The following is a 144,179-nucleotide window of genomic DNA, read 5'->3' on the forward strand; positions in this document are numbered from 1 at the left end:
GAAAACCCTTGATTTTGAGTTGAAATCATGTGAAAAGATGTTAAAGATTGAAGAAAACGAGTTAGAATTGACTTACAATCGATTTGGAAGAAGAGTTGTCTTTGGAAAATCGCCCAAGGGAGTTTATGTTTTGAAAGGGTTTGAAAAATGAAAGATTTTCGGCTAAGTTATGAATTTGCAGGTCGCAAATATCGCAATTGCGATGATACGTTCGCAAATGCGAACTCGCAATTGCGGCAAATGCTTCGCAATTGCGAAGTATGCCCAACTCTGCCTTCTTCGCAAATGCGAACTGTTGTTCGTAAATGCGATACCTGCTAAGGTCGCAATTGCGACATAAGCTTCGCAATTGCGAAGGTTCCTTTCCCAGCCAGTCTTCGCAAATGCGATGGGTTTATCGCAATTGCCAGCTCGCAATTGCGAGCCAGGCTTCGCAATTCAGGTCTGAAAAATACCATCAGTTTTCCTAAGTTAGATTTCACCCCGTGACCTATCCAAAACTCACCCGAGCCCTCGGGGCTCCAAGTCAAACATGTACACCAACCTAAAAACATCATATGGACTTGCTTGTGTAATCAAATCTTCAAAATAACATCAATAACCATGAATTTACCACCAAAATCAAAGGAAATCTCATGAACTTTCAAAGTTCCAAATCTTACAACTAAAGTTCCGAATCACGTTATTTCAAGTACGTTTCTTACCAAATTTTACAGGCTCAACTTAAATCATATATAAGACCTGTGCCGGGCTCCAGAACCAAAACACGGGCCCGATACCAATGATTTCAAACATAAATTCTTTTCTTTATTTCATAAATAATTCAGCAAAATAATTTCTTTCAAAAATTCATTTCTCGGGCTTGGAAACTCGGAATTCAATTCTGGGCATATGCCCAAGTTCCATATTTTCCTACGGACCTCCCGGGATCATCGGAACACAGATTCGGATCCGTTTGCTCAAAATATTGACCAAAGTCAACCATAATCAAATTTTAACTCTAGAAATTTTATTTTTTCATATTTTCACGTAAAAGGCTTTCCGGATATAGGTCCGGACCATGCATGCTAATCGAGGTGAGGTAAAAAGGAGATTTTATGACCTTGGAACACAGGGTTTGCTTCTAAAACAAGTGATGACTTTTCGGGTCATCACACCAAATATCAACAACTTACAAACATGAGACAACCCAATGAAAAATCTATTTCAGCTTGCAGGTGATTGATTTAATTTACTATTGGTAATCTAATATATGTAAGATCAAACATAAGATATAAAATATTTCGAAACAACAAAATACCGAATTTTTCATAATTCAAAAACCAAATTCCAATTACAATTCGAAAATTCGAAATAAAAATTCAAAAAGTTTGGAATTCGATTCCGATTTCGATTTTGTCCAAACTTTATCAAACCTCTAATATCTTTTTTTTAACACACCCCTAATATCAACCATGAGCAACTTGTGAAACTACTTTTTATAGAAGAAAAAATTATGCATGCATATTTGTTATTATAGATAAGTCAATGATCATATGTGAAATTAACCCTAAAAAATAATATACATTGTGTACTGTGACTATTTGTTTGAATTTTTTGCTCGTGATAAAAGTGAACCTTAGTTTGTCATGGATTGAACAAATGTAGGTATTCAAATGAGTAATTTTGTATTCAGATCTTGTACTTCCTTAAAAGTACTTTGCCTCTGTAAGATTCTCCTCTTGACAAATCAAATAGCAAATTGTTCCTCGAATAAGTCCTCAGTAAATTTTACAACCAATGAGATTTTCATTAAAGTGTGTCAATATTTAAAGAAGAAATACACAGACGAATCATATATCTATCTATCTATCTATATATATATATATTTACCTATCTTAATAGTATAGTTTTCTTGAGAAAGGGGTATCAATTGACACCCCCTTGGAGCTCTGTGGCTCCGCCACCGACTGTACGTGATAGAATGTGAGGAAGAAGAAGATCGAGTGTAATAACCCGGCCGGTCGTTTCGAGAGTTAGAGCCCTGATTCCTTATTAACTGCTTCCCCCATGTTTATTTCTACTATTGTGACTTGCCGGGATGATTTGTTTTGAGTTTCGGAGTGTTTTGGGACACTTAGTCCCTAAATGAGAGCTTAAGCCTTAGATTTAGGTCCGTAGTCAGAACAGTATAAAGACGGCTCCGGAATGGAATTCTGTCAATTCCGTTAGCTCCGTTGAGTGATTTTGGGCTTAGGGGCGTGTTTGGATTGTTTTTTGGAGGTTCGTAGCTCATTTAGGCTTGAAATGGCGAAATTGAATTTTTGAAGTTTCGGGTCGATGGTGGAATTTTTGATATCAGGGTTGGAATCCGATTCCGAAAGTTGGAATATGTTTGTAATATTGAATATGACCTGTGTGCAAAATTTGGGGTCAATCGGACGTGGTTTGGTTGGTTTAGGCATCGGTTGTAGAATTTGAAAATTTCAAGTTCATTAAGTTTGGATTGGAGGGTGACTTGTGATTCTAGCATCATTTGGTGTGATTTGAGGGTTCGACTAAGTTCGTATGGTGTTTTAGAATTGGTTGGTATGTTTGGTTGAGGCCCTGGGGGCCTCGGGGGTATTTCGGATGCTCAACGGGTAATTTTTGGACTTAGAAGGATAATAGATTTTCTGGTTTTTCTGTTGCAGACAATTGCTCTTAGCGTTCGTGAAGGAGAGATCGTGTTCGCGAAAGCTGGCCAGTGGAAGCATCGCAAATACGAGGAGCTAAGCGCGTTCGCGAAGAGGAAAGGCGGAGCAACTAGGGACCCCAGGAAGCTGTTCTACGCGTTCGCGAGTATGGGATCGCGTTCGCGAAGTCCTGGCAACTGAAGCTACGCGTTCGCGAGTGGACCCTCGCGTTTGCAAAGGAGGAAATTTGGCCAGTGGATTTTTGTGCATCGCGTTTGTGATAGTTGTTTCGCGTTCGTGAAGAAGAACGCATCTTGGCAGAATTTAAATCCCAAAATCAAGGGTTAGGTCATAACTCAAAAATTGGATTGAGAGCTCGGTAAGAGGTGAAATTTGGAGAGATTTTTGGAGGAAATTTGTGGGTAATGATTTCTAACTCTTTTTTTTATTATATTCCATTAATCTAAACATAAATTCATCATCTAATTTCGGATTTGGGGTGAAAAATTGGGAAAAATTGAGAAAAATTCTTAGGCCTTATTTTGGGATTTTGATCGAGATTTTGGTATCGGATTTGAGTAAATTTGGTATGGTTAGATTCGTGAGTGAATATGTGTTCATGATTTGTGACTTTTACCTGATTCCGAGACGTGGGACCGGGGAAGATTTTTGGCCGTTTTTCTATTTTCTTGTCGTAACTTCGATTTCATTAGTTGAATTAGTTATTTGTAGTTATATTTACGTTATGATATTAATCTGATTAGATTTGGGCCACCGGAGTTGGATACTCGTGGCAAGAGCATGATATCAGATTGATTTTGAGCGGGTTCAAGTTAAGTGGCTTGCCTAACCTTGTGTGGGGGAACTCCCCTTAGGATTTTGGTACTGTTGTTATATGAATACTGTGTACGTGAGGTGACGAGTGCGTACATGTGCTAATTATTGAAAAACACCGTTTTCATTAATTAAATATCTATATTTTCTTTTAACTGAGCAACACTAGTATATGAAGCCTCCTATTTAGTTTAGGAAAGCATGCTTATGTGACTTAACTGTCTTAGCTGCTAACTGCTTACCTGGATTTTCTGTAGCATGTATAGATTAGAAAATTCCTATTTTCCTGATACAAACTTGTATAGAAATTATAGAATTCTTTTCTTGCGACTGTTGTGTATTTACTTTGGGACTACGGATCGGTATTCCGGGAGATCCCCCTGCATGTTTACCTTGGACTAGGGATCGATATTCCGGGAGATCCCCCTGCATATTTATGATTTGGGCTACGGGGCGATATCCCGGGAAATCCTCCGTACATTTACGTTTGGGACTACGAGATGATATCCTAGGAGATCCTCCTGTTGCTTTCTCTGTGTATTGAGTTTCTTTCTTTCTGTGATTTCGTCCTTATTGACTGTTAGCATTTAATTATACTGTCTTATTTCATATTATTTACCTTGTTATATATATAACCAGTAGGGCCCTGACCTGATCTCGTCACTACTCGACCGAGGTTAGGCTTGGCACTTACTGGGTACCGCTGTGGTGTACTCATGCCCTTTCCTGCACATATTTTTCGTGTGCAGATCCAGGTTCTTATGCTCAGCCATACTATCCGTGAGGCGAGGCGATTCAGAGATTTCAAGGTATATATGTCGCGTCCGCAGACCTAGAAGTCCCTCTCTATTCTCCCTTCAGTTATAGGCTTTTCCCTGTATTTTATTTGTTATTAGACTTCTGGAGATAGAAACCTTATGTATTTTCTTAGCTTGTGATTCATGAGATCGGATTTTGGGAGTGTTATTATTGGTCGAGAGTGTTATTATTGTGTATGCCGAGCGACATTTTAAACACTTTACCTATATTTACCTGTTAGATGGCTAGTTTGTACTTTTAAATTCCTTTTTCTGCAAGTTGATAGGCTTACCTAGTCGTAGAGACTAGGTGCCGTCACGACAGTTCACGGAGGGAGAACTCGGGTCATGACAAGTTGGCATCAAAGCTCTAGGTTCATAGGAGTCATGAATCACAAGCCAATTTATTAAAGTCTCACGGATCGGTACGAAGATGTCTGTACTTATCTACGAGAGGCTATGTAATTGTTAGGAAAATTCTACTTTATTTGATTTCCTTGAGGTGCGAGATTTTTGATATCAAAATTCTAAACAGACGGTGTTCTATTCCACAGTCTTCTATTCTCTCAAAGATGGTGAGGACATGTGCTACCGGAGATGACCAGGCACCCGCACCCCTTACTAGAGCCGCCAGAGGTCGGGGCTGGGGTAGAGGCCGAGGACACGCACATGGTGCAGCCAGAGCACCAATGCGAGCTGCTACATGGGAGCCACCAACAGCTCCAGCCAGAGCCCAGGCACCTGATACGCCTACTGCTACTACAACTCCAGCTCTCCAGGAGACCCTTGCGCAGTTCATGAGCATGTACACCAGTCTAGCTTAGGCAGGGTTGATTCCCCTTGCTACAACCGCATCTCAGGCTGGGGGAGGAGTACAGACTCCCGTCACCCGCACTCAAGAGCAGCGGGTTCAAGTTGATCAGATCCTAGAAGTTATACTGGTACCGCCTGTAGCCCCAGTTCAGCCTGAGGATAGGGCAGCAACTTTAGAGGATGAGCAGCGGAGGCTTAAGAGGTTCAATAAGTACAAGCCTCCTACATTGAGTGGTCTAACATCAGATGATGCTCTGGGGGTTTTTGGAGGAGTGCTACCGTATCCTCCGCACTATGGGTATATTCAGATCGAGTGGGGTTCTTTCACTGCCTTCCAGCTTCGAGGAGGAGGCTATCAGTGGTGGCGTACTTTTGAGTTGGACAGTCTGGCTGAGGTAGCTTTCCTTACATGGACCAAGTTTTCAGATATGTTCTTGAGGGAGTATGTTCCTTAAAGCCTCAGGGACGCATGGCACACAGAGTTTGAGCATTTGCGCTATGGTACTAGGACTGTTTCGGAGTATGCCGTCTGTTTCACCGACTTGGCTGGAAATTCACCGGCCTTGGTTTCTATAGTTCGTGAGAGAGTTTGCCGGTTTATTGAGGGGCTCATTCCCAGCATCAGGTCTAGCATGGCCAGAGAGTTGGAGATGGATGTTACTTATCAGCAGGTGCTGAGCATTGCTAGGAGAGTAGAGGGCATGCTTGCTCAGGATAGAGAGGAGAGAGAGGCCAAGAGGTCTCGAGAGTCGAGCCATTATTCTGGTACCCATGCTCTAGCTGCAGTTCGTCATGGTAGGGGTTATATGAGTCACCCCATTCATTCAGCTCTTCTAGCAGCCAGTGGTATTCCATATCCTCCTAGACCTCAGAAGCCTTATTATGCACCTCTAGTATCTAGTGCGCCTCCTGCACAGGGTGCTTTCAGTGGTCATCCAGCAGACCTAGTCCGAGCCAGTCACAACCGCCACACCCTCCCAGAACTTGTTTTGAGTGTGGCGACACCTGCCATATAGTGAGGGATTGCCCTAGACTTAGGAGGGGTGCACCTCCACAGCCTTCTCAGCCACAGTGTGGTCCACCAGGTCCTCAGGCTATGATTACAGCACTAGCTACCACCCCACCTGCTCAGCCAGCCCGAGGTGGAGGTCGGGGTGGTAGGGGTCATCCTAGAGGGGGAGGTCATGCTAGATACTATGTCCTTCCTACCTGCACTGAGGTTGTTGCCTCCGATTCTGTCATCACAATTATTGTTCTGGTCTGTCATAGGGATGCATCGGTTCTATTTGATCCAAGCTCCACTTATTATTACGTGTCCTCTTATTTTGCCCCGCATTTGGGAGTATCTCGGGATTCCTTGAGTTCCCTTGTTTATTTTTCTACTCATGTGGGAGATTCTCTTATTGTGGACTGTATTTATCGGTCGTGTTTGATTGCTCTTAGTGGGTTTAAGACCAGAGCCGATTTATTATTGCTCAACATGGTAGATTTTGATGTTATCTAAGCATGGACTAGTTGTTACCCCATTATGTTATTCTTGACTGTCATACCAAAACCATGATGTTGGCTATGCTAGGTATACCTCGAGTAAAGTGGAGGGGTACCTTAGATCACACTCCCAGTAGAGTTATTTCATTTTTTAAGGCTCAGCGAATGGTTGAGAAGGGGTATGACGCGTATCTAGCCTATGTGAGAGATGTCAATATTGATAACCCCTACAGTTGATTCAGTCCTAGTAGTGAGGGATTTTCCTGATGTGTAGCTGATCTTTCGGGTATGCCACCCGACAGAGATATTGACTTCGACATCGATCCATTGCCGGGCACTCAGCCCCTTTCTATTCCTCCTTATCGTATGGCTCCTCCTGAGTTGAAGGAGTTGAAGGAGCAGTTATAGTAATTGCTTGATAAGGGTTTTATTCGGCCCAGTGTGTCACCCTGGGGTGCTCCTGTCCTGTTTGTGAAGAAAATGGATGGTTCTATGCGTATGTGCATCAATTATTGATAACTAGGGATTTTAACGTGTTTCATGCTCCTTCTTGCTTATGCTTTTATTATAAATTATTACAAAATAGTCCCAAAAAGCTCATAAGTTGTGCTTGATTGCAGGTTTAATCGACAAAGTAACGAAATGTCAAAGATCGGCTCATGAAACCTGCTCAAGTATCAAAGACAAGGCAATCTGAGAGCAAAAAAGGCCTAGTGCGGCCACATTCGACTTTGTGCGGTCCGCAGTAGGTGGTTCAGAGAGTTGGCAAAAATGGGCTTCAAGTAACGCAACCGCAGTACACATTTCACGATCTATGGTGAAGGCTTTGCGGTCGTGCTATCATTATGTGCGGTCCGCAGAAGAGAGATTCAGAGAGGTGAAATTTGCCATGGTTCAAGCTGCGCGGGCCGCAGTCATACTTGTGCGGACCGCATTAGAGATTTCCGCAGCTGCGGTTCATTCTATGCGGTCCGCGGAGCCCAAGTTCAGAGAGCCCAGAATTGAAGTCCAAGAGCCTAGCGCGGCCGCGGTCCATTTTATGCGGCCCGCGCTGACCCTGCAGGGGTATTTTTGTCCAGTTTTTTCAGCCTAGTATAAATAGAATATTTTGCCATTTTTAGGTCATCAGTTATTTCCAGAACGTAGTTGTGCTCGTGAGAAGCTATTGTGTAGCCATTTTTGGCATCTTAACTTAGATTTTACGATAGATTCTCTGTATTTACATTAGCTTTTAAATTAATATGTCTTGTTCTTCATCTATTTCTCTATTTTCTCCTTCAAGCATGAGTAGCTAAACCCATTAGCTAGGGTTGTGGCTCAACCCTAGTGTGGGTAATTGATGGGTGTTGCCATCTATTGTTAGATTGACTATGGGTGTTTGTTATTTGGGTCAATTTTATGGTTTAATCTATGAATTGATGGTTGCAAACACTGGTTTGTGCTAAGTTAACTTGGCTCTTCTTGATAAAGAGAGCTTAAGTCTCCAAAATTGACCCAACAAGGAATTGGGATGGACTCAAGAGAATTGATAGTCCCAATTAAAAGGTTAAACCTCGAGAGAGTAATTACCCAACTTGAACCCTAGGTGCTTGAGCTAATTTGCTTACCCATTTGGTCTCGAGAGAGTCAATTGGGCAAAACCACTCTCTCTACCGAGAGGTGTGAGAGTGGGTAAAATTGTGCAACGGTTATAGCATATTTCCCCAATCATGTCAATCGAACCTTAGAAGCATTTACCCGTCAATTAGCCACCTAGGTGAAAGTCACTACCCTAGTGCATTTCTACCCATTAGATTCAATTCTAGCAATTTTCTTATTAGCATAATTTAGTTCTAATTAGTAATTGATAATATTAGTTTGTTAAAGAAAATTCAAAAGATGTTTGGAAGTGACATTTGGAACAATTACACAACTCTAGTCTAGATAGATACTCGACTCCATTCCTAGCTCCCTATGGAAATCAATCCCGACCCTCATATCGGGTAAAGGCTATTGCGACCCACTCTTCCTACTTTTTAGTAGTGTGGAGTTGGCAGCGATCACTTTTTGGCGCCGTTGACAGGGAGCTAACGGTTTTGGCTAGCTATTTAGTTAGTTTTGTGTATTGTTCTTCTTTCCTTATTTGTTACTTACTTGTTTGTGTTATTACTCAGGTACCAACATGGCTTTAAACAACGCTAATGATCCTCTTGGAAACGTGATAGCGGGGGAGGAGGTAGATGATCTTGAGCAAGATGAGGTGCCTCTTGCACCTCAAGGTCAACGGAGAGGCCGGAATGCCAATGCTAATCCAAACGACAATATTCCAACCCTCCCCCGGTTCCTCCAAGAGTGGCTCCCAGAGCATTACCGAACTAGGGCTACGCAAGTGCTATTGTCCCACCCCCGAATATGGACGGGCAATTTTCAGATAACTAATGTGATGTTGACCTTACTTGAGCAGCGTGGGTACTTCACGGGCGCTGCAAATCAAAATGCCTACAAACATCTCAAGGGGTTCGTAGATACATACTGAGGGAGCAAACAGACGAATGTATCCTAGGATGCGTTGAGATTGAGACATTTCCCGTTCTCACTTCGGGGAAAGGCATTGGATTGGCTCGAGAGACTCCCCAACCATTCCATCACAACTTGGGATGAGTTGGCGGATGAGTTTATTGCCAAATTCTTCTCTCCTAGTCATATGGCGGCACTTCGAGATGAAATATTAGCCTTCAAGCAAGAGCCAACAGAACCTTTGTATGAGATTTGGGAGCGGTATAGAACGATGGTGAAGGAGTGCCCAAATAATGATATGACTGAGGCCATGATCCAACAAACCTTCTACCTGGGCATAAATACTACAACTCAATGCATTGTTAACCAATTGGTCGGGGGCAATTTTATGAAGCTTTCTTATGAGGAGGCATGTGATGTACTTGATGAAATGGCGGACACTTCTTCAACATGGAAAAATAGAGCAAATGTGCCTCAAGGTGACCCTACGGTTATCCATTTGCACAAGAAATTACATGATCACGGGCAAGCGATAGCTGAGCTTACTACTATGATGAATCAATTGGCTAAGGCACAGTTGCAACAAGTTCAGAATCCTCGCCAAGTGAATGCCATGGAGGGTGTTAGTATGCTTATCAACAAGAGAAGGCAAAGGAGGCAACAAAATCAAGGAAATTCTGAGCAATTTGTTGATGAAATGATGGGTGTCAAAATGATGGTTATGATGACCAAAGTGAAGAGGTACAATATGTCAACAACTATCAAGGCAATAGAGGCAACTCTTCAAACCAACAATGGCGACCCCAAGGAAATTGGGGCAATCACCAACAAAGTGGTGGCAATTGGAACAACAACAACCAAAACAACAATTGGGGTAACCAAAACAACAACCAAGGCAATTGGAATGGAAATAACAACAACTGGGGAAACAACAACAATTAAGGTAGGTGGAACAACAATGGAAATCAAGGCAACCGGGGGCAAGGCTTTCAAAGGCCCCCAATGTACCAACAACCGAACAACCCACCCCTTTCCCTTCTCAAGGTCCTAGTTCTTCTGGTAATGATATGGGTAGAATTGAAATAATGTTCGAGCAGATGATGAAGAGGAATGTGGATTCTGATGCACAGTTAGCTTCTCACAACACCTCTATCCGAAACTTGGAGGTGCAATTAGGCCAAATCTCTCAGTCATTGAATACTCACCCGGAGGGTGCTCTACCAAGTGATACGGTAGTAAACCCAAAGGGTGGGAACAATCATGTTATGGCGGTTACAACAAGAAGTGGGAGAGGCGGTGATGTTAATGCCTCTAAGCAAAAACAAGTCGTGGATGATGATGTTGAGTTGCAAGATGACGAAGTCCCTTTGGTAGTTGAAGATGTGGTTGATGAAAATGTGAATAATGAAGTGAGAATTGATATTCAAGAAGTCTAGGTGGAAACCCAAAATGATGTGAACCCGTCTAGGGAACACATAATTGACATGCCGGAGCCGGTTGTGCCAAAAGCAAAGGCTCCTTTGCCAAGGCCACCTCCACCTTATCCTCAAAGGCTCGCAAAGCAGAAGAATGATAATCAGTTTAAAAAGTTCATTGACATGATGAGGAGCTTATCTATTAATGTGCCTCTGGTGGAGGCACTTGAACAAATGCCAGGTTATGCAAAATTCATGAAAGACTTGGTTACAAAGAAGCGTTATATGGACTATGAAACTATAAAGATGACTCACCAAGTTAGTGCTATAGTGCATTCAATGGCCCCGAAGCTTGAAGATCCTGGTGCTTTCACCATTCCTTGCACCAATGGGAGTGCGAATTTTGCCAAAGCTCTTTGTGACTTGGGAGCTAGTATCAATTTGATGCCCTACTCGGTTTTCAAAACTTTGGGTATCAGGCAACCTAGGCCAACTTCAATGAGACTTCAAATGGCGGATCGATCGATGAAGTGACCTTTGGGCATTATTGATGATGTGCTTGTCCGAGTGGACAAATTCATATTGCAGGCCGACTTTGTGATTTTGGATTGTGAGGTGGACTATGAGGTTCCTATTATCTTGGGAAGACCTTTCCTTTCAACGGGGAAGACATTGGTTGATGTTGAAGCGGGTGAGCTCACTTTTCAAGTGGGAGATGAAAAGGTCATTTTCCACGTTTGCAAATCTATGAAGCAACCCAATACCACCGAGGTGTGCTCATTTGTAGACCTTGTCACAGCTGTGATTGTGGATGATACCAGTGCTATGATCAACGTGGAAGATCCTCTTGAAGCAGTGCTCTTAAACATAGATGTCAATGATGATGCTAGTAGAGTGGAGTGCGTGAATGCCCTACATGGGATGGGCTCTTATTGTTATGAGCCGAGGAAATTATCTTTGGATCTTGAAAATCGGAAAACTCTACCAACAAAGCCATCAATTGAGGAGCCACCAGTGTTGGAGTTGAAACCACTTCCTCCACACCTCGGGTATGAATTCTTAGGCTCAAATTCTACTCTACCAGTTATTCTTTCTTTTGGCCTTACTAACATGCAGGTTGAAGCCACCTTGGCGATTTTTCAAAAGCGGAAAAGGGCAATTGGATGGACTCTATCCGACATTCGGGGAATAAGCCCTACATTCTGTATGCATAAAATTATCTTAGAGGATGATGCAAAGCCTTCCTTGGAGCATCAAAGAAGATTGAACGAGGCTATGCAAGAAGTGGTGAAGAAAGAGGTTATTAAATGGTTGGTTGCCGGGGTTGTGTACCCCATTTCTGATAGCTCATGGACTTCTCCGGTACAATGTGTGCCGAAGAAGGGTGGCATGACTGTGGTGACCAATGACAACAATGAACTTATTCCTACTCGGACGGTCACCGGGTGGAGAGTGTGTATGGATTACTAGAAGCTAAACAAGGTGACTCGAAAGGATCATTTACCATTGCCATTCCTTGACCAAATGTTAGATCATCTTGCGGGGCGTGCTTTTTATTGCTTTTTGGATGGTTACTCGGGGTACAATCAAATTTTAATTGCCTCAGAGGATCAAGAGAAGACAACTTTTACCTATCCGTATGGCACATTCGCTTTCTCTCAAATGCCGTTCGGATTGTGTAATGCTCCAGCGACCTTCCAACGATGCATGATGGATATTTTCACCGACATGGTGGAGGATATCTTGGAGGTTTTCATGGATGATTTCAGTGCGGTTGGGGATTCATTTGATAAGTGTTTGGGAAATTTGGATAGAGTGTTGGCCCGGTGTGAAGACACCAACCTTATACTCAATTGGGAAAAGTGTTATTTCATAGTAGAAGAGGGTATAGTGTTGGGTCATAAAAATTTCAAAGCGAGGGATTGAAGTTGACAAAGCCAAGAGAGAGGTGATTTCAAGGCTAAGGGGTGAGGAGTTTTCTTGGGCACGCGGGTTTTTACCGGAGGTTTATAAAAGATTTTTCAAAAGTGGTAAACCCCTTGTGCAAGTTACTAGAAAAGGATGCAAAGTTTGTGTTCGATGAGGGGTGTATGCAAGCATTTGAGCTTCTCAAGATCAAGTTTACCACTACCCCGATCATTACCGTACCAAATTGGAGCTTGCCTTTCGAGCTCATGTGTGATGCTAGTGACGTTGCGGTTGGGGCTGTTTTGGGCCAAAGGATCAACAAGATATTTCATCCGGTGTACTACACAAGCAAGACCATGAATGAGGCTCAAAGAAACTATACAGTCACCGAGAAAGAGTTGTTGGCTATTGTGTTTGCTATGGAAAAGTTTTGACCTTATCTTATGGGGGCCAAATTTATAGTGCACACCGATTATGCCGCCCTTAGGTACTTGATGACAAAGAAAGACTCCAAGGCAAGATTGATAAGATGGGTACTACTACTCCAAGAGTTTGATCTAGCATTATGGACCGGAAAGGTAGTGAGAATCAAGTGGCGGACCACTTGTCCCATTTGGAGGAGGAGGGGAGGCCTTTAGATCAATGATTCATTTCCCGATATTTCTTATTTCATAGTAATTTAATTTTTGTTTTAGTAGGATTATATATATTTGTAGTTCTAGTCACACTAGGATTGTTAGTTGGTATCCCATTCCTACTAGAATTCTTTTTCCTATTTTAGTTAGGAGAAGTTTTCTTAGTCTTATTCTTGTTCTAGTGTAACTAGGATTAGTTTTTCTTAACCTTACCAATTTTACTCATTGTAAGGCCTATTTAAAGGGCTCAATATGCTGAAAATAAAGGGGGGATTAGTTTTTCTAAGCTTGTGCTTCAAAAATGTGATTGATATTTTATTTCATTCTTCTTCCTTTATTCAATGTTTCATGCAATCTTGCGGGATTAAGGAACGTATGGGTGAGGTTTTGTTGGCCCAAGTAAAGGTGAAGTTTTGAAGACTAACAAAGGAACTCAGTCATGGACCAGGTCCATCTTGTGAAGCACAGTTATGATCAACTCAAACATGTGATATGCACGTGAAGGAGACAAACCTAACTTATCAGAAGTGATATCTCCTGATCATGATCGAAAAGGTTGCATATTGGATAAGAAAAAAACTTTTTACACAAAGAGAACACAGTTTAGGAAAAGGATAGAGTTAGAGTATGAGATCAACTAGAACTCTTCCACCATGGAAGAGTAGCATCAGTATCCTAGTCAATCTCTAATTGCTAACTCCTTAAATATTAGTGTTGTTCTCTTTTACAGGTAATGCACATAAGCAGAAGTTAAACGTGAATTGAGAGCAAAATAGCAAGGCAATTTTGCAAGCAATTTATGTATGATTCAAGTGTGCAAATCTGAAGTTACTTGAACCAGATAGAAGAACCAGTTCCAAGTGTATATCTTTTATTCTAGTTTAATTGTAGTAGGTGATTTTACAATGTACCTTTCAGCTTATTTAGAAGCAATTATATTAGGTACTTAGAGTTTTCAAGTTAGAGTTAACTTGAAGTTGTCGCAACATTTGAGGCTGTGTGCCATAACGGGATTAGAGTTAATCCTAGATTTACAAAAGAGTTTTTGTAAATGCAGTTTTTGGCTCAGTGATTTTAGTGGAGAGTTTGGGAAAATCCTATTGGAAGGTAGGTCGCGGTTTTTTCACCTTTTGAGCCAGGTGTTTTCCATATAAAATCTCTGTGTTCTTTATTTTCTGTATTTATTATTCCACAACAGTAGTAGATGGAAAACATAGAAGAACCAGGTCCTTCTATAATCAACTTAGGCGAAAATTAGGTACCACACAAATCACCCCCCCCTCTTCTTGTGTGGTATTGAAATATAAAATATCAATTGGTATCAGAGCAGGTTTTCCTTGAAGAGGCTAACACCTTAGGAACAGATCAAGATGAGTGCACCACCTGGAAACTGGGAAGGACAATCCACTGCTAGGCCTCCATTCTTTAATGGCCAGTACTATTCCTGGTGGAAGAATAGAATGAGAGACCACATCATAGGAGAAGACTATGAATTTTGGAACATTGTTACTGATGGTCCCCTGGCTACCACAAAGAAGAATGTTGAAGGAGTGGACATGCCAAAGACAAGAGTTAATTGTACTGCTGAAGATTTGAAGAAATGGGAAAAGAATGCCAAAGCCAAGAAATGGCTTGTGTGTGGACTAGGTCCAGACGAGTATAGCAGAATTCAAAGTTGTACTACTGCTAAGGATATCTGGGACACCCTACAAGTGGCCCATGAAGGAACACCTCAAGTGAAGAGATCAAGAGGAACACTGTTGTATTCTCAATGTGAGAATTTCACCATGAAGGAAGGTGAAACCATCCAAGCTATGTACACAAGGTTCACAACACTAACAAATGAACTTAAGTCTCTTGGAAGAATTATCCTTGAAGAAGACAAGGTTGAGAAAATCTTGACAATGGTCTTGCCAGTAACTTAGGAAAGCAAAATCACTACTATTTAGGAATCAAAGAACATTGCTACTCTTAAGTTGGATGAGCTGATTGGAAATCTCACTGCCTATGAACTGAGAAGGCAAACCAGAAAGATGGATGCACCCAAGAAGGAAAGAAGCCTTGCTCTTAGAATATCTGAAGGTGCAGACTTAGAGGATGATGAAATGGCTATGATCATAAGGGATTTCAAGAAGTACCTAATGAGAGGAAAGGGTTCTTCAAGAGGTGAAACCTTCAACAAACCAAGGGCCCCTGAAAAACAGACCAACGAGGGCTGCTACAAATGTGGTAAGACTGATCACATGATCAAGAATTATCCTCAGTGGGAAATTGAATGGAAGAAAGAAAGGGCTGAATGAAGAAACAGGAAGAAAGAATAGGTTCAACCCAAGAAGAACAAAGGATCAACAAAGGCTGTGGTTGCTTCTTGGGGAGAAAGCTTATATGAGGATTCAGAAGATGAAGCTGGAGATGAACAAGCACGTATGGCCATTGGAGAATCATACGATGAACAAGAGGTAAGTGTGATTCATCTCAAAGACAAGATTAAATTTTTGTCTAAAGAAAAGCTATCTGAATTACTGTTAGACTTCATTGATGAGTCTGAGGTCATAAACAATGAGAAGGAACAGCTGTCTAGAGAATGTGTGATCCTAAAAGCTAGTGCAAAAATCTGGAACTCAGGGCTAGTGAAAGTGATAGTAAAAATACTGAGTTGAAGAACCAGGTTCTTGAACTTGACACCATTGTCTTAGAACATAGATTTGAAAATTTAAAACTGAAATTAGGAACAGGTAAAAAGAAAGCTGATTACACACACCTCACCTTAGAAGAAAATCTAGGAAAAATGAAAGATGAGTTGTACAAGAGAGATGAGCAGATAAGAGTCCTAAAAGAAGATCTAGGCAAGGTGAAGCATGAACTAGACAGAACTTACAAATGGAATAAGTCCTCTGATGCACTATCCTGGCTACAAGAGCATCACAGTAGCAATAAGAGAGGACTTGGCTATAGGACCCCAGCACCTAAGTGGGATCCCAAAAGTAAGTACATCACACTTCCTGAGAACAAAATCTGCGCACACTGTGGCAAGACTGGTCATTACAAAAATAAATGTAATGCAAAAGAAAAGGCCAGTCAAAAGAACAAAATCTTTGTTCAAGAGAAAAATAGGCTGTCTGGATGGACTAAAAAGAATTTAATTTACCCATTTTCCTATAAAAAGGGACCCAAACTAGTTTGTATTACTAAGACTAACCCCTGATTTCGTTTTGCAGGTCCAAGTGAATGGAAGTAGCCAAATATGGTACATGGATAGTGGCTGCTCAAAGCATATGACTGGAGGTAAGAACCGGTTCCTTTCACTTGAGGACCTAAAAGGAGGTAATGTCTCCTTTGGAAATGGTAAGAAAGGTGAGATCATTGGGGCTGGAAAGGTAGGTAAGACAGACTCACATTCCAATGAGAATGTCTACTTGATAGATGCCTTGAGATATAGCCTAATCAGTGTACCACAACTGTGTGACAGAGGTAACCTAGTAGCATTCATCTCTGCCAAATGTTTTGTGATTAATCTTACCACTGACAAGATTGTTTTGTAGGAAAAAAGAGTTAACAATATTTACATTGTGGATTTGTCCACTCTTTCAGAAAACGAACTCACTTGCTTAAGTGTGTTGGACAATGATCCCCTCCTATGGCACAAAGGACTTGGTCATGCAAGTCTAAATCAACTCAACAAATTAGTCTCCAATGACTCAATCATCCCAAACAAGTCAGCATATTGCGTTAATCCTTAAGTCCATAAAAACATGCATGAACAAGAGGAAGGATTACCTAAAGAGGAGTGGATAATGGAGAGTTAGAGGTATATTGGAGAACTAAGGTGTGTTTACTTCATAAATATATATCTTCATCATCAAAGTGATTGTTGGTGTACAAGCATAGCAATTGATGCAGTCTCAAGAAGAATGTTGATCTCTATTCTTAATTCAAAGTTAGACATGGAGTTGGCTAAGTTTCATAAAGTTCTGACATCAATAACTTCATATCATAAGTTGAAGTTTGAGAGTCAACATACAAAGATTATATGGAAAAGACTTGGTAGAAAGTTGAAACTTAAAAAGTGGGATTTAGTTCGACCACATGCTAAGTTTGCTTACAACGTGAAGAAGCTCTATGATAAACTAGCAAAATGTAACTTAAAACCTGGTGAGCATTGGGTCCCCTTTTATCCCGCCGTGGGTCTCCATTCCTACTATAGCAAATCTTGTGCCATCTATAGAAGCTGATAGACTTGAGGACAAGTTTTTTTCAACCAGGGAAGAATGATGCAAGATCAAGAATGCTAAAAATCCAAGAAATTCAAGAAGCGAAGAATCCATCCAAGATTAGGATTTCTTTTCCTTAAAGATTAGGATTTCTTATTTCTTGTTTCGTAGTAATTTAATTTTTTAGTAGGATTATATTTGTAGTTCTAGTCACACTAGGATTATTATTTGGTGTCCCATTCCTACTAGAATTATTTTTCCTATTTTAGTTAGGATAGGTTTTCTTAGTCTTATTCTTATTCTAGTTTAACTAGGATTAGTTTTCCTTAAACTTACCAATTTTACTCATTGCAAGGCTTATTTAAAGGGCTCAATATGCTGAAAATAAAGAGGGGGTGATTAGTTTTTCTAAGTTTGTGCTTCAAAAATGTGATTGATATTTTATTTCATTCTTCTTCCTTGATAGATTTTAAATGTTCTTGCCTTATATTTTGATGGTCTAACAAACTTACTGTTAAGAACCAGATAGGGAACCTGACCTATTTGGACTATACTGCAAGCTTAACGAATCCCAGCTAAAGGTGAACTGCTATGCTTCAGGAGCTAGGAACCCAAACAAGGATATGATAGCCTTGTGGTTTCCTTATCACAGTATAAGTCAATTGGTCACAGCTGGAAATGAAGTGAATGACTGTACGGTTTTTGCCGCGCTGCACTGTCTCCAGCAACGCCCACTCATTCTCTAACCAAATAAACTGCTCACATCATTCCAAGTGATATGATCAAGGTGTACCTACAATGAGTTTATACAAAACATCACTTGAAGGTTTCAGTTTCTCATTCAAGTTTATTGCCAAAACAGAGAAATCAATCCTCACAAGCTTGAAGAACAAAGTTGAATGCAACTACGGACCAGTTCCTAAAAGATAGCTTGTTGTTGTCCTAGTTGAGTTGTAACTTTGTGATTGTACTTATTGTATCTCCTAAACTGCTTAGCTAGAAGCCTTTGATTAGGAATCCTCTTGTAAATCGTAAACTCCTTGAGTTTATGTTGTGACTAGATTTAGTCATAAGTAAAAGTTTTTGTAATTGTAGAGTTACAAAGTGTCTTGTGGTAAGAGCATCACAAGTTAGTAAAAGCCTTTGTAACTAGCAAGTCACAAAGTGGCTTATGGTAAGAGTACCACAAGTTAGTTTAGATCCTTTGTAATGGAGTCATTGCAAAGTGGCTTGTAATAGGTTCTTTACAAGTTAGTGAAGTTAAAAGCCTACAGGTGTAGGTTGTGGTTTTTTGATCCCCTTGTGTGGGATTTTTTCACGTAAAAATCCTCTGCCTTATTTACGTACTGCTTCATCAGCATTCTCAGCAGAATCTCGTAGAGGACCAGGTAATCTACAGTTTGGTGGACTCACACAAACTAACAATTGGTATCATAGCAGGTTCCTCCTATCAGGCTAACACCTAGGAAGGATCCTCATGGCTGCTCCACCAAATTTTGAAGAAGGTTAATCTACATACCGACCACCCAAGTTTAATGGTCAATACTATGGGTGGTGGAAAATAAGAATGCACGATTTTATCATGGCTGAGTGAGTTATGGGATATCATATGCGATGGTTCTTATGTTCCAACCAAGGTACTAGAAAAACTTCCATTTTCAATGGAAAAAACCAGCAAAGAGTATACTGAAGCAGACAAGAAAGTTGTGGAGAAGAATTTTCGTGCCAAGAAAATTCTGGTATATGGAATAGGACCTGAAAAGTACAATAGAATCTCCACCTGCGGCACTGCCAAGGAGGTATGGGAAGTTTTGCAAATAGCTCATGAGGGAACTACACGAGTAAAACAGTCTAAGATTGATATGCTCACTACCGAATATGAACTCTTCAAAATGAGGGACGATGAATCCATTCAAGATATGCACACAAGAATCACTTCCATCATAAATGAGTTACACTCACTTGGTGAAACTATTCCCAGAAACAAGCTAGAGGAAAATCCTCAGTTTTCTGCCTAGCTCTTGGGAAAGCAAAGTGAATGCTATCACTGAATCAAAGGACTTACAGGAGCTGACCATAGAAGAGCTGATCGGAAACTTGAAGACCTATGAGTTGAAGAGAAAGATAGACAATGAAAGAAGAGAACCAAAGAAGGAAAAGAACCTGGTACTTAAAGCTGACAACAATGATTCAAGTGAGGAAGACAGTGACATGGCTTACTTAACTAAAATATTTAAGAAGATGGTCAGAAGAAATGGAGAAATGCTAAAAAGAGACAGCTCTAGCAGACCAAAAAACTGTGATCGTTGTTACAAGTGTGGAAAGCCTAGACACTTCATGAAAGACTATCCTCTCTTGAAGCAAGAATTCTCTAAGAACTATCATGAAAAAACAGCTAAGACGAACCCGGTTCCTTTCAAGGACTTCAAAAGAAAAATATCCACTGACAATATGATGAGAAAGGCTCTTGCAGCATGGGGGGATTCCTCTAGTGCGTCTGAAGATGAACCTGATACTGGTGATAGTTCTATGATGGTAGTTGAAGGCAAGGAGACTGGACATGACTCAACTTTTACTTTGATGGCTCAATCTGATGATGATGAAGACAATGGCAACAAAGAGGTAAATTTCAGGGATGTTCAGAGAAATCTGAAATTCTATTCTCCAAAAAAACTCATGTCTTTAGCTGATGTATTAATAACCGCTTTTCATAGTCTTGTGGAGGATAGGGATTCTTTGATCTTAGAATTAGGAGAATTTGAACAAACTAGAGATGACTTAGTGGCTGTAGTTACTGACCATAAGAAAACCATTGAAATCCTTAGAAAAGAAAAGAATGATCTGTTGGTAGAAATTACAGACCTAAGGGAAACAATAGTGAAACCATGGACTAAGTCAAAACCTAAAAATTCTGGAAAAGGAAAGGAGATAGCCAGTGAGGAACACATTAGGCTTGAAAATGAGGTAGAAGTTATGAGATCTAGGATGTCTGCTAAAATTGAGAAAAACGAGCAACTCTAAACTAATCTGGAAAGAGTAAAGAATGACCTGGTTCTCAGAAGCTACCACTGCCTTGCATAATAATGTTTGTGATAAAAGGCAGGGAATAGGGTTCCAAAGGGAGGAAACTTCTTACAACCCTCATAGTAAGTACGTCACTATCTTTGATAACTGGCCTTGTACCCGATGTGGGAACAGTGGGCGCTTCAAGGAAGATGTTCAGGCCAAGAATCAATCGATTCAGAAAAACAAAGTGTTTGCTGAAAAGGTGACTGCAAAAGAGGGACCAGGTTCCCCTCACAAAAAACGTACATTACCAGCATGGACTAAGAGAACTCTTATTCATCCTCTTGCCTACTACAAGGGACCCAAACTTTCTTGAGTTCCTAAAACTAACTCTTAATCTCTTGTGCAGGGAATAGTGAATGGAAGCGATCAATAATGGTTCATGGATAGTGGGTGTTCAAAGCACATGACTGGGAACACCACGAATTTTCTTTCACTAAAAGCCCTGCAAGGAGGGAGTGTATCCTTTGTCAATGGTAAAAAGGGGTACATTCTTGGAGTTGGAAAAGTCGGGAAGTCACTCACTCATTCTATTGAAAATGTGTACTATGTAAATGGCCTTAAGTACAGTCTCTTGAGTGTCTCTCAAATCTGTGACAAAGGAAACAAGGTGGAATTCTTGTCCAAAATATGTACAATCACTGATCTTGTGACCGGTGAAATAGTACTTGTGGCCAAAAGATACAAGAACATCTATGTCGCTGATTTCGAGTCCTTATAGAGTGGTGATCTGAGTTGTCTGAAAGTTGTCGATGATGATGCTGAACTATGGTACAGAAGACTAGGCCATGCAAGCTTTTCTCTTCTGAATAAACTAATTCAAAAGGACCTGGTCCATGGTCTGCCTATATCACAATTCAAGACGCATAAAGTCTGTGATGCATGCGCTAGAGGAAAATATGTGAAGTCCTCTTTTAAGTCTAAAGAGATGTAAGCACCTCAAAGCCACTAGAGCTTCTGCATATGGATATGTGTGGACCTATGAGAGTGCAAAGCAGAGGAGGAAAAAGATACATTTTTGTGATAGTAGATGACTACTCCAGATTCACAGGGACTCCGTTTCTCAAAACCAAAGATGAAACTATTGAGGTGTTTGTAGCCTTTGTGAAGAAAATCCAGGTAAAGATGGAGTCTAGAGTCGCATGCATTAGATCAGATCATGGGACAGAATTTGACAATGTCAAATTTGATGAATTCTGCAATGAAAATGGCATCACTCACAACTTCTCAGCTCCCAGAACTCCCCAGCAAAATGGAGTAGTAGAAAGAAAGAACAGAATTCTGGAAGAAATGGCAAGAACAATGTTGATCGACAATGGAATTGCAAAGAACTTCTAGGCTGAAGCTGTCAACACTACCTGCTACTTGGTGAACAGGTGCATGATCAGATCACTTCTGAACAAAACCCCATATGAATTATTGAATGGAAGGAAACCCAAGCTGACTCACCTAAGAACATTTGGGTGCAAATGATATGTTCTCAACAATGGAAAGGATCAGCTTGGTAAATTTGATGCCAAGAGTGATGAAGGAATATTTCTGGGCTACTCTTCTCAAAGCAAGGCCTACAAGATATATAATAAGCGGACTTAATGTGTTGAGGAAAGTGTCCATGTTATTTTTGATGAGTCCTATCCATCATGTGAGAAGAGTGTAGAGGAAAATCAAGATGGAGAACCCTTACTAGTCCCTGGTGAAGTCATTAACATGACAAACGGAAAGGCAGATATGATGAGTCAAGTAAAAGAGTTAGATGAAGACAACGCTGCCTCATCTTCAATAGAACCAAGCACCTCAATTACAACTATTGAAGCTGAAGAAAGAGTGGTTGATGCAGTTCAGGGAACTCCACTAGCATCTGAGAGAAGGACAGAGGAAAATCAGCCAAACATACCCTCTTCCTCTCAGAATGAACCTCAGGCGTCTAACTGGAGACACTAAAGCTCTCATCCAATAGACAACATTATTACTCCTCTATATTCTGTAGTACAAACCAGGTCAAGAGCCAGAAATTCACTTGCCTTCTCAGCCTTTCTCTCCCAGATAGAACCCAAAAATATCAAGGAAGCCTTGAAAGATGTAGATTGGATTACAGCCATGCAAGACGAGCTACATCAGTTTGAAGGAAACAATGTGTGGCACCTGGTACCTAGACCCCTAGATCGAACCATTATAGAAACCAGGTGGGTATTCAGAAATAAACTTGATGAACATGGAATTACCGCAAGGAACAAGGCCAGGCTAGTGATCCAAGGCTACAATAAGGAGGAAGGGATTGATTATGATGAAACGTTTGCTCCAGTTGCTCGCGTGGAAGCTATTAGAATTCTAATCGCTTTTGCATCTCATATGGAATTCACCTTGTCCCAAATGGATGTCAAGAGTGTATTTCTGAATGGACTCCTTAAGAAAGAAGTCTATGTGAAGCAACCCCCAGGGTTTGAATGTCATGAGCACCCTGAATATGTGTTTAAACTGGCCAAAGCTCTGTACGGGCTAAAGCAGGCTCCTCGAGCTTGGTATGAAAGGTTGTCAAAGTTCTTTTTGGAAAATGACTTTAAAAGAGGGAAAATTGACAACACTATTTTCTTAAAGAAACGAGGAAGAAACCTGCTCATTGTTCAGGTCTATGTTGATGATATCATTTTTGGAGAAACAGCTGATTCTCTGTATGAAGAATTTGCAAAACTCATGGGAAGTGAATTTGAAATGAGCATGATGGGGGAACTGAACTTCTTCTTGGGTCTTCAAGTAAAACAGTCCCCAAAGGGTATATCCATTTGTCAGCACAAATACATCAGGGAGCTCTTGAAGAGGTTTGACATGGAAGTATCAAAGGTGATAGACACTTTCATTGCTACTGCCACTCGACTGGACATGGATGAAACTGGATAGCACAAGGAAGCAAAATTCAGTGGCTCTTTCAACAGCTAAAGCTGAATATGTAGCCGTAGCATCCTGCTGTGCTCAGCTGTTATGGATCAAGCAACAACTGGAGGACTTTGGGGTACTTACTGAGAGTGTGCCCCTTCTATGTGACAACACCAGTGCACTCAACATGGCCAAGAATCCAGTTCAACACAAAAGGACAAAACATATTGATGTGAGGCATCATTTCTTGAGGGACAATGTGGAGAAAGGGCTGATATGTATGAAGTTCTGTAGCACAGAAGATCAAATTGCAGACATTTTCACCAATGCTCTAAGTAGGGAACAGTTTGAAAGAAACAGAGTGAAGTTGGAGCTTTTAAAGCCTAATTGAGAACCTGATTCCTCTTTAATTGGCTTTCACTTTCAAGAAATAACTAGCTAAAAGTATTTTCTGGCTATGTCTAACTGGCTTCAATACCGTTGCAGGTAAACACGCATAATGATTATAGAAGATGTAGATACAGTGCATGAATGATAAAAGAGGATTGATTCTTTAAAGAAAAAAGGGTCAAGAACCTGGTTCTTGTACCAAAAGTTAGTAGTTCTATGCATCTTTTAATACACGTCTTAAAAAGGGTACAAAACACAACCTCCATGTCATCAACTTTTCAGATCCTGCTGTCACATCTCTTCACTTCAAATCATTCCATCTCCCTCTGAAACATTGCAATTCTCCACGCCCAACCGCCATTTCAGAACCGGTGCCTATTCCTCTCTCTTCATAATTATCCTCTCCTCTTAAAAACCCTCTTTTTGCTCTTCCTAACCATAAGTCTTACATTAGAATTTCCCAAAACCAGGATCACAACACTTCTTTCAATGGTTGAGACAATTTCCAATCTCCATGCCTCAGTCGTAACTACTACTGATCAATCTATGGAGCCTTCCGCTCCCACTAAGACTTCCTCACCCACTATTACTCATGCCGCTACAGCCACACCTCACCCAGTTTTCCAGTCTCTTCCTAATTCAGAAACTCTTAAAACTGCTACTCCATTCTCCCCATCGTTTGAGGCTCCCGCCAGTCAAAGCCCAAGTAGAGAATAAGGTCAAAACCCTGAGGTCACAAAGTGTTCTGCTATCGTTGGTACTGATTCCATGGTGGTGGTAGAACCATTTGAGGAAGAGAAAAAGGTCGTGAACGTGTTTGTGGTGTCTATTGATGGTGTATTGCATGAGATCACCTCTAAGAAAAACGAGGCACAAAGTATGGGGGAAGAAGGGGCCATTGTAACTGTTGAGGGGATGCACTAGCAGATACTACTAGGGCATCCCATGAGGAACCTGACCCCCCCTCCAAAGGACCCAGGTCAGGGCCCTCATTCCTAGGACAGTGATGTTCGTGCATTCGATATGTGCACTTGGAAATTCAAGCACCTGAAATGAGATCCAGTGATGAAGAAGACCTCGATAATGTGGCTCTCGATGCATTCATAAGCAAGCGGAGAGTTGTGTCCACCCCTGAGTCTGAAACCAAACGACCTACCACCAGGCTTCAAGTAAAGGTGGCCTACGATTCTGCTCTTCAAAAGAGCAAGAAGAGTAGTAAGAAGAAAAAGAGAAAGTTGGTGAAAGACGGTGTACCTATCAGTGATGAGGCGATCCCTGTAGTCGAGGTGGAATAGGAAACCCTAGATGAACCTGGTTCACTTGTTAGACGATCTTCAAAAAAGACGAAGTCTGCTTTAGTAGAGAAGGGGTCAACATCTAGGTCCAAGATAAAGGAGGTGGTAAGTGAGTTTTTGTTGTCTGATGAGGATGTGCTAGTCAAATCCAAGGGAAAAGGGAAATTCAGTGGAGAGAAGTCCGGCAAACGCAAGTCTGAAAACTTTGAAAAACCTGGTTCTGTGAAGAGAATGAGAAGTGAAGTCAGACTTGGCTCTAAACGCCTGAGGCATCAAAAGGTTCTGTTGGGTCATACGTTTGACCCAGCAATCTCTGAGATGGTTGGAATGCGCCAAATTCTGGAAATAGTCGAGTTTTAATGCTGGGCGCATCTATTTCAAATTGATGCACCCAAGGTATATGAGGATGAGGTACAAAGCTTCTTTGCTAGCCTCTTTCCAGTTGAGACTGACCACATTTGTGCCTTGATCAATGGGGTGGACATCGTGTTCGATGTAAAGTTGCTTGGAGAGATACTAAAAGTTCTTACAGCGGGTGTGTCCAGTTAAAAGATGTGTGTCAGTTTAACTTCAGAAATGTCGTGGTAAAAACCAATGCAAACCAGAAGGGGGACCAGATCCATAAGAAAGTGCTACTCTTTGTCTATCAGCTGCTATTCGTATTGGTTAACAAAGTTCTATTGCCTCGAGCTGAGAGGAGGTCAGTGACTTCTAAGTCTGACCTATTCTTGATGGAACAACTGGACAGTTTTACTTCTGTGAGTCTATCTGCTATTATGACTGAGCACATGCAAAAGGTTGCCACCATCAAAGATGTTAATCATGGCCTTCCCTATGGGTTCCTGCTTACACAAGTGTTCAAATTCTTTGAAGTCCCACTGGGGACAGGCAAGGTGGGAACTAGGAAGCAGACTTTCTCACAGACAACTTTAGAAGTGTGAGAGTGCATGGAAAAGAATGGGGGGTAGGAAGTACATCAACCGTCTCACAACTTATTAATGCTCAGAACAGTGCAGCTGAGGAAATTAGTTGGTTGAAGGCCAAGAATGCTATCTTGGAAGGTCAGCAAGCCCAAGGGGTTCCGGTGTCAAATGATGAAGAGGCTCATTTGACAAAGGAAATGTTGATATCAGGGCGCAAGTAGAGAACCTGAAAGCAGAACTGCTCAATGAGCAAAAGTCGGGAAATGCACGAATAGATCTCGTTCTCCAAACACTTGTTGCAGCTTCCAAGCCTTTTCCTCCTAGTGCCCCCTAAGTACTATTTCAGTGACCAGTTTCTGGAAATGTTTGTTAAGTTTTCTTTGATGTTTTGGCGGATGTTTTTGTTTTCTTTTTTTATGTGGCTGGGATGAAACACTACTGCTCCCGTTTTGCAAAAGTCCAATGTTGCCTTTCGCTTTTTCAAAGCAAAGGCTTATTAAAGTTTTATTAATATCAATCATTGTGTTATTACGTCAGTACTCTTCTTCTGTGTTTCTATTCTCTATCATGATTGTGTGCACATATATGGCATGAGTTAGCTTAGCTGGACTTTTTTGTGCTATTATTCTATCTATTTTTTAATGATGCCAAAAGGGGGGAAAATATGACATAACATATGGTCATTTACTCAGGAGGAACACATGAGTCAGGGGGAATCTGTGTTCCCTATTACTTAATTTGGTTCTTACTGCTCTAAATTCACTCTATAAATGTTAAGTTTGTTATCATCAAAAAGGGCGAAATTTATAGGTTTTAAATGTTCTTGCCTTATGTTTTGATGATCTAACAAACTTATTGTTAAGAACCAGATAGGGAACCTGACCTACTCAGACTATACTGCAAGCTTTACGAATTCCAGCTAAATGTGAACTGCTACAGCTTCAGGAGCTAGGAACCCAAACAAGGATCTGATACCCTTGTAGTTTCCTCATCACAGTACAAGTCAATTGGTCACAACTGAAAATGAAGTGACTGACTGCACGGTTTCTGTCGCCCTGTACTATCTCCAGCAGCGCCCACTCATTCTCTAACCAAATAAAGTTCTCACATTATTTCAAGTGATGTGATCAAGGTGTACCTACAATGAGTTTATACAAAACATCACTTGAAGGTTTCAGTTTCTCATTCAAGCTTCTTGCCAAAACATAGAAATCAATCCTCACAAGCTTGAAGAACAAAGTTCAATGTAACTACAGACTAGTTCCTAAAAGATAGCTTGTTGTTGTCCTAGTTGAGTTATAACTTTGCGATTATACTTATTGTATCTCCTAAACTGCTTAACTAGAAGCCTTTGATTAGGAATCCTCTTGTAAATCCGTAAACTCCTTGAGTTTATGTTGTGACTAGATTTAGTCATAAGCAAAAGTCTTTGTAATTGTAGAGTTACAAAGTGGCTTGTGGTGAGAGTATCACAAGTTAGTAAAAGCCTTTGTAACTAGGAAGTCACAAAGTGGCTTGTGGTAAGAGTACCACAAGTTAGTTGAGTAAATCCTTTGTAATGGAGTCATTGCAAAGTGGCTTGTAATAGGTTCTTTACAAGTTAGTGAAGTTAAAAGCCTACAGGTGTAGGTCGTGGTTTTTTTATCCTCTTGTGTGGGATTTTTCCACGTAAAAATCCTCAGCCTTATTTACATACTGCTTCAGCAGCATTCTCAGCAGAATCTCATAGAGGACCAGGTACTCTACAGTTTGGTGGACTCACACAAACTAACATTCCTTTATTCAATGCTTCTTGCAATCTTGCGGGATTGAGGAACGTATGGGTGAGGTTTTTTCCATCTTATATTTTTCTAATGTGAGTTTGAAGAACGCTTTCGCTAGTTTTGTGAAAAACTTTAGCGGGTGATTTTGTTTTTCTCTCTTCTTTGTACTTGAGAGGTGCAAAACCTCAAAAGTACATCAACTGTCTTGAAGTCTGTTTTAGACCATAGAGTGATTTCAATAGCCTACAAGATTTATTCTCCCACTGTCGTCGGAAACCTTGTGGCAAGAACATGTATACTTCTTCATAAAGATCCCCTTGCAGGAATGCATTGTTGACATCCATCTAATAGAGGATCCATCCCTTTGAGGCTTCTATTCTAAGGACAGTCCTCACAGTTACCATTTTAGCAACTGGTCAGAATGTCTGATGATAGTCCAACCCTTTTTGTTGGGTGTATCCCTTTGCTACTAGTCGTGCCTTAAATCTGTCAACCTCTCCAATTGATTTATATTTGATCTTAAATACCCATTTAGAACCAATTGGTTTCTTCCCTTCTGGCAAGTCAACCACTTCCCAAGTATGGTTCTCTTCAAGTGCTTTAATCTCTTGGTCCATAGCTTCTATCCATCTTGGATCATGTGCAGCTTCATTAAAAGACTATGGTTCAGTTAAAACTGAAAAAATATTGAGATATGACTAATATGCAGGAGATAGATGATCATAAGAGATAACATTAGAGATGGGATAGACAATGTTAGTGCGTGTCTTGGCAGTAGTGATGTAATCTTTAAGCCAAACAGAGGGCCTTCCTTGTCGACTAGATTTCCTAGTCTCTACTTCTATAGATGTTGGTTGTGAATGCACTTCTTCTATTCCTGCTTCTTTTATTATTGTCTCAGCTTCTGGTTCAAGGATAGCAGGAATGAGATTTTCATTTGTTGGGACAACAGATGCGGTCTTATGTTATTCATCAGATCCTACATGATCTATGACTGTGTCTATACTTTCATGTTCTTCATCAGATCCTGCATGATCTATTATTGTGTCCACACTAGCATTCTCCACTTTTATAGTCTCATGTTCTTCACCAGATCCTGCATGATCTATAACCGTGTCCACACTAGCATTCTCCACTTCTGCAGTAGTGTTTTCAGCAACTGGCAACTGCATGTTCTGGGCTGTGGTAGGAATCATGGGTGCATGTGGTTGATGCATATTTGCTTCTATAATTGAAGGTTGAGAAGTGAATAAATCCTCTGTACAGTCTGATTCTATAGTTCTTTCAAAAGGGAAGACTTGCTCTTTAAATACCACATCTCTGCTAACAAATATACTTCTACTCTCTATATCATATATCCTATAACCCTTTTGTGTTTCTGAGTATCCAATATGAACAGCCCGTTTAGCTCTAACTGTGAACTTATCACTTTTAGGCAGGTTACTTGCATAACATATGCAACCAAACACCCTTAAGTGATCTATTTGGGCTGGCTTTCCATACATAACTCATAAGATGATTTTTCTTGAAAAATACTAGTGGGTAGTTTGTTTATCAAATATATTGTAGTTCTTACACAATCACCCATTGCAACCTCCAGTATATGCCTATGTTTTCGTTCAACTACCCCATTTTGTTGTAGGGTGTATGGACAACTACTTTGGTGTATGATTCCTAGAGAAGCAAACAAAGCATTGCATTGAGAATTGAAGAACTCAGTACCATTATCTTATCTAACAACCTTCACAGTAACTTCAAACTAAGTGTTTATCATTGCAAGAAAGTTCTTTATTACAACAACTACGTCACATTCAGACTGTATTAAGCACACCCAAGTAAACTTGTCGTAGTCATCTACTATTGTAACAAAATAAAGCTTCAGGTCATATGTAGGTACCTTATAAGGTCCCTAAACATCCATGTGTATGAGCTGAAAACAACTACTTGACCTAGTACTACTAAGTGAAAACTGTAGTCGACACTGCTTTGCCAAAAGACACACTTTACAATTGTCCTGCTCTCTAGCTTATATCTTATTCTTTAGTTCTGAAATATGTTGCATAGATTTTGTTGATGCATGACCGAGCCTCAAATTCCAGAGTGTTGTTTCTCCATGTTCCTTCAAAAAACTAATTGTTGTTGTTGGTAAGTTTTCTTTTATCAAATATAATCCATTATTTTCTCTACCAATCCCCATCACCTTGCCATTGTAGAGCCCCTGAAATATACAGAAATCAGGGTAAAAACCAACTGAGCAATATAACTGTCTAGTGAGTTTTGACACTGACAATAAGTTGAATTTAAAGTCTGGCACATACAGAACTCATTCAATAGTTTTATTCCCTAAAACTACTGCATCTCATGTATGTGTAATTTCTACTTACTGCCTGTAGGTAGTTGTACTCCATCTGCTCTATGATCTGCTTTTCTAAGATTATTTAGAGCATTCTTACATTGTATGACATGGTGAGTAGCACCTGAGTCCACTATCCAAACATGATCATTAGCAGTTAAATTTGTCATTAAAGTGATAATACCTACAGTACTAGTGGAACAGTCATTTGTGGTAGTCTTCTGCAATAAATTCACCAGCTGTTTGTATTGATCCTTAGTGAAGAAATTCCCTTGTGTTGGCAGCATAGGTACCTGTTTCTCCTCACTTGTTGCATTGTTCACATAGGTCCTGCCTCCTTTTCTTTTTGCTTTAGAAATCGGGCGGATACCCCACTATCTTGTAAAATTTTCCTTTAGATGTCCTTTGTAACCACAATAATCACAGATTAATCCTGGCCTCTTAGGTCTAAATCATGACCTTTTCCTGCAAGCATTGTGAGAGAATCCTTCAATGTGTCTGTGACTCCTAGAGTTCTTTGACTTTCTTCTTGTGTAACTATTGCATAGGCTTCATTCACTATGATCACAGGTCTTTTGTCCAAGACATTACTTTGAATATTACCATAACTCTCATTCAATCCCATGAGGAACTGTAAAAGGTGAGTTATTTAAGAGCTCTACTGAAGGCCTGGACTCCTCATAATCACATGAAGCCATAGGTGCTATGACATCTAGTTCATCCCCTAGATCCTTCATTTTTGAATAATAGCTAGTGACCGAGTCTGTTCCTTATCTCAAAGTTGCAATAGCAGTCCAAAGATGATAGATCCTTGTCAGATTTGACCTATCAAATCTCTCCTGAAAACCAGCCCATAACTTTTTTGCATTCGATGCATATATGATGTTAGGCATTAATTCATTTGAAACAGTACTACCAATCCATGATAGAACAATTGTGTTACATTTCTCTCATTGCTCTACTAATTCACCTCTATACATACTTTTTACACAAGATCCATCCACAAATCCAAGCTTGCTCTTTCTCCGGAGTGCCAATTTTATCGTCTTGCTCCACATTGCGTAGTTTTCTGGGCCTGAGAGCTTGAGCAATATTAAGACGAATCCCGGAGCATCTGAAGCTTGCAAAAAAAATGGATGATTATGATCGAGTGAACTGACTTCGTTGTCTGCCATGGATGCTTGATTTTGAGCTTGAAATTGAGGAATTTCTCATCTCTGCATTTTGACGGAAAGCTTGAATCTCGCCGGAAATAGATCAGAATCACAATCCTAGCGATTCCTGCTCTGATGTCATGATAGAATGTGAGGAAGAAGAAGATCGAGAAATGAAGAAGAAGAGAAATTAAAATTGTATTCTTTCATCTGTTAAGCCATCGTTCAATACAAGGCTATATAGAGCTTCTCCCCTAATAAAATAACAGCTCTTGTACAGCTGTCAACTAACCACTTTAACTAACTTCCCTTTTACTAACTTTAAACATACCCTATACTTTTATTATATACACTTTGACCCTATATCCCAAGGGTACGTGATCCTTTTACAAGTAAAATCCCTTATCAATACTCCTTTTCTTTTCTTTTCTTTTTTTGGAAGGAAGGGGTCTTTTAGCGAGAGGCTCAATAACTACATACAGCATACTCCATCAAGGGTTGTGAAAGGATATGACCTCTCCACTCTTAACATGAAATCTCGTATTTGAGCATTGAAAATGGAAAAAAAAATTCTTACTAGGAAGCATTTACCTCTTTAATGGAACTTACACAATTCGAATCCGGATTAGTCGGGCCCGAATATGTATATCGAACATTAAATGAGAAACCAAATATATATATATAGCATACTCATAACCATCATTATCACATTTTGAATATAAAAAGTTGTACAGTTGGAAAAGTTAGATTTGCAGAAAAACGCGAGAAGAAGGTTAGAGTTGAAAATAAATATCGAGACAATAAGGGCGTCAATCTATACTCTTAAAACAGGTGATCTTAGTAAACATTCCAACTCCAGAATTCATGAGAATTATTCAAAGAAATGAGTAAGCTATTGCCTTCCCAGGTTTTCGTTTGATATGTTCTTTTGAAATGCTTTTTTTTCCTTAATAACAATCGAGAGTATTTATTTTCCCATCATCTGAAGGTGCATAATTTATCTTTTGTTGAAACTAATAAACATGAAATTCAAATAACTTAATAATTAAATATCATATCCACAAAATATTACAGAAATAATTAGTTCACATTTTAATAAATTATTCGACAATAGACGCTCTAAAAGCTAATTATGATGGCAGTTGATGGTGGTGGTTGACAATAGATTGTAAGGTGATGGCCAGTGGTGGTCATGGTTGGTGGAAAAGGCTGACACTAGTGTTTGTGCTGCGATAATTGATGATAGTTGTGAAATTATGCTCAAGTATAGTGGTTGTGCAATAGTAATTGGCGATGGTGATTAGTGGCAATAATTTACCGGGATAGTTGTATAGTAAAGAGTAGTGGTGATAGTGATTCGTGGTGAATATGGTCAGTGAGGATAATTTTGCATTGGAAGACTTTTAATGGAAGTCACTCATGACACTAGCCAGCTCCGGGGGTGGTTCGTGGTAGTTATTGTTAGGTTAAAATCAGGGCGGATCCAAAATTTTGGCATGATGGGTGCACTATTAAGAAGGGGTGGATTCAGTATATAAATTTAAATGTTCAACCTTTAGTTCTTACTATTGCGCACCCGTTACACTTTTGAATTAAAAGTTCAAAATTAAAATTTAAAAAAAAAATAATTTTCTTGCATCTATATCTATTATCCATGTTGAAAATGTCAGGATCAGTTAAACCCATTGATTATATGCTACATCATACATTGCTACTAGTTTTAATATATATATTTTGTTTAATCATTTAAGATTTTATGGTGACAAAAGAAGAACAGGAATTTTAATGTGTGAAAATGTTGAAAGAATAAATCAGACAAAAAAAAAAGAAATAAAAGAAAAATACTTAATTAATACGCAAAAAGTGACACCAGACATGCTCATCTCCCTTGGGTGTCTAGTTCTAGAGAAAAAAGAAGAAGAAAAAACAACAAGATTAATATAAGATTTGACCTCGCAACCTCACTTAGAGAGGTAGACCCAGTAACTATCACATCATATAATAATTTGAGCATGGGTGCGCACACATATATTTAAGTATTCTTAAAAAAATATAACATTACTATACATGATTTAGGGATGGGAGCATGGGTTCATGTGCCCCATGGAACCCCCACCCCCCACCCCCACACCCCTAGATACACTCCTGGTTAAAACGGCTAAAAGATACAACTCCTTATAAGTAGATAATTTTTTTTTTTACTTTTCATGTGGGACTTTGTTCTCACACATCTAACAATTTCCTCCTTAAACTAAGTTTCACATGATTCATTACTATTCATGGGCTAATTTGGAGATTAACTGTGTGCTATCCACATGATCCTGAGTATTTATGGTTATTGAAGCCCAAAAGTTATTTATGTGTCTTCAAAGCCGCGGGTAAAGGTCGTAAAACGGCCCGTAAACGAGCAAAGGCACTAATGTGGGCCCCACACCACAATTCGCCATCTCCATAATCATTATGATATCAACTGTTAGGTTAAAACGGCCCAAAGATATTTTTAATATAGTGTGATATTATCTGTTTTGGATCAAACTCGCACAATTTTCCCGAAAAGACCTTACACCATTAAGAGTATTCAACTCCTTATAAGTAAATTATATTTCTACTTTCCATTTGGAATATTATTGGTTGACATAGTGGTGCGGTGAAATTAGTGGTGGTCATTGTGTGATGTTAATGCTTACGAAGGAGAAAATTATATTAACATGAATCTTTTAAGTCAGATTTAGCATACGTTTTAGTGTTCGTATAAGTTAACAAACAATAACACTACGTAGAAGATATGAACCTATTAAGAGCAAATAAGTTTTTAAAATAATGTACATAACGAGTGGAAATCTGAATGATTCAAATCTCTATTAAGTAAGCGTCATGGTTGATTAAGATGAACGTACTCTTATCAAAATTACAGAACATTCTTGAATAACACCTATTAACCTCATCTGTCTGTCTTATACAATATCTTTTATAAGTCTATGATATCAATAAGATCCGAACTTAGCACAAAATCAGCTAGTTTGGCAATTACAATAACCAAATCGACAGTCTTTAGACATCCTAGATAACCCCTGTCAGAAACCTTTGAGCTTGAAATAGTATTCATAAGGTTGCTGCACAACAAGAAGAAGAATACATTCAGAAAATCTGACTGTATTTCTTATTTAGACAATAGCTCAAACTTGAAAATAAACAAGAGCTAGGCAAAAGACTGTCCAAAACTTCATACAACAGACTTACAAGCAAGAAACACTTAACTTTGGTTCCATTTTACCCCATCTTATATAGGGGTTAAGGATGAGTGGAAAAAGAAAAATGATCTGCTATGGATTGTGGAGTTAACAAGTGCTGATAAGTATATTGGGGAATCTTTTTTCTTGTTTCTTTTTCTGGTCTGAAGATTCCAATTCACTTCATAACTACCTGCCATTAGTTTTCATAGCATATCTATACACAGAATTTATATTGAATGGAAAATACCTCCTTGAAATCAAAGTGCACCAAATAATAAAAAAAATATTAGCCTACACCATAACAAACTATAGAACAGAATAGGAACAAGCCAACACCTTAAGAAACATGCCAAAAAGGCTAGAAATTAAAATTTAAAAAAGAAAAAAAAAAAGTTGGGTCTACTATAAGGATGTTCCCTTCATTTTTCAGATGGCTGGACATTAAATGTTACAGTGTTAGAATCACACAACGTAAATAGTAATGTTACCTATACGCTATATTTCAAAAGTTAATCACATTATGGGCAGTGAAACTTTTTAAAGAGTTAACTAATTTTTAAACACGTTGTAGATTGTAATTTATAGAAAAAGAATATAGCCCATAAAATACTTTCTTCTAATCTTCCAAGATCAAGGATCATGCCAAATATACAAACTTCCGACACCCAAAACACAGAAGCAATTCTGTAGAAAATACAGTTAAACGGGTAGGTATATTGTCCTAAACATTCAAAAGCACAATAAAACAAAGGTTTAACAGGTAAATTCTCCGGAAAATTTAACATCCATTTTTCAAGTCTCTCCAAACTTGATAAGAACATTTGCCATAAAATGCAAATTGCATTTGAAACCTTAGTTCAACCACCTAGAAAGGTTCACCTTACCCCTTGAGTGAAAAACAGAGGTATATCAATTCACTAGTGGGACATTCATCTCTCAGAGCCCAGTCTCTAGCTGTTTCGTTCGCTTCTTCGTAGATAAGGGCAACTATACAAAGAAGACGTTCCAGCAAGTCGAAAATTTCCTTCAGCCTGTCCATAGTTATTTTATTTGGCTCAGGGCGACGATTAACATATTGGACAAGTATAACATTATCGGACTCCACAAGCAACTTCTGTGCATTCGGTTTTCCTTTCATGCATCTGACTAACCCATGCCTCAAGGCCTCCAGTCCAGCAATCAAATCGTCTTCAACATCAATGGCACCCTTATACCTACCTAAAAACGTTCCAGTTTCATCTTCGAAGACGCCACTATATCGTCCTGGCTGATCACCCTTTGTACCAATACCATAGATGTTTAGCTTAATCCAACCTGGAGGAGGAGGAAACGAGTTGCATCTTAAACGACGAGGCCCACGAAGTTGACCAAAAAGTTGTGCATATCTCTTACTAGTCATTCCCTCACTAGTCATATCATTTGGCATATCTTCCAAAGAGTCTTCTTCAAGATTCCTGCAACACGAAAGTTGAAAGTTACATCTTTAGGGATGAAGTACACCTTACCCTCCTATGGTTTCTTCAGCTCACCTCTATCACTCTATGGTTTCCTGTAAGCAAATACTTTCAAAGTGTTAGAAACCAAAGAAGTTCTATATTTCATATCTAGAAGAGAAGATTACAAGGCCTATTTATAATACTAGTTCACCTAATCTGTTAGTTGTCATACACCTAATTACACCTACTATACAACTCATATACATGTGCTAGCTATGATGTAGTACATGTGTATACATGTGCTACACAACTTGTATTACACCTACTATACAACTCATATACATGTGCTAGCTATGATGTAGTACATGTGTATACATGTGCTAGACAACTTGTATGTCAACACTCCCCCTCAAGTTGGAGCATATATATTGATCATGCCCAACTTGTTACAGATATATTCAACTCGAGCTCCATTCAAAGCTTTTGTGAAAATGTCTCCCAATTGATCTCCAGTTCTAACATGACCTGTAGAGATGAGCTTTTGTTGAATCTTTTCACGAACAAAGTGACAATCTATTTCAATGTGCTTAGTCCTTTCGTGAAATACAGGATTAGAGGAGATATGAAGAGCAGCTTGATTATCACACCACAACTTTGCTGGCAATGTAGTTTGGAAGCCAACTTCACTTAATAGTTGATGTACCCATACAACCTCACACACAGATTGTGCCATAGCTCTGTATTCTGCTTCCGCACTAGATCGAGATACGACATTTTGTTTCTTACTCTTCCACGAAATCAAGTTTCCACCAACAAAAACGCAATATCCTGTCGTGGATCTCCTATCGGCTTTTGACCCTGCCCAATCTGCATCTGTGAAACACTCAATGTTAGTGTGTTCATTATTCTTATATACTAGACCCCGTCCTGGAGATCCCTTTAGATAACAAAGAATCTGCTCCAGAGCCGCCCAATGCCTGACTGTTGGGGAAGACATAAACTGACTCACAATACTGACAGAGTATGCGATATCGGGACGAGTTACTGTAAGATAGTTCAGTTTCCCAACCAATCTCCTATATTTCTATGGATCTTCGAATAACTCACCGTCTTCTTTCACGAGTTGTGTGTTAGGAACCATTGGCATGTTGCATGGTTTAGATCCCAACTTTCCAGTTTCAGCTAACAAGTCAAGAGTATATTTCCTTTGGGACAAGAAGATGTCTTTCTTGCTCCGTGTAACTTCAACTCCCAAAAAATACTTTAGTTGTCCTAAATCTTTCGTCTGAAATTGAGTGTGAAGGAAAGACTTTAGAGTTGAAATTCCTGTAATATCACTTCCAGTAATAACGATGTCATCAATATATACTACCAATAAAAGAATACCATCATCAGACTTTTTATAAAACATCGTATGATCGCAATTGCTTTTCTTCATCCCATATTCTAGAACAGCCTCACTAAATCTGCCAAACCAAGCACAGGGACTTTGTTTCAGCCCATAAAGAGATTTTCGAAGACTACATACCTTTCCACACTCCCCCTGAGCAACAAACTCAGGTGGTTGCTCCATATAAACTTCTTCCTGAAGATCTCCATGTAGAAAAGCATTCTTTATATCAAGCTGATGTAGAGGCCAATCATAAGTAGTTGCCATGGAAATGAATAATCGAACAGAAGCTAACTTGGAGACCGGAGAAAAAGTATCCAAATAGTCGACTCCATAGGTCTGTGCATACCCTTTTGCAATAAGGCGTGCCTTAAGGCGAGCTACTGTCCCATCGGAGTTAAACTTAACAGCAAATAACCACTTGCACCCAATAGCCTTTTTGTTAGTGGGCAGATCGGCCAACTCCCAAGTACCATTCTCATCTAAAGCCATCATCTCTTCTATCATTGCATCATGCCAAACTGGGTGGGACAATGCTTCACGAACAGTTTTAGGTATCCTAGCAGAATCTAATGATACAATAAACGAGCTAGAAGAAGTAGACAAATGGTCATAAGACACAAAAGAAGAAATAGGATAAGTACATTGTCGTGTACCTTTGCGAATGGCAATAGGAAGATCCAAACTAGGATCTGAAACACAGGAGGTTGGATCTACCGACGAAGCAGAAGTAGGTAAAGGATCGGGTTCTGAGGTTTGTTGTCGCCTGGTATACACACGAAGAACAGGTGGCTGCTCGGATGGTCGATCGAGGGAAACGGGTGACTGAGGAAGAGGTGTTGGAGAACTAACTGGATGTGTGACAGTGTAGACCAAAGTATCATCTTCTTCCTCAGGACTGTTATAAACATATGAAGAAAAGAACGGATAATTTTCATGGAATGTGACATCGGCAGACACTAAGTACCTTTTGAGATCTGGAGAATAACACCGATAACCTTTCTGAAGACGTGAGTACCCTAAGAACACACACTTAAGGGCCTTTGGATCTAATTTAGTTACCTGTGGACGAACATCACGAACAAAACAAGTACAACCAAATATTTTGGGTTCAATAGGAAATAATGGCTTAGAGGAAAAAAGAATGTTGTAAGGAATATTACCATGAAGTACAGAAGATGGCATACGATTTATTAAAAAACAAGCTGTAGAGACGGCATCAGCCCAAAAACATTTTGGCACTTTCATTTGAAAGAGGAGTGCTCGGCCTACTTCAAGAAGATGTCTATTTTTTCGTTCCGCAACCCCATTTTGAGAAGGGGTGTCAACACAAGAAGATTGATGTAGAATACCATTTGTAGCCATATAATCTTTAAACAAATCCGAAAAATATTCTTTTGCATTGTCACTCCTTAAATTACGAACGGAAACATTAAAATGAGTTTTTATTTCAGCACAAAAAGCACAAAAAATTGAAAACAACTCCGAACGATTTTTCATTAAATATAACCAAGTAACACGAGAATGATCATCCACAAAGGTAACAAAATATCTAAAACCAGTTTTAGAGATAATAGGACATGGACCCCAAACATCGGTGTGAACTAACTCAAAAGGTAAGTCGACCCGTTTATTGACTCTAGAAACTTTAGGAAGGCGATGGTGTTTAGCAAACTGACATGACTCACAATCTAAAGAGGAAATACTCTGAAACTGAGGATATAACTTCTTCAAACTAGACAAGGATGGATGACCCAATCGACAGTGTACATCAAAGGGAGACAACACAGTTGAACAAGAAATGGATTTCGGCACCTGTGATTCAAGAACATATAGACCCCCAGACTCAGAACCTTTACCAATAATCTGCTTCGTCGTAAGATCCTGAAAAAGACAATAATTGGGAAAAAATGAGACACAACAATTTAGAGTACGAGTAAGTTTACTGACAGATATTAGATTGAAAGAAAAATTAGGCAAATTTAAGACGGAACTAAGGGAAAGAGAAGATGTTGGGTTAACAGTGTCAGACCCTAAAACATATGAGGTAGACCCATCGGCTAAAGTAACTGTGGAACATTGGGTATGTGACTGAAAAGTGGAAAAGAGTTTAGAGTTACCTGTCATATGATCTGTGGCACCAGAATCAATGACCCATTTGGATGACGAAGAGAGGAGACACTTAGTGGTTTTACCTGACTCGGGGATAGTATTGATAGGAGGAGATGATGACTGAGATGGTGAAATAGTCTCGGAAGTGGCGATGTTGGCATACTGAGATCTTTTGTTCTTATTCTGAAGCTTCACACAATAACGTATGGTATGACCGAGCTCATGACAATAAAAACATTCAACTTCCCCTTGCTTTAGGTCTCGACTATCGCTACTCCGATTGCGATTACTATGACTCCTATTCTTTTGGACGCGGCTAAGCAGAGCACCACTATCGATCGTGGCTGTCGGACCTGGATGAGACTTTTCAGTACGCAACACTCTTGTAAAGGCCTCTTTCAAGGAAGAGATAGCAGTCCCAGATAAAATCTGCGATTTGGCCCCTTCAAATTCGGGAGAAAGACCAGAAAGGAAACTCATGACCGCCAGTTGTTCACGCTGAGCCTGTTGTACCTTCACATCTAGACTAAACGGCAATATAACATTAAGTTCATCATACACCTTCTTAAACTCTGAGAAGTAAGTGGTGAGAGAGCGATCTTGCATGGATGGATGGTAAAATGCCTGGCACACATCATACATGCGAGACAAGTTTCCTTTGCCAGAGTACAAAAAATCTAAATAATCCATTAGATCCTTCACATAATCACAATGAGAAACTAGATCATTTACCTCACTGTGCATCGAATTCTTGATTTGGAGAAACAATTTTGCATCCTCCTTTAACCAGACTGATTTAGTCTCATCCTTGGGTGGATCATCAACCAAGTGGTTCTCTTTGTCGATGCTCCGCAAATAGAGACGGATCGTCTTACTCCAATCCATGTAATTGGAACCCATGAACTTATTCTCCATAATTTTGGACATAACCGGAATGACATCAACGGTAGGTTTCGTTTCAGTCATCTTGCACCCGAATAATAGCAGAATCAAATAGTCAAGAACAGTGCAGTGAAATTTGAACAGTGCAGTGAACAGTGAACAGTGATATTTGAACAGTATAGTGAACAGTGAATAGTAATATTTGAACAGTGAACAGTGCAGTGAACAGTGAATAGTGCAGTGAACAGTGCCGGAACAGTGATCTTGGAAAATGAAAGTTGTCAGGAAAAAAAAATCTGACAGTACCACTTTGGTCAGAATAGTGAGTAGAAAAATCTGTAAAGAAGCGGCCGGGGCAAAAAATGGCCGGAAATAGTGAAATAGAATCAAAGCAGCGAAAGACTGTTCCGAACAAAAATAATTCGAACGGGGAAAAAAAATTCCCAACAACAAACTGATGAAAAAACTTCAATGCTCTGATACCATGTTAGAAACCAAAGAAGTTCTATATTTCATATCTAGAAGAGAAGATTACAAGGTCTATTTATAATACTAATTCACCTAATCTATTAGTTGTCATACACCTAATTACACCTACTATACAACTCATATACATGTGCTAGCTATGATGTAGTACATGTGTATACATGTGCTACACAACTTGTATTACACCTATTATACAACTCATATACATGTGCTAGCTATGATGTAGTACATGTGTATACATGTGCTAGACAACTTGTATGTCAACACAAAGTACTTTGCATAATCGAACCAACAAAATCTAGATTCTCCAACTATAAGTTAAACCAATCGCATATGTACACATCTTATCACGAGGAGAAAGAAATGAAACAATCATACGCAGACAGAAAGAAAAGGGCTAATGACTTCAATGATATGCAAATTGGAGAGCACCTTTGTTTCCCAGAATCAACGGAACAACAATAGAGAATTGTATTTGATAATAAATGGAAAGTTCAGTATTGTAGAAAATGCTTCTCAACTCATATTCTCGTGTGCAAATACATTAATATATACATGAGTTTCTTAGAGAATAAGACTCTAAAGTTGTGACTGCTAAGGACTCCTAATGATAGAATACTTACAACATCTTCAGGCCAATTCTAATATTCAGCAATTACATACAAATAGACTTCCACACAAACTCCTACGTGAAATTATCCTTACACGCCCCCTCAAGTTGAGCAGGGTGTGGAACAACTGTCAACTTGCGCTTCAAATCTTTGAAGCGAACCTTGGACAAAGGCTTGGTGAGAGCATCGGCCACTTGATCATGAGAACTCACATACCTGACCAACAAAGACTTTCCACGAGCCTTGTCACGGACAAAATGAAAATCAATTTCCATATGTTTTGTTCGAGAATGAAAAATGGGATTAGCAGTCAAGTAGGTAGCACTAAGATTATCACACCAGAGAATGGGAATAGAGGTGGTAAAGCATCCAATCTCTCATAGGAGAAGCTTAACCCATGTCATCTCAAAGGTAGCAGCAGCTAATGCACGATATTCAGCCTTTGTGCTCGATCGCGATATAGCTTTTTGTTTTCGAGAAGCCCATGAAATCAAATTAGAGCCAAGAAAAATGGCGAATCCAATGGTAAACTTGCGATCATCAACATCACCTCCCCAATCTGAATCACTATAACCATGAAGCAAGCCAGAGGACCCACAAGAAAGAAATAAACCATGAGAGGAAGTAGCATTGACATAACAGAGAATACGTCTGACAGCAACCCAATGAGAATCCATAGGACAATGCATAAACTGTGAAACTTTGTTAACCGCATACGCTATATCGGGTCTAGTAAAAAACAAGTATTGTAAAGCTCCAACGGTACTTCTATAGAGAGTCTGATCATGAAATGGACGTCCACCAGTTGTGGAGAGCTTGGATGAGGTTGAAGCTGGAGACAGGACCACACGACCCCATTTTCACACGATTAAGAAGGTCGTTGACATACTTACCTTGCGACAAATGCAATCCTTCATGCGTCCAGTTGGCTTGAATGCCCAAGAAATAAGATAATTTCCCCAAATTTCTAACAGCAAATTGAGTTTGCAGTTTGGCAATAAGAGCTGCAATATGAGCAGAATTAGAATCCATAACCAAAATGTCATCAACATATATTAAACAAAATAACTTGTTATCGGCGTTCGACATATAGAACAGAGAACTATCAGTTTTGGATCCCACAAAGCCTAGAGAAAGAAGTTCATCAGCTAAACGTTTATTCCACATACGTGGGGCATGTTTGAGGCCGTAGAGAGATCGTTTAAGTAAACAAACATGATCTGGACGAGTACGATCAACAAATCTGGGAGGTTGAGACATATATACAATCTCATCTAAGTTTCCATGAAGAAAGGCATTAGAAATATCCAGTTGAGTAATGTGCCACTGATGAGACACTGCCAAGGATAACAACAATTGTATGGTGGCCGGCTTAACAACTGGACTAAATGTGTCTGCAAAATCGATGCCCGGTCGTTGATGATATCCTTTAGCCACAAGCCTTACTTTATAGCGATCCAATGAACCATCCGACTTTAACTTTGTCTTGAATACCCACTTACAACCAATTATGTTGTGAGATGGCGATGGTGGAACTAGTTCCCAAGTACCATTGTGAATAAGTGCATTATACTCCTCTGACATGGCGCGACGCCAATTAACATCCTTGATAGCCTGTGAGTAGCAAGAAGGTTCCATTATTGTCGATGCTGGTGTCAAAACAAACATTTAAAATGGCTTCTTAGGCTTCAGTAAGCCTGTTTGTGATCGTGTAACCATCTTTTGCGAAGCCGGAGCTGCTGGTTGTAGTGTAGCAGTTGAAGTGTCTCCAAGATCAGGAGAGTGCATTGTACCAGATAGAGGATTTTCTTCAACCAGAGTGGGTGACATCAAGTCTACATCATGAGATACTTTAACTTGTAAAGGCTGATCAATAGCAATTGTATGTCTATGAGTAGGATCAACAGATGATGAGATGGGTGCTTAGACAAAGATTCTGCAGGTGGAGAGGGTGAAGGCGGATTCGATGTATGTGATGGGGATGAAAGTTGTGGCAGAAATGGTTGAATACTTGAAGGGTCAGCAAGAGGCTGGAATGGCAACTTCACATTTAGAGGTTCAGATTTAGCATTGGGTATAGATGGAGGCACCACGACATCCTGTGAAACAAATGGAAAAATATTTTCATCAAAGATTACATGACGAGAAACGTAAAATTTTGAAGAAACTGGGTCAAAGCATTTGTACCCTTTGTGTAACTTACTATAGCCCAGAAATACACATGGTTTGGATCGAGGAGACAATTTATCCTTCGAATAAGGACGAAGCCATGGGAAACAAAGGCAACCAAAAATACGCAACAAAGAGTAATCTGGATCGGTTTTAAACAACGCATGAAATGGAGTTTTATTTTTTAAGTGTGGGGTTGGTAGATGATTAATAGTATACACAGCAGTATCAAATGCGTTTGTCCAAAATTTGTGTGGGACATTAGCATGATGTAGCAAAGCTCGGCCAGTTTCAACAATATGCCTATGCTTTCTTTCGGCACGACCATTTTGTTCGGGGGTATACGGACATGAGGAACGTTGCACAATTCCATTATTTCTCAAATAATTTGCTAAGGCTTGATATTCCCCTCCCTAATCAGCTTGAAAACTTTTAATAGGACGACCAAAATATTTTTCAACAATTGTGCGAAATTGCATAAAAATTGAAAGGACCTCAGATTTCAAGCGAAGAAAATAAATCCATGTATATTTGCTAAAGTGATCAAAGAAAATCACATAATATCTATAGCCTTCACTAGAAACAACTGGAGCAGGACCCCAAACATTTGAACAAACTAGTTCTTCCTGAACCGACAACGAGTCAGGCAAAATTTAAAAACGAGCAGTACTTCAAAAGTCCTTAACGAGAGGAAAATATAGCCTACATAAAAGATCGCATCGACCAAAAACCTAAGAGCCACTGTCGCCAGCTTAAAATTTGAAAACTTGAGGGTCAAAATGAGCTCGAGTCGTAATCCAATAAGGAGACCAAACCCAAAATAGTTAACTATACATGACTAAGGGCAAAGCATAAGAGTCATTGTCTCCAGCTTCTATTAAAAGGTCGCTTCGACCTAAAGCGTAAGAGTCATTGTCGCCAGCTTATATTAAAAGGTCGCTTCGACCCAAAGCATAAGAGTCATTGTCGTCAGTCTACACTAAAAGGTCACATCGACCAAAAACGTGAGAGCCACTGTCGCTAGCCTAAAATTCGGCCATTCAAAGGTTAAATAGCTCGAGTTGATGCCCGACTCAGGACTGAGCCCAAATCAGGTAGCCTAAGTATGCCTAAGAGCGAAAGTACGTAAGAGCCTATGGGCCAGTCCAACGAGTCCCGGGGCCACATTGCTACTCTGAGGATTCCTACCAACGCGCAAACCAGCTTGCCCTGTCGAAATAAAGACAGAAAAAGATATGAAAGGTGTAAAGCCGCTAGGTTTTCTTTCATACACATGCAAGAAACGCAAACTCCAACTACAAACAAGCTTTGAAAATCATACATACAGATGACAAAATCTATGCCCTCCCCCTGGGGGTTACGGCCTGCCGATCTCATCCTCGTTGTCCTTAGCATTGGGCAAAAGCAACCGAGCACCATGCTCATCTGCCCTTGCTAGAGCTAATTCTTCCGAGAGGGCGAAGCCCCTATCACAGATCTCCTCGAGGGTCCTTCTTCGAGACTTGAAACGAGCACACTCTTCAATCCTCCCTCTGCGGTCAAGGACCTTTCTCAACTCAGCTTGAGCATCGGCAGCATCCTTTGAGTAGATGGCCATCTCCTAGTCAGCTTTAGTCCGGCTCATTGTGGCTTCCGCCTGGGCATCAATGATCTCAGCCTTGACTTTCGAAAGCTCGGACTCGAGCTTTGCAATCATTTCTGTCTTAACCAAAGCATTGTCATGAGCTATGCAGAGTTGAGCTTCAAAAGTAGGAACTTTGGCCAGAGCATCCTCCCCCTCTAAAGCCTGAGCCTCCGCCCGAGCTTTCAATTCATCATGCTCACGTCTGGCCCGACCAACTTCATCTCGAAGGTGCTCCAGGGCCTCCGTCTTTTTCTGTAACTGAAATAAACTAAGTATTAGCCCCGGGAACTAGGAGGCGGAATGCGTACCTGGGATAGAAAACTACCCTGGGAACCAGGAGGCGGAATGCACACTCACCCGGGACAAAAAACTACCTGCTCCTTAAGGTGGTTCTCGTAATTTAGGCTCCGGCCCACCTCATACTGCAAATGTACCAGCTCGACTTCCTTTTCTTCACAAAGGAGTCTCAGGGATCTCTCCTCATCCAGAGCTTTCCGTAGCCTGGCTTCACAACGAATCAGCCTGGACTTAAGCTTGTGGAATGCCTGTAGAAGAAAACTCAATAAGGAAGGGAAGGCGCAAAGCTCGAAAACACTGTGCCGAAACTCACTACAAAGTGAAGCCGCAGGGCTTCCTCGAAGGCCGAATGCACACCTGCCAATCCAATCCCTTCGGCCCTAAGAGAGCCTACTCCGATCGAAGCACGGTCGCTCGGTGTATGCGATCCCCGGTTTCTAGTATCTCCTGAAATTCTATCGACGGAAAAGGAAGGCGACAGCAACGGAGAAACCCTTTTTCCAGAACTGGGAGCCACGGACACGACATGCTCGAATGATGTTTCCGCTCCAAAGCCCCTGTCCCGCTCCGCCTTACTTTGAGCGCCATCGCCCTGTGAAAGCACCTTTCGTTCATTGTTACTATTCTTCAGCCCGGAAGTCGGCAACCCTTCCCCTTCTTCGAAGGAGAACGGCCTCGCCTCGAAAGGCTCTCCAATGCCTACAACAGTAAGATTAATACACGTAAAGGGCATATGCATCTCCACATGAAAGAGGGGAAAGGAAAGAATAGCACAGCACTCATAATGATATTTTGCTTCCCATCTGCCCCGGAATAAAGCTCGCCACTTGCGCTCCTCACAGGACGAGCGGGTAGTTAATTCTCGGACCCAATTCAGCATATCAGGAACGTCGCCCGGCGCCCATGAAACCACTTCAGAGGAAGAAAGGAAGACACGGTTATTAAACTAGTTCTCGCTATAGGCAAAACTGAGAAAGCGCGAAATACACCACTTACGTGTATGATTCCATTCCTCAAGGAATGGCGTAAGTTCCACGGGAATAATGTCAGCGGTCCGCACTCGGACGAAACGACTCATCCATCCCCTATCTCCATCTTCCTCATCATCAACAACGAAGGGCGTAGTCAATCGACATCGCAAGGTTAGCATACCTCGATGGTGAAATGGTCGGTACAGCCTAATAAGATGACTAAGCGAAAATTCAAGCCCCGCCTTCTCCGCGAAAAATCTCACCATCAACACCATTCGCGAAAACGATGGATGGACCTGCACCTTGTAACTCGTACTCTAAGCAGAAGTCGAGCACAATCCTATCAAGGGGGCCCAATGTGAAAGGATACGTGTACACATTCAAGAACCCATCGGCACGATCCGTAATGCCCTCACCCGGGGAAAATGCCTATAATGTCACTTTATCCCCCCATTCACAGTCTTTTCTCACTAACTCAAGATGTTTTTCTCCTATCAATGAAGTAGCCTTCAAGGCGTACTCTTGATGGTCCTGACGGCTGGAGGCGAAGCTCTCCCCTCCCTATCGATAGACCCCGACATAGCAGCCGTAGCGGTGATGAAATTCTTGAAAACTAGATTCACAAAAAGAAACTTTATGACTCTTACTAACAGCACATGTAGAACATAAATGAGAAGATTTAAATGAAGGGACGATTACGCTAGACGATAATGTTTGACGAACTGTAGGATAGGATCTATGAGCCAAACGAGCATGCCAAACCCCAAGAGATGCAGCATAAGAAGCAGGTGCAGATGACTTCCACACTGGAAGAGAATATAATCCAGCTTTATCAGGACCTGTGTGCAGTATTGCCCTCGTCACCAAGTCTTTAATCAGAAAATGGTTAGGAAAGAATTCAATTGAAACTTGGTTAGATTTAGTAAAAGAACTGATAGATAATAAATTTTGAGTAGCAGTTGGAACATGTAGGATATCATCAAGATTGAACTTTTTGTCAGAAATAATAACGGAGCTTTTACTAACGTGAGAAATAGGAAGTTTGGAACCATTACCTAATGTGACTTCTTCAGGACCTTGGTATTTGGAATGAATACCCAAGTTATCAAGGTCAGCTGTGAGATGGTGTGTGGTGCCACTATCCATTAACCAGTCTTGGGAAGAAGGGGTTCTTGCTAAATTGGAAACAGGTGGTCTCGAAGTTTTGTTGCCATTGCTAATTTTAGGAGATGGACATACGCGTGCAATATGACATTTGCCTTCACAGTTATGGAAAATAATTCCAGACATGTCCGAGGCTTGGGATTGAGTAGTATTGGTCTGTTGAGTAGAATTTTGAAACCCACGATGTTGAGAAAATTGATTAAAGCCTTGATTAGAGGAGCGTCCACGACCTCGACCCCCTCGGCCTCTACCACGTCCACGAGTAGCAGGAAAGGAACTATGAATAAATTGTGTTGTAGGTGCAATGACAGTAATGGCTTCATCCCTTTTTAACTGTCGTTCTTCATTCAATAACAATCCATTTAATGCATCAAAAGTAATATCCTCGTGACGCGATTCAAGCGACCTAGTAAAAGGACGATAAACAGGTCCTAGTCCAGCAAGAACAAATTCCACCAGATCATCATTAGGAACTGGATGTTGCAATGCAGCCAACTTATCTGCTATTGCCTTTGCCTTCTACACATATGACTCAATACTGGCATTATCACGACGCAAAGTGTGCAACTGCGTGTTAAGGTCACGAATATGTGGCTTTGATCCGGAAGCATATGCAGCAACAAGCTTATTCCAAGCATCACGAGCAGTTGCTGCTCCAACCAACTGAGGCAGGATACTTTCTGAAACAGAAGCAACAATCCAACTTAAAACAAGTTGGTCTTCATGTAACCAAACCGTATAGGCCGAGTTGGGTTTGGTATTAGTATCATCTAGGAATTGTGTTGGCATCTGTTTACTATCATCAATGTGATGGTTCAAACCACAAGCATATACCATAGGTATAAACTGTGTCTTCCACTGAAGAAAGTTTGAAGATGTGAGTTTCACAGGCAATTGATGTGCGAGATTTGGAGAAGGAGAGACAACAGATAGGCTTGAAGCCATTGAAGAGCTGCTGTTTTCACCCATGGAAGTGTAGAAAAAATTGGGTTGGTTTAACCTCTAATGGCTCTTGATACCATGTAGAAAACGCTTCTCAACTCATATTCTTGTGTGCAAATACATTAATATATACATGAGTTTCTTAGAGAATAAGACTCTAAAGTTGTTACTGCTAAGGACTCCTAATGACAGAATACTTACAACATCTTCAGGCCAATCCTAATATTCAGCAATTACATACAAATAGACTTCCACACAAACTCCTACGTGACATTATCCTTACAAGTATCTAGTCTCACATCTAAGTACCTTTGCACATCCAACCCAGAATCCCAGATTGTCATTTCCTTTACGTTCTGTAATTTCAGTCGCTGAATCAACAAAAGATAAATTAGTTCAGCGCACGTATCACAAGACCAACCAATAATTTCTCCAACATGAATCAAGATAGAAAGAAATCCAGTACCAGGCAGTAATGTTTCCATGTCAATGCTGGGATCCACGTCAAAGAAATGCCAAGCAAATTCTAAGAACAAGTCAGTATACATCTGATCGTCGCTAGTTTTTTTGTCAATCTCTGTTGTGAAGTCGAGAATTCTCTCTAAGCGTAGCCTTGTTTCAAGAAGAACACAATTACATTGTGGCATATCGGTCAACGTACCGCTCAATGTGTTTGTCAGCAAAAAAATCTGGTTAATACAAGATGAAGACCAATTGGTCTCCCAGCAGGTTGCCAATAAGATGATAACAAGGATTAGGCATGTAGAACATTGTTGGTCTCTGAACTTCTCTCTTACAATTTTCATCGATGGTCAGTACCTCAAAACCTAGTTCCTTGAAAACTATGATATCAGCTGGAGACATGTCAGGATCGTATATTTGTATATTGCCAATCCAATTGGGAAAATCTCGTTTGAGTAGGAGAACTACGGCAAGCTGAAACTGTGAATTAAAACTGTATTCGATGCTTCCCATAGCATAGATTACCACCTGAACATGTGAGTAGGAGCCTAAAAGGCGAAACAAATATTTTTGAAATGTTTTGTTCTGTTCGATATCGGAGCACATTCCAGCATAGAATTCAGAGTTCTCAACATTTTTCATCACCAGTTCAATCTTTTAAGCAGTCTTTTTGCCTCATTTTGTATCTGAAATTCATCCATATCATCCATACACTCAATTTCTTCCATCTAGGTGTGTTCTAGTTTCCTACTTCAACTGCCATTACAAATTCACAAAGAACATTTGCACTAAATGAAAATTGATACTCTGAAGTGCCAATCACAAATATAACTCAAAGGAAAATATGAATTTCGAATTTCCTCTGTATTTCAGCTGGATACTTTTACTAATTAACAAGCAGCAGTAATGAAATGGCAACAAATGAACTAGTACTTTTTTTCTATGACAGTGGTGTCCGGGCTAGTTTGTGCACACCTGGACTATTCCACCGGGTACCTCATACTTTCCACCGCCAACGCATGTATTAGGTAACTCTGTCCAGTGGGGCTTAGCATATGGATGAAATAACCTAGTGTTTTAAGCATTCCTAGGGATTTGAACATAAAACCTCATGATTCTCCTCCCACTTCATTGGCACGTGGCAATGAAAGAACTTAACAAGTCATGAAATGACAAATTTGGTTTCTACATATAGACAAATCTATGAAAGAGGACCTTTTCAACACATCCAAAATTATACATACAGTAGGAAATGCGAGATCCTTCAGTTGAATCCGACCAACCACTATTATTAGTGCATCAACAACAACAACAACGTTCACGAACACATACGTATAATTTAGTTTTACGACCAAAACAAGTAATAAAAATACTAAGAAAAATACAGTGCAACATCTAGTGCCAAAGTATTTGGAATTGAAGAGCTAACTTAAACACCAAAAGTATGAAGAAAAGGAGAGGGGAAGGGGTTAGAAGCAGTACACTTACACCTCGATTCCGCCGCCGGCGAGATGGCTTAGCAGTTGTAGAAAGCTAAATTTGAACAAAAATAGGAAAATATATTATTTTCTTTTGGGATAGACTGAAAATAAAAGTGCGTGCTTAAAGCATACAGTAAGAGCAATAAGAGCACCAAAATGTGATTGAAACAGAGAAAAATGGAAGGATTTCTATTGATTTAATAACTCACCAAAATGTGATACAACTAATAAGAAGGAAGGAAGGAAGGTTCCAGAATTGCATAAACCCAGGCCCCTAATATTTCTGATCATATTTCCCTATACAATAGTAGCTGCTCACTGTCGCTCAGCCCTCAACGTATTATGTGTTTTTTGGCATTTTGTACCGTACAGTACAGTACTTCTCCAAATATGTTGGGTGCGCATCTTTCCCTATTTGCTGCGCTGACAAACTTGTTGAAAAGCGCGCCACAAATAGTAATGCAGGTTCAGAATTAAAAGGCAGAATAGGCTTGGAGACATTTCTACTTGTTCCGGTTTGTCATCCCGATTCCTACACTCCATAAAGTTTCATCCAGACATTTTAACTTAATCAAAAGAACACTTTTAAACACCTCCGGAATCGCGTGATGCTCACTTGCTTGAATTGGATGACAAATCAACATCCACATCAGATTCTATGCCAAAAATATTATTTAACAAAATTATAATTTCATAAACAAAAAATAAAATTAAAAAAGCAAAAATTAAAATTAAAATTAAAGAAAACCCCTCCTCCCTTCTTCAAACCCACCCACTCAACCTTCTTAAAACAATAGCACACCTGTCATGACTCCTCCACCATGAGTACCACTAGTTCCTTTATCTATCCATGAAAAATACATGGGTAGAGAATTAAGTCTTTTGAATTTTGACTTAATTCCTCTATTCCAATTTGGAAGGGCTGTGAAAAAATTTGAAAGTTAAAACCATCGGAAAAAATGGAGGAGTCATAGAGAAGGGGAAGATGACATGATGGAATAAGAAATACATACCTAGGAGAAAATCTAATGAAAAAAGGGATGAAGAAAGATGAAGAAAAAGGGAAAGGGAGGGGATCTAAAGAAGAAGACGAGGAGAAGAGGCGCGCGTGCGCGGGGGAGGGGGGGAGGTGGTCAGAACGAAGGGGGAAGGGACTGAAGGGGGGCAGAACAAAGGGGAGTCGCTGCTAATATTTTTTATTTATTTATTTATTAATTTTTAGTTTTTTAATAAAGAAAAATCATCAGCTCACTCACCTAATGTGCGTGTAAATCACTCATTTTGTCCGCCTCAGCCATATCAATGCCACATAAGCTCGGTCAACGGTCAGAAGGGTTTAAAAATCTTGTTTTGATTAAGTTGGAGTGTTTGGATGAAACTTTATGGAGTGCAGGGACCGGGATGACAAACCGGAACAAGTACAAGTGCCTCCCAGGCAATTCTGCCGAATTAAAATAATCAAGTTACTCCCTCTTCGCATTTTATTTGACTAAATATGAAATTTGAAGAAACAAAACCAAAACAAAAAAAAAAGGACCTTTGGCATATTAGTTAATTACTTAATTATATGCAGGGTATCAAAATGGTTTTAAAATTATCAAAATTATCAAAATGGTTTTTAAATTATCTAAGGCTGAAATGTGATTGTGTGGTGGAATCGGGTTACACGCTGCAATAGGAGGAATAAGTGTGATATATATTAAAGAGTAATAAGGGTGAACTCATGGGATTCCCCTGATTTTATTGTTATTGTTGTTGATGTTTGACTATGGACTACCCCTTGTATTCTTTATTCCCTTAACATGGTTAATAAAATCGAGGATGGATTCGTGTTGTTATATACTTAATTAATAAGGAATTCGAAAAGATTCAATTGGGTCACTGAGAGTTAAAATTGTGACGTCACTGTTTGAATTATAGTTTATATCCTTGAAGATTTACACCTAAGTGGTGCAAGATAGAATTGTGTAGTCTTTTAATCGCTAGTCTGAGCTAGCACTATTGGTTCCAAGTCCAGATAAACGAGAAGCATTGTCATAAGTGATGGCAGCCAACGTAAAATTAATCAATCCATAATAAATCATTGTTATACAAATATGAGAATTGATATAAGCGACTCCAACTTATTTAAGACGAGCCATTATTATTGTTGTTGTTGAATATTAAACCATGCAAGTCAAGGCGTGCATTCTCTAGCTCCAGCATATGTAAAGGGAACAAACTTACCTATTTTTACAAGTAGGTTGCAACTCTAATCCAATTCAATTGCATTCGTTTTCTTAAATCGTTTGTCTACTTTTAAGTTTATATCTCTAAGTGTATGTGGCCATGAATTGCATATTGTTATAGGTTAAACACTCTGTATATTAAATTAAGTGTTTAAATTTTACTTTGAATTGGTTTAAAGGAAAACGTCGAAACTTCAATTGTTTATTATTTGTTGCGGAGCATATGGGTTTTTTTTTCTTTCTTTTGGAATAAAGTAGAAAATAAGTTGTTCAGTCAAGAAAAAGAAAAAGATACATCTCATACGACAATTATGTGTTTGATCTTTTTTTTTCCTTGACGAAAGTAAATCCTTAATTTTTCATGTTTTCCAACCTCGTCATTCCATAGCTATACTTTTACATCAGATCAGTTCAACAAATCAAATTGCAAACAGGGTTTAGGGAATAAGTCGTAAGTTGCACAAGTGAAAAGTAATTACTACTCTTTAATTCAATTATCAAGTAACATACGTGAATCTTCATTAGTAAAAACCCTTATCAATACTTTTTTTCTTTACTCTTCGTATTTTCTGACAGGTGAGGTAACCACATGCTCATAAGTCATAACCAACATGATTTGAAATAGAAAAAGTAGCACAACTGGAAAAGTTAGATGGATTGAAAAACACGAGAAGCAGGTTATGAAAATAGATATAGAGACGTAAAGGCGTTACGTTGAGATGTTAAAAAGGCAAATCTAAGTTTGGCGGCCAGCCTTAAAATCGGTGCAAGATTAGGAGGCAATCAGGCCTTCTTGCCTTTTAGGATTAATCTTTAAGTAACATTCTAAACATTTTATAAATTAACAAACATTAAGATATGTAAAAGATATGAATGAACCAAACCTATTAAGACCAAGTAACTTTATAAAGAAAACAAGTGCACACAATGAGTTGAGCTCTGATTCAGACCTCCATTAATTGAAAACAAGACGGCCCCAAGTATCATGGTTGACTAAAATGAGAATACTCTGTTAAAATTACAGAACCTTCCCCCAATAACATCTATAACCTCATCTGTCGGCTTATACAGTACCTTTTAGGAGTTTTTGGTATCACTAAGATCTGAACTTAAATACAAAATCAGGCTGCAGTTTTTGCAATTACTAATAAACAAATCAGCAGTCTTCAGACATCATAGATAGCCCCCCGTCTGAAACCTTTCAGCCTGTACCTTTGAACTTCGCATCATATTCATAAGGTTGCTGCAAGAACAGGAAAAATATATTCAGAAAATCAAACTGTGTTTCATGTAAGGAAAAGCTCAGCCACAACTGAAACAAGAGCTAGGCAAAAACTGTCAAAACTTCATAAAACAGTTGAGCATATTCATGCTTCAGGGAAGTGAGAACAAAGTGCTTATGCTGTCAAAATTATTCCGGAAGTTCGCAAGCTGCCCAAAGTTTGATGAGTTGGGTAGGAGAATGTGAGGTCTAGTAATTATCACCGTGCTGTGAGTCCTTATTGGGGAATCTTTTATTTGTCTGAACTCACACTCCACTTCACAGCTACCTACCATTACTTCTCATGGAATATCTTTACAGAAAGTCATATTAAATAGAAAATATCTTCCCAGACATCAAAAAGCCACAAATAAAAGAGAAATATCAACCTACACAACAAGAAAACAGAATAGGAACAAGTCAACACCTTAAGAAATAGACTCATAGGGTAGAAATTAACGTTCAGCAACCACAACTGACACCCACCCACCCCAACCCACAAAAAAAAACACATTTCTATGCATTGGAAGAAAGAGATAAGGACACGAAAATGCCTGGAGAACTCGGACATTTACCAAGAAGATGGCTGAAATCGATCTGCCAGCAAACCATCTCTTGTGCATAGCTTGTTGAGCACGAGATGCACCTTCGACGCTATCAAACCGCAAGTATACGTAACCAGAGCTATTCCTGCCAAAAGATACTTCAAGAATCAACAGCTGAAGAAAATATCATTAATTTAGTAGCAAGCAGCCAATTGGAATAGCCGCTTATTAGAGGATGGTATTTGAGAGAGATTTGTCTAACAGGAATGAAGCACCAGCCACTTGTAAATCAATAGGTCATTTGACAATCAAATTTGAAGCCTTATCAGAGGGACCAGAACATGGCATTGTTTAGCTTGACTGCCAAAAGCGACTTTGGTCTTTTCCTTTTTCTTTTTAAAACCAAAAGCAACTGGGACAGCATCTCTGTGCTGCCAAGAAGAGCAAAAGGAAAAACCTACCCAGAAGTTCTCACAAACCAAACTAAAGGATATGCCAGGCAAAGGAATCAATGCATTTTATAAGTCAAAAGAGCTCAAAATTTGACACCAAATAAATTAACCACATACTTGTCCACATGGATGTGCTTGACCCTGCCATACTTGGAACACTCCTCCTTTACATCATCTTTAATATCCAAATCAAATTCTGGATCCGTCTGCAGCACATAGTTGAAAGATTAATATTATTGAAAAAATATAGAGAATAAGATATGCACCTCCCTAGCCTTGATGGTCAAAAATGTACTGTTAAATATGAAATTCCACGGGGATATGAACCTCGGTTGCAGGATCAAACATATTTTTTAATAGCAAACACTCGCTGGGAATTCCAATGGGTTCAGGAGCCATGGCAGCAATGACTTGCGTTGGGAGCATATTCGGAAAAGCTGTTGCCCCGCCTATGGGCATGCTCATCTGAGCTGGAGCTGCTCCATTAAGTGCAGGAACTCCAAGTGTACCTGCAACACTGTAGAGGAAAAGTTGAGCATTAAGTTTGGGACATGAAACATGGCTACGACAAAATATCCCCCCCCCCGGAAAAAGACAAGAACTCCCCAGAGAGCAGGAAAAAAAATCTGGCCAAACCTTGAAGCAACACCGCTGCGGTCCAACTTTGCCATAAGCATGGCCCTTGACTGAGCATTTAAGGCCTGGAATATAGACAAAATGATTCATATGAGTATGCATTTAATAATAGAGCTGGCAACAATTAGCAGCCTAAAGTTTTCTTCTGACAGTTCTTTCCCTTCTCTGTCTATATAATATCAGAGAGAATGAATTCATCAGATTTCTAATTTGCATTCATATTCAGAGTTGCCAAAAAGAAAAAGAAAAAATAAAATATAAATTTTCGTCAATTTAAAGAGAAAGAAGGAAGAAAGGAAAACTTCACATTAGTTATCATATTATTTACAAAATGAGCCTATTGCTTCCTGAGAAGCTTCAGAATGGATTAGCCTAAAGAAATACAAGTTCAGCTTTCTAATACTTCTACTTCCTAGGATGGATCAAATCAGATCACTGCTACTGAGCTGCTTTGAGGGTGGTTTAGTCAAAAATGGGAAAACTATGCATCAACTAGCTGAAAGGGAGTATTCGCCGAGTGTGCACTTAGGTAACCTAATTTTTTTTACACAGCGGTATTAGAAAGAATGAAGAATGATCCCATATCATAAACTCGTTCAGCTTTTGCACAAGTTCAACACAAGCTTCTGGTCACAAAAACTGTATCACATAGCACTTCCTCTATTGTAATTTTATATGATAACATTTGACTAGATAGTATAAGATATTAATTTGAGTCGTGCGTATTACACTAGAGGTAGCGTAAGAACATAAAAATGACGATCAAAAGTCTGTTTGGTATTGCAAACATCACATCGTTTAAAATTCAAATAGTAAAAAAAAAATGAACTCTCTAGAATGCCAATGCCAAAGTCAAACATTTTCCAACATCCCAAAATGAAAAGAGCGTCCTGTAAATAGTTCAGCAAGAATAGTTTCTTTAAAAACTAAAAATTTTCAGGAACAGCTAATATATTGTTTCTTAGAGTATGTAAAAAAACAAGAAACAACACGCACAGAATTCTGCTTTACAATATTCCAACACATAAAAAAGAATTTTCCTAGGAGAATATGATATCACTCATCGAAAACAACATAAACCAGATGAATAAAATAAGTCAAAGCACAACGTCCTAGCCTTTTTTTTGATAAGGTAAATTGTATTAATCAAAAGGGAGAGAAACTCCCGTATACAAGAAGTATACCAAAAAGTAGAGAATTTACATCAAAACATGATTCTCTACAAAAAGACGCCCAATCTTCTATACAAATAGGGGCTATATGAGTGCACCAAAAAGCGATCAAAGATAAAAGACTATTCTTAAGATGTGAAAAAGGAGACTCAATCCCCTCAAAAGCTCTCCTATTTCTCCCCCAAACTATCCACATGAGAGCTAACGGGGCGAAATTCCACGCCTTTTGCTTTCTTCTTTTACAGAAACCGGCTCAGCTATATAGCATTTCCTTTACAGTGCTTGGCATCACCTATTGAACACCAAAAATGTTCCGGATTGCCCTCCACAAAGCCGAGGACACGGGGCAATGCAACAAAAGATAATCAACTTCTTCCCCTGAGCTTTTACACATATAGCACCAACTAACAAGTGTAATTCCCTTCTTTCGCAGATTCTCAGCAGTCAAAATCACTCCCCTCGCCGCTAGCCATGCAAAAAAGCACTGAATTCTAAACCGTAGTATCCTTATGCGAAGCGCCCAATGGGAGACCCGTGGGAAGGGAGCCCACCTTACATCTGAGAACATAAGACAAAGCATCAATGTTAGCAACCTCACCCACAGGGAAAATCTCACACTTGCCGAGGTTGATTTTGAGACCTGATACTATCTGAAACCACTGCAGGACCTGCTTCAGGTAGATCAACTAATCCATATCGGCATCACAGAAAACCTGGGTGTCATCCGAAAAAAGCAAATGAGAGACTCTTCGGGCAATGGGCATCTCGATCGGAGTTGAGAATCCTCTCAAGAAGCTTCCGCCCGCCGCACGATCCATCATTTTACTCCAAGCATCCATCACTAGAATGAATAGCATGGGGGATAGGGAGGGGGTCTCCTTGCCAGAGACCCCTGGAGCTGCCAAAGAAACCACACGGGCTACCATTAACCAGGACAGAGAATCTGACTGAGGAAATGCAGAACTTGATCCATCCCTTCCATCTTGCCCCAAACCCCATCCGCATCATAATGAAATCCAGGAACTCCCAATTGACATGGTCGAAAGCCTTCTTAAGGTCCAACTTGCATAGTAAGCCAAGATCTCTATTTTTCCTTCTGGAGTCTACGAGATCATTTGCCACCAAAGCGGCATCCAGGATCTGCCTACCTTCCACAAACGCATTCTTAGAGGACGAAACAGACACGTCAAGAACCTTTTTGAGTCTATTGGAAAGCACTTTAGAAATAATCTAGTAAATGCTCCCCACGAGACTAATAGGTCACTGATACAAGATGCACCTTCTTTCTTAGGCACAATAGTAATAAAAGAAGCATTGATACTTCTCTCGAAAACACCATTCACATGGAAGTATTCAATGGCTTCCATCAACTCCCCTTGATGGTATCCCAACAGAGCTGGAAGAAGGCCAAGGAGAAACCATCAGGGCCGGGGGCCTTATCACCAGCACAACTCGACACAGCCTCGTGCACCTCCTCCTCCTCGAAAGCCCTTTCTAGCCACTCACTGTCTCCCTCCCCTATGTGGTTGAACTCTATTCCCCCCAAAGTCGGCCTCCAACTAACTTCCTCTTTGTATAAGTTCTCATAAAACCCCACTATCGCCCATTTTACCTCCTCTCCCTCAATCCTCACCTCATCCACAACTAAGGACTCTATGAAGTTTCTCCTTTGATTTGCAACCGCCACCCTTTGGAAAAATTTGGTATTCGAATCCCCTTCCTTTAACCATAGCGCCCTCGATTTTTGCGCCAACTAGTCTCCTGAGCTATTGCCAACTCGACTATTTCCCTCTTAACCTCCCCCAATCTCTCTTTCTCAGATTCATCTAACTCCCCCACCCCTTCCCCTCTCTCTAGATCCCCCAATTCATGCATAAGCTCCCTCATTTTAATCTCTATCCTCCCAAAAAAACTCTTTATTCCACCTAATAATATCTCCCTTGAGCAATTTGAGTTTCTTCGAAAGACGGAATGAAGGTGTCCCTGATACCCCGTAGCTTGTCCACCATTCTTTCACCTTGTCACCAAATCCTAGCACCTTCAACCACATGTTCTCGAATCGGAAGGGAGCACGCACCCCCTCCCTTTGCATCCATCTAGCAAGATAGGCAAATGATCCAAAGTCAGCCTAGGTAAAGGAATCTGCAACACATTCGGCTGGCATCAGCTCATCCCAGGAGGGCGATATCAGAAATCTAACAAGTCTGACCTTGAGTTGGAATCCTCCGCCCCCTGACAGAGGAAGATCAATGAGAAAGTGATCATTGATGATGTCAGAAAACTCCTCCATGGCCCTCGAAATCATACTACACCCTAATCTCTCCTCCGGGAATCTAATAGTGTTAAAGTCCCCCCCCCCAAGAACCCATGGAATGTCCCATTCCCCCATCATATTGGCCAGTTCCTCCCAAAAAAACACCTTGGACCCTTCTCCTACAGGTCCGTACGCTCCCCCAAATCCCCACTCCACCCCACTCACTCTATCTTTGATAAGAACTGCTAAAGAAAAAACTCCCTTCTTAATCTCCTTTACCTCCAAGCTTCTATCATCCCACATTAGAAGAATGCCCCCGGCACTTCCCGCTGCTGGAACCCAGTCATATTTTACCCTACCTCCTCCCCAGACATTCCTCACAATCACATCCGACAAAACTTCCATTTTTGTCTCCTGAAAGCAAACTAGGTTAGCACTCCACTCTCTAACTCCCACTTTGATGATGGCCCTTTTGTTTGGGTCATTCATCTCTCTCCCATTCCATGAAAGAATCTTAACTTCCATAAGAAACAATATCCCCCTTCTCCCCACCCCGTCTAACCGAGCTCCCTTCCTCCCTGTCACACACCCGGCCCCTTCTATGGTACACCACATCCCCTAAATTATTTTGGCCAACACATTGACCCAACTCCCTCCTTGCACCATCATAACAAGATTGTTGCCCAATCTCCCTCAACAGTTATGACACCCTATCTTCCTTCCCTTCAAAAGAAACACCTAGAAACTTCCCAAAGTTTAATAGTTTATCCTCCATCCAGAAAGACATATCCCCTCCTCCAATCCATGACGAGATTGGACAGGCATCTTCTATATGTACCCTTTCGTTGCCCCTACAAGAGGAATACAAGACCATAGCATTGCTAGCAATAGGAACTTTAGGTGCCGAAAGGATCTCGTCATTTCCTTGAGGGGTATCAATCTCTGAAATAGCACCCCGCTGCTACAGGAATGACCAGAAACACCAATAGGGTAACAGGTAGGGGTGTGCATTCGAATCGATTTATCGACAAATCAAATCAATTATTTGTTATCGGTTTATCGATATCGATTTATCGATTTATCGATTTATCGATTTCGATTTCGAAATTTTTCTTATCGAGTTATCGATTTCGATTTCGATTTTGTGCTCTTCGGTTTATCGATAACCGATAGATATACTAAAAAAAATTACCCTTATTCTATAATACCCTTTCCTTTACCCTAAGTCCCTAACCCTATTATTTCATCTACCACATTTAAGGAATGATCATATTTAAAGCTCAAGGGAATGAAGTTCAAATTAATGGAAAATAGAATTAGCCGTGATGATGTATTTTTATTTTTTATACCGTTGGAGTGTCGGTGGCATACATTTGATCCCTTACTTTAGTTTCGTTGCATGTGTTTGTTGACACAATTTTTATGTTATAAATGGTGTTCATCTTATTTTAGCTTCTTTTTGTCCATATTAGTTAGGCGTGTTTATAGCGATATACTTTCCATGGAATCCCGCAAATTTTCTTATTGGTGTAATCGATAACCGAATCGATAAGTCCCAAAAATCGATAAATCGAAATCGAAAAAATCGAAACCTTATTGAAACGATAACGATAAGCATATGTACAAATCGATAATCGATAAGTAATTATCGATAAGGGTCAAAATCGAATCGATAAATCGAATGCACACACCTGTAGCAGGAAGGAGGAGAGCATGGAGCCCTTGGCGGCATCTTAACTGGAAATACTGGTCCGGCACTAACATCAGATGGGGCATGCTCAACAATCTTCCCAGAAAAAGAAGAAGCTTGAAGTGTAGCCTCAACACAACTAAGCCCAGGAGCAGATGAGGGGGCGATGGAGCTGGGTCCATCAGAGGCGGGAGGCCGTGGAATAACAACACCATCTATAGCCGGTGCCGCCCCTGAAGCGGCATCCATCGAAGGGCGAAAGTCACTAGAGCTCGATGCAGAAATGCCACTGTGTGTAGCACCATTGGCAGAAGAAGGAAGAACGACTGTTCCCATATGCTTAGGAGCCTTAACAGACGCAGCTTGAAATAATCTGGGCCCTTAGGAGCAATTCTAATAGAATTGGGAAAAGCTGTTGGGCCCATGTGAGGAGGCTCAGGCCTATACTTGCTGAAAACTTGCCTAGCCCTAGGATAACTGGAAGATGACCGGCCCATTCTACCTTTCCAGCCCGCATCACTTACCCATTAACGTCTTTCCCTCCTGTTGAAATTTTGTCTTCTCCTAAAATCATACCACCCGTCTTTTCTCAATCTAACGTCTGATTCCGGCTTAGTTCACTAATCGGGTGAGCACTCCCCTCTCCTCAGAGACTGATTTCCTTTCCCCTCCCTTCTATTTGACCTTCCCTTTTCTTCCGCCACTATCTCAGGCATAAAGATAGGGCAAAATTCAGGGCTCAACCAAACCCTATAACTCAAGTAGCCATCTTCCACCACAGTGGAGACAGGGATTTTGCCCCCTTTCCTCACCACAATCCTCACTCGCGAGAGATCGTGTAAGCTGCAAGCGACATCAATAAAACCCCACAGATTTTCCCAATCTTCTTGAATAAGTCAAGACACCAAAGATGCACCGGGAGACCCACCATGTTGACCACCAATGATTCGCCGGTGAAACAAGGGTCTAGACACCCATCGTGCTCCACCCATCTGTCTAGCTTTAAGAAGTTCCCACTAAACCACCTATTTCCTCTTACAAGAATTTCTGAGGCTTGAGACTCGTCGACAAAACGAAAGAGATATTGTGTCCCCCAGTTGCGATATTTTCAGCCCGTCCTTGACACTCCATGCCCCTGCTGCTCAGTTCCTAACAGCCTCTGGAGAACCAACCTATTTGGAGAAAGACCCAATCAGACAAGATTTCAAGAAGCCCATGCGCCTGAGAGTGCTCCTCAAATAGCGAGAAGTGCAGCTCCTGCCCTACGTCAAGCTTTCGATGGCATCTTCCCCCAAGCTCTAGGGCTGGCCAAGAGGCAGCTTTGATGAAACTCATGTTTTCTAGTTTTCTAGAGAGAAGTAGGAGTTTCTCTCTGTAGAATCCATCATATTCTAGATGTTGCTGTCCCAAAAAAAGAAGTGGTGAGATCTGTCCGGAAAAACCTCAAAGGTTAGAAAAATCAGCAGTTAGAGCGGGTGAAAAACAGAACGAAGGGGAGGAATTTTCTGATATTGAACGGAAAGATATTCTGCAATCTTAAGGAGAAAGAAGTTTTTTTGGCAACTGACTGAAAAGTGATTGAAAACTGGCCGGAAAAATGCTTCCCGTACGCCGGAAAAAAGTAAAAGTGGTCGGAATCTAAAACTTCATGGATGGGTGGGGTCGGAACAAGGGGACGAAGAGGTTGTCCAAAAGAAAAAAGTTGATATCTGGCCTGAAATTGGCTCACGCGCCGGCGCATGGTGGAGGGCTCGCCAGAGCTTGGCCGCGCGTGTAAGGGTCTTGATAATGGCTCCATGTTATAATCTTTTCTTTTAACATTGACCTTCAGTGTTATGCACAGTAGGGTATGTTCATGGTTCAGTTCCAGTTTGGTTTTCATCTAAACGGAAACCAAACCAACTACGTCAGTTTGTTAACTATAGAACTAAACCAAAACAAATAGTCGCTTTTTCGATTTTGTTAGGCTTTTCTGTTTATTTTCACATGAATTACAAATTCATTTCATTGCTACTAGAGCTAAAGACATAATTTCTAATACGTCGGTATATGCTTAGCAAGAATCGAACAAATGGATTAACCTATTATGTATTAAAGCATCTAGATGTGAGAAACTACACCATGAGATATGACAATTATTCACTTTCGTAGATCAAACAACAACCTTGCATCCATAAATGTTTCCAAATTTATCTAATCTTAATGATTAGAAGTTAAAATAGTAAATAAATCATTCTTAAATAACTATAATATATAGAAGCATATGAGAACTCTAAAAAACACCATGAGTATGTCTATATAACTTTTTTAGTTAAATATAAGTAGATTTATAAAACAAATATTTATCACCATAAAAATTTAATAAATAATATATTTATAATACTCGGTTTGGTTATGCTCTTTCCTTGAATACTTAACCAAACCAAATGTTGTCTGTTTTTTAATTGAAAACCAAACCGAGTCAAAAGAGTGTCGGATACTATGTCAGTTTACTTTGGTTTGATTTTAAATTTCCACTGAAAACAATCCAAGAAATAAAAAAAATTCAACAACATAGGAGTGGCTAGTCCTTTTAAAACCTGCCAGGGCTATGACTTGTACAACTGCCAGGCGCCAGCTCCCCCCCCCCCCAAAAAAATAAACAAAAAAGTAGGAAGAGAGAGAGAAAGAGACTAGAAGCTATAATGATAATGCAGTAAACTAGCACATCACTTTTCACCGGTTATGTCTAACAGAAAGCTCCTGTCAAATGAGAACACATGAATCGGCCGAGAGAGAGAGAGACTAGAAGCTGTAATGATAATCCAGTAAACTAGAACATCACTTTTCTCTGGTTATGTCTAACAGATAGCCTATCAAATGAGAACACATGGATCGACCTTTTACCACCACTATCATACTCATAATTTCCGAAGTATCTAACCTACTTAAGGGGAAAAATGGCATGCAAAGTCCTCCAATATAATGATTTAAGAGCAAACTCACCAAGCCACCTCCTTCATCATCATCAAAATCTGCAGTTTTAGCTCCAGCATCTTGTACTCCGACATGTTCAGTAACGGATGAAACCTGCATTGAACCAAAAAGGCTAGTCAAGGCTCAGTAATACTTCCATCCAACAGTATTTAAAGAAGCAAGGTCTACAGAGACATACCTTGATGGTGCGACCCGCAATTTCAAGCTTGCCATTCAAGCTTTGAGCTGCCTTTGCATGTTCGAGTTGAGCAAACTAAGATGAACCCAAGTTGAAACATAAAGGCGTTATTAAAAGAAATAAAATAAACGAAAAATATATTGAAGAGAAACAGTGCAGTTCTGCTAAATACTTACTTGGACAAATCCAAAACCCTTACAATGCCCTGTTTCAGGATCTGTAGGTAATTGCACAAGCTCCACTGGCCCAAAAGCTTCAAAAATCTGAACACACAAGACATAATGGAATGCAATCAGAAACAGAATAAAAAACGCATAGCCATGTTAAAAAAAAACAAAGTAACGCATACCCAACTAAAAAAAAAGTAACGCATACATCGGTGTCTGTACCGGATAATTAATTTATCATTTATAAGAAGCAAAGAGCCCTAAGATGTCTGGCAGTTATTCTACAAGTTAAGGTAGATCAACATCACAGAATATGCACATTTAAGCCTCCACCATTATGCATTGCATATAACAAGGGTCTATCCTAGTGCTTTTGTTACTGTACGCAGATAAAGACGTCAATCTTGTTACCTGTCTAAGCTGTAACTCTGTCATGTTGAAATGGAGATTTCCCACATAAAGTTTTCTCTCTGAGGCAGCATTTGGCCCTGCCAACCCTGATCCACCACCAGACGCAGTTGACTGAACAAGGTTTTTTTCAGCTTCAGAAGGTTTTACCATGACTGGTTGGCCAAAAAGCAAGCGACCGGATAAAGCAATAGCCATTGGCACAGACATTGCATCATAAAACTCAATGTACCTGCACAGATATCAATAAGTTATTAACACAACTGAAATAACAGCATAGACCAGGTATTTAGACCACATCGTGGCAAAGCTGAGAAGCATAAAGAAATCTACTGGTTGGTGACAGAAGACATCCAGGGAAAGGACATGACAGCCCTAGCAATGGTAGTACTAGGCCATAGAACAACAATATATAACCAATGTCAATAAGAATAAAACCATGTCTGGAATTCAAAACAGGAAAAAAGGTACGGAGGGCTCAAGAAACCTCTCAGATTCAGCAGGGGTAAAAACACATACGGGTGGGTCCCACAGGCACATACCAGTAGCACTCAAGTATATGCATTTGCAAGCATATGGTTTAACATTTCATATTCAAAAAAAAAAAAAAAAATGCTCTCAGGACAATTTGTACTGATTGACATTTTACTATGTTTATAGTTGGTATATTATTATTTTTAATATAAAACTACGTTTACAATTGGTATATTATTTGAAGACCATATCTCATAACTAAACTTCAAATGATGCAATTTTGAGATTCAACTCAACTAAAATTCACAGTACTTGACACTCTAGATAACCCTTTTCCTTTTACAAATACAATTCAAATAACCTTTACTCCGCCACTATAATGATTTTAAGGGAAGTCAGAAATGCATATTAACAACAACGGCTCAATCCCCAACTTGAATCGGCATAAATCCCCATTTTCCATTTCGCTATGCTTGGACTTATTTTATTCCAAATCAACAACCTTCCTCTCTTACCGGACTTGGGACTGGCAATGTGTTAGCCATCAGAAATTCATAGAACAAACCAAAAGGAAAATCTTTAAAAACAAAAAAAAAAAAAAAAAAAGCAAAAACCTATATGAGAAACACAGTTTTTCTACCATCTGAGAGTAACATAGACCACACAGAAGTCAAAGGAACAAATCAAGAATACAGTCTGGCTGCAGAGCAGCAACTTTATTAACCACCATGGTAGATAAATCAAGAATACAGCCCCAATGCTACATCACATGGTTAACATTCAAAATGAAAGTGGCACTATCGTAATCCTTGAGACTTTAGGAGTACTATGCGAAGCAAGATGCATATTTACTTAAGAAAGAAAAGAGAAAAGAAATAAAACGCAAAATTTGCAGGGTGTAGAATTTGATTAAAGACATACCCAACTCCTTTAGATCGCCTTGAATTCCGGTCCATGATTAACCGCACATCCCTCACCTAGAAATGTAGAAATGAATGTCAAAAGAAATAAGATAAATTGAATTCAGAGGCCCTTTTGGTACTCATACTATAAACACCACAAAACCTGCAATAGGTCATGCATAAAATCATCAGTTATAACCTGATCAGACTACATTGTGCATCCAATCAAGTATAGAATCTTGAGACATGAGAAAGTAATTAAGCTACCTGATACAGAAGGCAGAGAAGCAGTTACTGCAACAGCAAGCAGAAGCATACAGCATGCACTAATAGTATACGGAAGTAGGGTCAAGCGAACAACACAAATCAATTTTTTGCTCCTAAACATGAAGTATCATATCAATTCTAGAGGACCACAAGAAAATGGAATTTTAAGACAAATGTAAACCAGCACACATTGATAATAAAACCACAAGTTGTCCAGCAGCAGAGTTTATGTACCGTGAAGCAAAAGGCGGGCCAAATTAACTAACCTTTCCTGCTTGTGAGAAGAACTCATACACATCCCTTTCAGTTGCCTTCAAGGGCATCTATAAAAAGTTCAGACCAAATAAATCAGCGAATGAACCTATTGATCAGCTAAATCACCTAATGCGAAATGCTCAGGTATGGAGATGAACAAGGCAGAAACAAAGACATCGAAACCTACCTGGTAAGCAAAAACAGTTCTCTGGTCCCTTTCTGGATCAGCTTCTGGTTCAATTTTTTCTTTCTTCTCCTTGAATCTCCTGTATAAATGACTCAGACCATAATGAGAATATGTATGGCACAGATCATAGCAAAAAAGTATCTAAATATGACCTCGTTAACCGGCTAGAGAGTTAGTGCAGACCCTCGCTTTCCCTATTTCACAATCCACAGAACATATTGAAGTAAACCAACCTTTATATCGCATTAATTTCAAGGATAGTAAAGAAAAGTATGAGGCTCTGTTTATAAATTTTAAGTTACATGTAGAAGGGAGAGGATTTTCATTTACATTATTGCACCTGCTACATTTGAACACAATCAACTACTATAAACCAAGTTTAACCGAACTTGCATAAATACATGAACATGCTACAAATTATATTAGGACATGATGAATCATCATCCTCTAAAATCTCCCTCATTGTGCAAAATGTTTCATCTTTATTGATTAGATAGAGTAGCTCCTGCAGCAGGAAAGATCATCAAGGGAAGCCCTTTCAAGAAAAATGCAGATAAAAGTTAGAAAGCTTCTAAAAGTTTTTGGAAAGGCTAGTTGAAAATGCTAACTTCATTTGTCTACTTGTTTATCTGAATATAACATTGCCTCTCCCTATAAATGCTCCAGGACCCAAAACGTGTTTTATCTTTATATCTAAAGAGATGCAACTAGAATTCCAACCTCCAGTGACACACATCATTCTCATTTAAAAAGAAAACAAGTACAAAAGGAGCATATTCTAGAAGATAATTTGAACTTTTGAAGCATCTCCAAGTATAAACTTCAAGTTAAGAATATGAATGCAGTAGGTGTTGTGACATTATTCGCGGTCCATCACCAAAATTTTGAGACTTTTCCCTGCTTTCACAAAAACAATCACATAAAGAGTTAATGCATTTTCGTCTCGATACAGAAGAAAAGGTTGAAAACTGATACAGCCTCACACCATATGCATTGCCAACCTAGAAATCCAATACATCATTTGTCAACATCTCACAGATGTAAGAAAAGTAACCTTAAATCCATCAATGCAAAAACATTGGAAGGATTCAAAAGTGAGTGATAATCTCAAAGGCCAAAAAGGAACTTAACAGACCTTATCATACTCAATACATGTGGGAATAAGCCACTTCTTCAATCAAGCCTTGAAGGGTTTCCGCATTGTTAGCCCATTAAGATGTGCAAAAAATCCATCTACGATTTCAACCCAAGTCAGAATATTACATCCTATATGGATAAACTCACACTCTTTTACGCATTTAGACTATTTCAAAAAGTCTCTTCCGTTTGAATCCACTAGAACTCAAAAACACTCAGCAGAGCGTGTTCAAACACATACTTAAACTGAGCCATAACCTGATTTTTCCATTTTTTAGGTCACAACAGCAGTCAACAGACAAGCCTAAATTTTTTTATCAAGGACGTGTCTAGTGACGTTGAAAGGAACCAAAAGACATCAATAACTAGCACAAAAGATAAATAGTGGCACCTAGCAATTCTACAAAGTAAAATTGAGAAATTAAGAAGATAAGATGCAAATACTGTTTCACTACATTAACGGCTATATAGTGGTAGCTGATAGCCACATTGATGTACATCGGAAAATATTCTCCAAAACTACAACTTGAACTGATAATTACTATCAACAAGCACTAATCCTTTTGTAATAAACTGAAAAGGTTGATATGCAGTTAACATAAGATAAATGTTAGTGTCACCTGCTGTCTCGAGATTCAAAGTCACGTTCACGCTCGACGTCTCTTGACAGCTCCTTCTCTCGCTCTCGTTCAATCCTGGAGCGACTCCGGCTCCTCCTTGACCCCTCCCTCTCTCTATTCTCCTTCTCCTTCTCCCGTTCCTTATCTCTCTCCCTGTCCCGATCTCTACTCTTCCTCTCCCTCTCTCGTTCCTTCTCCTTCTCCCTCTCTTTCTCCTTCTCCTTCTCCCTCTTCTCTCTGTCACGTTCTCGGTCTCGGTCCTTTGAGCTTCTCTCTCTGTCTCTCTCCGATTCTCGCTCCCTGCTCCGATGCCTCGACGACCTTTCCCTTTCCCTATCTCTATCTTTATCTCTCTCCTTATCCTTTTCGCCGTCGCCGCGAGACCTTTTGCTGCTACGGCGATCTCTATTGTCGTCCTGGGCGGCGTATTCCTCGCTCCCGTCTCTCTCCCTCCGGCGATAGGCTTTCTCGCTTTTCTCCTTCTCGGCGCTGCTGTTGTTGTTGTCTTTGCTCTTTGTAGAAGGACCACCGTTGGGCTCTTCTACAGTCTTCTCCAGATAATCGTACTCATCGAAGTCCATTTGAGGTAACGTTCTCTGCCGGACGGCCGAATGTTCGATGTTCCGCCGGTGAAGAAGTGCTGGTTAGGTTTTGACAGAAACCTTAGCGAACTTTCTGAGATTAGGGTTTTTTGATGCCTATCTGGAAATAAGCGTAGTACTATTAAAACTTGTGTACTTTGTTAAGGAAGATATTTTCCGGTCCGGAACCAAAATGTGGTTCTTTTGGACTCACACACACAAATAGGTGATAAAAAAAATAACTTTTTTATATATAGCGCCATAATACCTGGCGTCATATACTAACAGTAACGGCACCATTAAGGTATAGCGTCAGGTATTGTGGTGTTATACTGTAAAAGCTGACATGGCCAGGTATAGCGCCACAATACATGGCGCTATATATACATCATTAATGTATAACGCCAGGTATGGTGGAGCTATACATAGATTTTCCTGGTCCCACCAATAATTTGTGACTTCAATAATTCAAAAGCGTATAGTGTCAACTTTTTGGGCGCTATACCTATATAAAAAAATCCCGGCTAGCCATTTCCTATATAAAGAGGTTAGGATTGTATAGAAATTCATTCAAAAATTTTGTTACCTCTTGTTGAAACGTTTATTGTTCTTAAATTCTCCAGCATTTTTTCATTATGTCTGAAGAGCGTAGAATAAGAGTTTCATTATATTGGAGGGGGTGAGGTTGTGATGGAGAATAACTCCATGGGCTACAGTTTACCTGCTCAGTATCATGTTAAATTGCCACTTACAATAGAGTACGATAAATTAATATCGTTGTTATGCAAAAAACTGAGTGTGAGGAAACGTTCAGTGATACTTAAAGTAACCGGAAGATATCCGTATTCCGTCACTCTGCAAGGGGGTGCTTTTTACTCTGAGTTTAACATCGACGATGATGAAACTTTGAGTGATTTTCTGAGGACTCCGGACGAATGTCGGAAATTTCTTGTAATCATAATGTTGGAGATGTACGTGAAGGTCGAAGACGTTCCAAAAAACGAGGTTGTGCGTAGCAGAGATAACCCCTAATCATCGGGTGGTTATTATGGAGCAGTTTTTGCCGGACAGGTTTCGGATGAAAGAGTTTTCCTTGATTTAAACTTATCACCGTCGGCGAATGAGCAGCGAGAAAATAATTTATACTCTGCTTTCCATAATTCACAAGACGAGTGGTAAACTTCAATTTTCATTTGTGTTAATTATGTATATTTTTGGCGTATTGAATTTGTATTAACGCTCATAAATTTAATAAGGGATACCGGCCGGATATGAATTTTACAAGTGGCTCATCCGGTAGTCATCACTTAATTGAAAATGCCCATCATGAAATTTCATCACATTACGACTTGTAAGTGAAGTGATATAGCCATATGGAAATCATTTGTTAATTCAGTAGCTTATATTTTTGTTGGTTGTGCAATGAAAACGAGCAAGTTGAACCACTCGTACTCACTCAATTGTATGACGTATTACATCGGGATCTGGCAGATGCACAAAGTGAGGAACAGAACAGTGATTACGATAACAATGCCGATGAATCCGGAGACGAGACACCTTTTTTCGTGAGGAAGGTGATGAGCAGGATGAGGAGGAAGGACCTGATTTGAAGAGAGACCCCCTAAACGAAGAGTGTATGAGTCCGAAGTGTCGTTTCATTCAAGGGAGATTCCTTACATTGATAACTTGCCAACCGTGCCAGATGTGGAAGATCTAACAAGGGATTTTGATGAAATCCGGACAGCAATGTGGGATGAGCCTAGACCAACGGTGCTTGCAAAGGGGATGTTTTTTGCTGATAAAACGCGCTTAAGCAGGGCTTGTAAAATGCACAACGTAAAAGAGTGTCGTGAGATGCAGATACGGGAGTCAAGTCCGATGGTATACAAGATTGTTTGCCGCAGGTGGTTTTGGCCATGTAATTGGATGTTGCGTATGACCAAGAAGAAGACAGGTATGTGGAAAGTGGGTAAATACATTCTCACCCACACATGCGAAATGGACACATTCAACGGGAATCACTTCAACTTGGATATTGACTTGATTTCTCTTGTACTTATTCCGCACATCGAAGCGTCCATAAGGTATACAATCAAAGAGTGCATTACATCGGTCCACCAGGAATATGGCCATACCATTACGAAAAGAAAGGCATTTCTCGGGCGCAAACGAGCGTTTGAAATTGTCTACGGTAATTGGGATAAGTCATTTGCATCTCTGCCAAAGTACATGGCCGGACTACAGCACTTTAACCCCGGGACAGTTGTTGAATGGAAGCTTGAGCAGAGTCCGGGAACACCAAAATACATATTCAATTACGTGTTCTGAGCGTTTAATCCAGCAATTGATGGTTTTTCGCATTGCCGGCCAGTAATATCCATAGACGGAACTCATGTCTATGAAAAGTACGATATCAAGCTATTGATAACTGTGGCAGTGGATTCTAATGGACAGATATTTCCTCTAGCTTTTGCTGTTTGTGCCAATGAAAGCATAGAGACGTGGACGCTGTTTTTGAACCACATGAAAGAGCGCGTTGTCAAACAGCGTTCAGGTATTTGTCTAATATCTGATCGGCACGGTGGTATATTAAGTTATGTGGAGAACTTGCCTGCATGGCAAGAACCTTATACATACCACCGTTACTGTGTGAGGCACTTTAAGGCCAATTTCCAGAAGGCACATCCCAACAAGGATCTATATGATTTGATGTGGATGGCAGCAACAGACCACCAACAACATAAAATCCGGAGGCATATGGATTCTATCAGGCAAGAAGACGAGGCAGCCTATCGTTGGTTAATGCGACATGACCCTGAAAAGTGGACGTTGCATGCGGATGGTGGCAGGCGATGGGGAATTCTTACTACAAATGTGTCAGAGTCCTTCAACGGGTTATTGAAGTCGGCAAGAGGATTGTCCGTCACAGCCATGGTGCGGATGTCGTTCAAGTAGATGGCGAAGAGGTTTGTTCAACGGTCTGCAGCTGCAACGGAATTGATGGAGAGGGGTGTTGAATTTATGCCAGTGCCTATGAAGAGATTTGAGAAATACAGACGGCGAGCACATTGGCATTCATTTTTGCAGTATGATAACGAAAGAGGTGTTTTTGAAGTTCGCACCACTATCCATAATAATCGGGGTAATAATGTACATACTGTAAATGAATCTGTAAGGTTATGCTCATGTGGGAAATGGTCCATCTACCACATGCCTTGCTCACATGCCATCACGTGTTTTCAACGTGTTGGTTATGCGGAGACCAACTATGTTGATCAACAATATAGTGTTTCCAAGTACCTAAACACATATAGTGGTCAGTTGCAGCCAGTGGGTGCTGAGCATTATTGGCCTCCGGAACCATTTAAAATGGTGTGTAACAAGTCCTATTTGCATAAAAGACAGGTGTAGAAGAGAACATGTATACAGAACCAAATAGATGTTAGTGACACCGTTTATGCGCGCAAATGTGGTATATGCTCGCAAACAGGACACGACCGTCGTAAATGTCCTTCAGCTGGTTTGGGTGGCAAAACTAATCAAGCTCGTGGTGGGTGTTCTTCTAGTGTACCTAACTACCCATGAGTTGATGTTGTAATAATTAGTTGTTATATCTATGTTGCAAGATTTATGAAATAAAATTATGCTTGTTAACTATTATTTGTACTTTCCCATTTTACCTATTTAAATAATAATTTAATAAAATTATCTGTATATTTATTATGTGTGTGTTGTCTTGTCGAACTGAAAAAGCTGACCAGCTGACATAAAGTTGTCTTGTCAACATCATGATATTTAACACGCAAAGTATAGCGCCATTAGATAGTCCATTATGTGTGTATTGTCTTGTCGAACTGAAAAAGTTGATCAGCTGACATAAAGTTGTCTTGTCAACATCATGATATTTAACACGCAAAGTATAGCGCCATTAGATAGTACATTATGTGGGTGTTGTCTCGCCTATAAATAACGGGCTCATTGTAGTTATGTTGTGTGCTCAAAATTTACTAAAAGCAAATATTTTATTAAAGGTAAGTTTTTTTTTACTAAAAGCAAATATTACACAAATGGCTCAACCTCTTCATCCACCAAAGTGCAACTGTGGAAAAGCATGATTGATGCAAAATTGTTGGGAAGGTGGTGAAGTTGGACGCCGCTACTGGCACTGTATGAACCAGTTTTACAAGGTTCCCGGCGAACCTATTTGTGATTTTCAAGAATGGGTTGATGAACCATGTTATCAGGAATGTTACAGAGAACAACTACAGTTTCTTCATAATATGTGTTTAAGACAACAGGAACATGAAAAAGAAAGCAATAGAATTATTGCAGACTTGAGGGCGAACCTGAAGTAGGTGGGAGAAGAAAAATGGAAAACACAATGGAATTGTGAAGCACAAAAGGATCGGAAAAAAATATAAACTGGAACTTGCGGAGGTGAAGGCGAAACTAAAAGAGGTAGAAGAAGAAAAAGAACAACTGGAAGAACGATTTAAGTGGTTGGAGCGGAGAATAAATAGCAACCGGGGCTAAACATTGGCATGTATGTGTTTAGTGTATTTTTCATATTTCATGTATTTTTATTATGTTGGCCTGCTATGTTTGTGTTTGTGATTGTGTTTGTGCTGTAGTAATGTTTTCCTTGTGTGTTGTAATAAATTTTATTTTAATTGAAGTAGAAGTTAAGTTTAAGTGCTTGTGTTGTACTACATTTTATTTTAATTGAAATGGAAGTTAAGTTTAAGTGTTTGTGTTGTACTAAATTTTATTTTAATTGAAATGGAAGTTAAGTTTAAGTGCTTGTGTTGTACTAAATTTTATTTTATGAAACTATCAAACAAATGGAGAACTAAAAAAAGTAATGCGCATATTCGATTAAATAATATTGTTAATGTATACAAAAATATTATTTACTCCATGTCAATGTGTCCCGCATCGGGTGTGTCTCAATGCAGCCGCTGGCCTGAGGCGCATCCCCTCTCGCCCGGGTACACTATCAGGATCATCATCATCAAGTCGTCTCCTTATAGCCGGATGCGGCGCAGGATGACATGTATCGGTGGTGCTGTCAGCTCCAGTAGAAGGCTACATAATAATATGAAACTTAGTATAGAAAACTACATAACAATTCACAATAATTTATATTGTCTTACCATCATCGTCTCTAGATCCTGAATGTAGTCATTTGTCGCTGCATCGCATGAAACCTTAAAAATGAAATTAATAAAGTTAAAGAAAATAAATAAGTTACAGTTAACACAAATTCAAATTCAATACTAATAAACTCATACCTGCGCATGTGATGTGGAGCCATAACTCAGTCGGCGCCCACTATAAAGATTTCGGGTCGGTCGATCCTCAACAGTGGTAGACGGGCCTGGGAAGTATCTACCCCAATCCACTCCTTGAATATCTGAGCCCGTGATCAATAATTGACCCGATGGGGTCACCTGCGATGGCATTGGAGTGCGATAAATTCCAAGGCTGTAAGACGGCATGTCCGTCTCATGCATGCCACCTGCCATATCAGCAGCAACATCATCAGCAGGAACCTCAACGCCCCCTTGCTGGGGACCACCTCCTCTCCGCCCACGACCACGTCGTCCGGCACCACCAGCTCGTCAGCTACCACCAGCTCGTGGGATACCACGACCCCGATGGTACTGCGCTGGGTCCATATAATCAGCCTCGTGTGCCAAACGCTGATCCGATCGGGCTCGCTGCAGTATCTGGGCAGCCACATCCATGAATCGACGACTATACTCCTGCATGGCCACAGGATCGTGGACATAACTCTGCATCTGCTGCCCCATATGATAGAAGGTATGCAATCCAATCGCCTGCACAAAGTAAAAAATATAAACTACATATTTGGCACTAAATTATAGCTATATAACTAATAATAACAGAAAACATACCAGGGTCTCGTGTCTCCCGGCGTATGGGACGTACCGCCTGTGTGCCCGATGAACTGGGTTCCCGATAAAAAGTCAGGAAACAGTGCGGTACCATGCCATATAACATGGAATAGGAAAGTGTTGCGGAGGTGGGGTCAAGTCCCCTCGCATGTCCCAGGTACCCAACTGCTCGTTTAGCCATGCCATAAATGTGTCGTCCGCCCTGGACCGATCATCCCTCTCATAATGTAAAGCATGCCATGCAGGCGGAGTCGGTATAGGTTGCGACAGGCCAAACTGATGAAATACCCGCTCGGAGGCATGGTGCTCGACAATATCGAGGCATATGAGCGGGACAGAAGCCCTCCAAATATGTCGGCCAAACGTGCAATACGCTGGCAGGGTACCTATCACCTCATTGTTGTACGACGTCCAGATGAAATATCAAATAAGAACACAAACCGTTAGTATGCACAACACTAACTTAATCTATAACAAGTAAGTTTAGTTAGATATTCACCTGTGCGTCTTCTAGCAGATCCAACACATCCCTGCAGAGAGGGAGATTATGATGGGCATCATACTCTCGTGCAAGAGTACGACGCATAACCCACCTACAGGCTAGAGGGAGTTGTGAAATTTCTACATTAGCCGGTAGCTGTGGTAGAGGTGGCTGAAACTGCAGAAATCGCTCCCAGACCCAAACCTAACATACAAAGTTGACGTAAAGTATAAGATTATAACTAGGTAGAATTGTAACTAATGAACATATTATTTGAATATGTTGTCACCTGTAGAAGCGGCAGAAAGCCACCAATGTCTCTCTGTGTGTCGATGCAAGACCGGCACATCTGCCTGTACAGATATGAGATGACAACACCACCCCAGTTGTACAAAGATGTATCCTCGAACCTGGCAATATGATGTAGAAAACGGAGGCTCACTAGGTTCCCCGAAGTGTTCGGGAACAAGACCCCCCCAAATAGAAGGAGCAACAACAGCCTAGTATATCGTTGTACATCCACCTCCGCAGACTCATCGGTGATAGTATGGTGGATCTGCACCAGGTGGTCTCTAATGGGGACCAACTGTAAACGACTGGACCCAGACGCTACCGCCTCGTCCTCCGGCATGAAACCCGTGAGCATGTGCATCATATCCCAATATGCCTGCCGCGAATAATATCTCATGGTCGCAGGAAGTAAAACTAACAAGCCATCAGCGGACAGGCCATATAAAATCTCAGCGTCCTGGAGTGTGATGGTGGCCTCGCCGATGGGCAAATGGAAAGTGCGCGTCTCCGATCGCCACCGCTCAATCAAGGCCGTGATCAAAGCATAGTCGAGCTGTATCCGACCAATCCTAATAATCCTATATAATCCCATCTCCTCCAAGTAATAGACCATGCGGGGATATAGAACGCGGGGAGGACTCAAAAACTCCCACAATAGATCCACTCTCCTAGCCCGGAAAGTCTACGTAAGCAACTGTCCGTCCCATATATACTCGGATCTATGCTGGGGCTATAGGGCTAATACATCCAACGTCCGGGGGCCGAGATGTATAGTCGCGTCCATGTCGTCAACTGTAAATTCATATTTTTTAATAACTTAATTGTACAAATTATATATATTTATGATTTCAGGGCTTGATATTTTGAGGACCAGTGACACTAAACTATCATTAATAATTATGTGTTTTAATTATAATTTAAATTCATATTTTTTAATAACTTAATTATACAAATTATATATATATATATATATATATATATATATATATATATATAATTATGTGTTTTTAGGATAGATACTTTCATACAGTCATTAAAACTATAATAAAATTCCCGTATATTTCGAATCTTTACTGGGCGCGTGGACTACCGCCAACCTTCAAAGGTACTGAAACAACTAGATCTGGATGGCCGTGCGGACTACCGCCCGCCTACCCTGATCCTGGTGTAGATGGTCTTTGGAATTCCTAAAGTTTCTATAAAAACCATTTATGATTATGGTTGGTTTGATAAACTTTCTTCTAAACAATTGATAAAAATGACTGAACAGTCTTTGGCATTAAATTCGTCTGAACAGACTATTCGTTTGTTAAACAAACACGATATAGATTTATATAAACATCATTATCATTATCTGCATATTGGTATGGTTCAAATTGCGTTTAAACCGTTAACCCTCAAAGGATTACCAGAGGCCTTTTTAGCAGCTCTTAGAGATGCTAGAAATCTGAACTTCAGACAGTCTCTGATGGGTTCGATTGAATCTACTGTGGCCTATGGTCCAGTATATTTTAATACTCAACCTAATCTGCAACTATCTCTTTCTGATGTTAATATTCTTGATGCCTTGACTTTAAATGTGAAAACGCATGGTTATAATTATGCGCCTGGTTCTGAACTTATATGTCTGTCTTATAGGATTTATTTTAAATTATTATCTACTTTGAATCCTAGATGTAAGTTATATGATACATCAGATCAGACCATATTGGTAGAAACCAACTTTGCAAGGTCCAAGGTCACCACTAGGAGACCTATTAGGTGGGAAGAAATTAATTTCCCAACTACTTGGACTTTAAATTCGTTATATCCCCAAGTCAGATTACTAACGACTTGTCGAATACTGAATTTTCGCATGTTACTCAAAATCCGGATGGTAGGATTTGTATTCAATTTGATGATAAGTCTACTATTTATAATAGACATTCGTTTTCTAATCATAGACTTCTACCTACTATTCAACATATTTCTCCTGTTGAACCAGTCTACGGTCCAGCTCGCAATCGTGCAGCCTCTTTACACACTATTACTAGTAAAGTTCGTAATAAGCCTGTCGAAGGGTTGAAAGGGTTAAAGTTAACCCTCAAACAAATATTGTTCAGGACAATGACAATATTTCAGATAAGGATATTCCTTCTGTATCCGAGATGGATTTCGACCCCAATAGTACTTAATGATTCCACACCAAATTGATTTTAGCCCCGATTCTCGGGCATGAAAATATATTCAGAAGGAATTTTTTAGTGATAAATGGAGCCAGTTTAAAACGTGGTTTTTTGATGCTTATAGCAAAGATGATTTGAATAGTATTTCTCAAGAATTTTATGAAATTGTGCTTTGCATAATCAAATTATGTATTTTGTTCCTTGGTTTATAACAACTTATTTGCCTCTTTTTATATAGGTACTAGAAAGATCTTATAAAGATGGGAGTGGTAATATTACTAAAGCCATTTATCCTCCTCAGGCCCCCTTTATTTTACCTAATAATACTGGTATTACATTCATTGCCTTTCAAAAATTTATTGATGATAACGTTGCAGCTATTAGTATCGCAGAAATTAATAAATTGATTTCTCAAAACAATTATTTGGGTTTATATGTAAAGATTTTAGGAGAACATATTGGTTCTCTTGATAAAAAACTTGATGATTTGACTATTTTAATAAAAGAAATGAGTACTAAGAAAGGACCAACTGATATTGCCTCCACTTCAGGTAGTAAAACAGTTGATCAAGATATTCTTACTCATATTCAAAGACCTCCTGAGATTCAGGATTTTAAATTTAAATCTCTTGATGACTTAGCACAACTCCTCGATAAAAAGCTTTCTGGTTTGAATGTTAGACCAATTGATTTATCTAAAAATTTTGCTGATAGAATTGAGACCGTTTCTGATTATAAAACTGAGACATGGTCAAAGTTTAATAAACTCAAAGGTATAGTTAAACCCAATAGTAGGTATGCTGACAAACCAAGGATGCAAACTTATTATTATCCCCGTCCTACTCCTCAAGATGTGTTGATTGAGGAACGCGATTGGAATCAGACTAATACGTCTTATAGCGGTTCCGAAATTTATGAATGGAATCTTGATGGTTTAACTGATAGACAATTAACCATTCTCGTACATAGAATGCTTATGTATTCGACTATCTGCAAAAGTGTTAAAAATACGGATAGAACTATTTGCAAAATGATTATTGCAGGCTTTACTGGCCAACTTCGTGGCTGGTGGGATAATTATTTATCTGTTGAAGAAAAGGCTTTCGTTATTAATGCTATAGCCATAGATGAAGGTGTTGATAATATAGGTATGACTCTAGTTAAGGGTAGAGAAGATGCAGTGTATACCCTTATCCTTACAATTTTAGAGCATTTCAATGGTAGATTTACCTCAAATCATGAGACCATCAGAACCTTACTTAATGGGATTAGATGTAAGACCCTTAGTGAATTTAGATGGTATAAAGATACTTTTATGAGTAGGGTTATGGAACTACCCAAGAATAAATATGAGCATTGGAAAGCTAAGTTTATAGACGACCTCCCTTCCTTATTTGCTGAAAGGGTAAGAAAAGTATTAAGGGGTAGTTACGGTGAAATTCAGTATGGTAATTATACCTATGGTAAACTTATAGGAGTGTGTACACAAGAAGGATTAAACTTGTGTAATGAGCTAAAGCTTTCTAGACAGCTTAAGATTGATAAGCTTAAAGAGAAATCTCAATTAGGTGACTTTTGTACCCAGTTCGGTTTACCCGGAACCTCTACTCAAAGTAGGAAGAAGAAGAAAAATAGATATCATAGGTATCCTAACCCTGATAACCAGTATAAGAAAAAGAGGTCTAGATATAGGTCTAAGGAAGAGCGTGATACTAGAAAAGCGCATCGGAAATCTACTCGATTTACGAAGAATAGATCAAAGAGAGATCTCGCTGATATTAAGTGTTATAAGTGTGGAAAGTTTGGTCATATTTCTCCAAATTGCAAGCTTCAAAAGCTGAAAACCTTAGAACTCGATGATGAGTTACGCGATAAGGTTTATGGCTTGTTATACACTTCAGGATCAGAATCTGACTATTACTCTGAAACTGAATCTGAAGATGAAGTTGATTTAATTGATTTATCTGATAGTGATAAAAATGTTGATACTTCTTGCACTGCTTGCAAAGGTGATATTTGTACTTGTGATGATGACGAATTTTATAAATTGCAATCACAATTTCATGATTTAAATATGAAAACTATTACATCTGAAAATGTAATAGAACTTTTAAAGGAAGTTATCTATGAAAAACTTTGTGAAAAAATTATTAATCTAGCTGCAAGTTCTAGTTCTAGTAGTTCAAAACCTTTTGAAAAATATAAGAACGAATTTGAACATTTTGCGCCTTATTCTTTGTCTGAAATTAATAAATGACTTCATAAGTCCAATACACCTAGCAGAGATGCTTCTTTTGATGATTTGAAAATTGAAATTGAGAATTTGAAAAAAGATATTAAGTCTCTTAAACAAAATCAAATGATTTGTGATCACCGGATTACTCAAATTGAGAAAAATAATTCTCTAACTGATTTTCCAACTGATTTTTTGGCTAAAGGAATTTCCGAATCGTCAAATGAAAAGGGAAAAGAAATTTCTGATCAGATTGATTCGATTAATGAAAATTCTGATATGTTTTTAGGAATGATGTAGGTTGTTACAGCTCATAAGTGGTACATTAAATGTACTATCTTGATTGATAATACTTTCTCTCTAACTGATGTAGCAATGATTGATAGTGGAGAAGATGTAAGTTGTATTCAAGAGGGTCTTGTTCCTACTAAATATTTTCAAAAGACCACTCATTTGGTCAAATCTGCTTCTGGTCATGCTTTAGATATAGAGTATAAATTACTAAATACTCGTATTTGCCAAAATAGAGTTTGTATTCCTCATTTCTTTTTTTGGTAAAAACCAGTTATACCCTCCAATTATACTCGGAACTCCTTTTATTAATGCTATTTACCCTTTTAATAACATAGATGCACAAGGTTTTTCTGCTACTTATCAAGATAGAGAGATAAGTTATTCTTTTGTTACAGATCCCGTAACTAGAGATATTAAAGCCTTGATTAATATGAAACAAAGGCATGTTAATTCATTACAATCAGAAATATTAAGCATGAATATATTCGATACTTTACAATCTGCTAAGGTTCAGCAAAAGATTAAATTGATTGCTGAACAGATGGCTGTTGATGTCTGCGCCGATCACCCTAGTGCCTTTTGGAATAGAAAAAAGGATATTGTAACTCTTCCTTATGAAGAAAACTTCTCCGAAGATGATATCCCTACTAAGTTTCGACCTTGCCAGATGAATGCTGAATTGGTCGAATTCTGCAAAAACGAGATTGACAGCTTGTTACAAAAGGGTTTGATAAAACCCCCAAAATCTCCTTGGTCATGTTCTGCCTTTTATGTTAATAATGCTGCAGAAAAGGAACGTGGTATTCCTAGATTAGTTATAAATTATAAACCATTGAATAAACATCTAAAATGGATTAGATATCCTATCCCCAATAAAAGGGACTTGCTATCTAGATTATATGACGCCAATATATTTTCAAAATTCGATTTAAAATCTGGATATTGGCAAATTCAAATTTTTAAGGAGCATACTTATAGAACTGCTTTTAATGTTCCATTTGGGCAATATGAATGGAATGTCATGCCATTTGGTTTAAAAAATGCCCCTTCTGAATTTCAGAAAATTATGAATGATATTTTTAACTCTTATCTAGATTTTATCATCGTTTATATTGACGACATATTAGTATTTTCTAAAACATTAGAGATGCATATTAAGCATCTTGATATTTTTAAGAAAATTGTAATACAAAACGGTTTAGTAATTTCTAAACCAAAAATGAGTCTATTCCAAACAAATGTTCGATTTTTAGGTCATAATATTTGCCAAGGAAAAATTACCCCGATACAAAGATCGATTGATTTTGCCTCAAAATTTCCTGATGTTATTACTGACAGGACTCAATTACAAAGATTTTTGGAAAGTTTGAATTATATATCTCCTTTCTACAAAAGTTTATCTCGTGATCTAGCCCCTCTATACGACAGGCTGAAAAAAGGATCATAAGAAGCCTTGGACTGACCAACATACTACGTTAGTCAAAAATATTAAACAACGTGTTAAGTCTTTACCTTGCTTAACTCTTGCTAATCCTACATGGCAAAAAATTATTGAGACTGATGCGTCCAACATTGGCTACGGTGGGATTTTAAAACAAGTGAATCCTAACAATAAGAGTGAATACCTGATAAGATTTCACTCTGGTAAATGGACCGAAGCCCAGAAGAAATATGCTACTGTGGCTCATGAAATGTTGACTATTGTTAAATGTGTTTTAAAATTTCAAGACGATTTATATAATCAAAAGTTTTTAATAAAAACTTATGCTCAATCTGTTAAATATATGTTTGACAAAGATTTCAAACATGATGCATCTAAATTAATATTTGCTAGATGGCAAGCTCAACTGGCGCCTTTTGATTTTGAAATTCAATACAAAAAAGGAATTGATAATTCCTTTCCGGATTTCTTATCCCGAGAATACCTTGATTAATTATGAATTTCTATACAACTTTTTTAGAGGAAGAATTGTTAATTACTATCCTGAAAGTGGTTAGATTAAATCGAGATCTACAAAGTCTCATAATTGATTTGATAATTGAAGATATCGTTGATAACCTGATTGAAAATCATAATCATGATGAAATTGTTAGGAATTCATACCTATACTAAAATTATTAGGGATGATATGCTGGATTATTACTTCTAAATTGACTTGTTATTTGTGCAGAATGGACCCTTCATGGGCCACCGGAGGCAGAGGTAGGGGAAGATCTTCCCCTAGTAGATCATATTCTCAAGGATCGTCATACAGATCCTCATCAAATTCTCCAGTGATACAAGCAGGAAAAAGGAGTTTAATAAACTCAAAGAATTTTCATAAAGGAGATTCTTCATCAGGTCCGTCTATACATCTGGATGATATTCCAGAAGATGATCCATTATATGGTTCATCTACAGGCATATTTGGCTTCCAAAAATCAAAGTAATACATTTGCTTCAATCGCTAGAGAAGAAGACAACGATGATATTAAGTCTTACGAAAAATTTCCAAAGAAAGAAATAATATTTCTCCTAGAAAACTCTGAGATTCAGCGAAAAGATGAACCATGGAAGATATTCCAGAGATATCTGATTAATGGATTATACTACCCGGGTGAATCATATAAAACCCGCACTTATTATGAGACTATTCTAATCAGTACAGGTAGTGCAGAATTCCAGCACTTTTCGGGTTATAACACAAATGAGAACGTTTATAACTTCTCAAAAATCATTATCAAACAGATTATATCTGTTGAAGAATGGGGGATTTCAACAATGAAAGAAAGGCAGATAAGCCTTAATAAATCACCCATGAATTTTACTTATTGGGATTATATCCAAGCATTTGATAGAGTGCTTTATTATAACAATGAGAGGCATAAACATACTTGGTTTATTAAAGTATGTGCAAAAATATTTACAGGACCTATCCCCAACTGGTTCTTAAATTGGTGGTCATACCACGGTCCCACAACGAAAATCCTGCCTGAGCCATTCCTTAAGTTATACAAAGAATGGGCAAAAATTTCACCATTCCTAACCGAGTTATATCACGCAGATCATATCTGTTGCCTAGAAAAAATTGATCAAATTTGTTTCTTTATTGAATTCTCTATCCCATGGATTCATAAATGGACTCCTGAATTAGGTTTTACGGAGGAACAAATCCCTTGCTTATACAGGGTATTTTGCAATAATTTTTGGGACAAATTGATGAAGAATGATCCCAAAACAAAAATGTTATATGGACAAGAATTATTGGATTCTATTAAAACACAAATCCAAGTATACTCGTCCACTCCACAGAAGAAAATATTTGATGACAGCTCCGTCAAACATATTGCTCGAAGAATCTCTGTTCAAGACGGAGATAAAACCGAATTAGTAAATAAATATCTGGAAGAAGTAAAAAGAAATTTACTTCAAACTTTGAATCAATGTGAAAGATCAGACACATCAATGCACAGTAAAACAAGAGGCGATGATATCGCAGAAGAAGATTCACCGCCGATGCAACCAGAAATAATATTATCTGACAAAGAGAGAGAAAAAGTGGAAAATTTCCTCCAACAAATGAACGATTTAGACAAAAGAAGACTTTGACTAAAGCCGTCGAAGACCCCACACAACAGTAGATACACTGTTCCCAACAATAGAAACACTGTATAAGGGACCCAAATACGCTATTCCCAACAGTAGAAAAACTGTATATGGACCCAGATGTAGATTTAGTCCCACATCTGGGTCCCTATACAGTTTTTCTACTGTTGAAAATAGCGTATCTGGGTTCCTTATACAGTGTTTCTACTGTTGGGAATAGTATATCTACTGTTGCGTGGGGTCTTCAGCGGCTTTAGTCAAAGTCTTCTTTTGTCTAAATCGTTCATTTGTTGGAGAAAATTTTCCACATTTTCTCTCTCTTTGTCAGATAATATTATTTCTGGCTGCATCGGCTGTGAATCTTCTTCTGCGATATCATCGCCACTTGTTTCACTGTGCATTGATGTGTCTGATCTTTCACATTGATTCAAAGTTTGAAGTAAATTTCTTTTTACTTCTTCCAGATATTTATTTACTAATTCGGTTTTATCTCCGTCTTGAACAGAGATTCTTCGAGCAATATGTTTGACGGAGCTGTCATCAAATATTTTCTTCTGTGGAGTGGAGTATACTTGGATTTGTGTTTTAATAGAATCCAATAATTCTTGTCCATATAACATTTTTGTTTTGGGATCATTCTTCATCAATTTGTCCCAAAAATTGTTGTAAAATACCCTGTATAAGCAAGGGATTTGTTCCTCCGTAAAACCTAATTCAGGAGTCCATTTATGAATCCATGGGATAGAGAATTCAATAAAGAAATAAATTTGATCAATTTTTTCTAGGCAACAGATATGATCTGCGTGATATAACTCGGTTAGGAATGGTGAAATTTTTGCCTATTCTTTGTATAACTTAAGGAATGGCTCAGGCAGGATTTTCGTTGTGGGACCGTGGTATGACCACCAATTTAAGAACCAGTTGGGGATAGGTCCTGTAAATATTTTTGCACATACTTTAATAAACCAAGTATGTTTATGCCTCTCATTGTTATAATAAAGCACTCTATCAAATGCTTGGATATAATCCCAATAAGTAAAATTCATGGGTGATTTATTAAGGCTTATCTGCCTTTCTTTCATTGTTGAAATCCCCCATTCTTCAACAGATATAATCCGTTTGATAATGATTTTTGAGAAGTTATAAACGTTCTCATTTGTGTTATAACCCGAAAAGTGCTGGAATTCTGCACTACCTGTACTGATTAGAATAGTCTTATAATAAGTGCGGGTTTTATATGATTCACCCGAGTAGTATAATCCATTAATCAGATATCTCTGGAATATCTTCCATGGTTCATCTTTTCGCTGAATCTCAGAGTTTTCTAAGAGAAATATTATTTCTTTCTTTGGTAATTTTTTGTAAGACTTAATATTATCGTTGTCTTCTTCTCTAGCGATTGAAACAAATGTATGACTTTGCTTTTTGGAAGCCAAATATGCCTGTAGATGACCATATAATTGTCACGACCCAAAATCCCAACCCGGTCATGATGGCGCCTCTCGTGAGGGCAAGGCCAGCCAATCAACAAAACAGTACATCTCATTATAATTACTTAGCAGGAATAAGTCTAAATCATGGGCAATATAATCTTAAATGCGAAATAAACGTGATAGAACAAGGAAAACTATCCCAACTCAGCCCGAAATCGGGGTGTCACGAGTCATGAGCTACTACAGAGTTTACTAATATTTTACAAAGTCTGGAATTATCATAAATAACAAAGATAAGGGAGAAAACGGGGCTGCAGACGTCAACAACTACCTCGTTACTCCTAGTCACCGCCTGGCCTGGAAAGAATCAGCGCTCAGGAGCGAACTCAGCTCTGCCTGTATCTACACACATGGTGCAGGGAGTAATGTGAGTACTCTGACCCAGTGAGTAATAAAAATAAATAACGACAGAAAACATGAAATCTCATAACGACACAATATAATGCTATCCCAAGCAGTAAAATCAGTTATACCGTAAAATAGTGAGTATCAGATAATTCTTCTTTTAAAACAGTAAAGACATATAATTTCCACAGTAAGGATAAATCAAAAGCTTGCCCCTCGGGCTCAATATGTAAATCTCAGTATAGTATCAGCCCCTCGGGCTCTCTCCCAACTCACCAACACACAACATCAGCCCCTTGGGCTCACTCCCAACTCACCAGCACATAACATCAGCCCCTCGGGCTCACTCCCAACTCACCACACACAAGCAACGGCCTCTCGGGCCCACTCTCAACTCACCTGGGTACCCTGCGCTCACTGGGGGTGCGTACAGACTCCGAAGGGGCTCCTGCAGCCCAAGCGCAATATCAATAGGCCTGAAAGCCTTCACACATCACACACGAGGCCTGAAAGCCTCCTCATATAACACTCGAGGCCTGAAAGCCTCCTCATATAACACTCGAGGCCTGAAAGCCTCCTCACATCACTCAACATATCCTCACGTATGGCCCTCGGCCTCAATCAGTCCAGAAAATAATCATAAGCCTCTTGGGCATCAGTAAAACAATAGTGCTCAGCTCAACAACATTATAAATATCATTAAATCTCGAGTTGAGTATAAATGTAGCTGAGTTCACAAAATAATATAATTCAATTGGACTGAGTTCAAATAATATTTCAATTCGTGAGGAAAATAGTGATGTAAATTCACAAAAGATTTCAGATAATTGGCACGAAGCCCAAATATGGCAATAAGCCCAATCATAGTGAAAAACAATAAATCTTTATCAATTACGCGGTAAAAATATCAACTGGGATGGACCAAGTCACAATCCCCAATAGTAAATGACCCCGCGCTCGTCATACAACGCGTGTCTCATCTCAACATAGCAGTATGTTGTGCAATCCGGGGTTTCAAACCCTCAGTGCATCATTTAAAATCATTACTCACCTCTAGCTCGCTATGCCCTTGCCTCTCTAATTGGCCTCCTCGTGTGACGAATCTGCCAAAAATCACACAAACCTCGATGAAGTTCGATTTCTAAAAGACGGGGTTTTAACCATACATATCTGAAATTCGCCCCTTAATGATACTATAATGATCCCATACAGTTATGTAACTTCAATCTACAATGCAACACTCAATATGGCCAATATTAGTACTAGATCCCATAAATTATGTCATTTAGGCATATTATCAAACATCTTGTAGGCATAAATATTTACACCTCTTAACTATATCATTGGTTCCTCCAACTATCACCATTAACCAACAATTCATCACACTATTATTCTTTAACAATTTATACTCCTAACATCACATGTGTGATCAACCATTCACACCCAAACCAACAAAAATTCCATCAAATAAACACCTTTAAATCCCTACCATGTTCATGTATTTAAATTGGGAATTTATGGCTTCCAACCACCATACAATAAGTTGTAATACTTGATTCATACTCATATTTCCATAATATATCCATATATGTGAGTCTAAGGTGTAGGATTTACCTTTTGGAAGAAATCTTGCAAAACCCTTCTTTGAGTTCTTGAAGGAATTTCTTGAAAATCTAAGGATTTTTAAGATCAATCCATGTTAATATAAGTGTTTGGGAGTAGTAATCAACTCAAAATACTCCAAAAATCTTACCTTAGGAGTGCAATTGGGTGCCTTGGTCGAATTGGGATATAGAGGAAGCCCTAAGCTTGAGAAATGACTCAATTCCTCTCATTTCCGGTCTTTAGAGTACTTAAAAACCCTCCAGTTGCGCGAGTTCGCGCGTTGTTCGCACGTTTTTGCTGAGCATTCTGCCTCAGACGCGCGAAACGCGCGACTTCGCGCGATACTTCGCGCGCTCTGACACCTGACCAGTGAAATGGTCATAACTTCCTGTATACACTTCCAAATGACGAATTGTTTGTTGCGTTGGAAACTAGACTCAAAGGGATTTTATTTGATAGGTTCTAGCTCACAAAACTCCTTATATAATGAGAGATATTATCGTTCAAAGTGAGGCCTTGTGCGCACTCATTTACAACTTTCATCTATTATGAAATTTCCAACTTCAAAAGTTCCCGTTAGCCATCCGAAATCATCCCGAGGTCCTCGGGACCTCAACCAAAAATACCAATACATCTTATAATATTATTCAAACTTGTTCCAATTATCAAAACACCTCGACTAACACCAAAATTATCGAATTACATCGAATTCAAGTCTAAGTTCCTTTAAAACTTCCAAAACGAGCATTCGATCAAAAACTCGACCAAAATATGTCCGAATGACTTGAAATTTTGCACACATATCCAAAATGGCATAACGAAGCTACATAAATTCTCGGAATTCCATTCCGACCGTCGGATCAAAATTTCACCTATCAACCGGAAATCGCCAAAATACTAACTTCGCCAAAATGAGCTAATTTCTTCACCGGACCTCCAAAATTAATTCCGATTGCGCTCCTAGGCCTTAAATCATCCCCCGAAACTAACCGAATCATCGGAATTCAATTCCGAGCCCTCTAACTCACAGTCAATGTCCGATTGACTTTTCCAAACTAATTCTTCCTTAAAGAGACTAATTGTCCCATTTCATACCAAACTCGATCCGAATTGACTCAAATTCACCAAGTACACATATTGAAACATGAATAAGCATTTAACGGGGAATACGAGACGAAAATACAGGAAACAACGGTTCGGGTCATTACATTCTCCCCAACTAAAACAAACGCTCGTCCTCGAGCGAACATGGAGTTTCAAATAGGTGCGGGTACCTGCTCCGCATCTCCTGCTCGGTCTCCCAAGTAGCCTCCTCCACGGGCCGACCTTTCCACTGTACTTTCACTGATGCTATATCTTTTGATCTCAATTTTTAAACCTGTCGACTCAAAATAGCCACTGGCTCCACATTATAAGTCAAATTTTCATCTAATTGTACTGTACTGAAATCTAAAATATGAGACGGGTCCCCAATGTACTTCCGGAGCATGGACACATGGAATACCGGATGAACACCCGACAATCTAGGCGGCAAAGCAAGCTCGTAAGCCACCTCTCCAATCCTCATAAGTATCTCAAATGGTCCAATAAACCGCGGACTCAACTTCCCTTTCTTTCCGAACCTCATAACACCCTTCATCGGCGAAACCTTCAGCAAAACCTTCTCGCCCTCCATAAATGACACATCTCGAACCTTTCGGTCCGCATAACTCTTCTGACGTGACTGAGTTGTGCGAAGTCTTTCCTGAATTACCTTCACCTTTTCTAAGGCATCCTGGACCAAATCTGTCCCGAACAACCTAGCCTCACCGGGCTCAAACCAACCCACTGGAGTTCTACACCGCCTCCCATATAAGGCCTCATACGGTGCCATCTGGATACTGGACTGATAGCTGTTGTTGTAGGCAAACTCTGTAAGTGATAAAAATTCAACCCAAGAACCTCCAAAATCAATCACGCAGGCACGCAACATATCCTCCAATATCTGAATAGTACGCTCGGACTGTCCGTCCGTCTGAGGATGAAATGCTGAACTCAACTCCACCTGAGTGCCCAACTCGTGCTGAAAAGTCCTCCAAAACTGAGAAGTGAACTGAGTACCTCTATCCGAAATAATAGTAACTGGAACACCATGCAACCGCACAATCTCCTGAATAAAGATCCTAGCCAGCCGCTCCGCAGAATATGTGGTACACACCAGAATGAAATGCGCTGACTTGGTCAGCCTATCCACAACGACCCAAATCGAATCAAAATTCTTCAAAGTCCGAGGAAGGCCACTCACGAAATCCATAGTAACTCTCTCCCATTTCCACTCAGGAATAATTATCTGCTGAAGCAAACCGCCCGGTCTCTGATGCTCATATTTCACCTGCTGACAGTTGAGACACCGAGCCACATATCCCACAATGTCTTTCCTCATTCTCCTCCACCAGTAGTGCTGTCTCAAGTCCTGATATATCTTCGCAGCACCCTGATGGATGGAATACCGCAAACTGTGGGCCTCCTCAAGAATCAAATCTCTAAGCCCATCAACATCGGGCACACAAATACGGCCCTGCATCCTCAATACGCCATCATCACCTATAGTCACATCTTTGGCATTATCATGCTGAACTCTGTCCTTAAGGACAAGCAAATGCGGATCATCATACTGGTGCTCTCTGATGCGATCATATAAGGAAGATCGAGAAACCACACTAGCCAATACCCGGCTAGGCTCAGAAATATCTAACCGCACCAACTGATTGGCCAAGGTCTGAACATCAACTGCAAGAGGCCTCTCCCCAACTAGGATGTAAGCCAAACTCCCCATACTGACTGCCTTTCGGCTCAACGTATCGGCCACTACATTGGCCTTTCCCGGATGATATAGAATGGTAATATCATAGTATTTAAGTAACTCAAGCCATCTCCGCTGCCTCAAATTAAGATCTTTTTGTTTAAATAAATGCTGAAGACTGCGATGATCAGTGAATACCTCACAAGATACGCCATATAAATAGTGCCTCCAAATTTTTAAGGCATGAACTATAGCAGCCAACTCCAAATCATGAACAGGGTAGTTCTTCTCATGGGGCTTCAACTGACGAGAAGCATAAGCAATAACTCTACCCTCCTGCATTAGCACACAACCAATCCCAACTCTGGAAGCATCACAATATACCGCGTATGAACCTGTAGCTGATGGTAACACCAACACTGGAGTTGTGGTCAGAAGTGCCTTGAGCTTCTGAAAGATCTCCTCACACTCGTCGGACCATACAAATGGGGCACCTTTCTGAGTCAACTTGGTCAAAGGCGATGCAATAGAAGGAAACCCCTGAACAAATCGGCGATAATAGCCTGCTAGCCCAAGAAAACTCTGAATCTCTGTGACTGAGGACGGTCTAGACCAACTCTGCACTGCTTCTATCTTCCTTGGATCAACCTGTATACCCTCGCTGGACACTATGTGTCCCAAAAATGTCACAGAACTTAGCCAAAATTCACATTTGGAGAATTTTGCATAAAGCTTCTCCTCTCTCAATCTCTGCAACACTACACGCAAATGCTGGGCATGCTCCTCCTGGCTACGCGAGTACACCAGGATATCATCAATGAATACAATAACAAATGCATCCAGATAAGGCTGAAATACACTGTTCATCAAATGCATGAACGCTGCTGGGGCATTGGTCAGCCCGAAAGACATAACCAAAAATTCATAGTGACCATATCTAGTCCTGAAGGCAGTCTTGGGAATATCCGACTCCCTGATTTTCAACTGGTGATAGCCCGAACGAAGATCAATCTTAGAAAATACCCTCTCTCCCTGAAGCTAATCAAATAAGTCATCAATGCGAGGCAAAGGATACTTGTTCTTCACTGTTACCTTATTCAACTGCCTATAATCAATGCACATTCTCATTGTGCCATCTTTCTTCTTCACAAATAAAACAGGTGCACCCCACGGGGACACGCTAGGCCGAATGAACCCCTTATCTAGGAGTTCCTGAAGCTGCTCCTTCAATTCTTTCAGCTCTGCTGGTGCCATACGATATGGCGGAATAGAAATGGGCTGAGTGCCCGGCACTAAGTCAATGCCAAAATCAATATCCCTGTCCGGCGGCATGCCCGACAGGTTTGCAGGAAATACATCAGGAAAGTCCCTCACAACTGGGACAGAATCAATACTAGGAGTCTCAGCTCCAACATCCCGCACAAAAGCCAGATATGATAGATAACCCTTCCTAACCATACGCTGGGCTTTCAAGAAAGAAATTACTCTACTAGAGACATAATCAGTCATGCCACGCCACTCGATCCTCGGAACACCCGGAATAGCCAAAGTAACTGTCTTAGCATGACAATATAGAATAGCATGATATGGAGATAACCAATCCATGCCCAGAATAATATCAAAATCTACCATGCTCAACAGCAATAGATCAACTCGGGTCTCCAGACCCCCAATAATCACAGTACATGACCGATACACATGGTCCACAACAATAGTATCGCCCACCGGGGTAGACACATGAACAGGTAAAGTAAGAGACTCCCGGGGCATACTTAAATGACGGGCAAAATATGAAGACACATAAGAATAGGTGGATCCCGGATCAAATAAGACAGAGGCATCTGTGTGGCAGACTGAGATAATACCATAGTGAGGTTAAACTCACTCCTTCATAAGCTTGTGGAAACACAATTCATCTAAAATTTTAACTCTTCCACGTTTTCTTGCATTCACTCACCTAATAGTTAAGCCTACTCTCTAGGGGACCAAAGTTTTACTAAGTCCCAAATTTTTCAAAAATTTCGGCAGAGTCTCCTTTTTAATTGGGCCTATCCACCTGCCAGAGAATCACCAAAACCATCCTAACAACACATCCACAACTTGACAAAGCATCACAACGTATATCAATTACATTAATATCAATATTACATGTATTATACTATCAAAATTGATACATGGACATGTGTTGCACCTATTTGAATCATAACACATAGAAAATACCTTTCAATCCTCCATTATTGGGCTATTCAACCGAGTAAGAACATATTCTTTCTTTAATGTTTTAGACCTTCAAGGTGGTCTCCTTGACTTAACGATTTCGTCATAATACATTTACAGAAGCGATCTCAGCTCCCAGACTTATCTAACTAGTATGACAAATAGCTTCCCCTCATAAGCCAATTACCCACTAGCTTTACCTTTAGTTAATATTTTTGTATACTTTCCACTGCCATACACATTACACCATCACTTAATCTTCCTGAGTCTAAACTCATACCGTAACATGAAATTTACTTCACTTCAAATATGAGACATAAAAAGATCCTTCACGCACCCATAACTTGGGAATACACATCCTATCACAATGGAAATCATACACTCTATAGTTCATCTCTCATCCAGTAGACCTTCCTCGTCATTTCCAAGTCATATAGATACATATCGCAGTACTATCATACTCGTCACGTAGCTATCCAGCCATGATTCCTACTAATAGAGGCAATACCGAACATATAAGTTCAAAATACTTGCTCACACAATAAGCACCTCGGTGCTAAAGCCATTGGCAAAGATCCGGCACCAAGTCCTCCAGACTAGCCTAACATCAAACTCAAAATGACCACGTCTCGCCCTTCGATCGGGGAATTACAAGCCATCAAGGCACATCTAATACTGAGCATTCGTTCGCGTATACGAATACGTGGAAGGAATTGTAAAAGTTACTTTTTCAAGCTGAATCAAGGACGCACGATAAGAATTCAAGAATATGAAGTTTTTCCTAAAGGTTCTGCAGCCTCTCGAGGATAAATACAGATGTCTCCGTACCGATCCGCGAGACTCTACTAAACCAACTCACGACTCGCGAGATCTAGTAACCTAGGCTCTGATACCAACTTGTCACGACCCAAAATCACAACCCGGTCGTGATGGCGCCTCTCGTGAGGACAAGGCCAGCCAATCAACAAAACAGTACATCTCATTATAATTACTTAGCAGGAATAAGTCTAAATCATGGGCAATATAATCTTAAATGCGAAATAAACGTGATAGAACAAGGAAAACCATCCCAACTCAGCCCGAAATCGGGGTGTCACAAGTCATGAGCTACTACAGAGTTTACTAATATTTTACAAAGTCTGGAATTATCATAAATAACAAAGATAAGGGAGAAAACGGGGCTGCGGACGTCAACAGCTACCTCGTTACTCCTAGTCACCGCCTGGTCTGGAAAGAATCAGCGCTCAGGAGCGAACTCAGCTCTGCCTGTATCTGCACACATGGTGCAGGGAGTAATGTGAGTACTCCGACCCAGTGAGTAATAAAAATAAATAACGACTGAAAATATGAAATCTCATAACGGCACAATATAGCGCTATCCCAAGCAGTAAAATCAGTTATACAGTAAAATAGTGAGTATCAGATAATTCTTCTTTTAAAACAGTAAAGACAAATAATTTCCACAGTAAGGATAAATCAAAAGCTTGCCCCTCGGGCTCAATATGTAAATCTCAGTATAGTATCAGCCCCTCGGGCTCACTCCCAACTCACCAGCACACAACATCAGCCCCTCGGGCTCACTCCCAACTCACCACACACAAGCAACGGCCTCTCGGGCCCACTCCCAACTCACCTGGGTACCCTGCGCTCACTGGGGGTCACTCCCAACTCACCTGGGTACCCTGTGCTCACTGGGGGTGTGTACAGACTCCGGAGGGGCTCCTACAGCCCAAGCGCAATATCAATAGGCCTGAAAGCCTTCACACATCACACACGAGGCCTGAAAGACTCTCATATAACACTCGAGGCCTGAAAGCCTCCTCATATAACACTCGAGGCCTGAAAGCCTCCTCATATAACACTCGAGGCCTGAAAGCCTCCTCATATAACACTCGAGGCCTGAAAGCCTCCTCATATAATACTCGAGGCCTGAAAGCCTCCTCATATAACACTCGAGGCCTGAAAGCCTCCTCACATCACTCAACATATCCTCACGTATGGCCCTCGGCCTCAATCAGTCCAGAAAATAATCATAAGCCTCTTGGGCATCAGTAAAACAATAGTGCTCAGCTCAACAACATTATAAATATCATTAAATCTCGAGTTGAGTATAAATGTAGCTGAGTTCACAAAATAATATAATTCAATTGGACTGAGTTCAAATAATATTTCAATTCGTGAGGAAAATAGTGATGTAAATTCACAAAAGATTTCAGATAATTGGCACGAAGCCCAAATATGGCAATAAGCCCAATCATAGTGAAAAACAATAAATCTTTATCAATTACGCGGTAAAAATAGCAATTGGGATGGACCAAGTCACAATCCCCAATAGTAAATGACCCCGCGCTCGTCATACAATGCATGTCTCATCTTAACATAGCAGTATGTTGTGCAATCCGGGGTTTCAAACCCTCAGTGCATCATTTAAAATCATTACTCACCTCTAGCTCGCTATGCCCTTGCCTCTCTAATTGGCCTCCTCGTGTGACGAATCTGCCAAAAATCACACAAACCTCGATGAAGTTCGATTTTTTCAATTAGGTTCCACATTTTTTCTTTCCATACTGCCCCATCCTTGTAGCTAGATCAAGAAAGAACCTTTGGATCGAGATCCACAACTATGGATTCCTATTATTCTTTTTTTATTTTTGCTTTCATCGAATATGATCTACTACTCTTATTTGTTACTCGACCATTAACTTCTTCTTTAAAAAAAAAGGATTCCAACAACAAAACTGCTTCCACAACTACGAAAGGAAAATTTCTATATCTCGCATCTACGGAATATGAGAATCTCTTTCGTTGAATTGAAAGAATTTTCTATTGAATGGAAGATGATTTTACATCAACAAGTAAAGGAAAAAAGAAATTATTTAGTACTTACTTTTGATACTAATTCAAATTGCCTTGCTGTGTCAGAAGAAGGATAGCTATACTGATTCGGTATACTCTCAATCTACAATACAACACTCAATAGGGCCAATATTAGTACTAGATCCCATAAATTATGCCATTTAGGCATATTATCAAACATCTTGTAGGCATAAATATTTACACCTCTTAACTATAGCATTGGTTCCTCCAACTATCACCATTAACCAACAATTCATCACACTATTATTCTTTAACAATTTATACTCCTAACATCACATGTGTGATCAACCATTCACACCCAAACCAACAAAAATTCCATCAAATAAACACCTTTAAATCCCTACCATGTTCATGTATTTAAATTGGGAATTTATGGCTTCCAACCACCATACAATAAGTTGTAATACTTGATTCATACTCATATTTCCATAATATATCCATATATGTGAGTCTAAGGTGTAGGATTTACCTTTTGGAAGAAATCTTGCAAAACCTTTCTTTGAGTTCTTGAAGGAATTTCTTGAAAATCTAAGGATTTTTAAGATCAATCCATATTAATATAAGTGTTTGGGAGTAGTAATCAACTCAAAATACTCCAAAAATCTTACCTTAGGAGTGCAATTGGGTGCCTTGGTCGAATTGGGATGTAGAGGAAGCCCTAAGCTTGAGAAATGACTCAATTCCTCTCATTTCCGGTCTTTAGAGTACATAAAAATCCTCCAGTCGCGCGAGTTCGCGCGTTGTTCGCGCGTTTTTGCTGAGCATTCTGCCTCAGACGCGCGAAACGCGCGACTTCGCGCGATACTTCGTGCGCTCTGACACCTGACCAGTGAAATGGTCATAACTTCCTGTATACACTTCCAAATGACGAACGGTTTATTGCGTTGGAAACTAGACTCAAAGGGCTTTAATTTGATAGGTTCTAGCTCACACAACTCCTTATATAACGAGAGATATTATCGTTCAAAGTGAGGCCTTGTGCGCACTGATTTACAACTTTCGTCTATTATGAAATTTCCAACTTCAAAAGTTCCCGTTAGCCATCCGAAATCATCTCGAGGTCCTCGGGACCTCAACCAAAAATACCAATACATCTTATAATATTATTCAAACTTGTTCCAATTATCAAAACACCTCGACTAACACCAAAATTATCGAATTACATCGAATTCAAGTCTAAGTTCCTTTAAAACTTCCAAAACGAGCATTCGATCAAAAACTCGACCAAAATATGTCCGAATGACTTGAAATTTTGCACACATATCCAAAATGGCATAACAAAGCTACAGAAATTCTCGGAATTCCATTCCGACCGTCGGATCAAAATTTCACCTATCAACCGGAAATTACCAAAATACTAACTTCGCCAAAATGAGCTAATTTCTTCACCGGACCTCCAAAATTAATTCCGATTGCGCTCCTAGGCCTTAAATCATCCCCCGAAACTAACCGAATCATCAGAATTCAATTTTGATCCCTCTAACTCACAAGTCAACGTCCGGTTGACTTTTCCAAACTAATTCTTCCTTAAAGAGACTAATTGTCCCATTTCATACCAAACTCGATCCGAATTGACTCAAATTCACCAAGTACACATATTGAAACATGAATAAGCATTTAATGGGGAATACGAGATGAAAATACAGGAAACATGTGACGACCTGAAGGGTCATCACCGTAGTTCTTCCTTGTTCAGCGCTTTCGAGGCCTTGAAAACCTCGCTTTTAGTTGCCTCGATTGGCGTGCGCAGTTCGGGCGTGTAGCCAGAAAGTTTTGATGTTAGAATATGTGAATTATGTGAAACATTTGATGAATTTTGGTATTAATATGCATAATGTTGACTTCGGTCAACATTTTGGGTAAACGGACCCGGACCTGTGATTCGACGGTCCCGGAGGGTCCGTAGAAAAATATGGGACTTGGGCGTGTGCCCGGAATCAAATTCTGAGGTCCCAAGCCCGAGAAATGAATTTTTGAAAGAAATTGTTTTTCTGAAATTTGATATGAAAATTTGAAATGAAAAAGGGGTTAGAAAATATAGGTATCGGGCTCGTATTTTGGTTCCGACGCCCGGTACAAGTCTTAAATATGTGTTAAGCACTATCTGTAAAGTTTGGCTAAAAACGGACGTCATATGACGTGTTTCGGACTAAAAATGGAGAATTTGAGTTATGAAAGTTGAAGAAAGAAAATCATGTGTTTGAGGCTTGATCCTATGTATATGATGTTATTTTGGCGATTTGATCGCACGAGTAAGTCCGTAAGATGTTTTTAAGGTTGTGTGCATGTTTGGTTTGGAGCCCCGAGGGCTCGGGTGAGTTTTGAATAGGGCCCGGGAGGTCTTGGACTTAAGAAAATGCAGGTTCAGGTGTTGCAGACACCAGCGCGGCCGCGGTCATTTCCGCGCTGGAGCCGCGCGGCCGCGATGCCTTTCTGTGCGGTCCGCGTGGCTGAGTCTGAGGGCTAGGCTTCAGGTCAACCAGCGCGGCCGCGCACCAAAACAGTGCGGTCCGCGCTGGAAGGGTTCAGAGAAGCCCCAATTTTTCTCCCACTCGGCGCAGCCGCAACACATTTTTGTGCGGTCCGCGCCAGGTCCTCAAAAAGGTATACAAGTTCGAAAATCTCAGTCATTTTTCACTTTTCAAAAACCCAAAACCTAAGAGGCGATTTTCCAAACAACTTTTCTTCTCCAAAACGATTGGTAAGTGATTTCTAACTTAATTTCTTTATCCCTTAACATCTTTTAACATAATTTCAACTTCAAATCAAAGATTTTCATGGGGAAAATTGGGTGTTTTGGGTAGAACCTAGGTTTTCTACAAATTGAGAAGTTGGACCTCAATTTGGGGTCCGATTTAAAAACAAATCATATATTTGGATTCATGGGGGAATGGGTAACCGGGTTTTGGTCCGAACCTCGAGTTTCGACCACGTGGGTCCGGGGGTATTTTTGACCTTTTGGGAAAAACCTTGTAACGACCCGACCGGTCGTTTTGAGCTCCGGCGCGTTATTCAGCAGTTTGAGGCCATGAGCAGCTTCATCTCAGGTATATTGACTTGAGGGTATGGTCAGAATTAAAATTCAGGAAGTTTGGAGTCAAATCTAAATGGAAATTCTCATTTTGAAAGCTTAAAATTGAAGAAATGAACTAGGATTGGAATTTTGAGTAAAGGACCTCGGAATTGGGATCCGAAGGTTCCAGCAGGTTCGTATGATGATTTCGTACTTGGGTGTATGCCCGGATCGGGTTTTGGATAACTCGGGAGCGTTTTGGCGCCTATTGTGGAAGATAACATTTTAGAAGAAATTGCATCAATTTGGCTTAAAATGTATTTCATTGTTATTGATGTCCGTTTGGAATTATGAGACTGGGAGTAGCTCCGTATGGTGATTCTGGATTTGGGAGCGCGATCGGAAGTGAATTCGGAGGTCCGTAGGCCATTTTGGAGCCGTTTGGCTAAATATAGAAATTTGAAGGTTTTTGAGAAAATTCGACCGGAAGTGGAAATTTTGATATCGGGGTCGGAATGCGATTCCGAAAGTTGGGGCAAGTCCGTAATGTCGAATGTGACTTGTGTGCAAAATTTGAAGTCATTCCTGAATGATTTTGGTAAGGTTTGAGACACTTAGTCTCTTTTAAGGAAGCTTAAGTTGGAAAAGTCAACCGGATATTGACTTATGTGTTAGGGCGCTCGAAATGCGAATTTTATGATTCAGATAGCTTTGTTAGGTGATTTGGGACTTAGGAGTGTCCGGAATATTTTTGTGATGACCGGTGTAGAATTAAGCTTGAATCGGCAAAGTTAGTATTTTGGCGAATTCCGGTTGATAGGTAAGATTTTGATCCGAGGCTCGGAATGGAATTCCGAGAGCTGCTGTAGCTTCGTTATGTCATTTTGGACTTGTCTGCAAAATTTGAGATCATTCGGACTAGTTTTGACGTGTTTCGACATCGGATGTGAAAATTTGAAGTTTCAAAGTTCAAAGGCTTGAATCCGTGGTGAATTTAGTATTTTTGCGTTGTTTTTGGTGATTCGAAGGAACAACTAAGTTTGTGTCATATTATGGGCCTTGTTAGTATACTTTGTTGGGATCCCATGAGGCTCGGACAAATTTTGGAAGAGTTTTTGGAAGATTTTTGCCGTTTTGAGCATAAATGTAATGATCTAAATGTTCATTTTTAGTTCTAGAGATCCAAATTTAATTCCGAAACTTCCAGAATTTTGATAATGAATTATAGGACTGATCTGGAAGTTTTGGTCTAATTTCATCAAGTCGCGATTAGGTTTTTGACGCGAAACATGAGTAATTGTTTAACGAGCGAAATGGATATCGCACTGGGCAAATGAGCTCCGAATTGAGTTTCAATTGAAGAGTTGTGGTCATATTATTATTTGTGACTCATAGGAACAAGAATCGTCTAATTTCGAGTTCGTATGATGGAGTTAGAGCCATTTTAGTGAAAAATGGCTGTGCTGCAATTTAAATTGGCTGCTGGTGCATTTTTTTAGCAGCAGTGAACAGTAACCCGCGCGTGACCAGTACCGCGCGGGTGAACAGTAATTGCGAAAAATCTGGGCAGTGAGTTTATATCCGATTTTGGGTCATTTCTCCACCATTTTCAGTCATTTTGAGAGCTTTTGGACGGGGATTGAAGGGAGTTTCAACTGAGATTGATTAGAGGTAAATTTTATGAGTTAAATACATGATTTTATTGAAGAATCATCCTTGAAATCCATGAAAACATAGCCAAATTATAAGAAATTAGGGCTTGAGATTGAAATTCTAAAATAAAGATTTGAGGGGTCATTTGAACTCCGATTTTGGTAAATTTTATATGTACGGACTCGTGGCGAGACGAGGAATCCGGTGATGTAACTTTCGTAATTTTTCGAGAAGTGGGCCCGGGGCTCGGGTTTTGCAAATTCGTGATTTTCGATATTTTTCGAGTCTTTCCGATTGAGTTATATTCCCTTAGCCTATTGTAATATATTCCTTGTGGTTTTGGCAAGATTCGACGTGCGAGGAGGTCGATTCGAAAGGAAAGAGCACCGCGGAGTAGACTTTTGGCCGTCTTGAGGTGAGTAATAGATGTAAATGCTGTTCTGAGGGTTTGAAACCCCGGACTTTCACATCGTAACGCTATATTGAGGCGTGACACGCACTCCATGGCGAGTGCGGGGTTGGATACTATTGGGGATTGTAACTTGGTCCATCCCGTGTGATGTTTATACTATACTGGTGATTGATACACATACTTCATTGATATTACTGGGCTTGATGCCATGTTTGGGGCCTTGTGCCGATTTGTAAAATCCTTCGAGGATTGATATTACTGCTTAGCATGATTTGCATATCATTTAATTTCAGTCCAAGGTTTTAAATGTTGTTTTGCAAACTCAGCCATAATTCTAAGTGTTGAAAACTTAAATGATATTTTTAAATGTATTCCGGGCTGGGAACTTCTGTTTTGTAAATGCCCAAGGGGCTTATTATATTATTTTCTGGACTGATTATAAAGTGACTTGAAACAGTGGTAACAATGACACTGTGTGATATACTTGAAACAGTGGTAACAATGACACTGTGTGATATACTTGAAACAGTGGTAACAATGACACCGTGTGATATACTTGAAATAGTGGTAATAATGACACTGGATGATATACTTGAACAGTGGTAACAATGGCACTGTATGATATAAATTGGTCAGGTAACAATGGCTGACCGGTCAGGTAACAATGACTGACCAAGATATTGCACTTGGGCTGTAGGAGCCCCTCCGGAGTCTGTACACACCCCCAATGAGTGCCGTCGACTATAAATAAATATGGATGGCTCGGCTGCACGCCGTAGTGGGTACTGGAATGTACCATCATATGCATTGCATTGCATTCATGTATTTCTATTTATACTGTTGTTTAGCTGCTCAGTTCCATATGTTGCTGTATATTTGGATTTTAGCTTACTTTGTGTATTTACTGGATTTTCTTATCTTCGGACTGTAGTTACTTTTATTACTCACTGGGTCGGAGTACTCACTTTACTCCCTGCACCTTGTGTGCAGATCCAGGGCAGTCTCAGGCTCAGTAGATCCAGTTGATCAGCAGATCCAGCCTCTGGGAGTATCGAGGTAGCTGCACGGCGTTCGCAGCCATTGATCTTCTCCCTCCTATCCTATCTCTTTATTTCCGCATTATCGGACTTTGGATATACCGTGTATTAGGATGATATTCTGTATTCTAGAGGCTCAGATTCGTGACACCGGGTCCTAGTGAGATTATATTGTGTATTTTGTTAAAATCTTCAGTACTTTAATCTTGCTTAATTGATATTTCTTTCCGCTATTAATGGGTAACCGGGTTTTGGTCCGAACCTCGAGTTTCGACCACGTGGGTCCGGGGGTATTTTTGACCTTTTTGGGAAAAACCTTGAAAAATCTATTTTCATGCATTGGGGATGATTCATTTAGTAATTATTAATGTGATTAAGTAACTTATGACTAGATTCGAGCGGATTGGTGGTGGAATCAAGAGGTAAAGCTATACTAGAAGCGTGAGTTGAGTTTGGAGCATTCGAGGTAAGTGTTTGTTCTAACTTTGGCTTGAGGGAATAGGATTAGGATGATATTTGCTACTTGCTAATGTGGAGTACGGTGTATAGGCATGGTGACGGTTATCTATGCACCGGAGTCTAGCATGACCATGAGTCTTGATTGCTTTTAATTCGAATAATGTGACACAAGCTCCTTGTTTATTTGATAAGTTTCATATAATGTGAATGGTTGAGGAAGAATGATTTAAAAGGAGAATGTGTTGTGAATACTCCCTTGCCGGGATGTGTAGACTGATATATATATATTCTCCCTTGTCGGGATATTTTGGGTTGTTAGCTGTACCCTTGCCGGGTTAAAGGTATTGAGTTGTTATTCTCCCCTGAAGGGGTCTACTATATGAAGTCAGATATTATATATGATATTATGGGATCGTGTGGCATGCCGTCCACTTATATATGTTATTATGGGATCGTGTGTCACGCCGTCCACTTGGTTATTGGCCTCCGTTGCCGGTGACATATTGTGCACTAAGATAAAGATGAATTGGGATCGTGTGGCACGCCGTCCACTTATATATGATATTAGGGGATCGTGTGGCGCGCTGTCCACTTGGTTATTGGCCTCCGTTGCCGGTGACATATTGTGCACTGTGATAAAGATGAAATGGGAATGGGTGGTACGCCTACCACGTGGTATATGGAAATAGGGATCGTGTGGCACACCGTCCACCTATATATTGTTAAAAGGGATCGTGTGGCACGCCGTCCACCTATATATTGTTAAAAGGGATCGTGTGGCACGCCGTCCACTTATATACTGTACTATGAGATCGTGTGGTACGCCGTCCACTTATATATGATATTATGGGATCGTGTGGCACGCCGTCCACTATATATATATATATATATATATATATATATCATGGAAACTGGAGTTTCTTCTGTTTATTTCCGATATTTCAATTTTATCTGTTACTCCCCGATAGCATGTCCCCTCCCAGTTTTACTTTGTATTATCTTGTTATTGTTTTCTTGCACTTGTTGTATATATATATCTGTACAGGTTAATTGTGGTAGGTACTGTCTAGCCTCGTCACTACTTCGCCGGGGTTAGGCCAGACACTTACCAGCACATGGGGTCGGTTGTGCTGATGCTGCACTCTGTGCATTTTTGGTGCACAGATCAGGGAGCAGCTTACGGACCACAGTAGTAGGATTTCTGGGAGCTATCTTCAGTCCAGGGACTCTCGAGGTAGCCTAGCTGGCGTTCGCAGGCCGAAGTCCCTTTCCATGTTTTTCGTTTGTTCATCTTGTATCAGACAAACATGATGTATTTCCTTTCAGACATTGTTTGTAGTATTCTGTAGTAGTCCGTGAGCTAGTGACACCAGACCTTGGGCAGTGATGTGTATTAAACTTCCGCACTTTTGGTTTTTAGTTGCTTTAGATTTAAAGTCTTTCGCTTAAATTTTGTCTCGTTTATTATATTGTTTGAAAGAAAGCAGGAAAGGTATTTTAAATATTTGGCTTGCCTAGCTCCGATAGTAGGCGCCATCACGACACCCAATGGTGAGAAATACGGGTCGTGACAAGTTGATATTAGAGCACTAGGTTACTTAGGTCTCACAACTCACGAACAAGCTCAGTAGAGTCTGAGGGATCGGTACAGAGACGTCCGTATTTATCCCGCAGAGGCTGCTGAGTTAGGAAAACTTCACCTTGTTCATTCTTGTCGTGCGATTCTGTTTCTCAAGTACTGATTGTCTTTCCACTCTGTTCTTTCGCAGATGGAGAGGACACATGCTTCCTCTTCTACCGCGCAATAGCCTGAGCCCCCAACAGCAGCCCCTATTACGGGCAGAGGGCGAGGCCGAGGCCGTGCCAGAGGGCGAGGCCAGGGCAGAGCTCTGCCCCGAGTAGCATTTCCAGCGACGGAGCCTCAGGTCGATTTTGAGGAGGAGGTTCCGGCCCCAGCTGTTCTAGTGGGCCCAGATCAGGTCCCAGAGGGTTTTATAGCCACTCCAGTGCTTGAGGACGCTTTGGTCCGACTGGTAGGCTTTATGTAGGGCATTTCTAGAGCGGGTTTGCTTCCCGTAGCTCCAGCCACATCTCAGGCTGGGGGAGGAATTCAGACTCCCGATACTCGTACTCCAGAGCCGGTAGCTCCTCAGGCTCAAGTTCCAGCAGTTCAGCCAGCCGTGGCAGTTCAGCCAGCTGTGGCAGCCCAGCCAGGTATTGCGGCTCAGTCCAGCGATGGTGCGGCTATGTCCGTAGATACTTTGTGGAGGCTTGATAGTTTCACCAAGCTCTTCACAACCACATATAGTGGCACCCCCTCAGAGGATGCTCAGGATTTCATATTCAGCTGTCATGAGGTTCTACGGATTATGGGCATTGTAGAGACCAATGGGGTTGACTTCGCCACTTTTCTCCTGGCAGGATCCGGCAAGACTTGGTGGAGGGATTTCTGTTTAGCCAGGCCAGCAGGGTCGCCATCATTGACTTGGATCAGTTTTCAGAGTTATTTCTGGGGAAGTTTCTCCCAGTTACTCAGCGGGATGCCCTTCGCAGGCAGTTTAAGCGTCTCCAGCAGGGTTCGATGTCAGTTACCCAGTATGAGACACAGTTTATTGATCTTGCACGCCATGCCATTGTGATACTCCCCACCGAGAGAGAGAGGGTGCGGAGGTTTGTTGATGGGTTGGTTCAGCCGATCCGTGTTCAGATGGACATGAGTGCCGGGAGTGAGATTACATTTCAGGAGTGGCAGATAGTGCCCGCCGGATAGAGATGACACTTTCTCAGGGAGGTGGTTATGGGTCTGATAAGAGGCCCCGTCATTATGGTAGATTCAGCGGTACCTCGTCTAGAGGTAGGGATTCTTATGGTAGAGGCCATCCTCCGAGGCCCTTTCAGTCAGCTCTCCAGACTTCTCATGGTTCACCAGTGAGTCGTGGTTCTCAGCCGCAGTATTCTGACCAGCAGCTCTTCAGTTCTCCATCAGCACCTATCAGTGCCCCGCCACTTTGTTACTCTCAGCAGTCGAGGGCTTGTTTCACTTGCGGCGATGTGAGGCACATTGCCAGGTATTGCACTCGAGCTTCCGGCATCTCTCAGCAGTAGGGACCTCGCCCGATGATCCAAGCACCAGTTGCCCCACAGCCTGCCCAGCCAGCTAGAGGCGGGGGTAGAGGACATAGAGGTAGAGGTAGAGGTCTTAGAGGTGGAGCTCAGACCACTAGAGGTAGGGGTTAACCAGCAGCAGATCGTCCCAGGGATATGATTCAGGGAGGTGGGGCCCAACCCCGTTGTTATGCTTTGCCAGCCAGGCCAGAGGATGAGTCATCAGATGTTGTGATTACAGGTATTATTCTGGTCTGTGATAGGGATGCTTCTGTGCTATTTGATCCCGGATCTACGTATTCATATGTGTCGTCCTATTTTGCACCCTATCTGGTTATGCCTAGCTCCGATAGTAGGCGCCATCACGACACCCGATGGTGGGAAATTCGGGTCGTGACAAGACTCGTTGAATATTCCTGTTTATGTGTCAACACCGGTGGGTGATTCTATTGTGGTCGACCAAGTTCATCGTTCTTGTATCGTAGTGTTTGGGGGTTTTGAGACCCGTGTTGATTTGCTGCTTTTGGACATGGTCGACTATTATGTTATATTGGGGATGGATTGGTTATCCCCATACCATGCTATCTTGGATTGCCATGCCAAGACCGTGACCTTAGCCTTACCGGATTTACCCCGTTTAGAGTGGAGAGGGACTTCTGGTCATTGCACCCGCAGTGTTATCTCGTATGGGAAAGCTCGGCGTATGGTCGAGAAGGGATGTTTGGCCTACTTGGCGTATGTTCGCGATTCTAGCGCGGAGGCTCCTTCTATTGATTCTATGCCCGTTGTTCAGGAGTTTCCCGAGGTTTTCCCTTCAGACTTGCCGGGTATGCCGCCCGACAGGGATATCGACTTTTGTATTGATTTGGCCCCGGGCACTCAGCCCATTTCTATCCCGCCATATCGTATGGCCCCGCCGGAGTTGAAAGAGTTAAAGAAACAACTGCAGGATTTGCTTGAGAAAGGTTTCATTAGACCCAGTGTTTCGCCTTGGGGTGCACCGGTGTTGTTTGTTAAGAAAAAGGATGGTTCGATGAGAATGTGCATCGATTACCGGCAATTGAACAAGGTTACAATTAAGAATAAGTACCCACTGCCTAGGATCGACGATTTATTCGACCAGCTTCAGGGTGCGAGGGTATTTTCAAAGATAGATTTGAGATCTGGCTACCACTAGCTGAGGATCAGGGCATCTGATGTCCCTAAGACAACATTTCGCACTCGGTATGGGCACTATGAGTTTTTGGTCATGTCATTCGGATTGACTAATGCCCCAGCAGCGTTCATGGAGTTGGTGAACCGAGTGTTCAGACCTTATTTGGACTTGTTCGTGATAGTCTTCATTGACGATATTCTTATATACTCCCGCAGTCAGGAGGAGCATGAGCAGCACCTCAGAGTGGTCCTTCAGACCCTAAAGGATAGTCAGTTGTATGCTAAGTTCTCAAAGTGAGAGTTTTGGTTGAGTTCGGTCGCATTCCTGGGTCATGTCGTATCAGCAACAAGTATTCAGGTAGACCCGAAGAAGATAGAGGCAGTCAAGAACTGGCCTCGACCAGCTTCAGCTATGGATATTCGGAGTTTCCTGGGATTAGCAGATTACTACCGTCGGTTCGTGGAGGGGTTTTCATCCATTGCCGCCCCTATGACCAGATTGACCCATAAGGGTGTCCAGTTCAGGTGGTCAGACGAGTGTGAGGCGAGCTTCCGTAAGCTCAAGACGGCTCTGACTACGACACCGGTATTGGTTTTGCCCACAGGTTCAGGGCCATATACGGTCTATTGTGATGCGTCTCGTATTGGGCTTGGTGCAGTATTGATGCAGGAAGGCAAAGTCATTGCCTATGCTTCGAGGCAGTTGAAGATCCACGAGAAGAATTATCCGGTTCATGATCTCGAGTTGGCAGCCATTGTTCATGCCTTGAAGATCTGGAGGCATTACTTATATGGCGTGACGTGTGAGGTTTACACTGATCACAAGAGTCTTCAGTATCTGTTCAAGCAGAAAGAGTTGAATTTGAGGCAGAGGAGGTGGTTAGAGTTGCTAAAGGATTATGATGTTACTATCTTATACCACCCGGGGAAGGCCAATGTGGTGGCCGATGCATTGAGCAGGAAGTCCGCCAGCATGGGTAGTCTTGCTTATATTCCAGTCAGCCAGAGATCGCTTGCTTTGGATGTTCAGGCCTTGGCCAATCGTCTTGTGAGGTTGGATATTTCTGAGCCTAGCAGAGTGTTAGCTTGCACGGTTGCTCGTTCCTCACTATTAGAGCGTATCCGCGAGCGGCAGTTTGAGGATCCCCATTTGTGTGTCTTGAGAGACACGGTGCAGCGTGGAGGTGCCAAGAAAGTAACCTTAGATGATGATAGTGTATTGAGATTGCAGGGGCGAGTTTGTGTGCCCAATATTGATGGGATTCGAGAGTTGATCTTAGCGGAGGCCCACAGTTCTCGGTATTCTATTCACTCGGGCGCCGCGAAGATGTATCAGGATCTGAGGCAACACTATTGGTGGCGTAAGATGAAGAAATACATCGTTGCGCACGTGGCTCGGTGTTTGAATTGTCAGCAGGTTAAGTACGAGCATCAAAGACCCGGTGGTCTATTTCAGAGGATTGAACTTCCCGAGTGGAAGTGGAAGAGGATTACGATGGATTTCGTTACTGGACTTCCGATGACTCAGAAAAAGTTTGATGCAGTTTGGGTCATTGTTGATAGGTTGACCATTTTGTTCCTGTTGCAGCCACCTATTCGTCCGAAAGGTTAGCCGAGATTTATATCAGGGAGATTGTTTGCCTTCATACGGTGCCTCTATCTATCATTTCGGATCGGGGTACGCTGTTTACCTCGCATTTCTGGAGAGCGGTTCAGCGAGAGTTGGGCACCCAGGTTGAGTTGAGTACAACATTTCATCCCCAGACGGACGGTTAGTCCGAGAGGACTATTCAAATTCTTGAGGACATGCTCCGAGCCTGTGTCATTGATTTTGGAGGCTCGTGGGACCAGTTCTTGCCTTTAGCAGAGTTTGCCTACAACAACAGCTACCAGTCCAGCATTCAGATGGCTCCGTATGAGGCGTTGTATGGTAGGCGATGTCGGTCTCCAGTTGGATGGTTTGAGCCGGGAGAGGCTCGATTATTGGGTACGGATCTGGTTCAGGAAGCCTTGGACAAGGTCAGGATTATTCAGGATAGACTTCGTACAGCTCAGTCCAGACAGAAGAGTTATGCAGACCGCAAGGTCAGAGATGTTGCTTTCATGGTTGGTGAGCGGGTATTGCTCCGTGTATCGCCTATGAAGGGCGTGATGAGATTTGGGAAGAAGGGCAAGCTCAGCCCTAGGTTCATCGGTCCATTTGAGATTCTTGATCATGTGGGAGAGGTGGCTTATAGACTTGCCTTGTCACCTAGCTTGTCAGTTGTGCATCCCATGTTTTATGTATCTATGCTCCGGAAGTATCGCGGAGATCCATCGCACATGTTAGATTTCAGCACTGTCCAATTGGGCAAGGATCTGTCATATGAGGAGGAGCCGGTGGCTATTCTAGTCCGACAGGTTCGACAGTTGAGGTCGAAGAGTTTTCCTTTGGTGCGTGTTCAGTGGAGAGGTCAGCCTCCTGAGGCATCGACCTGGGAATCCGAGTCCGATATGCGGAGCCGTTATCCTCATTTATTTCCCGACTCAGGTACTTCTTTCTTCTGTCCGTTCGAGGACGAACGGTTGTTTTAAAGGTGGAGAAGGTGACGACCCAAAGGGTCATCACCGTAGTTCTTCCTTGTTCCGCGCTTTCGAGGCCTTGAAAACCTCGCTTTTAGTTGCCTCGATTGGCGTACGCAGTTCAGGCGCGTAGGCGGAAAGTTTTGATGTTAGAATATGTGAATTATGTGAAACATTTGATGAATTTTGGTATTAATATGCATAATGTTGACTTCGGTCAACATTTTGGGTAAAACGGACCCGGACCTGTGATTCGACGATCCTGGAGGGTCCGTAGAAAAATATGGGACTTGGGCGTGTGTCCGGAATCAAATTCTGAGGTCCCAAGCCCGAGAAATAAATTTTTGAAAGAAATTGTTTTTCTGAAATTTGATATGAAAATCTGAAATGAAAAAGGGTTAGAAAATATAGGTATCGAGCTCATATTTTGGTTCCGACGCCCGGTACAAGTTTTAAATATGTGTTAAGCACTATCTATAAAGTTTGGCTAAACACGGACGTCATATGACGTGTTTCGGACTAAAAATGGAGAATTTGAGTTATGAAAGTTGAAGAAAGAAAATCATGTGTTTGAGGCTTGATCCTATGTATATGATGTTATTTTGGCGATTTGATCGCATGAGTAAGTCCGTAAGATGTTTTAAGGTTGTGTGCATGTTTGGTTTTGAGCCCCGAGGGCTCGGGTGAGTTTTGAATGGGGCCCGGGAGGTCTTGGACTTAAGAAAATACAGGTTCAGGTGTTGCAGACACCAGCACGGCCGCGGTCATTTCCGCGCGGTCCCCGCTGGAGCCGCGCGACCGCGATGCCTTTCTGTGCGGTCCGCGTGGCTGAGTCTGAGGGCTAGGGCTTCAGGTCAACCAGCGCGGCCGCGCACCAAAACAGCGCGGTCCGCGCTGGAAGGGTTCAGAGAAGCCCCAATTTTTCTCCCACTCGGCGCGGCCTCAACACATTTTTGTGCGGTCCGCGCCAGGTCCTCAAAAAGGTATACAAGTTCGGAAATCTCAGTCATTTTTCACTTTTCAAAAACCCAAAACCTAAGAGGCGATTTTCCAAACAACTTTTCTTCTCCAAAACGATTGGTAAGTGATTTCTAACTTAATTTCTTTATCCCTTAACATCTTTTAACATAATTTCAACTTCAAATCAAAGATTTTCATGGGGAAAATTGGGTGTTTTGGGTAGAACCTAGGTTTTCTACAAATTGAGAAGTTGGACCTCAATTTGGGGTCCGATTTAAAAACAAATCATATATTTGGATTCATGGGGGAATGGGTAACCGGGTTTTGGTCCGATTCTCGAGTTTCGACCACGTGGGTCCGGCGGTATTTTTGACCTTTTGGGAAAAACCTTGAAAAATCTATTTTCATGCATTGGGGATGATTCATTTAGTAATTATTAATGTGATTAAGTAACTTATGACTAGATTCGAGCGGATTGGTGGTGGAATCAAGAGGTAAAGCTATACTAGAAGCGTGAGTTGAGTTTGGAGCATTCGAGGTAAGTGTTTGTTCTAACTTTGGCTTGAGGGAATAGGATTAGGATGATATTTGCTACTTGCTAATGTGGAGTACGGTGTATAGGCATGGTGACGGTTATCTATGCACCGGAGTCTAGCATGACCGTGAGTCTTGATTGCTTTTAATTCGAATAATGTGACACAAGCTCCTTGTTTATTTGATAAGTTTCATATAATGTGAATGGTTGAGGAAGAATGATTTAAAAGGAGAATGTGTTGTGAATACTCCCTTGTCGGGATGTGTAAACTGATATATATATATATTCTCCCTTGTCGGGATATTTTGGGTTGTTAGCTGTACCCTTGCCGGGTTAAAGGTATTGAGTTGTTATTCTCCCCTGAAGGGGTCTACTATATGAAGTCAAATATTATATATGATATTATGGGATCGTGTGGCACGCCGTCCACTTATATATGTTATTATGGGATCGTGTGGCACGCCGTCCACTTGGTTATTGGCCTCAGTTGCTAGTGACATATTGTGCACTGTGATAAAGATGAATTGGGATCGTGTGGCATGCCATCCACTTATATATGATATTAGGGGATCGTGTGGCGCGCCGTCCACTTGGTTATTGGCCTCCGTTGCCGGTGACATATTGTGCACTGTGATAAAGATGAAATGGGAACGGGTGGTGCGCCTACCACGTGGTATATGGAAATAGGGATCGTGTGGCACGCCGTCCACCTATATATTGTTAAAAGGGATCCTGTGGCACACCGTCCACCTATATATTGTTAAAAAGGGATCGTGTGGCACACCGTCCACTTATATACTGTACTATGGGATCGTGTGGTACGCCGTCCACTTATATATGATATTATGGGATCGTGTGGCACGCCGTCCACTATATATATATATATATATATATATATATATATCATGGAAACTGGAGTTTCTTCTGTTTATTTCCGATATTTCAATTTTATCTGTTACTCCCCGATAGCATGTCCCCTCCCAGTTTTACTTTGTATTATCTTGTTATTATTTTCTTGCACTTGTTATATATATATATCTGTACAGGTTAATTGTGGTAGGTACTGTCTAGCCTCGTCACTACTTCGCCGGGGTTAGGCCAGGCACTTACCAGCACATGGGGTCGATTGTGCTGATGTTGCACTCTGTGCATTTTTGGTGCACAGATCAGGGAGCAGCTTACGGACCGTAGCAGTAGGATTTATGGGAGCTATCTTCAGTCCAGGGACTCTCGAGGTAGCCTAGCTGGCGTTCGCATGCCGAAGTCCCTTTCCATATTTTTCGTTTGTTCATCTTGTATCAGACAAACATGATGTATTTTCTTTCAGACATTGTTTGTAGTATTCTGTAGTAGTCCGTGAGCTAGTGACACCAGACCTTGGGTAGTGATGTGTATTAAACTTCCGCACTTTTGGTTTTCAGTTGCTTTAGATTTAAAGTCTTCCGCTTAAATTTTGTCTCGTTTATTATATTGTTTGAAAGAAAGCAGGAAAGGTGTTTTAAATATTTGGCTTGCCTAGCTCCGATAGTAGACGCCATCATGACACCTGATGGTGGAAAATCCAGGTCGTGACAAAACAACGGTTCGGGTTGTTACAATAATGGATCATCTTCTGGAATATCATCCAGATGTATAGACAGACCTGATGAAAAATCTCCTTTATGAAAAATCTTTAAGTTTATTAAACTCCTTTTTCCTGCTTGTATCACTGGAGAATTTGATGAGGATCCGTATGACGATCCTTGAGAATATGATCTACTAGGGGAAGATCTTCCCCTACCTCTGCCTCTGGTGGCCCATGAAGGGTCCATTCTGCACAAATAACAAGTCAATTTAGAAGTAATAATGTCACGACCCAAATCCCGGTCGTGATGGTGCCCAACACACTACTAGGCAAGCCCGACCATTATTCAACACTTAACCCAATTTATCAAAAATAGCAGAAAGAAATATCAATTAAGCAAGATTAAAGTACTGAAGATTTTAACAAAATACACAATATAATCTCACTAGGACCCGGTGTCACGAATCTAAGCCTCTAGAATACAGAATATCATCCTAATACACGGTATATCCAAAGTTCGATAATGCGAAAATAAAGAGATAGGATAGGAGGGAGAAGATCAATGGCTGCGAACGCCGTGCAGCTACCTCGATACTCCCAGAGGCTGGATCTGCTGATCAACTGGATCTACTGAGCCTGAGACTGCCCTGGATCTGCACACAAGGTGCAGGGAGTAAAGTGAGTACTCCGACCCAGTGAGTAATAAAAGTAACTACAGTCCGAAGATAAGAAAATCCAGTAAATACACAAAGTAAGCTACAATCCGAATATACAACAACATATGGAACTGAGCAGCTAAACACCAGTATAAATACAAATACATGAATGCAATGCAATGCATATGATGGTACATTCCAGTACCCACTGCGGCGTGCAGCCCGAGCCATCCATATTTATTTATCGTCGACGGCGCTCACTGGGGGTGTGTACAGACTCCGGAGGGGCTCCTACAGCCCAAGCGCAATATCTTGGTCAGTCATTGTTACCTGACCGGTCAGCCATTGTTACCTGACCAATTTATATCATACAGTGCCATTGTTACCACTGTTCAAGTATATCATCCAGTGTCATTGTTACCACTATTTCAAGTATATCACACAGTGTCATTGTTACCACTGTGTCAAGTATATCACACAGTGTCATTGTTACCACTGTTTCAAGTCACTTTATAATCAGTCCAGAAAATAATATAATAAGCCCCTTGGGCATTTACAAAACAGAAGTTCCCAGCCCGGAATACATTTAAAAATATCATTTAAGTTTTCAACACTTAGAATTATGGCTGAGTTTGCAAAACAGCATTTAAAACCTTGGACTGAAATTAAATGATATGCAAATCATGCTAAGCAGTAATATCAATCCTCGAAGGATTTTACAAATCGGCACAAGGCCCCAAACATGGCATCAAGCCCAGTAATATCAATGAAGTATGTGTATCAATCACCAGTATAGTATAAACATCACAAGGGGTGGACCAAGTCACAATCCCCAGTAGTATCCGACCTCGCACTCGCCATGGAGTGCGTGTCACGCCTCAATGTAGCGTTACGATGTGAAAGTCCGGGGTTTCAAACCCTCAAAATAGCATTTACATCTATTACTCACCTCTAACCGGCCGTAGACTAGTCCGCAATGCCCTTTCCTCTTGAATCGACCTCTTCGCGCGTCGAATCTAATCAAAACCACAACGAATACGTTACAATAGGCTAAGGGAATATAACCCAATCGAAAAGACTCGAAAAATGTCGAAAATCCCGAAATTAGCAAAACCCGAGCCCCGGGCCCACGTCTCGAAATTCAGAAATTTTTACATCAATACGACCCTTATCTCTCCACGAGTCTATACATACCAAATTCACAAAAATCGGAGTTCATTTGACCCCTCAAATCACCATTTAATTCTCTTAAGTTTCAAGCCCTAAACCACCATTTTTGTCCATAAATTACTTGAGTTTTCAGCTCTAATCCATGTATTTAACTTGGAAATAAGTAGAAACAACTCACCTTTGATGCTTGATGAAATCCCCCTTGAAATTCTCTCCAAAATAATCCAAGCCAAATGAAAGAAATGAAAGAAATAAGCCAAATCCGTGTTTAAAAGAATCTGCCCGTGCTTCGTCGAGTTGTACCTTGCACTTGTGCTATACAAGTTGTACATCCTATTAAAATTATTCCTTGTCGGACACCTTCTGTTTAAACACCCATAACGTCTTGTATATGTATCCAAATGACAAACGGTTTGAAGATATAGAAACTAGACTCAAAGATCTTTAATTTGATAGGTTGTACACCATATAACTCTTTATATATCCCGAGATATGAGCTTCTAAATCGGCTCCATGAAATCAGAAAATTTCTGGAGAAACTGCTCCACCAGTCATCTTCAATCAATCATAACTTTCGTTTTTGAATCATCTTAAAATTCCTTGTATATCAAAAGATATAGGTCTCCAAAGTACGCTCCATGACTGCACATTGCTGTCCAAAGACAGCTTAGCAGCAGAAATTGCAGCAGCTTTTATTTTTACTAAAATGGCTCTAACTCCATCATACGAATTCATAATTATACGATTCTTATTCCTATGAGTCACAAATAATAATACGAACACAACCCTTCAATCGAAACTCAATTCGGAGCTCGTTTGCCCAGTTCAATACCCATTTCGCTCGTTAAACAATTAACTCACATTTCACGTCAAAAACCCAATCGCGACTCGATGAAATTAAACCAAAATTTCCAGATCAGTCCTATAATTCATGATTTAAATTCTGGAAGTCTCGAAATCAAATTTGGATCTCTAGAACTAAAAATGGACCCTTGGATCATTACATGCTTATGCTCAAAACGGCAAAAATCTTCCAAAAACTCTTCCAAAACTTATCCGAGCCTCATGGGACCCCGAACAAAAATTCCAACATAATTCATAACATCATTAAAACCTGCTCAAATCATCAAAACACCTCAAACAACATCAAATTACCCAAAACTCATCGAATTCAAGCCTAAGTTTCCAAAAATTTCCGAAAATACACTTTCGATCAAAAACCCGCCCAGACGATGTCCGAACGACCTGAAATTTTGCACACATATCACAAATGACATAACAAAGCTACAGCTATTCTCGGAATTCCATTCCGACTCCCGGATCAAAATCTCATTTATCAACCGGAATTCGCCAAAATACTAACTTCGCCAATTCAAGCCTAATTCTACACCGGACCTCCAAAATTACTTCTGATCACACTCCTAAGTCACAAATCATCCCGCGAAGCTAACCGAATCATCGAAATTCAAATCCGAGCCCTCTAACACATAAGTCAACGTTCGGTTGACTTTTCCAACTTAAACCTCCTTAAAAGAGACTAAGTGTCTCAAACCTTACCAAAATCATTCCGGAATGACTTCAAATTTTGCACACAAGTCACATTCGACATTACGGACTTGCCCCATCTTTCGGAACCGCATTCCGACCCCGATATCAAAATTTCCACTTCCGGTCGAATTTTCTCAAAAACCTTCAAATTTCTATATTTAGCCAAATGACTTCAAAATGACCTCCGGACATCCGAATTCACTTCCGATCGCGCTCCCAACTCCAGAATCACCATACGGATCTATTCCCAGACTCGGAATCCCAAACGGACATCTATAACACTGAAATGCCTTCCAACCCAAATTTATGAAATTCTTCTAAAGTACTAACTTTCACAATATACGCCGAAATGCTCACGGGTTACCCAAAACCAAATCCGGACATACGCCCAAGTCCGAAATCATCATACGAACATGCTGGAACTTTCAGATCCCAATTCCGAGGTCGTTTACTCAAAATTCTAATCCTAGTTCATTTCTTCAATTTTATGCTTTCAAAATGAGAATTTCCATTTAGATTTGACTCCAAACTTCCTGAATTTTAATTCTGACCATACACACAAGTCAATATACCTGAGATGAAGCCGCTCATGGTCTCAAACTGCTGAATGACGCACCAGAGCTCAAAACGACCGGTCGGGTCGTTACAATCTCCCCCACTTAAACATACGTTCGTCCTCGAACGTGCTGAGAACTACACTGAAGTAGTCCAAAATCACTTGTTTAACACATCATGCACCTTCCCATGCTACCACTACTCCGTTGAGCACATTAGCTCGATAATTCTGTAGATATACTTATTTATTCAAGCAAATAAGCCATTAGGCCCAATTCCAACATCCTGAATTTCCCTGCCAAGCCTGTTTCCATCATACGACCACCATATCAATCTCCACACGCTGTACCCAAACATGACTGCATAACTTTGCTGAATTCACACTTTGCATCACTTACTCATAGAACCACAATAACATTCTTTAAACATAATGGTCGAAATTCCACGAATCTGATGCTCCCATTGCATCTCATGATCTACACAGGTCTTGCTCTAGTTTTTTTTTCAACACCGATACGACTGAAGAGATGTGCCGAAATTCACAACCAACTGCTGAATCAACAATTCATTGGATCTACACTCCTGACAAGTTCCATTACCTTGTCCCAAACCAAAGAATGATCTTTGCTCTATAATATACTTCATATAATCAGTTTGCACTGACCCCAAATCTAGTAACCTCGTCTCACCCAGTACGAACTGCTCAGGCAATAAGCCACCTCAGACATAATCAAAAATCCCACAAGGCACCACAATGTGCCAGTATGCTATCAATTCGAACGTGATACAAAAGGAAGGCGAACTCTAGAAGGAACTACTCAACTCGCACACTAACATAGACTTCCTCAGAAAACAAGGAAACAGAACACACAAAAGCAAATATGGGCACTGAACTGAACATCACACTGTTGCGGCGTGCAACCCGATCCAAACAACATACCCATGGCGGTGTGCCACCCGATCCACATATAGAACTCACATAAGGAGATATACGTCGAGCTGAATAGCTCATCACATCAAAATACCGAATATCGGTCATAAACACACTAAGGTGCATAATATCATTCCCAAGGAAACATATAGCGCTATAGGCTACAAACTCAAGCACAACTGAGGTGCGATACATGATCTAAGTCTCATCCTGCTCATATAACATCACCGCTGAGCGGAACCTCAACACATAAGGAATTTACCAAGCCGTCTCACAACTCATACGGTGCAATATATCTTTACATGAATTAACTGACCACGAAATAAGACTGCGACTATCCTTCCATAAAGAGCGCATTGCTGAAATAAACACAACTGGCCTGACGTAAGGCTCACTTCCACATTTAAATCTATCCACCGACCTCAAGTCGATCCTGATCGTGCCAAGCTAGGCCAATAATCTTTCACAGGTCCATAACCCAATAAACAGAGTGCCCTCCAGGCATAAATTCTCAAATGGATGATATTACCAAAATCCTCATACTTGGTTTAAATTTCTAATTAATCAAGTGACTACATGTCACACTTATACAATATTCCTGTGGGACAAGCTCCCACCATCTTCCGAAATAATTAACGGGTCTGCACATCCAAACCACCGGCTGCACTAACGCTGAAAAGCGATCAAGAATCCCTAACCAGGATGCAAAGCCTTTCTCACAGAACACCGACCTCAGGTGATACTGACGTCAATACCCATCTTACTCAAAACACTGAAACTCATATACTGCTCATCCGAGATCGTGACATCACAGTCATTGACCAAACTGCAACCTTGGTCCTTACTTCAAATTCCATACCACTCACTGCACCTCACGTGCCAATATACGATAGACGCGATTTCCATCACAACTCTGGAACCGCCGATAGGCTAATACTTCATCACATAAGACTTTCCATTTAACTCACTTCAGGAGAACTATAGCAGCATACAGGCGAATCCTCATAATCGTCGAATATGCCAATCTCTAAGTAGTTGTCCAAGCCACCATAACACTTTCTGGGATCCGCCTACTCATAATAGGCCCTAACAAAAGAATGCTTCAGAATAACATCAATCACTGCGGCCGACAAGCCTCACATGCATAACTCGATCACGCTGAACGAACCGATCACTGACACCAGTATACCAACTCAACTATGGCTAATCAATCTACTTCCTTCCAATTTATCCTTGATTGCCTTAGAAATAATAATATCTCCCTTTAACACCTAACTTATTTCAACCAAACTCACCCCGAGTGACCTTAAATCACGAGACCATGCTGTCTCAAATACCATGACCATTTCATGTCTCTCAAATGCTACACCGCAAGTCAAAACATCATAGAACATTCTGTGCCTTTCTTCATAAGCTGCTTCAAAAGCTTGACTCTTAACCGTACTTATAGACTCAAAATCATTAGGCACCACACTTTACCTCTTGAATTAACTAGGACCGCTATTGAGAGCCACCCAGCTCTGACTTGGCCCCGAATGCAACCAACTCTACTGAATTTTATAACATATGAATACCCTCTCGATAAAGCACCTAGAGGGATCACTTCCCTCGAAGCCTGCACCTATACGAGGCATAAATCATGAATCTTCCCTCAAGTCTGAACATGAGCCAATAAGGCTAACCATAGCATGCATCCAACAATTCATTTACTCAAATTACCACTCATGGTCCTTTTCCGTAGCTGCAATAACCCACCAATACGTCAATAACCAGAATTCACGCAGGTAATAAACCGTGCAATCAGCTAATCAACAGCAAGCTCCCCAACTTGGCTCGAAGCCATAGATCACAACACATATACTCTATTGCTGTCGTAATATCATGGTGAGATTAAACTCACTCCATCATAAGCTCGTGGAAACACGAATCATCTGGAATTTTAACTCTTCTGCAATTCTTGCATTTACTCACACAACAGTTAAGCCCACTTACTAAGTCCTAAATTTTTCAAAAATTTCGGCAGAGCCTCCTTTGTAATTGGTCCTATCCACCTGCCAGAGAATCACCAAAACCATCCTAACAACACATCCACAACTTGACAAAGCATCACAATGCATATCAATTACATAAATCTAAATTGATACATGGACATGCGTTGCACCTATTTGAATCATAACACATAGAAAATACCCTTCAACCCTCCATTATTGGGCTATTCAACCAAGTAGGAACATATTCTTCCTTTAATATTTTCGACCTTCGAGGTGGTCTCCTTGACTCAATGATTTCGTCATAATACATTTACGGAAGCGATCTCAGCTCCCAGACTTATCTAATTAGGAGACACGAAAAATATTCTTCACGCGCCCATAACTCGGGCTACTCAACAAATCACAATAAGAAACGAATCACTTAACAATTCATCTACTATCCAGTAGGCTTCTTCGCCACTACCAAGTCGTACAAATACACCTCACAACACTAACATACTCATCACGTGGATATCCAACCGCCATTCCGGCTAACAAGGACACTAATGAACATATGAGTTCAAAACACTTGCTCACAAAATCAGCACCTCGGTGCTCAAGCCATTGGCAAAGATTTGGCCTCAAGTCCTCCTGACTGGTCTAACTTCAAACTCACAGAGATTACACCTTGCCCTTCGATCGGGGAATCAAAAGCCATCGAGACACATCTGATACTGAGCGCCCGTTGGTGCATACGATCACGCAGAAGGGATTTCAAAAGTTTCTTTTCAAGCTAAATCGAGGACGCACGATAAGAATTCAAGAATGTGAAGTTTTCCTAAAGGTTCTGCAGCCTCCCGAGGATAAGTACAGACGTCTCCGTACCGATCCGCGAGACTCTACTAAACCGGCTCATGACTCGTGAGACCAAGTAACCTAGGCTCTAATACCAACCTTGTCACGACCCAAATCCCGGTCGTGATGGCGCCCATCACACTACTAGGCAAGTCCGACCATTATTCAACACTTAACCCAATTTATCAAAAATAGCGGAAAGAAATATCAATTAAGCAAGATTAAAGTACTGAAGATTTTAACAAAATACACAATATAATCTCACTAGGACCCGGTGTCACGAATCTGAGCCTCTAGAATACAGAATATCATCCTAATACACGGTATATCCAAAGTCCGATAATGCGGAAATAAAGAGATAGGATAGGAGGGAGAAGATCAATGGCTGCGAACGCCGTGCAGCTACCTCGATACTCCCAGAGGCTGGATCTGCTGATCAACTGGATCTACTGAGCCTGAGACTGCCCTGGATCTGCACACAAGGTGCAGGGAGTAAAGTGAGTACTCCGACCCAGTGAGTAATAAAAGTAACTACAGTCCGAAGATAAGAAAATCCAGTAAATACACAAAGTAAGCTACAATCCGAATATACAGCAACATATGGAACTGAGCAGCTAAACACCAGTATAAATACAAATACATGAATGCAATGCAATGCATATGATGGTACATTCCAGTACCCACTGCGGCGTGCAGCCCGAGCCATCCATATTTATTTATCGTCGACGGCGCTCACTGGGGGTGTGTACAGACTCCGGAGGGGCTCCTACAGCCCAAGCGCAATATCTTGGTCAGTCATTGTTACCTGACCGGTCAGCCATTGTTACCTGACCAATTTATATCATACAGTGCCATTGTTACCACTGTTCAAGTATATCATCCAGTGTCATTGTTACCACTATTTCAAGTATATCACACAGTGTCATTGTTACCACTGTTTCAAGTATATCACACAGTGTCATTGTTACCACTGTTTCAAGTCACTTTATAATCAGTCCAGAAAATAATATAATAAGCCCCTTGGGCATTTACAAAACAGAAGTTCCCAGCCCGGAATACATTTAAAAATATCATTTAAGTTTTCAACACTTAGAATTATGGCTGAGTTTGCAAAACAGCATTTAAAACCTTGGACTGAAATTAAATGATATGCAAATCATGCTAAGCAGTAATATCAATCCTCGAAGGATTTTACAAATCGGCACAAGGCCCCAAACATGGCATCAAGCCCAGTAATATCAATGAAGTATGTGTATCAATCACCAGTATAATATAAACATCACACGGGGTGGACCAAGTCACAATCCCCAGTAGTATCCGACCCCGCACTCGCCATGGAGTGCGTGTCACGCCTCAATGTAGCGTTACGATGTGAAAGTCCGGGGTTTCAAACCCTCAAAATAGCATTTACATCTATTACTCACCTCTAACATGCCGTAGACTAGTCCGCAATGCCCTTTCCTCTTGAATCGACCTCTTCGCGCATCGAATCTAGTCAAAACCACAACGAATACGTTACAATAGGCTAAGGGAATATAACCCAATCGAAAAGACTCGAAAAATGTCGAAAATCTCGAAATTAGCAAAACCCGAGCCCCGGGCCCATGTCTCGAAATTCAGAATTTTTTACATCAATACGACCCTTATCTCTCCACGAGTTTATGCATACCAAATTCACAAAAATCGGAGTTCATTTGACCCCTCAAATTACCATTTAATTCTCTTAAGTTTCAAGCCCCAAACCACCATTTTTGTCCATAAATTACTTGAGTTTTCAGTTCTAATCAATGTATTTAACTTGGAAATAAGTAGAAACAACTCACCTTTGATGCTTGATGAAATCCCCCTTGAAATTCTCTCCAAAATAATCGAAGCCAAATGAAAAAAATGAAAGAAATAAGCCAAATCCGTGTTTAAAAGAATCTGCCCGTGCTTCGTCGAGTTGTACCTTGCACTTGTGCTATACAAGTTGTACATCCTATTAAAATTGTTCCTTGTCGGACACCTTCTGTTTAAACACCCATAACGTCTTGTATAAATATCCAAATGACAAACGGTTTGAAGATTTAGAAATTAGACTCAAAGATATTTAATTTGATAGGTTTTACACCATATGACTCTTTATATATCCCGAGATATGAGTTTCTAAATCGGCTCTATGAAATCAAAAAATTTCTGGAGAAACTGCTCCACCAGTCATCTTCAATCAATCATAACTTTCTCTACAAATGTCCAGATTATGATTTCTTTAGCTTTCTAGAAACTAGATACGAAGAACTACAATTTCATTTTTGAATCATCTCAAAATTCTTTGTAGATAAAAAGATATAGGTCTCCGAAGTACGCTCCACGGCTGCACATTGCTGTCCAAAGACAGCTTAGCAGCAGAAATTGCAGCAGCTTTTATTTTTACTAAAAAGGCTCTAACTCCATCATACGAACTTGGAATTAGACGATTCTTATTTCTATGAGTCACAAATAATAATACGAACACAACCCTTCAATCGAAACTCAATGCGGAGCTCGTTTGCCCAGTTCAATACCCATTTCGCTCGTTCAACAATTAACTCACATTTCACGTCAAAAACCCAATCGCGACTCAATGAAATTAAACCAAAATTTCCAGATCACTCCTATAATTCATGATTTAAATTCTGGAAGTCTCAAAATCAAATTTGGATCTCTAGAACTAAAAATGGACCCTTGGATCATTACATGCTTATGCTCAAAACGGCAAAAATCTTCCAAAAACTCTTCCAAAACTTATCCGAGCCTCATGGGACCCCGACCAAAAATGGCAACATAATTCATAACATCATTAAAACCTGCTCAAATCATCAAAACACCTCAAACAACATCAAATTACCCAAAACTCATCGAATTCATGCCTAAGTTTCCAAAAACTTCCGAAAATACACTTTCGATCAAAAACCCCACCAAACGATATCCGAATGACCTGAAATTTTGAACACATATCACAAATGACATAACAAAGCTACATAAATTCTCGGAATTCCATTCCAACTCTCGGATCAAAATCTCACCTATCAACCGGAATTCGCCAAAATACTAACTTCGCCAATTCAAGCCTAATTCTACACCGGACCTCCAAAATTACTTCTGATCACACTCCTAAGTCAAAAATCATCCCTCGAAGCTAACCGAATCATCAAAATTCAAATCCTAGCCCTCTAACACATAAGTCAACGTTCGGTTGACTTTTCCAACTTAAACCTCCTTAAAAGAGACTAAGTGTCTCAAACCTTACCAAAATCATTCCGGAATGACTTCCAATTTTGCACACAAGTCACATTCGACATTACGGACTTGACCCATCTTTCGGAACCGCATTCCGACCCCGATATCAAATTTTTCACTTCCGGTCGAATTTTCTCAAAAACCTTCAAATTTCTATATTTAGCCAAATGACTTCAAAATGACTTCCGGACATCCGAATTCACTTCCGATCGCGCTCCCAACTCCAAAATCACCATACGGATCTATTTCCAAACTCGGAATCCCAAACGGACATCTATAACACTGAAATGCCTTCCAACCCAAATTTATGAAATTCTTCTAAAGTACTAACTTTCACAATATACGCCGAAATGCTCACGGGTTACCCAAAACCAAATCCGGACATACGCCCAAGTCCGAAATCATCATACGAACATGCTGGAACTTTCAGATCCCAATTCCGAGGTCGTTTACTCAAAATTCTAATCCTAGTTCATTTCTTCAATTTTAAGCTTTCAAAATGAGAATTTCCATTTAGATTTGACTCCAAACTTCCTGAATTTTAATTCTGACCATACACACAAGTCAATATACCTGAGATGAAGCCGCTCATGGCCTCAAACTGCTAAATGACGCGCCAGAGCTCAAAACGACCGGCCGGGTCGTTACAAATAATCCAGCATATCATCCCTAATAATTTTAGTATAGGTATGAATTCCTAACAATTTCATCATGATTATGATTTTCAATCAGGTTATCAACGATATCTTCAATTATCAAATCAATTATGAGACTTTGTAGATCTCGATTTAATCTAACCACTTTCAGGATAGTAATTAACAATTCTTCCTCTAAAAAAGTTGTATAGAAATTCATAATTAATCAAGGTATTCTCGGGATAAGAAATCCGGAAGGGAATTATCAATTCCTTTTTTGTATTGAATTTCAAAATCAAAAGGCGCTAGTTGAGCTTGCCATCTAGCAAATATTAATTTAGATGCATCATGTTTGAAATCTTTGTCAAACATATATTTAACAGATTGAGCATCAGTTTTTATTAAAAACTTTTGATTATATAAATCGTCTTGAAATTTTAAAACACATTTAACAATAGTCAACATTTCATGAGCCACAGTAGCATATTTCTTCTGGGCTTCGGTCCATTTACCAGAGTGAAATCTTATCAGGTATTCACTCTTATTGTTGGGATTCACTTGTTTTAAAATCCCACCGTAGCCAATGTTGGACGCATCAGTCTCAATAATTTTTTGCCATGTAGGATTAGCAAGAGTTAAGCAAGGTAAAGACTTAACACGCTGTTTAATATTTTTGACTAACGTAGTATGCTGGTCAGTCCAAGGCTTCTTATGATCCTTTTTCAGCCTGTCGTATAGAGGGGCTAGATCACGAGATAAAATTTTGTAGAAATGAGATATATAATTCAAACTTCCCAAAAATCTTTGTAATTGAGTCCTGTCAGTAATAACATCAGGAAATTTTGAGGCAAAATCAATCGATCTTTGTATCGGGGTAATTTTTCCTTGGCAAATATTATGACCTAAAAATCGAACATTTGTTTGGAATAGACTCATTTTTGGTTTAGAAATTACTAAACCGTTTTGTATTACAATTTTCTTAAAAATATCAAGATGCTTAATATGCATCTCTAATGTTTTAGAAAATACTAATATGTCGTCAATATAAACGATGATAAAATCTAGATAAGATTTAAAAATAACATTCATAATTTTCTGAAATTCAGAAGGGGCATTTTTTAAACCAAATGGCATGACATTCCATTCATATTGCCCAAATGAAACATTAAAAGCAGTTCTATAAGTATGCTCCTTAAAAATTTGAATTTGCCAATATCCAGATTTTAAATCGAATTTTGAAAATATATTGGCGTCATATAATCTAGATAGCAAGTCCCTTTTATTGGGGATAGGATATCTAATCCATTTTAGATGTTTATTCAATGGTTTATAATTTATAACTAATCTAGGAATACCACGTTCCTTTTCTGCAGCATTATTAACATAAAAGGCAGAACATGACCAAGGAGATTTTGAGGGTTTTATCAAACCCTTTTGTAACAAGCTGTCAATATCGTTTTTGCAGAATTCGACCAATTCAGCATTCATCTGGCAAGGTCGAGACTTAGTAGGGATATCATCTTCGGAGAAGTTTTCTTCATAAGGAAGAGTTACAATATGCCTTTTTCGATTCCAAAAGGCACTAGGGTGATCGGCGCAGACATCAACAGCCATCTGTTCAGCAATCAATTTAATCTTTTGCTGAACCTTAGCAGATTGTAAAGTATCGAATATATTCATGCTTAATATTTCTGATTGTAATGAATTAACATGCCTTTGTTTCATATTAATCAAGGCGTTAATATCTCTAGTTACGGGATCTGTAACAAAAGAATAACTTATCTCTCTATCTTGATTAGTTGTAGAAAAACCCTGTGCATCTATGTTATTAAAAGGGTAAATAGCATTAATAAAAGGGGTTCCGAGTATAATCGGAGGGTATAACTAGTTTTTTATCAAAAAGAAGAAATGAGGAATACAAACTCTATTTTGGCAAATACGAGTATTTGGTAATTTATACTCTATATCTAAAGCATGACCAGAAGTAGATTTGACCAAATGAGTGGTCTTTTGAAAATATTTAGTAGGAACAAGACCCTCTTGAATACAACTTACATCTGCTCCACTATCAATCATTGCTACATCAGTTAGAGAGAAAGTATTATCAATCAAGATAGTACATTTAATGTACCACTTATGAGCCGTAACAACCTGCATCATTCCTAAAAACATATCAGAATTTTCATTAATCGAATCAATCTGATCATAATTTTTTTCCCTTTTCATTTGACGATTCGGAAATTCCTTTAGCCGAAAAATCAGTTGGAAAATCAGTTAGAGAATTATTTTTCTCAATTTGAGTAACCGGTGATCACAAATCATTTGATTTTGTTTAAGAGACTTAATATCCTTTTTTCAAATTCTCAATTTCGATTTTCAAATCATCAAAAGAAGCATCTCTGCTAGGTGTACTGGACTTATGAAGTCGTTTATTAATTTCAGACAAAGAATAAGGCGCAAAATGTTCAAATTCATTGTTATATTTTTCAAAAGGTTTTGAACTACTAGAACTAGAACTTGCAGCTAGATTAATAATTTTTTCACGAAGCTTTTCATCGGTAACTTCCTTTAAAAGTTCTATTACATTTTCAGATGTAATAGTTTTCATATTTAAATCATGAAATTGTGATTGCAATTTATAAAATTCGTCATCATCACAAGTACAAATATCACCTTTGCAAGCAGTGCAAGAAGTATCAACATTTTTATCACTATCAGATAAATCAATTAAATCAACTTCATCTTCAGATTCAGTTTCAGAGTAGTAGTCAGATTCTGATCCTGAAGTGTATAACAAGCCATAAACCTTATCGCGTAACTCATCATCGAGTTCTAAGGTTTTCAGTTTTTGAAGCTTGCAATTTGGAGAAATATGACCAAACTTTCCACACTTATAACACTTAATATCAACGAGATCACTCTTTGATCTATTCTTCGTAAATCGAGTAGATTTCCGATGCGCTTTTCTAGTATCACGCTCTTCCTTAGACCTATATCTAGACCTATTTTTATTATACGGGCTATCCGGGTTAGGATACCTATGATATCTGTTTTTCTTCTTCTTCCTACTTTGAGTAGAGGTTCCGGGTAAACCGAACTGGGTACAAAAATCACCTAATTGGAATTTTTCTTTAAGCTTATCAATCTTAAGCTGTCTAGAAAGCTTTAACTCATTACACAAGTTTAATCCTTCTTGTGTACACACTCCTATAAGTTTACCATAGGTATAATTACCATACTGAATTTCACCGTAACTACCCCTTAATACTTTCCTTACCCTTTCAGCAAATAAGGAAAGGAGGCCGTCTATAAACTTAGCTTTCCAATGCTCATATTTATTCTCGGGTAGTTCCATAATCCTAATCATAAAAATATCTTTATACCATCTAAATTCGCTAAGGGTCTTACATCTAAGCCCATTAAGTAAGGTTCTGATGGTCTCATGATTTGAGGTAAATCTACCATTGAAATGCTCTAAAATTGTAAGGATAAGAGTATACACTGCATCTTCTCTACCCTTAACTAGAGCCATACCTATATTATCAACACCTTCGTCTATGGCTGTAGCATTAATAACGAAAGCCTTTTCTTCAACAGATAAATAATTATCCCACCAGCTACGAAGTTGGCCAGTAAAGCCTGCAATAATTATTTTGCAAATAGTTCTATCCGTATTTTTAACACTTTTGCAGATAGTCGAATACATAAGCATTCTATGTACGAGAATGGTTAATTGTATATCAGTTAAACCATCAAGATTCCATTCATAAATTTCGGAACCGCTATAAGACGTATTAGTCTGGGGCCTGTCTAGGTCCGATACATACTCTTATTGAGTCCATGTGTCTATCAGTTCTAACTGTGAAATGGATAACCCTTTTGACAACTTCAGCGGGCTTTAATGTCACAGCTGGCTAGACGTAGCCACTAAGGCAAAGCCAATAAGAGTAGTACCAGAGTCGACTGTACCACAATCTTGGAACCAAGCCAAGAAACTATATTAAAATTCCTTTATATTTTGAAAGAGTCTGGATTCTTCATGGTTAATATGCAAGAGAAATTAGTTTTTCAACATAGATATGAATCCGTTTAGCCGAACATAGTCACGGCTGGGGAGAGAAACTAAGTATATAAAATACTATATAATAAAATAAAATAAATACCTTTAAGGCCGAGAAGCAAGGCCCTGAAGATGAACTAAACTTCAAAACTTTTATTAATCTTCAACTGATTTACAAAACTAATAAGCTAAAAGCTTTACAAGAAGGAGAGAGTTTAGAGAGAGAGATTAGAGAGAGAGGGGGTTCTCACGACCTGCCTCTTCAAATGAAGAGGTCCTCTATTTAAAGAAGGAAAAAACATAAAGAATCTTTAAATAGTAGATTGGGTCCCACATCTAGGTCACTATACAGTTTTTCTACTGTTGGGAATAGCGTATCTGGGTCCCTTATATAGTGTTTTTACTGTTGGGAACAGTGTATCTATTGTTGTGTGGGGTCTTCGGCGGCTTTAGTCAAAGTCCTCTTTTGTCTAAATCGTTCATTTGTTGGAGGAAATTTCCACCTTTTCTCTCTCTTTGTCAAATAATATTATTTCTGGCTGCATCGACTGTGAATCTTCTTCTGCGATATCATCGCCACTTGTTTCACTGTGCATTGATGTGTCTGATCTTTCACATTGATTCAAAGTTTGAAGTAAATTTCTTTTTACTTCTTCCAGGTATTTATTTACTAATTCGGTTTTATCTCCGTCTTGAACAGAGATTCTTCGAGCAATATGTTTGACGGAGCTGTCATCAAATATTTTCTTCTGTGGAGTGGACGAGTATACTTGGATTTGTGTTTTAATAGAATCCAATAATTCTTGTCCATATAACATTTTTGTTTTGGGATCATTCTTCATCAATTTGTCCCAAAAATTCTTGTAAAATACCCTGTATAAGCAAGGGATTTGTTCCTCCGTAAAACCTAATTCAGGAGTCCATTTATGAATCCATGGGATAGAGAATTCAATAAAGAAACAAATTTGATCAATTTTTTCTAGGTAACAGATATGATCTGCGTGATATAACTCGGTTAGGAATGGTAAATTTTTTGCCCATTCTTTGTATAACTTAAGGAATGGCTCAGGCAGGATTTTCGTTGTGGGACCGTGGTATGACCACCAATTTAAGAACCAGTTGGGGATAGGTCCTCTAAATATTTTTGCACATACATTAATAAACCAAGTATGTTTATGCCTCTCATTGTTATAATAAAGCACTCTATCAAATGCTTGGATATAATCCCAATAAGTAAAATTCATAGGTGATTTATTAAGGCTTATCTGCCTTTCTTTCATTGTTGAAATCCCCCATTCTTCAACAGATATAATCTGTTTGATAATGATGTTTGAGAAGTTATAAACGTTCTCATTTGTGTTATAACCCGAAAAGTGCTGGAATTCTGCACTACCTGTACTGATTAGAATAGTCTCATAATAAGTGCAGGTTAAATATGATTCACCCGGGTAGTATAATCCATTAATCAGATATCTCTGGAATATCTTCCATGGTTCATCTTTTCGCTGAATCTCAGAGTTTTCTAGGAGAAATATTATTTCTTTCTTTGGTAATTTTTCGTAAGACTTAATATTATCGTTGTCTTCTTCTCTAGCGATTAAAGCAAATGTATTACTTTGCTCTTTGGAAGCCAAATATGCCTGTAGATGACCATATAATGGATCATCTTCTGGAATATCATCCAGATGTATAGACGGACCTGATGAAGAATCTCCTTTATGAAAAATCTTTGAGTTTATTAAACTCCTTTATCCTGCTTGTATCACTGGAGAATTTGATGAGGATCCGTATGACGATCCTTGAGAATATGATCTACTAGGGGAAGATCTTCCCCTACCTCTGCCTCTGGTGGCCCATGAAGGGTCATTCTGCACAAATAACAAGTCAATTTAGAAGTAATAATCCAGCATATCATCCCTAATAATTTTAGTATAGGTATGAATTCCTAACAATTTCATCATGATTATGATTTTCAATCAGGTTATCAACGATATCTTCAATTATCAAATCAATTATGAGACTTTGTAGATCTCGATTTAATCTAACCACTTTCAGGATAGTAATTAACAATTCTTCCTCTAAACAAGTTGTATAGAAATTCATAATTAATCAAGGTATTCTCGGGATAAGAAATCCGGAAGGGAATTATCAATTCCTTTTTTGTATTGAATTTCAAAATCAAAAGGCGCTAGTTGAGCTTGCCATCTAGCAAATATTAATTTAGATGCATCATGTTTGAAATCTTTGTCAAACATATATTTAACAGATTGAGCATCAGTTTTTATTAAAAACTTTTGATTATATAAATCGTCTTGAAATTTTAAAACACATTTAACAATAGTCAACATTTCATGAGCCACAGTAGCATATTTCTTCTGGGCTTCGGTCCATTTACCAGAGTGAAATCTTATCAGGTATTCACTCTTATTGTTGGGATTCACTTGTTTTAAAATCCCACCGTAGCCAATGTTAGACGCATCAGTCTCAATAATTTTTTGCCATGTAGGATTAGCAAGAGTTAAGCAAGGTAAAGACTTAACACGCTGTTTAATATTTTTGACTAACGTAGTATGCTGGTCAGTCCAAGGCTTCTTATGATCCTTTTTCAGCCTGTCGTATAGAGGGGCTAGATCACGAGATAAACTTTTGTAGAAAGGAGATATATAATTCAAACTTCCCAAAAATCTTTGTAATTGAGTCCTGTCAGTAATAACATCAGGAAATTTTGAGGCAAAATCAATCGATCTTTGTATCGGGGTAATTTTTCCTTGGAAAATATTATGACCTAAAAATCAAACATTTGTTTGGAATAGACTCATTTTTGGTTTAGAAATTACTAAACCGTTTTGTATTACAATTTTCTTAAAAATATCAAGATGCTTAATATGCATCTCTAATGTTTTAGAAAATACTAATATGTCGTCAATATAAACGATGATAAAATCTAGATAAGGGTTAAAAATATCATTCATAATTTTCCAAATTCCCTACCATCGGGAGTCGTGATGGCGCCTACTGTCGGAGCTAGGCAAGCCAACCTTAACATACCTTTTCAACTAATTTTCAACAAGATAATAATAAAAACAATAAATTCAAGCGGAAGCCTTAATTTAATAATTAATGAACGAAAATGCGGAAAAATTAACATCATCCTCCACCCAAGATTTAGTGTCACAATACTCACGGACTACTATAAGATACTACAAATAAGAGTTTGAAAGAAAATACATAAGGAGTCTGCTTCGATACAATGAAAACAAACAAAAATGAAATAGATGCAACTCAGGGCCCACGCACGCCAGCGAACTACCTAGGAGTCTCTGGACTGAAGGCACGCTCCCAATCTACTGCTACTGCGGTCCGTAAACTACTCCCGAATCTGTGCACAAAAAAGGCACAGAAGTGTAGCATCAGCACAACCGACCCCATGTGCTGGTAAGTGCCCGGCCTAACCCCGGCGAGGTAGTGACGAGGCTAGACCGGACCTACCTCAAATAACCTGTACAGATATATGTGCAACAACGGAAAGATATACAGAATTTAAACAAATAATAGGGAGGGGACATGCTGTGGGGTGTAACAATTTAGATATAAGACCAACGAACAGAGAGATGGAAACTGAATAATTAGCATCTATGAAAGAGAGCAAGTGAATTAACAACTGCACGGCACCAACCTTCGTGCTTTTACTCTCAATTCTCACCAAAACTGTCAAATATAGTGCACGGCATCACCCTTCGTGCTTTTCCTCACATAACTCTCACATCAAGGCACAGAATGACCCTTCGTGCTCAAATAATTAGAGACATGGCACGGAATGACCCTTCGTGCTCAAATAATTAGAGACATGGCACGGAAAGACCCTTCGTGCATAAATAATTAGAGACATGGCACGGAAAGACCCTTCGTGCATAATTATCAAAACATGGCACGGAAAGACCCTTCGTGCATAATCGCTCTTCCTCACCCAATCATCAGTCACAACCAATCGGGGAAGGGAATATACAACAAGATTAAACATTCCGGCAAGGGAGAACAAATCAACAATAAGTCCCGGCAAGGGAAAAATACCACACTTCCTTCTTTAACTCATCTGCTTCTCAACTATCACTTCATAATTATATTAGCAAGTAATTAGCTCAACTGTTTCACATCTTTCGAATTTAAAAGCAACTACGACTCACGGTCATGCTAGACTCCGGTGCATAGATAACCATCACCATGCCTATACACCGTACTCCATAGTTAACACGTAGCAAATAACATCCAAATCCTAATCCCTCAAGCCAAAGTTAGAACAAACACTTACCTCGAATGCTCCAAACTCAACTCACGCTTCTAGTATAGCTTTACCTCTTGATTCCACCACCAATCCGCTCGAATCTAGTCATAAGTTACTTAATCACATTAATAATTACTAAATGAATCATCCCCAATGCATGAAAATAGATTTTTCAAGGTTTTTCCCAAAAAGGTCAAAAATACCCCCGGACCCACGTGGTCGAAACTCGAGGTTCGGACCAAAACCCGGTTACCCATTCCCCCATGAATCCAAATATATGATTTGTTTTTAAATCGGACCCCAAATTGAGGTCCAACTTCTCAATTTGTAGAAAACCTAGGTTCTACCCAAAACACCCAATTTTCCCCATGAAAATCTTTGATTTGAAGTTGAAATTATGTTAAAAGATGTTAAGGGATAAAGAAATTAAGTTAGAAATCACTTACCAATCGTTTTGGAGAAGAAAAGTTGTTTGGAAAATCGCCTCTTAGGTTTTGGGTTTTTGAAAAGTGAAAAATGACTGAGATTTCCGAATTGTATACCTTTCTGAGGACCTGGCGCGGACCGCACAAAAATGTGTTGCGGCCGCACCGAGTGGGAGAAAAATTGGGGCTTCTCTGAACCTTTCCAGCGCGGACCGCACTGTTTTGGTGCGCGGCCGCGCTGGTTGACCTGAAACCCTAGCCCTCAGACTCAGCCATGCGGACCGCACAAAAATGCATCGCGGCCGCGCGGCTCCAGCGCGGACCGCGCGGAAATGACAACGGCCGCGCTGGTGTCTGGAACACCTGAACCTGCATTTTCTTAAGTCCAAGACCTCCCGGGCCCCATTCAAAACTCACCCGAGCCCTCGGGGCTCCAAACCAAACATGCACACAACCTTAAAAAGATCTTACGGACTTACTCGTGCGATCAAATCGCCAAAATAACATCATATACATAGGATCAAGCCTCAAACACATGATTTTGTTTCTTCAACTTTCATAACTCAAATTCTCCATTTTTAGTCCGAAACACGTCATATGACGTCCGTTTTTAGCCAAACTTTACAGATAGTGCTTAACACATATTTACGACTTGTACTGGGCGTCGGAACCAAAATACGAGCCCAATACCTATATTTTCTAACTCCTTTTCATTTCAAATTTTCATATCAAATTTCAGAAAAACAATTTCTTTCAAAAAATTCATTTCTCGGGCTTGGGACCTCAGAATTTGATTCCGGGCACACGCCCAAGTCCCATATTTTTCTACGGACCCTCCAGGACCGTCGAATCACAGGTCCGGGTCCGTTTACCCAAAATATTGACCGAAATCAATATTATGCATATTAATAGAAATTACTAAACCGTTTTGTATTACAATTTTCTTAAAAATATCAAGATGCTTAATATGCATCTCTAATGTTTTAGAAAATACTAATATGTCGTCAATATAAACGATGATAAAATCTAGATAAGGGTTAAAAATATCATTCATAATTTTCTGAAATTCAGAAGGGGCATTTTTTAAACCAAATGGCATGACATTCCATTCATATTGCCCAAATGGAACATTAAAAGCAGTTCTATAAGTATGCTCCTTAAAAATTTGAATTTGCTAATATCTAGATTTTAAATCGAATTTTGAAAATATATTGGCGTCATATAATCTAGATAGCAAGTCCCTTTTATTGGGGATAGGATATCTAATCCATTTTAGATGTTTATTCAATGGTTTATAATTTATAACTAATCTAGGAATACCACGTTCCTTTTCTGCAGCATTATTAACATAAAAGGCAGAACATGACCAAGGAGATTTTGAGGGTTTTATCAAACCCTTTTGTAACAAGCTGTCAATCTCGTTTTTGCAGAATTCAACAAATTCAGCATTCATCTGGCAAGGTCGAGACTTAGTAGGGATATCATCTTCGAAGAAGTTTTCTTCATAAGGAAGAGTTACAATATGCCTTTTTCGATTCCAAAAGGCACTAGGGTGATCAGCGCAGACATCAACAACCATCTGTTCAACAATCAATTTAATCTTTTGCTGAACCTTATCAGATTGTAAAGTATCGAATATATTCATGCTTAATATTTCTGATTGTAATGAATTAACATGCCTTTGTTTCATATTAATCTAGGCGTTAATATCTCTAGTTACGGGATCTGTAACAAAAGAATAACTTATCTCTCTATCTTGATAAGTAGCAGAAAAACCCTGTGCATCTATGTTATTAAAAGGGTAAATAGCATTAATAAAAGAGGTTCCGAGTATAATCGGAGGGTATAACTAGTTTTTTACCAAAAAGAAGAAATGAGGAATACAAACTTTATTTTGGCAAATACGAGTATTTGGTAATTTATACTCTATATCTAAAGCATGAACAAAAGCAAATTTTACCAAATGAGTGGTCTTTTGAAAATATTTAGTAGGAACAAGACCCTCTTGAATACAACTTACATCTGCTCCACTATCAATCATTGCTACATCAGTTAGAGAGAAAGTATTATCAATCAAGATAGTACATTTAATGTACCACTTATGAGCCGTAACAACCTGCATCATTCCTAAAAACATATCAGAATTTTCATTAATCGAATCAATCTGATCATAATTTTTTTCCCTTTTCATTTGACGATTCGGAAATTCCTTTAGCCGAAAAATCAGTTGGAAAATCAGTTAGAGAATTATTTTTCTCAATTTGAGTAACCGGTGATCACAAATCATTTGATTTTGTTTAAGAGACTTAATATCCTTTTTTCAAATTCTCAATTTCGATTTTCAAATCATCAAAAGAAGCATCTATGCTAGGTGTACTGGACTTATGAAGTCGTTTATTAATTTCAGACAAAGAATAAGGCGCAAAATGTTCAAATTCGTTCTTATATTTTTCAAAAGGTTTTGAACTACTAGAACTAGAACTTGCACCTAGATTAATAATTTTTTCACGAAGCTTTTCATCGGTAACTTCCTTTAATAGTTCTATTACATTTTCAGATGTAATAGTTTTCATATTTAAATCATGAAATTGTGATTGCAATTTATAAAATTCGTCATCATCACAAGTACAAATATCACCTTTGCAAGTAGTGCAAGAAGTATCAACATTTTTATCACTGTCTGATAAATCAATTAAATCAACTTCATCTTCAGATTCAGTTTCAGAGTAATAGTCAGATTCTGATCCTGAAGTGTATAACAAGCCATAAACCTTATCGCGTAACTCATCTTCGAGTTCTAAGGTTTTCAGCTTTTGAAGCTTGCAATTTGGAGAAATATGACCAAACTTTCCACACTTATAACACTTAATATCAGCGAGATCTCCCTTTGATCTATTCTTCATAAATCGAGTAGATTTCCGATGCGCTTTTCTAGTATCACGCTCTTCCTTAGACCTATATCTAGACCTCTTTTTCTTATACGGGCTATCCGGGTTAGGATACCTATGATATCTGTTTTTCTTCTTCTTCCTACTTTGAGTAGAGGTTCCGGGTAAACCGAACTGGGTACAAAAATCACCTAATTGAGATTTCTCTTAAAGATTATCAATCTTAAGCTGTCTAGAAAGCTTTAGCTCATTACACAAGTTTAATCCTTCTTGTGTACACACTCCTATAAGTTTACCATAGGTATAATTACCATACTGAATTTCACCGTAACTACCCCTTAATACTTTCCTTACCCTTTCAGCAAATAAGGAAAGGAGGCCGTCTATAAACTTAGCTTTCCAATGCTCATATTTATTCTCGGGTAGTTCCATAACCCTACTCATAAAAGTATTTTTATACCATCTAAATTCACTAAGGGTCTTACATCTAAGCCCATTAAGTAAGGTTCTGATGGTCTCATGATTTGAGGTAAATCTACCATTGAAATGCTCTAAAATTGTAAGGATAAGGGTATACACTGCATCTTCTCTACCCTTAACTAGAGCCATACCTATATTATCAACACCTTCGTCTATGGCTGTAGCATTAATAATGAAAGCCTTTTCTTCAACAGATAAATAATTATCCCACCAGCCACGAAGTTGTCCAGTAAAGCCTGTAATAATCATTTTGCAAATAGTTCTATCCGTATTTTTAACACTTTTGCAGATAGTCGAATACATAAGCATTCTATGTACGAGAATGGTTAATTGTATATCAGTTAAACCATCAAGATTCCATTCATAAATTTCGGAACCGCTATAAGACGTATTAGTCTGGGGCCTGTCTAGGTCCGATACATACTCTTATTGAGTCCATGTGTCTATCAGTTCTAACTGTGAAATGGATAACCCTTTTGACAACTTCAGCGGGCTTTAATGTCACAGCTGGCTAGACGTAGCCACTAAGGCAAAGCCAATAAGAGTAGTACCAGAGTCGACTGTACCACAATCTTGGAACCAAGCCAAGAAACTATATTAAAATTCCTTTATATTTTGAAAGAGTCTGGATTCTTCATGGTTAATATGCAAGAGAAATTAGTTTTTCAACATAGATATGAATCCGTTTAGCCGAACATAGTCACGGCTGGGGAGAGAAACTAAGTATATAAAATACTATATAATAAAATAAAATAAATACCTTTAAGGCCGAGAAGCAAGGCCCTGAAGATGAACTAAACTTCAAAACTTTTATTAATCTTCAACTGATTTACAAAACTAATAAGCTAAAAGCTTTACAAGAAGGAGAGAGTTTAGAGAGAGAGATTAGAGAGAGAGGGGGTTCTCACGACCTGCCTCTTCAAATGAAGAGGTCCTCTATTTAAAGAAGGAAAAAACATAAAGAATCTTTAAATAGTAGATTGGGTCCCACATCTAGGTCACTATACAGTTTTTCTACTGTTGGGAATAGCGTATCTGGGTCCCTTATACAGTGTTTTTACTGTTGGGAACAGTGTATCTATTGTTGTGTGGGGTCTTCGGCGGCTTTAGTCAAAGTCCTCTTTTGTCTAAATCGTTCATTTGTTGGAGGAAATTTCCACCTTTTCTCTCTCTTTGTCAAATAATATTATTTCTGGCTGCATCGACTGTGAATCTTCTTCTGCGATATCATCGCCACTTGTTTCACTGTGCATTGATGTGTCTGATCTTTCACATTGATTCAAAGTTTGAAGTAAATTTCTTTTTACTTCTTCCAGGTATTTATTTACTAATTCGGTTTTATCTCCGTCTTGAACAGAGATTCTTCGAGCAATATGTTTGACGGAGCTGTCATCAAATATTTTCTTCTGTGGAGTGGACGAGTATACTTGGATTTGTGTTTTAATAGAATCCAATAATTCTTGTCCATATAACATTTTTGTTTTGGGATCATTCTTCATCAATTTGTCCCAAAAATTCTTGTAAAATACCCTGTATAAGCAAGGGATTTGTTCCTCCGTAAAACCTAATTCAGGAGTCCATTTATGAATCCATGGGATAGAGAATTCAATAAAGAAACAAATTTGATCAATTTTTTCTAGGTAACAGATATGATCTGCGTGATATAACTCGGTTAGGAATGGTAAATTTTTTGCCCATTCTTTGTATAACTTAAGGAATGGCTCAGGCAGGATTTTCGTTGTGGGACCGTGGTATGACCACCAATTTAAGAACCAGTTGGGGATAGGTCCTCTAAATATTTTTGCACATACATTAATAAACCAAGTATGTTTATGCCTCTCATTGTTATAATAAAGCACTCTATCAAATGCTTGGATATAATCCCAATAAGTAAAATTCATAGGTGATTTATTAAGGCTTATCTGCCTTTCTTTCATTGTTGAAATCCCCCATTCTTCAACAGATATAATCTGTTTGATAATGATTTTTGAGAAGTTATAAACGTTCTCATTTGTGTTATAACCCGAAAAGTGCTGGAATTCTGCACTACCTGTACTGATTAGAATAGTCTCATAATAAGTGCAGGTTAAATATGATTCACCCGGGTAGTATAATCCATTAATCAGATATCTCTGGAATATCTTCCATGGTTCATCTTTTCGCTGAATCTCAGAGTTTTCTAGGAGAAATATTATTTCTTTCTTTGGTAATTTTTCGTAAGACTTAATATTATCGTTGTCTTCTTCTCTAGCGATTAAAGCAAATGTATTACTTTGCTCTTTGGAAGCCAAATATGCCTGTAGATGACCATATAATGGATCATCTTCTGGAATATCATCCAGATGTATAGACGGACCTGATGAAGAATCTCCTTTATGAAAAATCTTTGAGTTTATTAAACTCCTTTATCCTGCTTGTATCACTGGAGAATTTGATGAGGATCCGTATGACGATCCTTGAGAATATGATCTACTAGGGGAAGATCTTCCCCTACCTCTGCCTCTGGTGGCCCATGAAGGGTCATTCTGCACAAATAACAAGTCAATTTAGAAGTAATAATCCAGCATATCATCCCTAATAATTTTAGTATAGGTATGAATTCCTAACAATTTCATCATGATTATGATTTTCAATCAGGTTATCAACGATATCTTCAATTATCAAATCAATTATGAGACTTTGTAGATCTCGATTTAATCTAACCACTTTCAGGATAGTAATTAACAATTCTTCCTCTAAACAAGTTGTATAGAAATTCATAATTAATCAAGGTATTCTCGGGATAAGAAATCCGGAAGGGAATTATCAATTCCTTTTTTGTATTGAATTTCAAAATCAAAAGGCGCTAGTTGAGCTTGCCATCTAGCAAATATTAATTTAGATGCATCATGTTTGAAATCTTTGTCAAACATATATTTAACAGATTGAGCATCAGTTTTTATTAAAAACTTTTGATTATATAAATCGTCTTGAAATTTTAAAACACATTTAACAATAGTCAACATTTCATGAGCCACAGTAGCATATTTCTTCTGGGCTTCGGTCCATTTACCAGAGTGAAATCTTATCAGGTATTCACTCTTATTGTTGGGATTCACTTGTTTTAAAATCCCACCGTAGCCAATGTTAGACGCATCAGTCTCAATAATTTTTTGCCATGTAGGATTAGCAAGAGTTAAGCAAGGTAAAGACTTAACACGCTGTTTAATATTTTTGACTAACGTAGTATGCTGGTCAGTCCAAGGCTTCTTATGATCCTTTTTCAGCCTGTCGTATAGAGGGGCTAGATCACGAGATAAACTTTTGTAGAAAGGAGATATATAATTCAAACTTCCCAAAAATCTTTGTAATTGAGTCCTGTCAGTAATAACATCAGGAAATTTTGAGGCAAAATCAATCGATCTTTGTATCGGGGTAATTTTTCCTTGGAAAATATTATGACCTAAAAATCAAACATTTGTTTGGAATAGACTCATTTTTGGTTTAGAAATTACTAAACCGTTTTGTATTACAATTTTCTTAAAAATATCAAGATGCTTAATATGCATCTCTAATGTTTTAGAAAATACTAATATGTCGTCAATATAAACGATGATAAAATCTAGATAAGGGTTAAAAATATCATTCATAATTTTCCAAATTCCCTACCATCGGGAGTCGTGATGGCGCCTACTGTCGGAGCTAGGCAAGCCAACCTTAACATACCTTTTCAACTAATTTTCAACAAGATAATAATAAAAACAATAAATTCAAGCGGAAGCCTTAATTTAATAATTAATGAACGAAAATGCGGAAAAATTAACATCATCCTCCACCCAAGATTTAGTGTCACAATACTCACGGACTACTATAAGATACTACAAATAAGAGTTTGAAAGAAAATACATAAGGAGTCTGCTTCGATACAATGAAAACAAACAAAAATGAAATAGATGCAACTCAGGGCCCACGCACGCCAGCGAACTACCTAGGAGTCTCTGGACTGAAGGCACGCTCCCAATCTACTGCTACTGCGGTCCGTAAACTACTCCCGAATCTGTGCACAAAAAAGGCACAGAAGTGTAGCATCAGCACAACCGACCCCATGTGCTGGTAAGTGCCCGGCCTAACCCCGGCGAGGTAGTGACGAGGCTAGACCGGACCTACCTCAAATAACCTGTACAGATATATGTGCAACAATGGAAAGATATACAGAATTTAAACAAATAATAGGGAGGGGACATGCTGTGGGGTGTAACAATTTAGATATAAGACCAACGAACAGAGAGATGGAAACTGAATAATTAGCATCTATGAAAGAGAGCAAGTGAATTAACAACTGCACGGCACCAACCTTCGTGCTTTTACTCTCAATTCTCACCAAAACTGTCAAATATAGTGCACGGCATCACCCTTCGTGCTTTTCCTCACATAACTCTCACATCAAGGCACAGAATGACCCTTCGTGCTCAAATAATTAGAGACATGGCACGGAATGACCCTTCGTGCTCAAATAATTAGAGACATGGCACGGAAAGACCCTTCGTGCATAAATAATTAGAGACATGGCACGGAAAGACCCTTCGTGCATAATTATCAAAACATGGCACGGAAAGACCCTTCGTGCATAATCGCTCTTCCTCACCCAATCATCAGTCACAACCAATCGGGGAAGGGAATATACAACAAGATTAAACATTCCGGCAAGGGAGAACAAATCAACAATAAGTCCCGGCAAGGGAAAAATACCACACTTCCTTCTTTAACTCATCTGCTTCTCAACTATCACTTCATAATTATATTAGCAAGTAATTAGCTCAACTGTTTCACATCTTTCGAATTTAAAAGCAACTACGACTCACGGTCATGCTAGACTCCGGTGCATAGATAACCATCACCATGCCTATACACCGTACTCCATAGTTAACACGTAGCAAATAACATCCAAATCCTAATCCCTCAAGCCAAAGTTAGAACAAACACTTACCTCGAATGCTCCAAACTCAACTCACGCTTCTAGTATAGCTTTACCTCTTGATTCCACCACCAATCCGCTCGAATCTAGTCATAAGTTACTTAATCACATTAATAATTACTAAATGAATCATCCCCAATGCATGAAAATAGATTTTTCAAGGTTTTTCCCAAAAAGGTCAAAAATACCCCCGGACCCACGTGGTCGAAACTCGAGGTTCGGACCAAAACCCGGTTACCCATTCCCCCATGAATCCAAATATATGATTTGTTTTTAAATCGGACCCCAAATTGAGGTCCAACTTCTCAATTTGTAGAAAACCTAGGTTCTACCCAAAACACCCAATTTTCCCCATGAAAATCTTTGATTTGAAGTTGAAATTATGTTAAAAGATGTTAAGGGATAAAGAAATTAAGTTAGAAATCACTTACCAATCGTTTTGGAGAAGAAAAGTTGTTTGGAAAATCGCCTCTTAGGTTTTGGGTTTTTGAAAAGTGAAAAATGACTGAGATTTCCGAATTGTATACCTTTCTGAGGACCTGGCGCGGACCGCACAAAAATGTGTTGCGGCCGCACCGAGTGGGAGAAAAATTGGGGCTTCTCTGAACCTTTCCAGCGCGGACCGCACTGTTTTGGTGCGCGGCCACGCTGGTTGACCTGAAACCCTAGCCCTCAGACTCAGCCATGCGGACCGCACAAAAATGCATCGCGGCCGCGCGGCTCCAGCGCGGACCGCGCGGAAATGACAACGGCCGCGCTGGTGTCTGGAACACCTGAACCTGCATTTTCTTAAGTCCAAGACCTCCCGGGCCCCATTCAAAACTCACCCGAGCCCTCGGGGCTCCAAACCAAACATGCACACAACCTTAAAAAGATCTTACGGACTTACTCGTGCGATCAAATCGCCAAAATAACATCATATACATAGGATCAAGCCTCAAACACATGATTTTGTTTCTTCAACTTTCATAACTCAAATTCTCCATTTTTAGTCCGAAACACGTCATATGACGTCCGTTTTTAGCCAAACTTTACAGATAGTGCTTAACACATATTTACGACTTGTACTGGGCGTCGGAACCAAAATACGAGCCCAATACCTATATTTTCTAACTCCTTTTCATTTCAAATTTTCATATCAAATTTCAGAAAAACAATTTCTTTCAAAAAATTCATTTCTCGGGCTTGGGACCTCAGAATTTGATTCCGGGCACACGCCCAAGTCCCATATTTTTCTACGGACCCTCCAGGACCGTCGAATCACAGGTCCGGGTCCGTTTACCCAAAATGTTGACCGAAATCAATATTATGCATATTAATAGAAATTACTAAACCGTTTTGTATTACAATTTTCTTAAAAATATCAAGATGCTTAATATGCATCTCTAATGTTTTAGAAAATACTAATATGTCGTCAATATAAACGATGATAAAATCTAGATAAGGGTTAAAAATATCATTCATAATTTTCTGAAATTCAGAAGGGGCATTTTTTAAACCAAATGGCATGACATTCCATTCATATTGCCCAAATGGAACATTAAAAGCAGTTCTATAAGTATGCTCCTTAAAAATTTGAATTTGCTAATATCTAGATTTTAAATCGAATTTTGAAAATATATTGGCGTCATATAATCTAGATAGCAAGTCCCTTTTATTGGGGATAGGATATCTAATCCATTTTAGATGTTTATTCAATGGTTTATAATTTATAACTAATCTAGGAATACCACGTTCCTTTTCTGCAGCATTATTAACATAAAAGGCAGAACATGACCAAGGAGATTTTGAGGGTTTTATCAAACCCTTTTGTAACAAGCTGTCAATCTCGTTTTTGCAGAATTCAACAAATTCAGCATTCATCTGGAAAGGTCGAGACTTAGTAGGGATATCATCTTCGAAGAAGTTTTCTTCATAAGGAAGAGTTACAATATGCCTTTTTCGATTCCAAAAGGCACTAGGGTGATCAGCGCAGACATCAACAACCATCTGTTCAACAATCAATTTAATCTTTTGCTGAACCTTATCAGATTGTAAAGTATCGAATATATTCATGCTTAATATTTCTGATTGTAATGAATTAACATGCCTTTGTTTCATATTAATCTAGGCGTTAATATCTCTAGTTACGGGATCTGTAACAAAAGAATAACTTATCTCTCTATCTTGATAAGTAGCAGAAAAACCCTGTGCATCTATGTTATTAAAAGGGTAAATAGCATTAATAAAAGAGGTTCCGAGTATAATCGGAGGGTATAACTAGTTTTTTACCAAAAAGAAGAAATGAGGAATACAAACTTTATTTTGGCAAATACGAGTATTTGGTAATTTATACTCTATATCTAAAGCATGAACAAAAGCAAATTTTACCAAATGAGTGGTCTTTTGAAAATATTTAGTAGGAACAAGACCCTCTTGAATACAACTTACATCTGCTCCACTATCAATCATTGCTACATCAGTTAGAGAGAAAGTATTATCAATCAAGATAGTACATTTAATGTACCACTTATGAGCCGTAACAACCTGCATCATTCCTAAAAACATATCAGAATTTTCATTAATCGAATCAATCTGATCAGAAATTTCTTTTCCCTTTTCATTTGACGATTCGGAAATTCCTTTAGCCGAAAAATCAGTTGGAAAATCAGTTAGAGAATTATTTTTCTCAATTTGAGTAATCCGGTGATCACAAATCATATGATTTTGTTTAAGAGACTTAATATCTTTTTTCAAATTCTCAATTTCGATTTTCAAATCATCAAAAGAAGCATCTATGCTAGGTGTACTGGACTTATGAAGTCGTTTATTAATTTCAGACAAAGAATAAGGCGCAAAATGTTCAAATTCGTTCTTATATTTTTCAAAAGGTTTTGAACTACTAGAACTAGAACTTGCACCTAGATTAATAATTTTTTCACGAAGCTTTTCATCGGTAACTTCCTTTAATAGTTCTATTACATTTTCAGATGTAATAGTTTTCATATTTAAATCATGAAATTGTGATTGCAATTTATAAAATTCGTCATCATCACAAGTACAAATATCACCTTTGCAAGTAGTGCAAGAAGTATCAACATTTTTATCACTGTCTGATAAATCAATTAAATCAACTTCATCTTCAGATTCAGTTTCAGAGTAATAGTCAGATTCTGATCCTGAAGTGTATAACAAGCCATAAACCTTATCGCGTAACTCATCTTCGAGTTCTAAGGTTTTCAGCTTTTGAAGCTTGCAATTTGGAGAAATATGACCAAACTTTCCACACTTATAACACTTAATATCAGCGAGATCTCCCTTTGATCTATTCTTCATAAATCGAGTAGATTTCCGATGCGCTTTTCTAGTATCACGCTCTTCCTTAGACCTATATCTAGACCTCTTTTTCTTATACGGGCTATCCGGGTTAGGATACCTATGATATCTGTTTTTCTTCTTCTTCCTACTTTGAGTAGAGGTTCCGGGTAAACCGAACTGGGTACAAAAATCACCTAATTGAGATTTCTCTTAAAGATTATCAATCTTAAGCTGTCTAGAAAGCTTTAGCTCATTACACAAGTTTAATCCTTCTTGTGTACACACTCCTATAAGTTTACCATAGGTATAATTACCATACTGAATTTCACCGTAACTACCCCTTAATACTTTCCTTACCCTTTCAGCAAATAAGGAAAGGAGGCCGTCTATAAACTTAGCTTTCCAATGCTCATATTTATTCTCGGGTAGTTCCATAACCCTACTCATAAAAGTATTTTTATACCATCTAAATTCACTAAGGGTCTTACATCTAAGCCCATTAAGTAAGGTTCTGATGGTCTCATGATTTGAGGTAAATCTACCATTGAAATGCTCTAAAATTGTAAGGATAAGGGTATACACTGCATCTTCTCTACCCTTAACTAGAGCCATACCTATATTATCAACACCTTCGTCTATGGCTGTAGCATTAATAATGAAAGCCTTTTCTTCAACAGATAAATAATTATCCCACCAGCCACGAAGTTGTCCAGTAAAGCCTGTAATAATCATTTTGCAAATAGTTCTATCCGTATTT

At 39.6% G+C, this 144,179-nt stretch overlaps 6 protein-coding genes across 13 annotated transcripts; 4 read left to right on the forward strand and 2 right to left on the reverse strand.

Moving 5' to 3' along the window:
• Positions 1–10,731: 10,731 nt before the first annotated feature.
• On the forward strand, positions 10,732–14,112 carry LOC138869437 (uncharacterized). The gene is made up of 3 exons (XM_070147054.1): positions 10,732–10,953; positions 11,086–11,220; positions 14,098–14,112. Exons 1-3 carry the CDS (start codon positions 10,732–10,734, stop codon positions 14,110–14,112), a joined length of 372 nt encoding a protein of 123 aa, XP_070003155.1.
• A 298-nt stretch (positions 14,113–14,410) lies between these two features.
• Positions 14,411–16,780, forward strand: LOC138869438 (uncharacterized). Its single transcript, XM_070147055.1, has 5 exons — positions 14,411–14,947; positions 14,990–15,174; positions 15,421–15,682; positions 16,259–16,417; positions 16,583–16,780. The coding sequence occupies exons 1-5, from the start codon at positions 14,411–14,413 to the stop codon at positions 16,778–16,780; spliced, it is 1,341 nt and encodes a 446-aa protein (XP_070003156.1).
• Positions 16,781–18,912: 2,132 nt separating this feature from the next.
• Positions 18,913–20,272, forward strand: LOC138869439 (uncharacterized). Its single transcript, XM_070147057.1, has 2 exons — positions 18,913–19,216; positions 19,287–20,272. The coding sequence occupies exons 1-2, from the start codon at positions 18,913–18,915 to the stop codon at positions 20,270–20,272; spliced, it is 1,290 nt and encodes a 429-aa protein (XP_070003158.1).
• Positions 20,273–33,900: 13,628 nt separating this feature from the next.
• LOC138891310 (uncharacterized) lies at positions 33,901–51,420 on the reverse strand. 7 transcript variants are annotated; one of them, XM_070174690.1, is made up of 5 exons: positions 50,536–51,420; positions 50,334–50,378; positions 35,692–35,753; positions 35,184–35,613; positions 33,901–34,179 (listed from the first exon to the last, which is right to left on the reverse strand). In XM_070174690.1, exons 1-5 carry the CDS (start codon positions 50,586–50,588, stop codon positions 34,035–34,037), a joined length of 735 nt encoding a protein of 244 aa, XP_070030791.1. In that variant the 5' UTR covers positions 50,589–51,420; the 3' UTR covers positions 33,901–34,034. The 7 variants fall into 7 exon arrangements, 6 of the variants coding, with proteins under 6 accessions (XP_070030791.1, XP_070030793.1, XP_070030792.1 ...); XM_070174692.1 differs by adding an exon at positions 35,829–35,848 and having other exon boundaries at positions 35,184–35,753; XM_070174691.1 differs by adding an exon at positions 42,110–42,220 and having other exon boundaries at positions 35,184–35,753.
• Positions 51,421–53,441: 2,021 nt separating this feature from the next.
• Positions 53,442–68,851, reverse strand: LOC104224912 (uncharacterized). Of its 2 annotated transcripts, none has more exons than XM_009776635.2 (13): positions 68,136–68,851; positions 66,379–66,457; positions 66,203–66,259; positions 65,689–65,744; positions 64,297–64,525; positions 63,895–63,981; positions 63,719–63,793; positions 63,550–63,633; positions 55,449–55,513; positions 55,140–55,329; positions 54,930–55,018; positions 54,391–54,505; positions 53,442–53,797 (listed from the first exon to the last, which is right to left on the reverse strand). In XM_009776635.2, the coding sequence occupies exons 1-13, from the start codon at positions 68,714–68,716 to the stop codon at positions 53,756–53,758; spliced, it is 1,749 nt and encodes a 582-aa protein (XP_009774937.1). In that variant the 5' UTR covers positions 68,717–68,851; the 3' UTR covers positions 53,442–53,755. The 2 variants fall into 2 exon arrangements, with proteins under 2 accessions (XP_009774937.1, XP_070030789.1); XM_070174688.1 differs by lacking the exon at positions 68,136–68,851 and adding an exon at positions 67,514–67,611.
• A 1,611-nt stretch (positions 68,852–70,462) lies between these two features.
• Positions 70,463–80,104, forward strand: LOC138869440 (uncharacterized). The gene is made up of 5 exons (XM_070147058.1): positions 70,463–70,538; positions 71,058–71,270; positions 78,213–78,473; positions 78,615–79,473; positions 79,882–80,104. Exons 1-5 carry the CDS (start codon positions 70,463–70,465, stop codon positions 80,102–80,104), a joined length of 1,632 nt encoding a protein of 543 aa, XP_070003159.1.
• The last annotated feature ends 64,075 nt before the right edge of the window (positions 80,105–144,179 follow it).

The sequence above is a fragment of the Nicotiana sylvestris genome, chromosome 5 (genome assembly GCF_000393655.2).
Source record: "Nicotiana sylvestris chromosome 5, ASM39365v2, whole genome shotgun sequence".
Lineage (NCBI taxonomy): Eukaryota > Viridiplantae > Streptophyta > Magnoliopsida > Solanales > Solanaceae > Nicotiana > Nicotiana sylvestris.

Coding starts and splice junctions, on each gene's coding strand:
- LOC138869439 (XM_070147057.1), top strand. CDS start 18,913: ATGGAAAAAACCAGCAAAGAGTATACTGAAGCAGACAAGAAAGTTGTG. Junction 19,217..19,286: donor AAATGAGTTACACTCACTTG/GTGAAACTATTC, acceptor GGGAAAGCAAAG/TGAATGCTATCACTGAATCA.
- LOC138869437 (XM_070147054.1), top strand. CDS start 10,732: ATGCCAGGTTATGCAAAATTCATGAAAGACTTGGTTACAAAGAAGCGT. Junction 10,954..11,085: donor TCAATTTGATGCCCTACTCG/GTTTTCAAAACT, acceptor TTCATATTGCAG/GCCGACTTTGTGATTTTGGA.
- LOC138891310 (XM_070174689.1), bottom strand. CDS start 50,588: ATGCAATTCTGGAACCTTCCTTCCTTCCTTCTTATTAGTTGTATCACA. Junction 35,754..50,333: donor GCCGGCGGCGGAATCGAGGT/GTAAGTGTACTG, acceptor TTCGTGTTGCAG/GAATCTTGAAGAAGACTCTT. Junction 34,180..35,183: donor CTCTGTTTTTCACTCAAGGG/GTAAGGTGAACC, acceptor CTTGTTGTGCAG/CAACCTTATGAATACTATTT.
- LOC138869438 (XM_070147055.1), top strand. CDS start 14,411: ATGAGTGCACCACCTGGAAACTGGGAAGGACAATCCACTGCTAGGCCT. Junction 15,175..15,420: donor ATCATAAGGGATTTCAAGAA/GTACCTAATGAG, acceptor TTGGGGAGAAAG/CTTATATGAGGATTCAGAAG. Junction 16,418..16,582: donor AGATCATTGGGGCTGGAAAG/GTAGGTAAGACA, acceptor ATTGTTTTGTAG/GAAAAAAGAGTTAACAATAT.
- LOC138869440 (XM_070147058.1), top strand. CDS start 70,463: ATGTGGGATGAGCCTAGACCAACGGTGCTTGCAAAGGGGATGTTTTTT. Junction 78,474..78,614: donor GACTAATACGTCTTATAGCG/GTTCCGAAATTT, acceptor TGATTATTGCAG/GCTTTACTGGCCAACTTCGT. Junction 79,474..79,881: donor GGCTTGTTATACACTTCAGG/ATCAGAATCTGA, acceptor TGATTTGAAAAT/TGAAATTGAGAATTTGAAAA.
- LOC104224912 (XM_009776635.2), bottom strand. CDS start 68,716: ATGGACTTCGATGAGTACGATTATCTGGAGAAGACTGTAGAAGAGCCC. Junction 65,745..66,202: donor TCTTCTCACAAGCAGGAAAG/GTTAGTTAATTT, acceptor CTACATTTCTAG/GTGAGGGATGTGCGGTTAAT. Junction 63,982..64,296: donor CAGAGTTACAGCTTAGACAG/GTAACAAGATTG, acceptor TTGTGTGTTCAG/ATTTTTGAAGCTTTTGGGCC.